The sequence below is a fragment of the Rhamphochromis sp. 'chilingali' genome (assembly GCF_963969265.1).
Source record: "Rhamphochromis sp. 'chilingali' genome assembly, chromosome: 1".
NCBI classification, from domain to species: Eukaryota; Metazoa; Chordata; class Actinopteri; order Cichliformes; family Cichlidae; genus Rhamphochromis; species Rhamphochromis sp. 'chilingali'.
The window spans coordinates 25,016,359-25,138,296 of NC_137929.1; the positions used below are offsets into that span (position 1 = coordinate 25,016,359).

Genomic DNA, 121,938 nt, shown 5'->3' on the forward strand with positions numbered 1-121,938 from the left:
GCTCCAGCAATGTCATGCTAGCGTGGCTGTAAGAGTACTGTGAGTTTTGGCGCCATCTAGTGGACCACCGAACAGACCGACATGCTAACCCTGACCAGGGGCGGGAGCATGTGCAGTAGGCCAGCTGCTATGAGCCCAGTGAACACACGGCTATTTTGCATAAACGCAAATATTGAATAAAAGTCATCTGGCGTTTAAACAAGAACTTGTTTGGTGAAGTTAAGCTATCAACGTGCACAGTTTTAGCTGCCATAAACGATCCCATACTCGCATACATTACAGTGTAAAGAAAACAGTATAAACGGCTACTCATTAGCAGAGGAGACCTACATTATCCGACACCTGGTGATGCACAAGCTTACCAGCCTGTTAACTTAATTAGTACCCTGAAAGAAAAGTTCAGTTACAGCAGGGGTTATTAATGATTTATTAATCATTGGCTTACCCATGGACTGGCGCGACACCACCGAGTTTAAGGCCTCAAAAGCGACATTTTCAACACTCATCTGAGGAAAGCTGAAGGTGCCATTGAAGATGACGACTGGACTGTTTTTATACAGCCCAACATACAGGGAAAACTCCATAAAACACACGACGTATTCCAGGATAAACAGACTGCTGAGTAAATAACATTTAGAGAACGATGTCTGTCTCAAACGCACGTTTAAGAAAGTCATTAATTGTCTAATATTTGTCGTTAATTGACCGTCTACTATTTGCTTATATCAGTAAAAGCCCGTGGAGCCTGTAAAAAGAAAGAAATGTCCTGTTTTGCAAGTATTTTTATGACATGTCATCTTGTGGCTTTATTTGTCCACGGCCAAAGAGGTATCCCAGGTATTTCACTTCTTGTGCTCAGGCACACATTTGGAGTCGAACCAGCCACAGTCACAGTGCTGCTCCACGTTTTGCTCTCTGATTGCTGGCTGCATGTTTAGCCAGGTGATTACCTGTTAAGCCTCTCTGACGGTGGGAGGTCGAGAGCAGATAGAGCAGAGTATACCGTGAAGCCATTCACAACACAAGAGGAACACCGCTAAAAGAGGACACGATCTCTTATTGCTCATACTAACTGGACACAGAGGTAAGGTAAGCAATGTGCAGTAGAAAAAACAAGATCAAGTACTAACAGTGATAGAAAACACTGTTTCTTTTTATCTTTAAGCATTCCTAAAACTGTTAATTTTCACATTTCCAAACAATAATAATGGATTGCATTCATATAGCGCATATTCACTAATATGTTTAATTGAAGTACATAGTGCACTTATTGTGGCATGTGTGTCTCTGTTTATCCACAGCATGTCCAAAGCAGGAGAGCGGACCCCTTCAACAACTTCCGCTGACTCAGCCTCAGCAGATGGGTAACTTGAGATCGTCTTTGTGTGTCTTCCTCAAAGTAGAATAAATTTGTCTAAAAGTATGCACGATTTCCACAACTCTGATGTGTGGCCGTGGTAACTTCATTCATTACCTCAGGAAAAAATGTTCGAATTTCTCAAGCAATAAATATGCTTATTCGTAAGATGATTTTTATAGCAGAGGTCTCTGGTGTCAAATGTGAGGAAGAATTGTGACTTTACATGTTTTAGAAAAGAAGGCGGCACTAAATCTCCCAAGGGAAAGGAGTCCCCATCAGGCTCAGTCTCCGAAACGCCCAAGAAGTCTTTGAAGAAGTCCAAGAAAGTCTCTGAGAGTAAGAAAAAAGTCTACGTCTCCGTGCTCAACAGTATTTTTGGGGCGGTAAGTATTTTCACCCATTCAAATGTGCTGTACAGCTGTGACCTTTGACCTTTACATATTCAATCACAGTTTTAGCTCAATTTTATATCCCAGTATCAAGTTTTTCTTCACACGCATTTGTTTAAAAAAAAAAAAAATCATTATCCATTTAAACGCCATGACAACAGTCACAGGTGTCACATGTTACAATGTCAGGAGCCAGGCGGAGGTGAGACGGTGTGCTTACAGGTGTGCTCCTGATCTTTCTGGAGCTTTTTTCCACTAAGCCTGGTGTGTCTGACGTGTTAGTCGCCCGTTAGCACAAGCTTAGCGTCACAATTCATTAGGATGATCCAAAAGAAGAGCTCCGTCAGAACGAGACCTTTTGTTTTTTGATATGTTTATAAATGATAATTACACACAAGTTAGCAATCTTTGATGTCATGAGCATCACACTCATTTACAAAAATGAAATGGTGTCGATTTTATTCTGTTGTGGAGTATTTGACTTTGTTTTTGCTGCTGTGACATGTCTGATTCGCGTGTGTGCAGGACAGAGAACTGGCTCAGGCTGAATTAGACGGTGAGTCTCACTCACACCTACATCAGCGTTACATTTATTACACTGAGGTGTCGGGCCTCAGAGGTGATCGCCTAAAAATCCTGTTTTGTGTTGTCAGTGGTGAATTATTAGAGTTTAAATGAACTGTTAATGTTAAAATGACTGCTTAAACCCAGCTTTTGTTTAGTGTTTTAATATTTTAAGCTTTTTTTTCCAGTTCTTTTTTTTTATTTCATTTACTTTTTGTTTCTTTCCATCTTCATAAATCTATTGTATGTTCAAAAGTAGGGAGAAATGTTCCCAGACCACACCTTTTCATTACATACTGTAACTATTTTTCAACAGTTTTCCTTAAATTGTGTGAATTTGGGTGCTAAATGTTATCAGTAACTTTCATGTTCTCTTTGCAACCCCTATGATATTCCTCACAGAGCTGCACGAGGCCTTTAAGGAGTTTGACTACGACCAAGATGGCTACTTGAACTACAAGGACGTGGCTGAGTGCATGAGGACTATGGGATACATGCCCACTGAAATGGAGCTGCTGGAAATAGTGCAACAGATAAAGATGAGAAGTGAGTCCACTGAGAACATGTTTAATGAAATCGACCAGTCGATTTCAAATCTTTATTAAACAGTCAAGTAAAAAAAACAACAACTCCATATTTGGCCATGTTTTGGCCTTTATTGGTTCACTTAAGAGCCCCTTTCTTCTTCACAGTGGGCGGGTTAATGGACTTTGAAGACTTCATTGAACTGATGGGACCGAGGATGATGGGCGAGACGGCGGACATGCTGGGACTAAAGGAGCTCCAGTCGGCCTTCGTGCAGGTCTGTCAGCTAACGATGACTCAATTACCGCAGTTATCGAATTAGAGCGAATGGACAGAAATCCCAAATAAATGTGCGCACACAGTATCATCGGATACGCACGTCATTTCAAGTACTTTGTTTTTCAGTTTGATGTAGACGGAGATGGAATAATCAACCTGGAGGAGTTGAAGGAAGCGCTGAAGACCCTGCTGGGGGAGAAGCTGAAGAAAGGAGAACTAGAGGAGATCTTAAAGGAGCTGGATATTAATGCAGATGGGAGCATTGATTTTGAAGGTGAGAAGACATCAGCATGTTCGGGCCATTAACTGATTCATTAGAAGTGTGCGTGTTTTTACACTTTTCAAACTTTTCATCCACATTCACCATTACACCAACAAACCCCTGCTCTTCTGTCAGATGCCACACACTCACTCAGTTTTCTGTTTTCTCTTCTTTCTCCTTTTGCTCAGAGTTTGTGATGATGCTCTCTATTCGCTAATCGTTCGACAGACCGACCAACCATGGACAGACTGCTTTGGTCCACAGCTGTATTCACAGTTAGGCTCACTTGTGTTTGTAACCTAGCTACAGACTTTTACTACATAAAGTGTGGCCTAGCCTTGCAATAATGCTGCATGTGACGAACTTCTGCATCACTCCCACATGTCATCAAATGCAGAATATGCCGAGTGTTATCATTTTGTAGATCCATGAACATTTTGTTGTGATATAGCATGTAAATAAGACTGCAGTGTTTTGCTATTTTAATAAAGAAATCAAACTCACTCATGCCTGTCACTGAAACGTCAGGACACATCACAACGAGCATCACGTCACAGCAGACTTCATTCCAAAAACATCTGTTTTATTGTTTCCAGGTCATTGTTAAACAAAATAGGAATGATAGTGATCATTATTATCCAGAGAATATAAGTTAAATATAAATAAGATCATGTCAGGTCGGCTAGCGTCAGAATTAGAATTGCACATTCAAATCATCAGAAAGAAAAGTTTCACATTTCAGAATCAAATCCCACATCAGGCCGGCATTTAGCGGTGGTACCGAACCCAATCATAAGCCCAATTTATCCTCCATTTAAAACTCTATAAATATATCACTACATTAAACTTAATCTGCGTATTAATATCGTAATTATTGTTCTTACTATAACGTCAAACTAAACCGTAGCTCAGGGAATCTGTAACATGCAGCACGAGTAATCTGCTGAGATTTACGTCTCAATGCCAGGCGAGAAACGGAAACACGAGCCAGAAAAATCCAATTCCCGAAAAAGCACAGAGATGGACGAGGCGCTGACGTCACAGGAGTTATAATCAGGAGTTTGTCATGCATTTTCTCTCGTATGTTAGACTTTTGAGATTCTAAAAATACACATTTCTCTTGTTTAGAGCTGGTCACAATGTAGCTTTGATGCATTATTTATCCTTCATTTTTTAATAAAACTAAGTTTTACACATCCACACTGTAAAACTCGTCTTCAAACCACAATAAATTCTGTGTTGCATTTCACAGACAAATAAAAAATGCTCATCATTAATTTGATACTTTCCACTGAATACCAGTCACTTATATTTTGCACATGAAGTAATTTCAAAATAAAAGCTCCTGCTCTCCCTCGTACGACCTCCCGTCCATTTCTCCTACTTTCACTGGAATGTTTGCTCCACTTTTTGCACACTTCGTGACAATGAGAAGCACCATCCCAAAAGCAGATTTAGTAAACAGGTGCATGTACTGTACGTCTTCCTTGCGCGAGAGAACTTGCTCGGTTCAGTTTGTGTGGTGCTCACATTGGCAGGATTGAGGGTGTTCTGGCTTTCCCAGGATGACACACACTAAAACCGGTCATGGTACTTTAGGATGCTTTGGATTAAAGCCCATACCGAATATTCTGAATGCATGCTGTACCATTCTGACTGCTTTGCGAGGTTATACTGATTTAATTAACAGTTTATTTTTGTACTGTAGATCTGTTTGTATCAATTATGTACTTAGTCATCATGAATGGGCATGCTGTCCATTGGTCACACTGCAGTAACTCAAATCACATCACATCACAGCATCCTTCTGTGTGCAGCCTTTAACACTACAGCAGCTACGGTGCCTTCATTTCTTCACGTCGTCTTCGTTCCTCTACATGCTGCCAAACATCTCAGTGTCCCTTCTTACTTCTCAAACTCTGTTCATCTCTTTAGGAAACCCCTTTCTTCCTTTCTTTAATCCAACTAGATGGTAGGTATATAGATAAAGACAGATAAGCTTCTTCTATTTTTTCTATCCACGACACACTGCGCCTTCTTTGATCAACAGGATCTGACTAGTAAGACTTCTCAGTGGTCCTCTATTGTTTACAGCTCGTTGGTCAGCTCATCTGCAAACTCAGCCATGATGTCATGCACCCAGGTGTCCTTTTCTTCCTGGGAAGTGTCAACTAGGAAGACAGTCAGCTTCCTCTCCCAAGGGGTAGTGGCTTCCTGTACTGCCTCCAGCTGGGCCACCATAGGCTTCTTCTCCACGTGGTGCCGGAAAACAATGGAGGCCTCCTCGGACCACTGCCTTTGCTTCACTCCTGCGGAGAACCAGGAGCCAAGTCCAAATGAGAACCAGGCATAAATAAATAGGTATAAATAATAAGTAATAAATTAAACGGAGGTCTTGCAGATTGATGTAATTGTACAGCCCAGTTGACTGAGTGTCATGTGACGTGTACTCACCAGCCAGCTGAGCAGTGATTCCCTGAAACGGCAGCTGTCTGAACTCTTTGATCAGAGGCCTGAGCTGTGTGCAGCTGACCAGCTCGTGCTTACCATAGTCCAACTCATAAACAGACACCAAGCCGCTGTTCAGAACTCCCTTCACCAGCACACGATGCCAGCTAAAGAATCGATGGAGAGAAAGCACACGCACTTACAATTCAAGTTCTTAACAGCATGCGTTGTGAGATTTGTAGTTGTAAACTCACCTGTTTTCCACTTTAGCAGCATAAATCTGATTCTTCTCTACGTTTAGTGGTTTCTCCTCTGTTTTGTTGTAGTAGAGAATCATCTCTCCCATCAGCACTACCAGTCTGTACATGTCTCCCCATGGCTGTAGCACAAAGTGGCCGGGGTGGCACGCCAAAGATACGTATACATCCATGTTGTTTCCTGAAAAAACAAGAGTCCAATGTGAAATAAGAACATTGAGGATTAGAGCATTCAAATGCAGTATATACTGTGTGGTGGGTGTTTAAACAAGACAAATAACAACAGTGTTTTCTTTAGACAATATACTCTTCCTTGGTACCTATAGTGGGCAGCTCTAATGGTGGTGGCAGCTGGAGAGAGGATGTGGGGGATGATGGTGTTTCTGTCGGGCTGCTGGGGGTGGTGGTGGTGTTTCCACCGCCTCCACTGCCTTTGGGCCCTGACAGAGCCCTCCTGAGGTGAGGCTTGACTGGGACATTAGCTGATGTTGGGCTGCCATTGGTGGAGTTACTGGCACTGGAGGTCTTGGTGGATGAAGTAGGTGTGGAAATCCTGGCAGAGCTGAGAAAGTCATAAAACTAGAAATTCAGTTTAAATGAATTACAACTGAGAAAGGAGAAAAAATAGACATTAGCTGGAGGGCACAGAGTTAACAGGTGAAAAACCATCATCGAGAACCTGTGGCTGGTCAGGAAGACGTCTGGTTGCTGCTTTAACAGCTCGGACTGGGCCATCTGACGGTTGAGGCTGCGGTCCGGGTCATGGAAGTTCTTGTCTGTGAATAAGTGGACGTGAATGCAGCGCTTCTTTTCATCCACTTTGGCAACCTTGGTGAGTGTGGAGGGACACGAAGAAAAACATAGAGGAAAAAGCACAGAAAACTCATTTAACACATTTACGGCTGCGTTTAGTTTCTTCATAGTAGAATATTTTAGAACAGAATATATTAGAATACTTTTCACAGTTGTTTTGAGTTTCTAAATCAATCTAAATATATTGCTATATGTAAAAAAAAGGATAGTGTGAATGTTTGTAAGTCTATTTCTTATCATCGTCTCCACCTCTTCAGCTCAAAAGGCCAAAAAATACATTTATAAAGGGGACAAAGCCATTTACCTTCATACTACAGTCAGTGGTGTTCAACACTTTGTCTCGAAGCCACTGCACAGCATCTGGAGTCCAGGATCCAACACTGACAGCCAGGTCTGCTAGACAGCACTTCACAGCCTGAACACAGGTTGCATGCATCAGCTTATCTAACAATATGCCCACATTTCTACAGATACCGTCTAAATCCTAACTGTATAAATGACATATATGATCTTATTACTTATTTCTCTGGTCGGGTGTTCACTGTCTGCACATTAAAGACATAGACCCTGACCTGTGGTGGGATAGCCATAAGGTCACGGAGGAATGGGGGAGGAATCTCCCTCAGCTCAAACACCTCGACAGAAGCCTGCACGCCCACATCAATGAACAGGATGTCCAACACTCTGCTGCCATGAAGGTTGGTGATCTAAAGAGACAAGAAAGCGTCACGTTATTAAAAGTTATAGATAAACAGATAACTATACTTGGTACTGATTGCAACACAGGGATTAACAGGTTGTGACTGCTTATCAAAGGTTAACAAAAGGAAATAAATGGTCCTCTATTGAGCAACAGTCATTTTGTTCCTTGTTTAATAATTCACATTGTTTATTGCAGGAAACAGTTACCTCGACACGGAACCATTTTCCTTTGTAGCGAGCCAAACATCTTTTCCCACAAAAAGGTCGGGAGACCAGGAACTCTGATGTTACCTGGAAGAAAATTAATGGAATTAAAATCTTTAATAAAAAAACAAAAAAACCCCATAATTGTTACATTTGACTACAGTGTTACAATGTGACTTTGATCTAAAATGTTTCCTTATGTTTAATGTTTCATTCTGTGTATTTCTGACCTAAACTCATCTGATCCAATAAATCTTCCGTCTTAACACAACACGCTGGCAGCTCTGCTCTGTTTACCCAAACGCTGACGTAAAAATGACGCTACACGCTTTAAAGGCCGCTGAACTACAAAAGCATCCGCTGCACTGTGCTGCAAACAGACTAAGTGGCTTGGCCATGTCTTAACTCCAGATTAGCAACCTAATCGTAATCTGCCCACAACACTGCCTGAGAGAAAACACATGGCATTGTTACATTCACAAAAGTCTTTTTAAGATGACGTTGATGAGCTCCGATCTACTAATTCAAAGAGAATTAGATGAAGAGATAAAAGGTTGGATTATTTTCCAGTTTGTACACAAGACGCATGTATGTATGACCCAATGTGATCCAGTTATTTAATGGCAATACATGCATTTTTATATAAGCTCTAAGAAATGATGACATGTAAAGCCACAGAAAGAGAAGTGTGAGCTAGAAAATGAAAACCTCATTTGGAACAAGTCTCATTCAAGTCCTCAGAGCCTGAAATTAGCATGAAGTTTTCTGAAGGTAATCTACTCAAACATAGCCATGAAATCTTGGAGGTGTCTGCAGAAAACCGACTAATTCTGTTTCACCTGGGCCTACTGCTGGGCAAAAGCGACTGCGACTACACAATGTTCAGTTGAGTTGTTTTGACAACTGTTGTTTGCAGAGTAACGTTCAAGTGTAGCCATTTAACAGTGCACAAGGAGACACACTATACTGAAAATAGTAACATAAACAGCTACAGTGTGTAATAGATACTATTCTATAATATACTTGAAATAAATGTAATTTAAATGAAATAATATTTTTGCATTTTCTACAACACGCTGTCTGTTCTTCTGCATATGCTCAGCTGTAATATTTGCATATCAATTAAAAATGACAAGATATCAGTCATGTTAGCTGTTTTAGCTTTTCTCTTACACTACGATAAGAAGATAGAACATATCAAGGCTACAAGATTATAATCAATCTGCACACTGATAAAAGTATCACAGTTCCAAAAAAGCTCTGAGACAGCACACGAAGCAGGCATTTACCTGTGAGTGGAAGTACGTCTCTATTTTCTCCAGCGTCTCATTCATTTTGGTAAGACCTCTGGAGGGAGGCTGACAGTAGATAGTCCCATCAGAACAAACGCTACTGATGGCCACATTCATATAAGCGCTGTTCACCTGAGGACATCCATAAAAACAATTTTGCTGTGTTACAAAACCACATGCATACCCACATGTATTCACGCACAATCATTTCGGTACCTGTAACGGACTCGCTAGCGACTTGTCGTGCAGAGCTTTCATGCAGGCAGCGTTGATGTTTATGTCATCATCCTGCGACGTGTCGTACAGGACAACCAGAGGGGTCTGCCCTCTCTCCACGATCTCGGCCAAGAGAATCTTTCCACTCGCCATCGTCTCAAACTTCTTCAGCACCGCCGGGTCCTGACAAAATGTCTCAAGGCCTAGGCACACACAAAGACACAAAACATATATATTCTCAGGTACTAGAAACCTTTGGAGAAGCTCTTTTCCATAGAACGATCAGATCTGTGACTGGGCCCTGCAGCACTGAACATTTCTGACTGGTCGACTGTTTATTGGCTGCATTACCGACATCTACTTACACAACTTGAACAGTTATGTGCAAAATGACGTATTGGACTAATCTCCACAGCTTTTCGCTGTGCGTGGAGGCAACTTTGCTTAAAATCCCGGGAATAAAATCTCAGTCTTTTGTGCATATGAACCAACTAGGAAAGGAAAAAGAAAGTTTGACAGGAGTGGCAACAAATTTCTTTAAGTAATGTTCAGTTTTCTTCCAAATTACTTGTGTTTTTATGATTAAATGACGAGTACACCCACCTGCCAGTTTACACTTGGCTGCCTGGAAAGACAGTTTAAAGAACTTCTCATGCAGTTCAAACACTTTGTTTTTGCTGATCACCTCTGAGAAGCCATGATCCACATAATACACCTATAGAGCCAAAAAAGAAAAGATCAGAGGGAGAACTTATACGTCCTCAAATTAATCCTTCAGGTCATTTCCTGTGTTTGATCCCTCACCTTGACCTTGTCAGTCATGACCTCACAGACTTGTGCCCTCAGAATCTCCTCCTCTTCCTCCGCCCTGACTGCAACAAGCTGGCCCGAGGATAGGGATGATACAGGTGTTGGGCTGCTTTGGTCCAAACCATAAAACTCTCTCATTTCATCTTCCATGGACTCCTGAGCCTGGGAGTAACCCTCACCGATGTACCTGCAGCGGAGGAGAGACAGTCAGGGATTTATGCTCTCTGCCTTGTTACGACGCAATCGCACAACTTCTGTCTTACCTGAGTAAAACCCCGTTCGTGTTGGTCGCCTCCACCACCAGCACAGAGGGGTACTCCTCTTTGGGGATCTGTAGTGGAGGCACTGCCTGGTTACTGAGCCTCCTCCCCAGCTCCTTCCTCACCCTCAGCTCCTCCTCACTGGCTGAAGAGTTCCTCCTGTTGCAGTTCTCGTCCTCTCCTCCTCCACCTCCAGTACTGCTTCGCCTGTACAGGATGGCCCTCTTGGGGTTGTCAGGCATCGGGTAGTCGATGGTGCAGATGTCAGAGAGGAGATCGAGGCTGACCAGAACATGTCCTGGCAGTTTGGTCTTAAAGACACATAAGATATAATAATATTATCAGGTTCACCCGGCATGTACATGAAAGTATACTGAAGTATTACTGACTTTGTAGGTGTCCTGGAAGAGCTTGGGTAGCGCATGGGCCCACAGGCCACTGGAGTACTTCACTAACAGTTCCTCCAGCTTCTGCTTCAGGTCAGGGCTGAGGGTTGCAGGGGACGAGGGAGGGCTGGGTGAAGAGGAGGATGAAGGTGTAGACTGAGAAGACCGAGAGCCAGAGCGAGTCGGACGAGTGCTGGGGGCTCTCTGTTGGACAGAGGATTGGAAAGGTTTGTCTGCGGGCACGTTTGTGGTTGTAGCAGAGTTTGGGTGGGTGAGGATGGGCGAAGAGGAGGAGGAAGTGTTTGTCTGTTCCTTGGCAGGGTAGAGAAGCCGCTCTGATGGGTTGCTGCTGCAGGTTTTCTCTACCTGGAAGGACAAACGGAGCAGCCCTATTACAAAAGCATTTTGCATTGCACTACAGTGATGTTTTAGAATTATCTTTCTCTTTGCTTGGAAACAGAAACCCTTATTAAGCTACCAAAGCACGAATAATAATTACAGCATCATAAGCGACACATACTATGCAAATGTGCGTCCAGGTCTCCAGGTCTTTAATGGCCTCTGTGGGCAGGTCTTGTTTGTAAAGCTCTCTGTACATCTGAGGCAGTTTGGACACCCAGAAGCCATTACTGTACTTCGCCAAGATCTCTCTGATGTGACCTTGGACCAGTTGGGGGTTGTAGGGCTTTGCTTTCCCAGAACCAAAGCTCTCATTTAAGTTTGAGGGTGCTGGAAGATAAATAGAGAAAAACAGACAAGAAGGAAAAAAAGATCAAACACATGTATAAAGCCCACTACTGCTTCTAAAGTAATCATTTCCTTGGACCTAAACTATTAGATTGAATGACGTGACTTCACCTCTAAAAGTGAAACAGAAGCAAAAGAGAAAACAAAATAGGAGAGTGAAAAAAGCCCCATAACTTCTATTTTTGTGTGCTGACTCAAAGGAAATCCAAAATAAAGGAAAGAACGATATAAAACAAAAATTACTAATAATCAGAAACGAATTATCTTCTGCCGATTTGGAGGACAGGATACACAACATGTATTTTTAGTGTGCTGAAAAGAAGCCTGTCCTACTTACGAGCGGTCTGCTGGGAGTTTCTGGAAAGGTGAGCGTGCACCTCTTTCTGAAACCGTGATGGTAGGGTCATCCTCCTGAACACAAGAGAACAAACAAGAAGGATAATTAGCTTTTTGCAAGTTCTAAAAGGCAAAGAAAAAGAAAATACTGATGACAGGCCGTCTACCTGTTTCTTCCTTCTTTGTTTAGAACGTCTGACTCTTGGGCCATCCTTTAAAAAAACATTACATTTGATTTGGAGCTGGAAGGTCTTTTATCTTATTTGAGGCAAAGCACAATCAGAGCTTCAAAAAAACTCAGGTAACATTTCAAAGTCCAAACAGATAGCTTGCTAAAGTTCTCAGAATGATGACCTGTTAATCCTGAGATACTGCACAGCAGGAACTGCATTGCACTAGTTTCCCAATGCAGTGATCTGCTGAGTACCTCTATCTGTGCACTGAGTAGAATATCCATCTCTTTACTCTGCTGAAATCTTCACTGATCTTCCATCAATTTCGTCTACCCCTCATCTTTATCATGTCTGAGGGTCAACTCAAATCACACAGCTCTGTTTAAACATTTCTCCAATCAGTCAGAACTCTTGCCTCACTCAGGTACATGTTAATGTAATCATGCAGTCAATAAACAGAGCAACAGCACCATTCGCTTCAGAGCCCCAAATGGCTGTAAGGACATTAGAATGTCTTACCTACACATAAAATCTGTATATTACAAAACACAATAACAGGAAATGTGCACTACACTGACCTCTTTCTTTATTTTTTGAGGCCTGTGGAGGTGGTGAAAACACACTGAAGGAATAAACAATTAAAAGTAAATTCAGGCTTTTTATTGAAGCGTCCTGAATAACTACAGATGTTATTTTTATGTAGCAACATTAACGTGGAGGTCTCCACCAGTGTTTTTTTATTGGCTGGGCAATAAAATGACTGAAAGCAGTACAACAGGTTCAGTCGTGCAGTGTGCAGACATAAAGGTGTCCAAGTGTTTGCCTGCCTCAGCACGTTGGCAAGAATGAAGAAGAGTAGTTTTTAATTTGAGACAAATATAGTCGTTTTCTAAAGTTATGAGCTTTTATTGTACCTTTTATTGTAATCTAATGAACCGTCTTCAACTTAAGTAACGTTTTCCTTACTTCACTGGTTTTTCATCAAATGACATATAAATGATGTTTAAATGTAATTCAGTGTTGTACTGCGCCTGTCTTTTTACTGAATTTACAGCTTGCACATCCAGGCAGCCCATAGTGCTACTGCACACACTACGCACACACACAAATAAATGATGATGACTCTGGCTTGCACGGTGGAACATCTAGAGGGATACAGAGAGATGTGCTGATTCACTCTGTGCCGGTTTAGAAGAGTTAATCTACCACAGAATAGAACAGGGATTAAAACGGGCTCATGCTCCCCCTGCACTGGGCTCGTGTCCCCTGCCAATACACCAGGCGTCCCACCCTGTTGCCCCATTGTGCTACAGAGGTCCAGCAGCACCTTCAGTGATACAGATATAGAACTGATGTCAGTTGTTTTCACAGGACGGTGAACTAAATAGTGGGTGGATGGAAGTAGGAGAAACAGTCATTGAGCAGAAGTGATATTTGATTCATTGTTGATGAAATATGATGTAGCAAATGACAGCAGCAGCACGAGTACAAATGGAACAATGTTAGATACATTGATAAAAAAGAAGGAAGAACAAAGGTAGAAAGAATGAAGTGAGACAGAATACAGAGAGAGAACCAGAATAATGTGGAGAGCGTATCATCAGCCCAGTGCTGAATAAGCAGCAGCAGCAGGGAGATGGTTATCATCCAGAAACCAAGCAGAGTTCAACCAGACATCCATTCACGAGCAGACTCGTGAATGCTCGTTTTGATTCAGCTCAGCTCACACAGGTGGAGAGAAGGCAGAAAGAGAGGGTAGCAATGAATTTTTACGTTGCCTATAACTTTATAAAAGCAAATAAAGACGACAACAAAATGAGCTCTTTTATATCTTCCATGACTGAAATATTTTAAAACAACTTTTCTGGCATGAGATCTGAATTTTCTGAGCACAGCTGCCTGTGGCTCATTACTCTACATGGGTTTCCAAAGGACTGTGGAAGTCTGCTTGATGACTGATGCATGTAAGTGTACAAAAACCCCTCCACAAAAATGTGGAGGTGGGGTTGAAGGGTGTGAGCCTAACTAGATCTTTTCATAGTGAAACCCTAAAGAATTTTTCACTCTTTTGTCCAGTTCCAAAGACTGGATTTTGCTATTGAGGGCATTTTATATCATCTAATCAAATAAATAAACTTAACTGACAATCTGAAAAGTGAAACACCGCTCTTCTCAACCTTCCCGCTGGATCTACTCACTCTCATCCAAATCCAAATTGCTTTACTCACTTGTCTGGAGGTTGGTTTCCTTTCCTGTTGGATGTGTTCTGACTGGACATCTTGTTCGGATGCCCCCCAGTCTTGCCCTCTGATGGGCCATCCCTTAAGTCTCTTGCCTGTCTGAAGTCTCCATGTCCAGCCCCACGGCCAGGGCCTCCTCCTCTACCCCCACCTCGGCCACGGTGGTTCGGTTGCCTCAGAGAGTTTTGAGGTTTGGCTGTGGAGAGAGAGAAAGCAAACACGAAAAAAAAAATAAAGTTATGGACTTGAAGTGAATACAAGTGCAAGAACACAAACACACACAGACACACACACAACCTAACTAAGCTAAACCTGATTCTAGGACATGGACAGTGTGCCTGAAATCCTTGCAGTTGTTGCGTTCTACTGTAAAAAGTCCACGTGGTCACAAAAAACAGGCATTTATGTCACCCAGGCCTGAAAGAAGCCTTCAGGCCTGCAGAGCTGATGTGCTTTTAAAATCTAAAAGGAGCAAGTCCAGGTGTTTCCACTTGCTTCCAGTCTTTATGTTCAGTTAAGATAACCGACACATGGCTGTAGTGCACCAGTTATTAAACTGATGCCTCATTTAGCTTGAAGCGATTACGGAAAACAAAGTTTATTCCTTTCAACTGGCACAGCTAAGGTGAAACACAAGTTCAACTGTATGCCGTATATGTTTAGTTTAAGACTGGAGGTACATGTAACAAAAAACGTCAGGATTAGTCTGATGTGAGTATAAATCCAGTAATTGTAATCCATTACAGTCCCTGTTTATCCAGCAGAAAGATGGAAAGTCAGAGTTACACCATTCACATTTGTCCTGACATCACATTTCTGCGCGATGACCTCACCAGTATACCTCCTGTGCATAACCCTTAGTCATTTACACTCCCACACTCTGTCCTTTTCATTTCTTCCTCACACTGACTCTTCTTTTATCTCCACTCTTTCTTCTCAATCTCTTTGCTTCTCTGCGAGATCCAGAACTTTCTCCTGCTTTCTTATTCACTCTGTTCTCACTGAATCGCCACAATTTCTATTGAGAGAAAAGAGCTCCTTCATCAGCCACTGACTTCAAAAGTCATCAGCAGGCAATTCCCGCATCTAAATCTATTCTGTGGACATCCTATTGGCCACTGGCACTCAGTCAATTAATAAATCAGCCAGTTAATAAATCACTGAACTATACACACACACACACACACACACACACACACACACACACACACACACACACACACACACACACACACACACACACACACACTAGAGAAACCCAGCAGGCATAAGCATAAATCCACATGCAGATACAGTCAAGGACAAACACCCACAAACATACACACCAACACTAAGAGCAGACGCTGCATCACCTCACCGGCATGGACACACAGTCCCTGGTCTGTCTCTGCCTGAATAATAATAACCCAAGCGGGGAGGAGAGAAGGAGAGGGTGCATGTGCGTGGGGAAGAGAGAGCTTGATTTGTGAATCAGCGTCTCCTCGCTTGCAGCTGACTCTCAGCTGCTTCAGACCGTGTTAGCCTCAGATTTCAACATCCTCCTCTCCCTCCCTCTCTCTCTCCTTTTTTGACTCCTTCCTTCCTTGTCTCCTTACCATTTCACCATCCCTCCATCTTTCTTCTCCTCCAACCGTCTCACTGCCACTCTTTCTCTCTCCTCTACTCCTTTGTCTCCCTCTCTCTCTTTCTCCTCCCTGCACTACCACCTCCCACTTCCTCCTCTGGCTCTCAGAATATCCTGCAGCATCACAGTCTAGCAGAGGTGTGTGCACTGTAAATGTTTTAGTGCAAGTGTGTGTGTGTGAATGCAAAACGATAAATAAAAGTTCAGAAATGTTTGCGGACACGCAGTAAGGATGTATACGGGCTGAGATCTCGGTGCACCTGATGCTCGCGTGCAGCCCTGAATACTGTGGAGCTGCTTGTCTGAGTGTGTGAGATATCCTTAGTACCTAAAGGATGAGCAGGTCTCCACAGAAGGGCAGTTAAACAGGGCAGCTGTTCATCTACAAACTGTGAGGCTGCAGCACATAAAGCATTTGCATTTTGCATTGTCACAGCACTGAGATAGACACTGAACACCACTTCTGTTTCTATGCTGCTGCAGCAGCACTGCTGCACTGTAGCGCTAGAGGAGTCTGGAAAAGCTCCTTTTTGTTGTGTGAAAATGTGAAAGTTTGGGTACTACAAAACTGCTCCGTCATCGTCATCGGGCTTTTACACAGCAGATGGCTCCACTAAATGGCTCACTTACCAAATCGAGCTCTCAGTTTATCTCTGAAAAGTGTTTTTTCTTTGATTTTGAGGAAAACTGCAACATTAGGGTGGATATTCTACAACAATACAACAACGTCCAATCTCTAGGTTGTTTATGCTAACACATGTTCAGTTTTGTGATGTAATTCACTCAGTCTTCAATCGCTTTTTCTAGCCGAGCTCCACATATTCATGCTCCTGCAATGACTGCAAAACAATAAATACTTGGAGTTTTACTCTGAACTGAACCTGATGGAGAGTCAGAGGGAGGGAAAAATGCCAGTGCATATGAGGATACATCTTGTTTAACTTTTTACAGTGAGCAGAATAAAAACACGTCTCCCTGTCCTTTCTCAGCAGTGCGCACACAGAGAACAACATTCATGTTTCTTTCTTCCTTTTACTTCCCGTCAGTGAGCACGATTACAAGTCTCAGACTTGTTAAGTGTGTTCCATTAATGTCTGAATATAAGTATGTTAGAGTTATAGTTAAATTAACATGTGCAACAATTCCAGTCTCATGCTCTCTTCTTCAGACACTTTCAATCGAACGCAGCAATATAAACAGTTAAATTCCTCTTAGTGCCATTTGGCGAGCTGTGCCAATTAACTTTGAAATGTAATATGAACTATAAACTTTTTGAATTACTGACAACAGCAGACTTTGAGAGTTAATAAATATGTAAAATGTTTTCAGTCTGTGATGTGTTTTACAACATTATGAACCGCAAGTTCTAACTATGAATGATGGTCAGGTTCGAGTTGACCTTTTCAGGCAGCAGGGTGGCTGCTCTTCTCTATCAGCCCATCAGTTGTAAAGCCAGGTTGTGTGACAGCAGCCCTGGTGCATAGCTCTGGTTTAGTTTCACACACTGCCGAAAAACCCAGAGCGTCAGGCACATTTACGCATGTGTCACAGTAACGGTATCTACATTGCCCTAAATCAGCCTTACTGATAATTACCAAAATACTTTCGTTAATGGTTCATCTGCAAGTATACAGAAGCTCTTCAATCAAAATATTGTTAATGCTAAAAAATAATTATTGTAGTTATCCATGTATGTTCAAATTTGCCAATTAACAAAAAAGCTAAAAAAAACAGTGAAATATATATTTTTTCTAAAGTTATCGCAGTTATTTACCTGCACGCCTTAACTGAAGAATTAGTTTTAGTGGTTGAATGCTATGATTGATTAACGTCTGACTTCTCAGAAAAGTCCAGTCTGCCAGTTCAAATATGGGTATACAAACAGAAATTCAGTTCAGTGAATTCAGCAACTTTTACTTTTAAACAAGTTTTTTAACATTTTTGTGTTTTCTTGTTTTTATCACAGGTGGTTTATCAAATCTGTTGAGCACTGCAGATTTTATTTCTGTATGAAATGCATACATTTATCTCTGAATAAAGCCTGCGCTCCATCTGAGTCTCAATCCTCAGGACCCACAAAAAGTCCAAAGCAATTTCTAACATATCAGTTCAGCTGTATATCATTCACATATTTATTCTCCTGCAGCCTGCTGACTGTGAGCACACCCCTGACTCTTCTGATGTAGATACGTATGAAGATGGCAACTGACTGCAAGAGGATGCCTCGCCGCTTCCTGTGAAGTGCGCATTTCAGAGGGTAAAGAGATCGTGAGTTGACTGCACATGGTCCGAATAATTTGGGTCGTGCTGCGGTCTCCAGTTACTGTTTTCTATGTTGGCCCAGGGAGGTCAAATGCATCGGAACTTAAACATAACACCAGCAAAATAGAAAAACATAGCAGAACTTTGAATGAAAATATTTGCCAGTTTGTCTAAAATGGTCATGCATAAACAAAGATGTACTTGAAAGCTAATAATCTATTAACAAATCTATGCTTCTGTTTCTTTATCAAAGAGTCATACGGTTGAAGGAAGAAAAACAGTAACCTTTGGATTTAAGGATTGTTTGGACCTTCTTTATCAGCAGCAGAGCAGTCAAAGTATTTGTGGAAGCTGGAGCTCAGACCTGCTCATCGAATGTCCACTCATTCTTCCAAAAAGAAGTTTCTGATTAGCTTTCCTGTTACCACGTCTGATGTTACTCGTTCTCTGACTTCATCCCACAATGCACCTGGAGGCCCACCTCTAGGCAGAGTATAAGCAGCACCTAATCCTCTCCTTTTACTAACAAATGAGCTAATTAACTGATCAACACACATTCATTATGAATATGCTGACGTGGACATCCCTGTACGGGTCCCAAATTTTTGATTTTTTTACATTTTTTTTACCATTGAGGACAAGCGGGGCAGCTGGTTTGACCCTCATCTGGGTGTTGACAAGGTGAGGTCGACCCGTCTTCTTGGATGTGCGCTGACGAGCCACCACCTTGGCTAGATGACCTGTCTCCTTGGCCCCTGAGGCAAAACAAACCACCTGGAAATAGAGAATGCAACAAGCATGCAGTCGTGCTCTAGTGTAATGTAAACATGGTTAAACCCTGCAGGCGTAATGCACATCACACAATGTAACAATCTACCGATGACGTGTTTAAAGAAAGAAAGCAGAAAAATATATATCATCCATCGCCGCTTATGTGAAGCACATCGGCACACACCTCTCCCGAGCGGCTGCGCTCCATGCGGACTAAAGATGGCATGCTGGCTAGAAGAGCATCCAGGTTGCTGTGTCCCATCTGCTTATGTGGTATGTGCTCCCCAGTCAGCTCCTTATACTCTGACTGCAGGTGTGACAATGACACTCCACCTTTGTTGGACTGCAGGATGCCCCGCAGCATTTTTTTTGCCACCTCCGCATCGGCCATCTGAAGAAAAAAACACAAAAACAAACCCAAAACGCAACTTTTTAAACACTTCACTTCTGAAATCTTTTATTCTGATAATGACGCAAACCCATACTAATGTCCACACAGGCTGGGTTTACGCTGTAGGTCAATGAAGGACTGGTTAGGCAAGTTTTCATGAAGTGTTGATCAGATTTCAAGAAACAAACAGTGTATTCAGATCAATCTAAATCTCTGTTGCAGACTAAAACTGCAACTGAATTCTGAAGTCATAGTATCAGTAGAGTATTTGCTTTTTCTTTTAGGCATAAAAACCATCCATGACCAAAGCAAGCAAATGTATATAAAAACCTGCTTTTGAAAAATACAGTAAATACAGCAAAGAGCTCCTCTTGTTTGTGTTTTTATTTTGAAAAAGGCTGTTACATTCCATCTCTGCACAAAAATGCTTTCGGTTTCCAAACTAAAGCGCCCTGCAGCGGAATTGAAACATACAGAGCTGCTCCCTTTCGAACTTTAGGCAAAAGTAAAACGAAAACTTTAGGTTTCAACAAGCATTTGGTATCAACTCTCGCTTCTGACCGACATGGAGACACACCCTGAAAGCAGAATTAGGGGTCTCACCGGACACACTGGAGTGTAAACAAGTGGAAATCCTCAACTTGCCCCTTAAAAAATTACAATGACTAAAATTTAGGAATACGCGAGATCGGGCACACTCGGAAAGCGTCAACTTTGCACTTTGGGAAACACACGATATCTGATCTTCTTTCGAAATTGGTCCCCGAAAAATCAATTATTCAAATTAAAGTATTTCTAAATATATTTATCCGTTCAGGTAGTACCGTGATGAAGAAGGTGGTGGAACTGGAGCAGGATGAAGTTAAAGTATCAGACTATTTCAGAATGAGATGGCTTTAGGCCACTTGTTGATATGGCCACTCTGAGCAGCGCAGACAGCAGACGGGAGAGGGATGAATGACGTAACGTGTCACACTTTAACTCCACACCCTCCATCGGGACAAAACTATTTGCTTTAACTTTTTCTGCCTTTATGAGTTTCATGAGCAAAAACTGTGCTTAAGTGGCTCTGAAAAAATACAATCACACCAACAGAGCATACCGGACCCGGTAAATAGCCCGCTTACGCGACCATACTGCGCGCAAAATCGAGTTAAATCCTCCTACCAAAGCCGGGACAGCGGCTACGTCGAGTTAGTTAAAAAGCGACGTGAAATTACCGGAACTACATAAATCTCGCCTTCATAATAAGACAACCGCGATACACCGGTTACCTTTCCCAAGGCAAATGACTAACAATAGCTTTAATTTTGAAAGTCGCTGCCGGAAAGAAGGTTTGCAAGCCCGATTGAAAACTTTTCAACCATCAAATCCGGGAGTAGCCACCCCAAAAAAACAAAACAAACAGCACCGGCCAAGCTTTATCAGGAGTTAAACTTTTTAAGCCCCACGAAAGTTATTCTAAAAGCTACCAGAACAGTCTACCTTGCTCTGCACAGACGAGGTGGTGAAGTCGGGACCTGGTCCAGTCGCTGTGGCGCTGTCACCGCCACGGCGGTTGGCTTCGTTCCCGGTGTGTGCCGGCCGGCAGGCACAGCCTCTCCTCCGCCACCTGATTGGTCGGCTGCGCATAGGCCTCTGGATAATTACACGTCAATACGCATCCAGGGACCCGATACATCCACACCAAAACGGTTGTGTGTGTGCGTGCGTAATACCGCATGAAGGGCCTTCGTGTTACTGTAACACAGATATGTGTAATAAGTGATCAACCCAAAATAAAAAAAAATAATAATAACAAGAACAGAAGAGAGTTCTCTCCCCCGGCCAATTTAATGTATCCTTTCTTTTAATTTTAACTTATTACTAATATAGCACAATTAGACTAGTGTATTAATTGTCAAACCAAACTGTAAAACAATCTGACTACTTATTTGCCTCCCCTGTAAAATGTGATGATGTGGTTTTTAACCGCCACATTTTTTAATTGAAATCTCAGTAAACCAACAGCAAATCCCATTCTTGTATTGTACCGTGTTTTTTCGTAACCGCATAAACTGGGTGTTTTCATTGCAAACAGAATTTACCAGCCACGAGGGGCGCTATATATATAGGGGCGCTATTTCTCCCATTTCTTCTTCTTTTAGTCTGTCAGGTTGCCGGAAGTGACCTGTCAAAAACGGAAAAGCTCGCCGGATCCGTAAGCTATTTATCCAAAAACACCAGAGGATTATTATTTGCATGAATACATCAAAAGGCTTAATTTAAAGACAGGAATCTGCATATATCAGGTGAGTTGCATTACAAAATACACCTGTGTCATGTTAGCTGTTTAACAGCGCCTTTCTCTCGGACTTTAGCCTGTTGCTAATGTTTCAAACCGTTTTGGCTAGTCAGAGTATAGGGCTTTGTAAAGCTGTTCTAAATAATTTGTTACGACGTGGTACATAGATAGCATTTAAAAGTGGTTTGGTGTAAAGAGTCAACATTAAAGTAGAATTAGCATAATTGTGTGTCGGGACATTTGTCCCCATTGAGTCATTGAGTACTTTGTCATTATTGTTTTGGCTCAAGCCTTTGACTTTCTTTGGATGCATTTACTTTTTGCAAGTGCGTATCTGACTTGTTGCTTCTTAGTTTAAATAAACCTGTAAAGTAGCTTATTTAGTATTCGACCCTCTGAGCAACAGTTCGACCGGAAGTAATCGTTAGCCTGTGTGTGTCACCTGTGACCCACCCCAATCTTTAACTTGTTTATTGTTAGCATGTACTAGTCTTGCAAATACCATGGGTTGATATTATGTGAAATGAATGGGAATAATGGCTAAAAGTAATAAAACCGACCTTTTTGTGTGTTTTCATACGTCTCACTTGAATGTCATGTACATTTAGCTGCAGTAAATCAGATTAATGAAGAGTTGATCTCATAGCTGTTTGAATGGGTCCTTAAAGTAACCAACATCCAAGTCTCAGCTGGTTAAATATTACCCTCCATCTCTCAGTTCAAATCAGCTGTGACGTTTTGTGATCCCTCCCTGTAATCGCACTCTTGTGTTATCCTCCCCTCTCTGAAAAAGAGGAGAGCATGGGGAAGTAGAGAAAAAGTTGAGTCTTCTTTCGGCTGCAGTGAAACCGTATTACCCTTTAATTATGGCTTTGAACAGACGTCACTCTTACACTCCCAGGGTGAGTAACATGAGTACTTAACAGCAAATAATGCTGAAATTAATACGACAGTGATAATTTTTGATTAACCAATTTGAAAAGTAACAGTGAATTATTGCACTATAATGCTAAGGAGTAAGGATTTGAGAGACTCACCATAATGTCGATGTGCGATCCATCCACATCTATTGGCTTCATCAGAGTTGATATGTATTTTTAGTAATTTATAAAAAAGTATAGACAGACCTGTCGATGAGAATAACATTATTGTCTTAATATTTACCACATAAGTAGATTTTTAAAAGGTCTGTCTGTCTAAAACCAATGAATCGGTAGGTGAATTATTTTCATTCGCCGTCTTGTTTTAGTGAGTATAATCCTCTGTCCCAGAAATATTAAACCTCTTCTGATTTATCCTGCCCTGTGGTTCAAACTAAGATAGCATGGATTCACATGCTTGTACATCTCTATAAAAGGATTAGACTCTTACCACAGTCCCAGTTTGTCTTCAATGTGTGCCTTTGTCTGAGCAAGGCAGAGATACTTGTTTATTGTAGTCCGCACCATATGACTGGCTGCAAGTATGCTTCTTTGCTGTGCAGCCTCAGGGCTGTTTTGTCATTGAATATTTTCGATTCCTAAGACTTGATGTTAAAGGCTAAAGCGAGGAGAATGATGGTACTTTGGAATTCTTAAATATAAACAATAAATTCTCTAGTGTTTCATAACTTTGGCTTCCTTATTTATTGTCTCTTTCCTTCCCCCCATTGTACTCCTTATTTATTATTGTTTATCCACCCTTTCACCTCTTTCTCTTTACCTGTATCTTCAGCTGACCAGCCCACTGATCAGCAGAATGAGCAGCACAGGAACAGTGGAGAGTAGTAAACCTCCAAAGGTGGGTACTTTTTCTATGCAGACATAACAAAGGAAGGAATAACATGGCTTATAACTCAAAGAATTTTTATCCACTTTTTGTCTCCCAGATTGGCTCTATAGTCGAGGTGACAGGAAAGGGTCAGCGCGGCACTGTTGCCTACATTGGCGCTACCCTCTTTGCTTCTGGGAAATGGGTGGGTGTCATACTGGATGAGCCGAAAGGCAAGAACGATGGCACCGTGCAGGGCAAACGCTACTTCACCTGTGAGGAAAATCACGGCATATTCGTCAGGCAGTCCCAGGTTAGTGGGCACAAGAGGAACTGATGATGGTGTTATGGCATCAGCACTGAACTGTAAAGATCCAAACAGGCAGATGACATAATAAATGTACAAATGTGGCAGACTGACATCTTTTATTCTCAACTTTTCTTCTGTTTTCTGTCCGTATTTGTTCATTATTCAAAATCAAGCTTTGTAATTTGTTTGTGTTTTTTCGAATGTTGTCCTGATTACACACTTTTGTTCCATTGTACAGATCCAGGTGGTAGAAGATGGCTCCAGTGCCACCTCACCAGATACCCCTGAGTCTGGAACAGCAAAGACACTTAAGCAAAAAGGTGAGCAAGGACCACAACTGATACTCACGTTTCTAAAATATAATGCAAAGTATTGATAACAAGAGTGTGCAATAAATTATTTATTTTTTTCTAGACATCCCTGAAACTCCCAAAACAAGCAAACAGGTAGGCAAACACATTTTTGATCTCACTTTTTTTAATTTGTCAATTAAGTAAAAATGCGACAAGTCGGTTACTTGGTTTTTAATATTGGTGCATGTACTTTGGATTAAACAAACATCCAAATAACCCCTAAATTTAAAATTTTAATTGTGAGAGTTGTTATTAAAATGTGATCAGTTTGACCCCACTAGTTGTGACATTCGTTGCAGACCAGCCGTTTGTTGTTGTTTTTTAGTTTTGGTTTTTTTCCTCCTTTATGATGCCATGTTGTTTGTTTCGGCTCTCAGCTGCTGGGCTGAATTCTCATGTTTTGTTTTTCTGGATACCTCTTTCAGCAACCAGCGAGCATTAAAAAGGTAGAGCTATATTTAAATTCAGCACGTTTGCTTGGTCTGCGTTATACTCGTGCTAATGCAGCAGTTCATCTTTTTGCACTTAAGCTCTTTATCTGTTGACATTTGCATGGGTCATAAAGACATAACTTGTGATAGGTGCCATTTTCAGTGCATTCTCTTTTGGTTTCCCCACTTTACTTTCATTAAGCTTTTTTTTTTTTTTTTTTTTTTTTTTTTTTTTTTTTATTCTGGTGAAGGCATTTCGTGTACATGCGTAGACGACAACACGGTGACAGTTTCAGGTTCTCCTGATGCTGTTCATGTCAGTTCTCTTTGTGTCATAATTCAATGAATTCTTTTTTTTCAGTTTTACATTGTTGCATGATCTCAGTTTTTTCGTGTCCCTGTGATCTCTCAAGATTAACTTTGCTCTTGATGATTTTAAATGGTGCATGCAGCTACACTATGTGGACAAAAGTACTGGGCCACCTACACATTACACCGACAGCAGCTGCTCGACCATGGAAACTGTGGAAACCCAGTTTGATGTTGATGCCAGAGAAAGTTTGGAACCTTGCAGTTTTAGAGTCGGTAGATAGTTTGTGGCTTTTATGCACTGTGTGTCTCAGTACTTGGCTCGCCTGCTCCTTAACTTTGGTGGTGTGCCAAGCTATGACTGAGTTGCTGAAGTTAATTTCAGAACATTTCCAGTTTTTGCAGATTTTCGAGGGAAGAAATTTCACAGACTGACTTGTTGCAGTGGTGGCACCCTGTTACAGTATACGCTAAAATTCAGCAAGTGCTTTAGAACGACCCATTCCTTCATAAATGCTTGTAAAGGCAGGCTGCATGGCTGGGGACTTGAGTTAATACACCTGAATTCAAAGATTCATGGCCCAGTGCTTTTGACCATATGCTGTATTAAAGTAATGATCTGTGAATACAAAACTAACAGCAAATGCTTCTTACGTGCTTCTAATCTCTTATCTTGCCTTACCACTGGATGTGTGTATATCTGTGTGTGTGTGTGTGTGTGTGTGTGTGTGTGTGTGCGCGCGTGTGTGCGTGCACGCATCTCCTCCAGTCCTCTGCCCGCCGCTCGGCAAAGGTGAGCTCGCCTACAGCAGAGTGGAGAGGACAAATGGAATGCAAATACATGAGTTAATTCTGAAAAGTTTGATTATTTTAATGTTTGAACAGTAGACTCTGGGACCATAAGAAGCAGATTTCTCCTTATGAAATACTTAACATTGAAAGAATTGTATGAGTAATAGTTACTTGAGGTGTGTGATCTTTCGTTGACTCAGGAGGGGCAGACTAAAAACAGGATGTTAATATCACTAACCTGGTTTTATATGATAACATTAAGGGGTAGTACTAAAAGCTTTCGTTATTCATCTTCAGTCTAACCTGCATTTAGTTTAAGTAACTGCTCTGACACAGTTTCTATGATCACACCGTGGCAGTGGAAAACACCACGTCTCACATCAGCTACCTCCCTCCCCTCCCTACTGGTCCGTCCCTCCAGCCGCTCCAGCCTGTCGCTCAGGGTACGCTCCGTCGTGTCATAGAGCTTCAGCTGACACCTCACAGGGAGCGGGGTGAAGCACATTACTGACATTATGGCACAGGTGTATACTTGCAGGGTGGTGTCTCATGTAAGGGACACTGGGAGGTGATTATATTTGGTAATCATTGTATCACATTCATTTCACAGATGAATCTTCCAACGTCCACTGGGTTTATTGAAGGTTCTTGTTCACTGTGGTCCAAACTCCTGTTTTGATAGTTGGATTGTTTGCCGATGCTTTACAGCACACCTCTTCTTCTGTTTTTGCCTGTTTTATTTTTAAACTTCTCCCGCTCGTCACAGTCCGTTCATAATCTGCTTTCGTCAACAGGCGTCTCGTGAGAGTCTCGCATCCTCTCTGTCTGGTGATGTCAGTGAGGCGGGCCTGTCCTCCCAGCAGGGTGCTCTGGGCGCCCCTGTGATACCTCAGCCCAGCGGGTCACCTGCAGCAGCAGCAGCTGCTTCTGTTCCAGCTACTCCGAGCAAGGTAGGCCATTAACCTAAAGAAGAGGCTCTTCTTAGAGAAAGGAAAGAACTTTACTGAGGTTCATGTTCAATCCTCTCAGTTCTGTCAGCTCATCTCATCTCCATTTTTAATTTTTTAAATTTTATTTCTTATTTATGATTAAATTGATTTTTGTTATATTTCATCCATCTTATTATAACCAGGTGGAACCTGCCATATCCAAGCAGGTAGAGTTTCTTAATGGCTACATGCATGCTGATGATGCCTGGCATGTGTTTACTAACAACATCGGGGGGAAAACTTATCCTCAGCAGACCTTCTCGATACTTATCCATGGTTTTCAAATGTCCTCACGGGGAATTTTCTGGGGATGACGCATGGTTTACTTTGAGGCACTTAAAGAAACATCCTTACATCACTGTCTCTACGGGAAATGGTTGAACTGTAGGAATCTCTCTCTTTCTCCCTCCCTTTCCCTTCAATAAAATAAAATGAAAAATTCTTTGCAAAGGAATTTGGAGTAACATCGTATATGTTATACATCATGCGTCTGGGATTTTAGTGGTGGGACTTGATTAATGTTTTGCTTTTTTCGGTCCCCTTTTCAAAAGTAGAGTCTAGGGAAGTAGATGAGGTTCAGTTAATGGATTAATTTTGTTGGTCCCGTCTTGCCTCTAATCACGTCATAGGAGGAGGAATCACTGCGAGCTCAAGTCAAGGACCTGGAGGAGAAACTGGAGACTTTGAAGATGAAGCGAACAGAAGACAAAGCCAAGCTTAAGGAACTGGAGAAACACAAGATCCAGTTGGAGCAGCTTCAGGAGTGGAAGAACAAGATGCAGGAGCAGCAGGCCGAGCTGCAGAAACAACTCAAAGAGGCCAAGAAGGTAGACTGGAATGGATGAACTTAAATAGTCATCGGTGCTACAGTGTGATGTCTTTTTTTCTCAAGGTTTTGGGAATGAAAGAACAACCTCTCAACTCATCAGGCTTGCCAGTTTAATGCTTTATTTATACCTTCTTACTTCACAGGAAGCCAGGGAGGCACAGGAGGCCAAGGAGCGCTACATGGAGGAGATGTCTGACACGGCAGATGCCATAGAGATGGCCACGCTGGACAAAGAGATGGCAGAAGAGAGAGCAGAATCGCTCCAGGTTGAGGTGGATAGCCTGAAAGAGAAAGTGGAGGAGCTGTCAATGGACCTGGAGATCCTTAGGCATGAGATTTCAGAGAAAGGTGCGTTTGGGGGGAAAAAAAAAGCAGCATGTTTATAATAACCACTGCTATTCAAGTCATCCACAAGGTCTTCTTATGTATTCTGTATCCATCTCATTTCTGCTCACTTCTCATCAAGTGCTGTCCTTTCTGTGCACTGTTTCCTGCTGCAGGCTCAGATGGAGCTGCCTCCAGTTACCAGGTCAAGCAGCTGGAGGAGCAGAACAGCAGACTCAAGGAGGCGCTGGTCAGGTCAGTAGCAAATACCTTTTTAAATGAAGGTATTTGCCTGCTCTTTGTTACACTGCGTACAGATAAATTAAAAAAAAAGAAATCACATTAACCTGTCTTAACTCGTAAAAAAGCAGTAAGAGAAGACAAGTCCTAAAAAAAACAAATAAAATCCTTCTTTCTGGTTCCTCCTCAGGATGAGAGATCTGTCTGCTTCGGAGAAACAGGAACACGTGAAGCTTCAGAAGCAGACGGAGAAGAAGAACGTGGAGCTGGAGACTCTGAGGACTCAGAAAGAAAAACTGCAGGAAGAGGTCAAGCAGGCAGAGGCCACAATCGATGAACTGAAGGAACAGGTAAAGGATGTATACATAAATACAGAAAGGCAATGGTTTATTTAGGTTCACAGTAGCTCATAATACATGGTAAAAAATATTTATTGAGACTAGTCATTGACAGCAAAGATGCGTGTCCTTAATCTGAAAAATTGTGAGAGAAATTGTGAGACTTATTTGTGGAAACTAAAGACCTGTGTGTGTGTGTGTACCAGGTGGATGCTGCTCTGGGCTCAGAGGAGATGGTGGAGACCCTGACGGAGAGGAACCTCGACCTTGAGGAGAAAGTCAGAGAGCTGAGAGAAACCGTGACTGATCTGGTCAGTGCTGATGTATTTATAATAGATCTAATAGAATACAACTGACACTCCTTAAATCTCCAACATGACACATCCAGGACAAAGGTGTGAGGAAAAGGTTTGAATGAGATATTTATAGCAGACCTACCACTTTTTTTTTTTCTTTTTCTTTTTGCATTAACAGGAAGCCATCAATGAGATGAATGATGAGCTCCAGGAGAATGCCAGAGAAACAGAGATGGAGCTGAGGGAACAGCTCGATCTGAGTGGGGCAAAGGTCAGAGAGGCAGACAAAAGGGTGGAAGCTGCCCAGGAGACTGTAGCTGATTACCAGCAGACCATCAACAAATACAGAGAACTCACTGGCTCACTTCAGGTAGGTGGATGGAGGGGTAATTCTGCAGGCCTGCAGTTCTATTGTCCTGATGCTGTAAAAGGTTTGTTTTGTGCATTAGGAGGCCAACAGGGAGCTGATCAGTCAGCAGAATGCAAATGCAGAACAAGTTCAGCAACCACCTGCTGAGCTGTTTGACTTTAAGATCAAGTTTGCAGAGACCAAGGCTTACGCCAAGGTAAGAGAGCTCCATGGTGACATACAACCTCGGTGCCAGTGCTGTTGGTTTTCTTTATTTAAACAACTAACCTCACTCTTTGTCTCCAGGCCATTGAGATGGAGCTGAGGAAAATGGAAGTAGCTCAGTCGAACAGACAGGTGTCCCTCCTCACCTCCTTCATGCCTGACTCCTTCCTTCGCCATGGTGGGGACCATGACTGCATTCTGGTTCTCCTGCTTATTCCCAGGCTCATCTGCAAGGTATGAGGCAGACACATGACAGGTTTGAATTCTTGTGCTCGATTTTAGAATTACCTGGTTGTAGTACGTTTTTCAAAGAGCTTTCCCAAATCCTTACTCGGCTGTGTCTGTATGTGGTCGATATCTCCTCGTCCGAAGGCTGAACTCATCAGTAAACAGGCACAGGAGAAGTTTGACTTGAACGGGAACCCGGTGCAGGGAACAGGGCTGAGAGGTCCTCCGGGAGAACAGCGCAGTTTCGCTTCAGGACTGGTTTACTCCCTCAGCCTGCTGCAGGCCACCCTGCATAAATATGAACAGTAAATATCGCAGCTTTACCAATAAAGATGCAGGAATAAAATAGGTGAACATACCTTCATCACTGGGTCGATGTGTTTTACTCTTTTCCTTTTTCCCTGCACTCGTTTAGGGCTCTGAACACCTGCAGCGTGGATGTTTTTAAGCGCATGGGAACCCTTTACTCTGAAATGAGTTTCCATGAACGCTCTCTGGATTATTTCATAGACCTGCTTCATAAAGATCAGCTGGATGAGACCGTTCAGGTGGAACCTCTCACTAAGGCCATCAAGTACTATCAGGTAACGCAGGGATGTGTTTTACATTAAAACGTCACAACTGGAAATTTCAGTTGTCGTATAAACTGTGTAACTGTAGATGTCAGTGAGTTTATAACATGTTCATTATATCAAGTATCTGTTATATTGTCTTCCAGCAACTGTATAGTGTCCATCTGGCAGATCACACTGAAGACTGCACAGTGCAGCTGGCTGATCACATTAAGGTACATCAAGCATGTTTAGCAAAGTTAAAAAGATTTATACGGTTTCACTTGTAATGCAGGGCTATAAACCAGAAATAACACTATTATAAAAAATGTTTTTTTTAATATGTCCAAAATGTATAAATCTGTAAGGTAAAAGAAGTGTCGGGTTTTCCTTTTAAATGACACATGCCGCCTTTTCACCTCCAGTTTACTCAGAGTGCCTTGGACTGTATGGTAGTGGAGGTAGCTCGTCTGCGCGCCTTCCTGTCATCAGGACAGGAGAGCTCTGGTTTAGCAGTTCTTCTGAAGGACCTGGACACCTCGTGTTCTGATATCAGACAGTTTTGTAAGAAGATCCGCCGTCGCATGCCCGGAACAGATGTAGCTGGAGTCCCCGCTGCTCTCAGTTTTGGACCAGAGGTATGGAAACATGGCATACAAACTAACGCACCATTGCTGATTGGGATCTGTATAATTACAGCTGTACGCCTGACATGTCTCTCCTCATATGGCAGGTTTCAGAGACGCTGACCGAGTGCAGGCGTCAGTTGACTCGTGTGGTTGCGGTACTTCAAGAGGTAGCTGCAGCTGGAGCTCAGATGGTTCCTTCGCTGGGAGAACAGGAAGGTCTCAATGCTCTTAAACTGGAGGATATTGCCTGCAAGGTTGTGGAGCAGGTACTTTCACATTTAACAGCTGCTCAGTCCTCTTTAAAAGGCAAAACCTCCTCTTTTTTTGGGGGGGGAAATGTAAGGACTTATAGTTCTAGTTAATTGGCACGCTTAGCACATCAGATGTTTGATCTTGTGTTCTGAGCATTTTGCACAACATAGGTTGTGTATTAAGCACTGTTGATTTAATCTCTTGCTATTATCACCATCTGCTTTCTGTTCTCTAAGGTATATGGCTCCCATGGTGTAAATGGCCCAGAGTTACTGCGGCAGTCTTGCAGCTCTGTCATCACCACCATGAACAAGATGGCTACAGCCATGCAGGAAGGAGAGTATGATGCTGAAAAACCACAGGGAAAGGTATTTGTGTGGTTGAACAGTTTCACAGTACTCATTTCACATGAAGTCCCCAGTTTGGAACTTTTCAGACTAATTCTCACTTCACCAATTAGACTCTTCCAGTGGAAATGAGAGCAGCCACAGTCAGGGCAGAAATGACTGACGCCGAAGGTCTGGGAGTCAAACTAGAAGACAGAGAAACGGTCATCAAGGAGCTCAAGAAGTCTCTCAAGATTAAGGTAACATGCTGAAGAAAGGTTGTGCAAAAGGACCTGCCACTTCGAAGTGAAAGGGACTGGAAAGATGAAAACTGGACCGACAGGTATAACAAGCATGGCACTGTATCTCCTTTTTATCTCAGGGTGAGGAGCTGAGTGAGGCCCATGTCCGCCTCAGCCTCTTGGAGAAGAAGCTGGACACCTCCACCAAAGATGCTGATGAACGTGTGGAGAAGATTCAGACCAAACTAGATGAGAACCTTGCCCTGTTGAAGAAGAAAGAAAAGTAGGATTAATAAACAATGAAATTTTCCTCTCCATTTTCTTTATTATGGCAGTGTTTTCCTCATTTGACCCTCCCCGTTACTCTTCTCCAGGGAGTTTGAGGAGACAATGGATGCTCTGCAGGCTGATATTGACCAGCTGGAGGCTGAGAAGGCAGAGCTGAAACAACGACTCAGTAACCAGTCAAAGATGACCATTGAAGGCCTGAGAGGTCCACCTGCCTCAGGAATTGCCTCCATCGTTCAGGGATCAGCAGGAGGTGAAGTTCCCACTTCTTATTTATGCTCATTTCTTCTCAGCAGCTGAATTGATGGTGTTTTATATTTGATGGTGGTTTATATTAATGTCACATGTAATTGTTCTATCCAGAGAAAAGCAATTGCAATTAACTGGATTTTATAAGAAGTCTTGCAAAAATTGAGTATGTTCTATTACAGTGAAACTTTTCCTACCAGACTTTAGTCAGATTTTAACTAAATGAAAGTGAGGCGAATCGGCACCATCTAAGGAGAACCACAAGGTGTCGTTGTTTCCACAATCATTTTATTTTTCCCCATCAGGTCTGCCTCCCTCTATGGGAGGGCCAATGCAGGTGGTGGACTCTCCTCTCCTCAGGCAGCAGATTGAGGCCCAGAGGCTGGGTATTAAACACCTTCAGAATGAAAACAACAGACTCAAGGTATGCTAGATTCAAGCGTGTGTATGTGTGTGAATTTACAGAAGCCGTCTCGATTTCATCATTTTTTTTGTATATTTGTCACGCTTAAATGTTTCAGATCATCAAGTAAATGGTAATAAAAGACAAAAATAACCAGAGTATAAACAAAATGTTTTTAAATTACATTTTTTATGTTTTTTAAAACAAAACAAAAAAAACAACCCAATTTCTTTGTCTAATATTACCTTGTTTGATAATCTGAAACATTTTTAACAAATATGCAAAAAAAGGAATTTAAAAAAATAGGGCAGATACTTTTTATGACTGTGTGTGTGTGTGTGTGTGTGTGTGTGTGTGTGTATTTATATCAAAACAAAACTATAATAATAAACTACATAAACTTACAGGCAGAGAAAATGAGAGCCCAGCTAGCCTCCCTGCCGCCGCTCCGCCCTCCTAAACTCCCACAAGTGTCTAAAGAAAGCTCCATGCCTCCAGAGGGACTAAACACAGGGATATACAGAAGGACTGACCAGCTGCTGGCAACCTTGCTCAAGCTGAGTGCCGAGGTTAAAGTGGTGGACATCACTGGAAAGACGGCAGGTATGTGGACACAGAGGTTTTAAGTATTTTCATATTCTGAATAAGGCTTTTGTGAGTTTGCTAAATGCATTGAGCAATTATTTTATAACTCCTCCATTTCTTACAGTTAGTGCAAGCGCTCAGCTCCTGGAGCAGACAGCTCGTCTGCAGAACCTCAGTGATGCTCTGGATAAACTCAAGGTGCCGCTTCAAAAAATAGTTTCTATTACACAATCCTTATGTTGTCTTGTTATCTGACAGCAGTGCAAAAACAAGCAGTCTGACCAAGTCTCCTGTTTCAGGGTGAGGTAGCCGAACATGTGGTCTCATATCAGCCTGGAGCAAAGGCTTCTTCTGACTTTGCCACATTCCCAGTCACCTCTTTTACTAAGGTATTACTATAGTAGTATAAAAGAATATAAATGATTCATGTTATACAGCAGTGGAAAATATATATCATGTGCATATTTTTTGTTTCCTAGGCCAAGGAAGAGAAGCAGGGAGACACTGTATTCATTGGCCGTGTTGCGATTCCATGCACCCGTGGACAGGAACAAGTCCACCGTCTCGTCCTATCAAAGCAGCAGTTGCAGCAAGTGCACAGTCTCCTCATGGTTTAGAGCAGTAGGATTACACAGCAGAGTACCTTCTTATTCCAGCTAACACTTCAGCATTCCTCCTATTTGTCGTTTTCACTTTTCTCAGGAAACTGTTTCCACTTATAGCACTAATATTATCGACCCAGAGAAGTGTCTTTATAAAAGTGATTGTTTTTCTGGATTTCAAGAGTCCCGAATGTAACTAAGGTGTCATGATTTCATTATTGAAGAAGTTTCTGTACCAATGTTCACTCTGTGCAAATGGGAAGGACTACAACACAATTTTTACTGCATTTGCAATGACTGATAGTTTGTTCCTTTGTATGTTTTGTATTTGTGCAAGTCAGACAATAAAAGATAGCAGCCCAATTCTGAGCAAGAAATACTCAAATGTATGTTTACGTTTATACTTGTAAGCTGATATTACAGTGTAAACTTTCACTAATATGATAAAGTGCCAGCTGACAGTTTGTCTGCTCATTTTGGTTTCAACCTCATTAACTTAAAGTATCTCAGCGCAAAAAAAGTGTGTGAAACATTATTCAAAGGAGTTTTGCAGACACAACCACATTAACTATAGCTGTTAATAACCCTTGGTAGTACCTACGGCCATTTATCATCCACAGCGTTTTTTAATATTAGGCCATTTTCACTGTGTTGAATAGAATATAGCCAACCCTTTTTTTTTTCTTTAGAATTGCTGTCTCCGTTTATTCGATTAGCTTAAAGTGGCTAAGCTAAGCTACCGCCATCCACATGAGATCCTAGAGCCATAAATCACCCCATTGAAACCCATTAAACGCTTTTTTGGGCGTGGTCGATTGGGACCGATAGTGTGTGCATTTTATGAAATGCGCTCCTGCAAAAAAAAATAAAAGGCGATCAAAATGACTGTTGGTGCCAATCTTTGGTCCATCCAAAGGCCTAATTAAAAGTACAATAAAATATAACTTTCAAATGTATTTTATGGAAAATATTTCATTTTTTCCGCCAAAAACGGCCGTGCGCTCATGTGACAAAACCGGGATATAAAGGGTTAAAATCCACAAAATGTAATTAAAACTTGACATGAATATTTCAAGGAGAAGTAGGTCTAAAAGATTGGCTAATTTAAAGTGGAATAAAATATTAATGTATAATCTTTTTATAGCACTTTTTATGGCGTGGTCGATTTTTGGCTCTAGGTCTTCATAAGGGGTACGTTTTTTTAGGTACTACCAAAGGTTAATATAAGTGTTCAGGGTTTAACCCCCCCCACCAAATCTATACTATATCCAACCTGTGAGAAATGTGAAGAGACAAAAAGAATAATGATACACATTTTAGCAATAACACTTTAATTTTAACTTTAGAGCACAAAATACAAACTTTGAAATCTGAAATTTAAAATGTCTTGTTGGTGACAGAAAGATTGAATTTAGAAAACTAAGAAAATGTGTAATAAGGGTAAACTATTGTATATGTACAAAAAAAATGCTTCTTATTAGTAGATGTAAAACACAGGACTGAAAAATGTCCTGATGATACAGAAAAGATAACTCGACAAATAGAATTTGGACGCGTCTGCCGCTTGTAAAACACCTATTCAGTAGTAGCCGCCATTGTAGCCATAGTAAAAGGGTCTGTGTTGGGTGTATGGGGCATAGTGGTGTCTGGCGTGCCTGCTTCTCATCACATGCTGATGATTGTACTCCTGGTAGGGCTCAAAGCGGTGCAGAGGCCTGTAGTCAAAACCTGCAGGACACAGGACATGTTATATCTGGAGCCGACATGGCAGCTTCAAGTTATCACATCTTTGCACAGTGAAAAAGCTAATCAGCAACTAATCAAAATACATCGATACCTGAGTTTTAAAGCAAATATTTTGACAGCAGAGTGAATTCCAGCATGCGTGTCCCCATCTTTTCATTCCATTACAAGTATGTCCACATTCCAGTGTATGCACACTTACCATTTCTAGTCTCTCTGTACTGATTTCTGTGGTGAGGTTTTGGTGGGAGTGCAGCTCTCTGAGTTCCAGCAGATTCTAGGTGACACGTCTGTGGCCCTGGGTTTTCAAAGTTAAAGTAGTTAGTGGGGAGTGAATCGCTGAAGAACTCTGCCGGGCAGCCATTGTAAGGTATCTCTGACAAGCGCCAGTCTGTGAAACAGAGACAGCAGAAAAAGGGTCACTTTTAAAAGGAGCATTCTGTGTATTGATGCATTCAGTCTGCAGTCATTCCTTTGATTGTTTTTTTAGATATTCGTTTTGTATCAACCTACATCAACACTGATAAAATCTACTGCAACAGTTTCTCCCTGGCAGAAACACCTTAAAGACTGGGAATGAGTAGCAGTCTTTCCCATTTCTAATAACTGGTAGGACATTACTAGTACTTTGACACACTAATAAAACAGCATGAGAAGCTCCTGCAAAAATTAAAACTGTCAAGCTACATCTGCACATAACATGGGTATTTTTTGAGACAGGTTTTTCTGCATTCATCTTGAAAAATATCTACGCCCACATAAAAACACACAAGACGCCCTGAAGTGATGTCAAGAACTTGCCAAAACAATGTGCGATGATACAACCCTAACCATAGAGAAATCTGCTTAACTTGCCCACGCATAAATACAGAAGTTGTTCTTCTGGTGATGACAGTGCCTCTTAAGCCTTTTATGGCTGAGGGGTAAAAAGCCACGTCCACTAAAGTACCCACATACATGTTGTCAGGGCTTTAAGTTGCTGTTGCTTCTTACTATGCGATTCTCAGTAATAATATGGTCATTATCCAAACTTTGTAAACAATAAGTCTGTGTTCAAGGTCTCTGCAAAGTTTGCATAAACGTCTTACTTGTGTGTTTTGGAGCACTGTTATAGGTTGGCTGTTCCTCAGCAACCTCCGTGTGATCTACACCCAAAAAAAGCGAGAAAAAAGGTGAAGTTCAAACCCTGCAGAAAGCTTAGACACCAACAAACCACATTTTATCCTAGAAGTGGAAAATATTTTTCTGCATGTATGTGTGACTCCTGACTTCCTCTCACCATAGACAGTCACAGGACAGGGCAATATCACACCCCAGGCCTCTGCAGCGTGCTGTAACAGAAGAGAAGTTATCTTGCGATGAGCAACTGCGTTCCAGTGGACTCCGTCCTTCATTCGATGGTGCAGTGAGAATCTGAACTGGAAATGGAGGTCCAACACATCCATCCCATAGGCATCGGCCAGAGTTCCACTGTAGAAGTTGGCTTCAATCACATCGTAGCGCAACTGGGGTGCCTTGTGCTCAATCTGAGGCAAATAAGGGGGAAGGCAAAGCTTTAAGGCTCAAAACAGAAGATGGTAAAATAAAATAAAAAATAAAATAATGCAGAGCAATAAACCTATAAAGTAAGTATTTAAAAAAAAACTACAGATCGCACCATAATATATTTATTAAAATTTATAAAAGAAATGTAGGCATCCCCACTTCCTTTGACACAGTAGCATCTGCTGTAATAGTTACACCTCTGATGAAGTCTCAAAAGCTTTATTTTGATACCAAGATTGCAATTACAACTCTGAATAAACAAAGAAATACTGACATACCCAATATACTATTAATTTTGGGCATGTCATTTCAAATAGAAATGACCCTTGGGGTTTCAGATGTTAATGCTATTCGATTTCTGCTGTTACTCAGCCTCTAAAAGCACTTGGCTGAGAGGACAGTGGTATCACATTATCCACTACAGGCACAAGGCTTATGCAAATTTTTTAGATCAGCTTTCCCCAGATGACAAGAGACTTTTGATATGCAATGTGTTTAACACAATCAGATTAGTGTTAAATCATAATATAAATGGGACTTGCTAACAGACCTCAGGCACCAGGAAACCGCCTTTGATCCTCTCTCCTAAGGGCATGGTGAGGTTCCACACAACCAGCGTTTCCTCTGGCAGAGCCTCACGCAGCTCGTCGAAGAACCTATGAAGGTTCTTCTTGTAGTCATCAACCCAGCTGCAACTGTATCTAGAACACCCAGTGCAGACATAAACAGGAAGAACAAAAATCACTACAGTGGGAGGAATTCAATTGGGAAAACAAAAAGTTGTGCTATGATTCTTCTGAACTGATAGATGCACACAAAAAAACTCCATCACTCTCACTTCTGACTCATCTCACATTATCTCTTTAATGAAATCAAATCAACAGCCTTATTAATAGTTACGCAATATACTCACCTTGAAATATCCCAAACACAGGAGTTAACAAAAACCAGATCTGGTTTCAAACCATGGCGGAAGTCCTCCAGGATGCTCTTCATGTAGCGAGAATAGATACGCGTCACGAAGTAAAAACGGACCAGATGGTGGGCGGACTGAAACTGTCGAACTTCCTTGTACTCTGTGCCGTTGTGCATTTGACCCAGACAGCCCCCTTCCACCAGGCAGTCCTGTTCGAAGCTCATCTCACCCTAAAGAAGTAGGTTACAAGTGTGAGGACAACACAAACGAAGAGGTGAACAGATATAAAGCACGTCATTCAAATACACCCATTTTTTTACATTACAATTTAAATGACACCAGTGGCATGATTACAAACTTTATATTGCATAAGTTAGCTGAGGTTTTAACTGGTAGCATGCACATGATTATACACCCTGCACGCTTTTTTGTATCAGTGTATAAAACTGGTAAATGTTAACCCTTGCCTTGCTCCGCAGTTGTCTCAAGGAAAGATATTTCTCTTTTTGTACCAGCAGAACAAGATCCTTGTACACTGCCCGCTGAACTGAGGAAGAAATAAAATGATAGATTAGAAGTAGTCCCCATAGATTAGTACATTACATTATACAGATTCGATAGCTGTGCTTTCATTGGGCACACCTTTCCAAGTGCACTTAATATTTAATTCATCACTTAGCAGAAAATGGGCTGGTTTTAGCATTTTAGAAATTGCTGATAAACTGAACTTGATTACTACCATCAATTTGAGCCAGAGAATGGTTTAGAAAGGGAAAAATATATACAAGACTTCTGGATAAAAATGTCTTGATGACAGCAGTTGACACTGGGGCACAGGATACATTGAATAGGGTCAGAATTTAGGGCTTAGAACATTGAGTTTTCATAGGGTTAACAACATGAAAACATGGATCCATCCTGGATTGGGTGAACAATTTAACCTGGTTGTGGTAAAGCACTCATCTGCCCCATTAAATTACACATATTTGCAAATACACTGCAACGTACCTGAGTGTAGTTACTGACCATGTTCATCCCTATGATCACAGTGAACAGATATGGTTACCACACTCTTGTATAATAAAGATGCCACACACAAATCTGCGTGTCTGATGCCATTATTTGAACTTGAACAAATGTCATGAAGAACTAGCTTATGTTATTTATGAAGGTAAACTGGTATTAATTCCAGCACTACCAAACTGAACCTAATGAAGTGGATGTGAACGGTACATACAGTTTATTCACAAAACAGTCAACGTTGGGCAAACAAGAACACCTTAAGTATAAATGCACAAGATAATGTAAATACCGATTCATTAATTTTGTCAGCCAGCTACTCACTGGAGTCTCCCAACACCACGATGAACTTGTTATGGAGCAGCTGGCTGGCCTGCAGGTGGCTCACACTCTTCATGATCTCCCGCTGTTAAATTACAAAGTCAAACACTGTTGCGTCTTTCTATGGGCTCAAATTGCGGTCATAAATACTTTCCACTAAAAATGCCTAAATGTGTAAACTCAAAGGTGAGGTAGTTTTTCCAGATGAGATATTGACCGGACAGAGTTTCTCTACCATACTTCCAAGCTTCTCGCAATAACATTAGCTTACTAATGACCAACAGTGGTTTAAAAAATAAATAAAATAGCTGGCTATTTTTCTGTTGGCTTAAAATCACTTATGTAATAAATACTTACCATTTTTGAGTTTAGATGCAAACTGTACCACTAATTCCAGCCCCTTGTAAATGCTATGTGTTGGTGTTCAGTGTTATTTTTCAACCAGCTTAGCTAGCGTTTAGCTAGCGTTAGCCAAATTTCCTCTGAAGTGGCTCTTGCGCCACTAAGTTTTTAGTTTTAAGGCCCGAAGTTGCGACAGCCTCCTCAACCACTTAGTGTTTTAAAAGTTTAAAGTTGATGTGAATTAAAAAAAAAAGAAAAAAAGAAAAATTACAAATATTTCACTCCGGAGTTTCAAGCACACCCCCAAACTGCAGGTGTCGCCAATTAAATGGTGCTTTTAACGACTGTGCGCTACCTTAATGGGTCGACACCAGGGGCGGAGCGTGGGGGTGGCTTACTGGGCTTAAGCCCGGGTTGTTTTGTCAGAAGCCCGGGGTCTTTTGGAGTGTAATTTTTTCATAGTTAGATGCCTGGCTGACAACTGTATAAAACAAAAAGTACACACAATATTCGAAGCACATAATGCACACAGTGGGAATTTACGACTGTGCGTGAATCCCCCCTGATATTGGTATGATCCGAGCTCAGGCACTAAGCAACTGAGCGAGGGGGCGGGGCTGCAGCCAGGTGCTCTTGTGCCTGTGAGTGCGCTGTTGGAGTAACGGAGCCAGCCATACTAAGGAGAGCTTAAGTTTGACCAGGTACCAAAGCAAACCATTCATACCGTACAAATGACGGTGAATCACGAAAGATTGATATCAAACTGATCACTTGACCAATATTACGTTACTTGCTCTTCAAGTGAATCAACAAATGGCGAAATGAAAAGCCGAACAAATGCTTTTTTTTTTTTTTAATAGAGTCTTATCTTACGTGTGTTTATTTCATATTTTCAGTTCTTACCCTCCCCGACTAAATCGGTTTCAGTTATGTACTGAAATATAAGAATGGACATTAGAGGCTTCTTTCAAAGAAAAAACTCAGGTAAATGTTATTTTATATATTATGCTTTGTATGTTGTTCAGTATATTTCTATGCAAAACAAGAGGGATTTCAGTACACAGCAGGATATTCACATTTGTAACCAGATATTTACATACACTTTAGGGAGAAAACATAAAACATTTTTTCTGTACAACATCAATTTAGAGTAAACTTTTGTTTTAGATAAATATTGAAATATCTTTTGAATTAGTTAAATGTCAGAATAAAGAGAGACAGAGCTTCTATTTTTTATCACTTTCATCAAATTTAAGAGTACATATACACTAAGTTTGTTAATTAATAAGAAAACCAGATGATTCCATTCTGAGCTGAAGAAGCTTCTGATAGGTTAGTAGAGTCCATGTGAGTAAACTGGTGGCACAGCTGTGGATGCATATAAGGCAAAACACAGAGCCTGTTTCTTTGAAATGGGAAAATTAAGAGATATCAACCAAAACACCAGGAAAAGAACTGTGGAGCTCCATAAGTGTGGCTCAGTTTGAATACAATTTGGTGCCATTTGCAATTAAGAAATACAGATAGTTTCTCTCTTTACTCTTAAAGTTAACAAATATGTTTTTTATATTTATCAATCTAAAAAAATAAACATTTAGTCTGATTTGATGTTACAATTATAAAAGTGTTGTGTTTTTATCTGAAGAGTTTGTAAATATCTGGTTTCAACTGTATATTTGATGATTGTCAGCACAAAGAGGGAGAGAGAGGAACAGAGAAGGAGAGAGAGGAGACAGGACAGAACAGAGATGAACAAGAGCAGGTGAGACACACATGTTAGTCAAATGGTTGTTTACCAAAAGTATCACCGTATCATAGGTACTCATGTATCTCGTACCTAGTGTTTCTTTTTAGGTTTGTTATTTTTCAAATTCTATATTTATTAAGTTATGCAGGCTTGTTTGCACAACAAGGCTAAATAATTATATAAACTTTTGTGAATCTACATAGTGTACTTTGGTAGAATTAAAAAATAAGTGTAGTGCAGGTCTATGATGATTTTTAGTGCTACTATCATCTAGTTCTGATTCTGGTTCTGTCTTGGTTAAATCCTAAGTAGTCCTGATTTTGAACTCTTGTAGTCCTGTTTTAATTCCGGATCAGTTCTGGGTCTGGTTGAATTGGGGTTTAGTCCTCGTGTCTTGATGCAGCCCTGACCTTGTTCTGCCTTGCTGCTTAATTAAAAAACTAGGTTAAGGTGTCCTGTATATGTGATATCTTTTTTTCCCTATATGAAGTCATTCTTTTTTGAACAAAACTCAAAACAGAGCCAATTAATCTTTCAGTCATTTCTACACCCCCCCCCCTCCCCCAAAAAAAGAAAAAAGAAAAAAAAATCCACATGCATACTACCCTTCAGGGCTAAGCCCCGGGTGTTTCAAATGTCTGGCTCCGCCTCTGGTCGACACTAATTTTAAAATGAAAAATAAATTACTTAATAAAGAAAAAAAATTAATTTAATTAATATTAGAGAGATATTAGATGCTTTTAAAAATTAAAAAAAAAAATTAACAATATGAATAGTTATTTTTTTTTAAATATACGTGCACATATGGAATTACAACCACGCCTCTTCTTGTGCCTGTTAAGCCATTTCCTACTTCAAAAACAATCTCTTTACTGTGATAACACTTAGTGATGGGATTTCCAGCTCTTTTTAGAGACCCGGCTCTTTCGGTTCGGCTCACTAAAAAGAGCCGGCTCTTTCGGCTCCGACCGGCTCATCGGGTTGTTTTGTTGCTTTAATTAATTTATTATTAACAATAATATAAAATTATGCACAAAAGGAATTACTAACGTAAAAAAAAAGTGGTTTTATTTATATATGTTTATATATAAATATATGCGGTGGCCCCTAGAGACAAACCATGTACAAACTCCAAAACACATTTCTAGCATGAACTGAACTTCCAAAGCTACTAGATCACTTAAATTACACAACTGAAAGCATGTGTGTATTGTTTGTGTATTTATACACAGGCACTCGTATATAGTCAAATAATTTAAAAAAAAGTTCATTTACCTGTTACTACCACACACCAAATCCGGTCGTTGGTACTTGCTGGCTTGTGTAGCCACTAGGTAACAAAAGCTCAACACTGCGCCCAGCATCCTGGAGCACTTCTGTTGTTCTTTTGTACGTGTTTTGAGTTTTTATGTGCTTCGGAGTTTTTACGTGTTTTGGAGTTTGTACGTGCTTTGTCACTAGGGGCCACCGTAAATATACTTTTATTTATTCACTCCACATAAAATGTAATAAATAAATCATATAATACAAAAATCAACTATTCACATTTCAACTTTTAACTATTAAAATTTTCAGCTTTTTCTTTTTAAACAAATTTAAAATGAAACAACACAAAACACTACAAACCACAACACAATTAAATATAAATTAAAATATGAAAACAAAAAGAAGATGCACATTCTCTGTCATATGGGCCTGCATGAATAAACTTTCTGAGTCCTTTATCATCTGCAACTGAAAATAGTTGTGGATGATTACTATACCTTACTAATGTGACGTTGTTGTCCCTGGCTCTCTCTCTCTCCCTCCCGCTCTGTTCCTGTGCTACTCAGTGTAACTACCGCCCCTCCCCCCTCTGTCCAGCGTAAAGCACAAGGCTCCCGTGCTGAGTGAAGCAGAAAAAAAGTGCGAGAGAGAGGGTGAGAGAAAGAAAGAAAAAAAACCCCCACGTGACGGCTTGCGATAAGGAGCCGGCTCGCGTCGTTCACTTCAAGGAGTCAGCTCTAAGAGCCATTTCGTTCGCGAACGACCCATCAGTAATAACACTAGCTGGCCCAAGGTTTTCTATAAATCAGTTAGTTTTTGGTCATATAATCGAACACTGTTTGTGTAAAGAACAAATAAAATCGGCCACTTAAAATTCTGAGTTTGGCAGAGAAAAGCAAAGGGAAAAAAAAATCAAAATTACATAAACTTCAAACAGATTTTTGTCTTTCAAAAATGAATCTTTATTTCTTTCCATCGGGAATGTTGGTGAGGCTTTAAAATGGGAAGTGAAAAAGCAAGGCTCATCCTCATGCTTCACTTTTACTTTCAGTAGAAATCACTGTTATCATCATAATCTATCACTTGTAACTGATCCTTTTTCTTTTCTTTGCCTTCTTCTTCCTCCTCCTCTACTTCTTCTTCATCTGTCTTCTCATCTTTCTCAGTCTTGTCCTCCTCGTGAAATTCCTGGTATATCCCAGTCAGAACTTTAGCTGCTTCTAGAGACACTTTGAGACTTCCTATCACCTCGTCTTCATCCACGCTCACAACTGGCAGGAAGAGAAACCATTTGAAAAAATATTATGATTTCTACAAATTAGATGTAGTCAACAGTCATTTTAACTACTATGAATTAATGTGAAGGGTCTTGATGGTTTCCTTCACATGATAAATATCCATTTATCTTCATGCATGCTCAATCATCCAGGTAGGGAAATCCCAAAAAGTTGATTCTGTTAATTTCGATGTGTGTTTCAGTGGGAGAAACGTTTCGTCAACCATCCAGACTGAGTGAGTGAAGAAGTCACTTGGATGAGTGACGAAATGTTTCTCCCACTGAAAACTCTGCATCGAGATGAACAGACTTTTCGGCATATCCAATTAATAAACACTGCTCAAAAAAACCTCACGCACTGTCAAGCTGCTGTTCAATGACATCATTTCCTGTGAGCAGCAGTTCCTGTAGGTTCAGAAAAGCGTGTCCAACGTCCACACACTCCTCGTTATCGTCCATTGGCTCACTGACTACTGTGAACCTTAACCTGCCGTGACACATACAGACACACGAACTTACATTTAGAAGCAAGACTTTTCAATAGCAGAGATATTATTAAACTTCTTAAGTCAGATTTTAACGTCAGATTTACAAACACTACCTGCCCTGGTTGGGGTCAGTGCCCTCCAACTTCGTGTAAAGATACTGTCTAAGTGGAGTTGACTGTGAACCATCCACATAAATCACTGAGAAAGAAACAGAGATTTTGAGTCTATTTAGGATCTTTAAAGTTCAAAGCTTATTGGCACAAACATGGACAGCTCACTAACTCTTACCTCGTGTAAAGTTGTAGTGAATCTCCTCTCCTTTGGTAGGTTTGCGGAGGGACATGGGTGTTTCTGTTGTCTCCATCGGGATGCCCAGCAGCCGATATTCCACGTACACTCGCTGCACTGACTTATCCATTGCCACATTTGAGGAAGGTTCAAAAGTCAGGGACAGAATCTCCACTCGAAGCTTTTCTCCCTGAAATACAATGACAAAATGTTGGCCTCCACATTATTTCCAAAATAAAAGCTCATATTGTGTCCCCCTGTAGCACTATGTAGAAGAGCACAGTAAAGGCGGTATGATTATAATGTTTCCTTTGTTGTCTGTTGTTGCTCCATTCTTTCAGACAGTTACCTTCCTCATTTTTCGTTTTGGTGGTATGACAACGATGTCACTTTGTGAGGAACTTGACTCTGAAGATTCGGGGGCTTCAGTGTCCTCTGCAGCAGCTGTTTAGTCAAAATCAAAGCACTGTCAGCACTGAGCAGTCCTTTTTCTGCATGTTTAATGAATGGCAGAATAAAGCTATAAATTGCCGTAAGCAACCTAAATCAAGTGTGTTGTTTGTATATGAATAGTTACCGCTCTCACTCCTGTCCTCGTCTTCACCCTCAACAACTGACACCTGATCCACAATGGAAATATCCTGAAAAAAGAAAAGACAACACATGAGCCCATTCATCAAGTTCTCATTTGTGTCTTTTCATTCTAAATTTACATAAATTAGCTTTTCACAGCATTGTTTTGAATACAAGAATGTGATTGAGCTGACCTGAGTTCTGGCATCGCTGACAGAGCTGACCCTCGACGCAGTGGCGGGTGATTGTCTGGAAGATGTTCTCTCTGAATACCTTAAATAAGATTTAATATATTTTTAAAAAATTAATCATGTTCTTCTTACAAAATTTCTTATAAGTGACAGATGGATGAAACTGTTTTAAATAAATGTGATGCTGAAAGATTATTTTTTGTACCAATAAATAGTTGGTTTTGCAAAACATGAAGGTCTCTGTGTGGTGTTTGAAATGTCAAAAGTGTTGTTTCCAGCGAAAGAACCACTGCCCTTAGTGATTGATATATTTGTTTACCATATTATTTACACATTTGGTCCATATCAGGTCTTGAAGTTAACTCTATTCTGGGAGAGTCAATCTTAAGCTGTTTCTGCTCAGCTCTGCTGATGATCATAAAAGCGATGTTTGAAACTTCCAGTCAATTATTAAAACAATTAAAACTGATTATTATGGATTTAAAAATCTTATTTGGTTTTCATATGTAACTATTTTCAGTGATATCAACTTTAAGAAGCGCCCCTTGTATTAAAAAGAAATTACTTAGTAGCTGGTAAATGAGAAGGTGTGGTCAGTCTTGGCTCAGGTGTCAGATGAGGTGTTCTCTGGTAAAGCTCAGGCGACCTCTTAGTAGACCTCTTTCTGTCTGTAGACGTTGGCCTCACAGAGGTGGTTTGCTCTGCTCTTACATCTTGTGAGCTCCTCTGCTTGGTGGGTGGTGGCCGAGGCTGTAAGCCGACAAATATTGCATATCAGTGCACAAACAAACATGGCTGTATTGCGTGCTGAACTACCTCACCCACACATTCTTCAGATTAAAACCCTACCCAGGATTTTATCTCTTTCTGCAAAGGCTCAGGTTTCCAAGTCTGTGAAAAAAGCCATAGAAAAACAGATTTTAAGCTATAGGGGATAGGAAGTGTCTTTGAACACACAGATATCATGCACTTTCCTTACCTTCACTCTGGGCTTAGCTATGGGTCTCTGTGATGCATCATCCTTCTCTTGTCTCCTCTCCTCCCTTTCACTGCTCTCCCGTGCTCTGCCCTGCATGTCCGCTCTGCTTCCCTGTCGGCCTAGCAAGGCATCCACAGGTGGCTGAAATGGGTACTTCCATTTCATCATTACTCTGACCATGCCTCGAGGTCCACCGGCTGGATCTCTCAGCACATAATCCCCTGACAAAATATGAACTTGTGAGATATTCAGCCTTTCTGGTTTTTGAGCAATGCTACAAAACTGATTCAGAAACAGATGGTACTTTACAACCTGTATATGATCAGTTTCCCTAAACAAGCATGTAAATAGGTTAAATAAAAGTATTATAAACCAATTTGTGTTACTTTGTAGATACTTTGTAGCACTTTTTTCCACCTTCATCTACATTAATGTCTCCTGGAGTTATGGATGCAGAAAAATCATGCAGTTCTTTTACTTTTCTCCATCCCTCACCTCTGATCTCTCTCCCTGTAGCCAGGGTTCGCAGTGGTATTGGGGTTTTGGCCAGATAAGGTGGAGGTATCTGGTCATCACTGTCATCAAACACGTACACCCACAGACTGCTTGACCTGAGAAAAAAGTGCAATTGAGTGAAGTTAGCAGGCTGCTAAAGGTGAGATTAAATAGAAACAAAAACAGAAGAAAACTTTTGAACTAGCGTACCTGAGGTACTGCAGCACATCAGTTGTTATTGCAAGTGGGTAACTAGTAGCGTCATTGAACACTGGATCAGCTGTGCACTTGGTTGTTTGAGAGACATGTGGTGGCAGGTCGTAGAGCCTGTATGTCAGGTAGGCATCAGGAAGTAGTCCTGGCCATCGAGCGCTGAGGCCCACACAGCGTTCCAGCATTACCACCAGTTCATTGGGGATTCCTCCACCATAGTCATGTAACTCCTGCCATAAATATAAATCGAGTCATAAATAGATTCTGTACATGTTTGGAAGCAGAGCATCCAACTTTAAAAGGCTACTTCACCCAAACTGGACTCAAATTGGAAATAAATAAATATAATGAATGCATTTTGTAACAAATACATACACTTAACTGTAAAGCTAATACTGAACAAGGTGACAAGGGGCACAGATTTGCCTTAACACATGTGAACATACATGTAGCTCATACAGTAGGTGCAGTATGAGCTGGAAGGCCAAATTGTGTGTATTCCCAGTGTGGACACACTATTCACTGTGCTTTCATCAGCTTATCTTCTCTCTGATTTACCTCATGAATGCTGTCTTGCCACCCAAGCGTGATCTGCACAGGACTTCTGTGTCTCACTGTTTTCCAGTCAGCTCCACTCTCTGCCACAGTGGCCACAGGCTCTGCAGGAGGGAACAGACGTGCCCAGAAATCCACAACACCGACAACTTCACCCTCGTGTCCTGAGAGGGAGACGGTAAATAAAACGAAAACATTTCTAAGAGATCTTTTTGTTCATCTATGCAGTGGAATTAACAAAACAGCTTCTCTTTACACACTTGTAATATTCACGTGTCCACCAATACGCTCTCCTCTCCTCTCTATGGCACCCATTAGAGACATTTGTCCACTTCCGTGGGTCACAAACCGGACTCCTCCTAATGCCTGGTGGAGCTCTACTCTGACTCTTGACCCCTGACCTCCCAGCCGACCCACATCCCGGACTGTCAGGCAGTAGCGGGATGTGAAGCCATAATTGGGCTGGCTTCCCGACACCAGAGGAGTAGAGTGCATCTCAAAGTCCAGCAGGCTGTACGTGCAGAAGCTCACAATATCTTCACCTTTATCTGCCCCTGGATGGATGCCCCCCATAATACGCAGTCCTGCTGGGGTGAAGGTTGCAGCCTGGTGGTGGGAATGAGCAGTTATCATAACCTTTGGGAAAACAGCTTGAAATGATTCAGGCTCGGGATGTGAGTCTTTACCTTCAGGTGGATCTCTAGCAGCGATTCCCCAGCCTTGAGCTGAGAGAATGACATGTCATCCTCAATGGGCTGCACCACCTCCTGATCTCCAACTGGCCAGGTGTACTGTACTGGTATGGTACGTTTGTAGTTCCTGGGGCTGTATGCCAACTCTTTCAACTGGGCTTTAGGTACAGAGGAGAAAATAAAATGTTTGGAGATTCTGTCTAATGTACATCATTTCTTGCATGTCAAATAGTAAGTCTGAGTAACTAATTAGCAATTGTTTGTCGTTACTATAATGTAGAAAGGGTTGCTGTCATTTTCATCGTCACACCTTGTAAACTGTTGATCTGCAGAGCTCTTTTTGATAGCAGTTTGTCTTTCTCTGCAATCCTCCTCCTGCTCTCCTCTCTCTCTCTCTGCACCTTCTGGCTGACTGTACTTAACTCTTGCTTTGAGAAGAAAATGGGAGAAATTGCAAAAAAAATGGCGATAACGGCTATGTTCCACATAATTCACATATGCATTTAAAAGCTGTGCAAACCTGCAGGTCTTTAGTGATTTGGTGCTCCAGCAGTAAAAGGTTTCTGGTTTTCTGTAATTCGAGCACAGACTCAGCATGAGATGCCTGGATATTCACCAGCTCGCAGGGTGAATCTTCCAACTTCCCATCAGCCAGGAGGAAGCGCAAACCCTCCTTGCTCTCCTGCTGCGTTCTAAATGCCTGCAGTGAAAACGACACGAGGCTAAAAAAAAGGCAATTTATCTACTAATTTATGTGGTTTGTTTGTCTGACAGGGTGCAACGGAGTGCAAACCTTGATCTGCAGAAGGGTTTCGCTCAGCTCCTCAACGCTCATGTCAAACTCCTGGAAGAGAGGGAACCGTGTCACAAAGTGTGCTTAAAGCACCGATAACACACAGAAAGTGTAAATTAGCTGCTGAAAACTTCGGACCTTGCTCACAGAGTCCAGCCTGTCCTGCAGAGCAGAGACCTGCTCCTTGTACCGGAGCACCTCCTGTTCCAGCTGCTCTTGTTTGTCTCTCATAGACAAGGAAAGCTCTAAATGTAACAACAGAAATGAACAAACGGGGTTGTTATTACACAACCTGTTTGCTTTGGACGAGCACATGCCGAGAAATGAAGAGACCTCTTTCTTGCTCCATCTGCTCCTCCAGTATCTCCTTCTCTCGTCTCAGTTTCTCCTTCTCTACTTCCAGCCTGCGCCTGTCTTCCTGCTCTGCGAGCAGCATTTCCTCCATCCTGCTGATATTTCCCCCGAGCTTCTCGCTTGTCTGGAGCACTTCTTTCTGTTTTTCCACCTGGTGATCATGGGTGCTTTGAGAAGATAAAGTACTGAAAAAAGGGTGGAAAAAAAGGTTTAAATAACCACTGAAACAACAGGTGATGTTTTGTGGTTTATATTGGAATTAATAACTTTCTTTGGTCTTGAAGCACATACTCTTTTACCTTTCTAGCAGCGTGTCATAATTTCTTTTAATCAGGTCCCTCTCTCCTTCCAGGTCTGATATCCTCTCCTGCAGCTGATAGAGAAATTATATATTATATGATCTCCAGATTTTTGGTAATGACCCATAGACATCCTTCTGTCATCTTTGAGGTTCTCTCTTAGATTTGTTCCTGCAGATGAGGTAGCGTACCTTGTCGAGGGTCTGCAGAGACAGGGTCGTGTTGGTAAGCTGTCCCTCTAGTTCCAGAGCTTTTTGTCTTTCCTGTTTCAGTTGTTCGGTCAGTTCCTCAGCTTTCCCCAGCAGAGCTCCTTGACTTTCCCTCATTGATCTCTGAGTCTGATATAAAAACATGGCAGTCAAAATTACGATTAGCGCTTTTTCAAATTTTACTTACCTGAAACATCAGCTGAACTTTATCAGTGTGCTGAGACCTTTACCTCTTCTAGCTGATTCTCATACGCCTAGAAGAAAAGCAAAATGTCTAGTAAGCTGAAAAAAGAAGTTCCTGTGACATAAGAAAAGAAATGTTTGACAGACAGTGTTTCTGACCTCTTGCAGGTTGGTGAATTTCTCCTGTGTAACTCTCAGGGCAGCACTCTTTTCTGAAAGCTGCTTTTGCAGACGGATTAAATCCACATTCTCCCTGATAGTTATTCTGGTAGAGACAAATCATTTTGGACATATTTCATGGATGAATTTACTTATGTTCTTTTTTTTTAAAAAAAAGCAAAAATGCAAGTGTTTGCTTATGTTTGTGTTTAAAGTTTAAGATCACAGGTTTATTTTCTGTCCTCACCGTTACATCAGTGGATGCTCAAACACGATGAACGCTTTAAACAAGGCTTCATCTCAGACAGCTCTGTTTTTGCTTTTTCAGTTTTTGTTGATGACAAAGAGAGGGAACAATCCTGGTGTTTGCTCACACCTTCTGTTTGCAATTTGCAGCCAATAAGAAGAAAGTTCAAAAAGGGAGACTGAGGAGCTACGACACACAGTGAGCTTTCAGACAGTGAGTGGGTTGAACGGACAGGCTGTGCCGAAGCCCAGTAAAACATAAACAAGACTTATTTTAAATCAGCTGATTCACTCACTGGTGAACTGTGCAAAGCTTGTCTGGTAGAGTGTGAAAGTGAGCACAAAGGGCTCAACTCAATTCGAGTGCACAGCCGTGATACAACGTGTGAGATTATTGTATGATATGCTGAGAGGATACATGCTGTATCATGCACAAAGGCACTTAGCTCTACAATGCTGCCATTTGATGTTCTTGCTACAAACGGCTCAAGCAAATTAAGTCAAACTAGGATGCTGTCATGCTGAGCATTCACAGTTATTCTCACAGTGAACATAAATATCCCCTAAAAAGCCTTTCAAAAAATGCAGTAACATCAATTATCCTGTTTTATTTAATTGTTTCATTATTGTCTCTGTGATGTCTCTGCTGTAGCTACCGGTGTCTGTCGGCCTGTTGCTTCCTCATCTCTCGAAAGGTCCCCTCAATCTCTTTCTCTTTCTCTCTCAGCGAGTCTCTGAGCGCCTGGGCAGTTAGTTCCAGCTCTGCCACCCTCACCTGTTCTGTCATAGTGGACCTGCTGGGTGGGAAAGACACAGTGAGATTCAGAGGCTTTTAGCGCAGATGTTTTCCTTGTCGCTTATTAATGTGCGTCATGTGATTTACTTCAGCTACGCAAGAGTGTGGTCAGTCATGTCACGCTAAAGGATGATCTGCTGTAGCTAATGGATCATTTGGTCATTTAGCACATCACACATGGGACACTTACAACCTCTCCATCTCTGCCCTGGTGTCTTCCAGTGTAGGGCCATATCGAGGTGGTGCAGTCTGGGCTGCCCTCCTCATTCCACCGTCTCCGTCCAGATTTTTACCTAACAACACGAAGACCAGGGAAGGAAAATAAAGAGATTTAAGAGGGAATCACTGCGGCCTCTATTCTTGTTGTTGTTGCTGTTGCACACACCTTTACTGAATTTGTAGGGTGTGCGAGCTCCCAGGTCCATAATGTGCTGCTTGGCCAGGCTGAGTTTGTTCTGCAGCACTCCTTTCTGGCTCTCCAGCATTGCCACTCGGGCTTCCAGCTCCTGTATTGTGTCCTCCATGTCCCTCTCCTTAACACCACTGGAGCCAGGACTGGTCTGACGAAGACGCATTAGCCTAGCAGACATACTGAGGCAAAGCAGAGAGGTTTAATTGGCCACAGTTTGGCTGACAGGTGTTCAGTAAGTGCCTTTAAAAAGTGCAAAAGGCACTCCTTAATCTCTCTTTGGAGTTTCAATATTACTTTCATCTTATTGCCAGTAAATAAATTTTCATTAATATGCTCCACGTTGTTCAAATGTATGGAATCAGGTACAAAAAGTGTATTTTGCGTGTGTTACCTGCGTAGTCTCTGGTCCTGGGTGCGTGTGTGTTGTTTTAGCACACTGTTCTCCTCCTGCAGTCGGAGGCACAGGTCCTCCAGGTGCTCTCTGGGAAATCGAAAAAGGCGCTGAGGGTCTGCTGGACAGGGAGATGGAGACACAGAGAAAGCACACACAGACATGAAAACTGAAGATTCTGTTGTGCGACTTCCATACAGACTATAAAAACCTGAAGTGCTTTTACCTTTTGTCCTCATGACATGATGCTTCTTCCAGGACTTGACATCCCGTAGAGTATCTGAGAAGATGGCAATGAGGCGATATTTGCAGTTATTCCTAATGATTTACAGTTTATTTATTGCCTAAACCCTGCTCATAATTAATAAACTGAGACTTAATGCAAAGCTAAATTGTAACATTCATTGGCATTATCTCTTTGATGCTTGTACTTCAAGGTTTTGGTTTATTTTCTTCAAGTTGTGTTTTTAATGACAGACAAAAACACATATCAGTACAAACCAACCTGGGACAGTTGGCATCAGTCCCCCTCTCATCAGGCCCACATCCCTCACTGGGAGGTCCCCAGCTGTCTCGTCCACCACCGGCGACATTACACCGCTCTTCACAGACTCATCTTCTCAGAAACCTTCAGCCTTACAAAACCTGAATTTGGTTCAAATGAGGTTGAATTGCTGAAGACGAAATACCTTAATACTGCAAATATGACACGTTTTAAAGTTTCACTATGGTAACTACACTAAACGGCAATAAACAATTAAAAACAGAGAATAATTGTAGGGTCTCTACAGTCTAACTGTTTTAAAAGATATTCCAAAGTGACTACTTTAAACTGTAATGTGCTCAATGCCCAGAAAAGCTAACAGTTTATTTTAAAGAATTCAGACTTCAACACTGAAAGATTTCCTAATAAGAACTATTTAACTCACCGTGTGAGAATTGTGTGGTGTTTCCTGCTTGAGCCCGGTGTCCAGCACAACCAGGCAGGATTTATGTCTGTCCGTCCTGTCCAGGTTTAATCCCTCTTAAGACTTTCTTCTTTCGTTCCTTCCCAACCTCTGTTAGCTTAGTCTTCACAGAGAGATGCTTTCTACTTTAGATCTATGTTAATATATTTCCGTGCATAGATGTAATTCAGTGAGAAACATTAGTATATAGTAGTCGTGGTCCAATCTTGAAGCAGTGTTCCACATGCGTGGATGCTAATCCTATTTCCATGATAATCTGATTAGCGAGCATCAGATTGTAGATTAAGATGTGCTCTGAAATCAGTTTGTAGTTAGGTTATAATGACTGAGGAGAGCTGTTATTAGAGTGAAGCAGGTCTCAGATCTGTTTACTGGAGCACAAGGGAAGCAGATAATAAATACGTGGGTGGAGGCTGTAAGCATATACAACAGATAACAGCAGCTGATTGAAAAACACGAGTATGGTTCTCATGTAGTGCTTTTCTACTCAAGGTCACTTTTATTACAGTATTTTCAGAGGCTAAGAATAAATTGACTGACAAGCAGTTTCATGGCCTGATGGTTTATTATACAAATGAAAAGGACATACGAAGATGATTCAGTCAATTCATTGTGTTGCATTTGTATGCTATAGATTTTCAGTGTTGTTTTAAATACAAGGATTTACAAGAACATTAGAGCTGTAACACTCAAGAACGGGAAGGCCAGAAAACAGATGAAACCAAGACGAACTTGTATCAGGATGATGGGAGGAGAAACGTGTGGAGAAGGAAAGAAACAGTTGATGATCAGAAGCATGTGGTGGGACCAGTGTTATGGCATGGACATGTACAGTCACTAGTGTTTATTGATGATGTGACAGCTGACAGAAGTAAAAGGATGAATTCTCTAGTATACAAGCCAGAATACAATATATCCTATATGTAGAAATCATTATTTTACAGTTGCTAAGCAAAGCAAGTAGAGTTTGAGATATTTATTGAGAAAGGAGTATTTTTTATGAACAGTTTCATTCAAAAATTTAATACTAACTTTAGAATTTGCATGCAGTTTTTAAATGTTTAAAAATATCTTCATGCATTACAAAACAGGGAACAGTTTAATGCAAAAAAACACAAACAAACCCAGATCGACGTACATCATATAGTGATGTCATCTAAGTCCTTGCCTTCATCAATTCCACTGACTTGGCGGATGATAAGTGGCGATTTGTTGCTGCCGTTGTCACTCATGTCAGGGTTAAAAAAGGGAAGCATGGCGTCGGTGAATTGGACGCATTTGAAAGAATAGATGTGTGACTGGGTCTCTGCGTCGTAAAATGACACCCTGCCTTCCTCATAATCCAAAAACACCCCAACGACATGTGGTCTCTGAGCGAGGCACAACAGCTCTGCCTGTCCAGCACATGCCCGGTACTCACTGCCCTTCCTCAAACAGATAGTCCAATAACCATCTTCTGGACACAGTGTGATCAAACCTTTCCTGTTGACTGATTCTTTAGCTACACCTAGATCCCACGCTGTCTTGTCTCCGACATCCACCTCCCAGTAGTGCCTTCCTGTGGTGAATCCCTGTTTAAGGAGAGAGCTACACATCACTGACTGCCCATTTTTCCGTGTATCACAGAGAGCAACAAAAAGACAAAATTTTTAAAGGGGAACCCGCTACATCTTTAATTACCTTGAGGGCGAGGACACATGGCGCCGTGTCAAAACGCTCTGGTATGTCAGCCACGTTTTGTTCAGCCTCTCCATCCCAGACCTGCCTCCCATCCTCTGATAAAACCAGCCAAGGGTTGGCTGTCCTGGGGTCCAGCTGAACATCAGCTGGTAGGAAGACACAGTTTATGCGGGACTTTATTAGCCTCTTATTTCTAATAAGAAAATATTTTTGTGTGGTTTTCTGTTTTGTCAAAGCAGGAAATATAAATGTTCCCTTTCATGACAGTTAACAGTGAACATTCTTACCTGCATACTGCTGAATCTTCTCATGCTCTGCAAAAAGATCAGAACATACGGTCAAAAATACTCCACCCATGTGTGATCTTTGATTGCGATGTTGTTTGAAAGCAGCTGTTCAGTCATTTAATGTAATGATGCTGACAAAAAACAAATACATAAAAAAAGCTGAATAGATATGAACCTTGAATGGAAAGTTTTTTCAGCTCCGATTGCAGCTGCTGCACAATGTTGACCACTGCTCTGCGTAATAGCCCCAAACTGGTGTCTGCATGGACGATGATTTCAGAGCAGGATTTGGCCGATGGAGGAGAACTCAGAGCTGGAAACCTCTGACACAAAGAAGAGAAAACTTACTTTAAAAGCAATGATTTACAATACAAAGCAGGATGACTTAAAAAAAATCCTGATTTTTGTAACTGGATACAATAACAGCAAAACAATGACAAATGATCCATCTCCCACTGAATTAGAGCCACTTCCCATGTGTTTTTCTGTCTACCTCCCCACCTTCTGGAAAATAAACTAAATTCCTAACCTGTATGAGATGGAGGTGGTCATCTGTGTGAAAAAGCTGCTCCATTTCACTTCTTCTCCTCTGCAGTTCAGTGATTTCCAGCTCAAGTTCTGCAACGAGCCTGTCTGCCCTCTGCTCCGCTGCCGCCTGCCTCCTCTGGATCATCTCCACCAGCTCGGCTTGATTTCTCTCCATGGTACGAATGAGAGCGGAGAAAATCTGTACGCTTTTCTCTATGTCTCTCTTTGAATTTACCTATAGAGGGCATTAAGCAAATACAAACAAAGACACATTTTTCCTCAGGGAAGCAAAAGGTTCAGCAGTAGATCAATTTGAACACATGTGGCTTCCAAGCAGAACAATACAGAACCCAGACAGTTGATTATGTCCATCTGAACATTGTGTTTTCAGTGTTGTCATTCATTTAAGTGAGTTCATCAGTCTCAGGGAACTTACATAATGACCGAAACCAGCACCATTGCCTGACAATGTCCAGGAGATTTCACACCCTGGACAGGGAGGAATGCCAAGTGGGAGACAGGGGGACGATCTGAGAACTGAACTGAGAAAGGGCCTAACTGTCTTACAATGTGCTGATTGATCAGTGGTCACGACAATTTGCATATTAATGATGATGAAACTGAGCTCACGGTCCATTGTTATGGAATGGTGCCAGTTTCTAGGTGCTTTAATCACAGCCTGAGAGGCTTAAACCTCCAGATATTCTATGCTCTTATGTTAACTCACTTTGCTGAGCTCCACACATCGTTTAATCTCCTCCACTTTCTGCAGTCTGTCCTGGATCATTTGCTGAACATCACCCTCGATCCTCTTCATCTGCGCCTAAACGTTAAAACGAGGACAGAACCTTTAAATAGTTACAGTCTTATGCCAGAGTTTAGTTTAGCATTTAATTTAACAAGAGTTCAGTGCGGCGGAGGAGTTCACACCTTCCTCTCTTGGCTTTCTCGTTCAACTGGGACCGTTTTGTGAGAGCGGTGGTCGGTTTCGGTGCACAGCACACAAACACACCTTTGGTCACTTCTGCAGAACAGCTCCAAAAGCCTTTGGTGCTTTTTACACATCCTGTTCTGCAGCATTGCCACGGGTTCAATCAGCTTGTGAATCCTCAAGGTGGCAACTCTCAGGTGAGGCTCCAGGTGCATCTCGCAGTACGAAGTCAGACACGTGAGGCATGATTTCAGTGCCTCAGTTTTCGTTCCTGTGCACACATCGCAATAGATGACTTTTTCTGTCGCTGCAATCACGCCGTTCTGCCTTCTCGCTCGGATCTGCTCTGAAATTTCCTTCGCAAAAGAGTTTTCACAAAGCTCAGGGCGGCCTTCAAAGACTGTGTGACATTTGGGGCAGCTAATTGCACGGCTAACGTCCCAGTGTGTTGTGATGCAGGTGAAGCAGAAGCTGTGACCGCAGGGGATGGAGACGGGCTCTGAGAAAACATCTTGGCAGATGGAACACTGAAACTGCACCTCTGACAGACGAAAACTATTGGAAGCCATCGCCTCAGAGCTAAAGAAAGAACATTAGAGAGGAGAGAGCTTAGAAAACATTAATCATTTACTTTCTGGCTAACAAATGACCTCAAACGTAGATCACGGTCATTTTTCAAGGCATTTCCCTTATTGTCAGCTCTGTAAGTACTTGGAATAGAGCCAGACGCACAAACCTCCTTATCAATGGTTTGAAACAATTCAAAGCAGTTCACTGGACAAAGTCCAGCTGCATGGTGACATAGTTCAGCCTTTCACTTCCTCTTTAAGCTTAACTTTAAAAAAAGGGCCTGAGACACTGAACAGACATACTAACAGGCTCCTTCTTTTCCAAACATTGTAATTTGTCATTGTGGAACCTTTTCAGTATAACATATTCCATTAGGGGGTAAAAACTGACAGCTTCAGATATTAGTATACAGTATGTTATCTGTCTGGTACAAAGGAAAGCAGATCAAGAGCAGAAATATCTAAAAAATAATGTTGAGTCGTACCTAGTTCATCTCTCATCGTGTTTTGCTCTTACCTTTCCTGAATGCGAAAGCTGATCTCTGAGGCAGCGAAACATAATACTAGCACTGTGGTTGTGAAGCCAAAGTCCTTCCTATTCAGCTGTTGGCACACCCACACGACTCTCCCTCTCATTCTCTTTTTTCTCCTTTGCATTTTGTTCCTGGGCGGGAGGAGTAAGGTCTGTATCAGGTGCATTGCTGGTTTTGTATTGTGTGGCAGTTCTTTGTATGGATGTATTGCTGCTGTGTTTGTATTGCGCACACCTTAAATGTTGATTTAAAAAAAATATATATATATATATTATATTTTTGAACACGGATGATTTATCTGTTACCCATTTCTCATACTCCTGCAATAGATTCACAGCTCAACACGCTGAAAAGATCTTCAGAAAACCGCAGCACTGATCCATACTGTCTGAAGGCCTACTTTTTAAAAATGTCACATATAAGCCCAGTGAAAAAATCTTGGTGCTGCAGAAAGTCAATTGTCAGTTAAAGTGAATATTAAGAGGTGTTGACACTGAAAAAAAGAACAAAAGCAGAGGTTAGTCTCACCTCCTCAGAAGTATCCTCAGCATCCTTTAGATACATTGCATGCTTTAGATGCGATGGCAATGGCTGAGTTGATTCATATAGTACATTTGCTTACATGATTACATGACTGAATTTGCTGAACACAAAAGAGAAAAAAAAGACTGAAAAAAATCTATGTTGGCTTATTATATTTTAAAGCAATAAAAAGTACAAAACAAAATTTGAAATAAAAGACAAGTTAATACATACATACACACACACTAAAGAGATTCAGGAAAACAAACAAACAAAACAAACAAAAAAACATTGTTGTTCTTTATGTTGCAAGTTCATGGGAGAAACAGAAGAGTGTTCTTCAAGCGTAGCATGCTGGTACTCTGTGACCCGGAAACACCCTCGGACAAAAACTATTTCATCCTAATGACAAAACACATAAAAACAAACTGAACTGTGTGTGCTGTGCAATTGAGTGAGGAGCCCACTCTGCAGATGCATAGTACAACATAGGAGGCCCAGCTCATCAGCACAGATGTACATATTCACATCATTCTTTTGAAGGTAAAAAGGCTCACATTTTGGTTAGAAGACACAGATGCTTTTTGAGATAATGGTAAATGACGCCATATGTGTCCATCTGAAACTCACCATCACTTTTTAGAACTGAAAAAGCTTTTTGGATGAAAAATGAAATGTCTTCAAGAACTTAATAAGAAGTCCAGTTGCCTTCAACTCAGACGCTGCAGTTTCATTTTATAAAGCATCTTTCTCATTGGTCAGATTTTTGTACTCTACTAACTTCTATTTAAGAGTAGTTTGACAAGAACAAAACATTGATTTCATTTATAAAAATCCAAGATGTTCATGTCCTAAGACTGAGAGAATATTTCATTCCCTACCATCTTTGCCATGTCATGAATTTCCTAGTTCGTGTTCCTTAGTTTGCAGTAGTGATGGCTAAACTAAGCTTTCTGAAGCATTGAAGCTTGTGTTAAAAAACGGTTCATTACTTGAGTCATCTCTGGTGACATCTGGTGGCCAAAAATATGAAGAACAGCTTTAATCTACAAATTGAAGTGTACTGCTTCATTATGACTGCCCACTCTACAGAGTGGAGTTCACAATTCTGTCTGGTATTGGGTCCCCTTTCTGCTGCTTTGAACATGTATTTTTTGGGGAGAAAAAATTATGTCTATTTGTTTAATAAATACATTTGATCAATAAACTTTCCTTATTTAAACATGTGCCATGGTGTGGTCTGTCTTTGCTTGTGACGTCTTGATGTTAGTAAACACAATAGATGAAAAATACATATATACATATAATAATAATGAACATTATTATTATGGAGTATGCTTTTGCTGTGAGGTCCTGCCTCCATGTACTTATGCAATTAATCACTGGACAGATGGACAGCTATGTTTATAAATAATATTATATCAGGTCAATTGTCTTATACATATTTTTGACCTGGAATTGATTGTGAACTGGAAAGGGAAAATACTTATGAACTTGTAAAGTAAAAACATGATGCATTTAAGGTTATCCTGTTTGGCTTTTATTTAAGAAGAGAATTTGTTCCACTGTGCGATGGTCGAGTCTGTTTCTTTCGGAGATAATTTCTCCTGCCTTAGAGAAAATCCGCTCACATGGAACAGAAGAGGCTGGCGTGCACAGAAACTGGTAGAGATGCAGGTATACGGTCTTCCTGGGTCCCACAGACTATCACCTCAACAGAATAAACAAATTCAATTGCTGCACATTTTTGTAGAATAACATTTTAAGATTGTTTTAAAAATAAAATAACACCCAAAACAAAGGCAAACAACAAGAACACAAAGCTGGCAAACCCACCCGATTGACCAAAATTAACTCAAAATACTCCCATGTGACAGAACCTCCTCTCCTCCTTGCTGGCTCCATATCTCTCAATAGAATGATCAGTGGTTTGTTATCTCTCACCATCAAAACACTCCACAAATCCCATGCATGATTTACTTCCTTATAAACCATTGAACCAGGTGCCGAAGAGTTACGTTCTAAATGAAGCCTCGACACAGTGTTTCTGACGCAGTGTTTTTTTGTGAAAGACGCTCCAGAGCGTCAGCTTCAAGCAGGCTATCGCTAGTTTCTAGATTCAAGTGTCCAGTTTAGTTTCTAGTTTTCACGTTTGAGGTTTTGGTTAGTTTTTTTGTGAAGTTTACTTTTTATGGAAAGTCTCCCAGCAATAAACGCTTTAAGTTCATTCTGTTTCGTGAGCCCTGCAGTTGGGTCCTACATCCTGCCTGCCACACAGGACACATGACAATAGGTTTTGAAATATAATGTTGTACTATAAATCCCAGAATTTTGTTTATTTGCATCAACACAATTGTAATACTTGCAAGAAAAACATCACATAGCCATTACTGAATGATCTCTTTTACTGTTAAAGAACACAGAATGAAGAGCAAAAAAAATATCTACTTTTATTTATGTATTTTTTTTTAAATTAAACAATTAATTTGTTTTGGTTCCTTTTTGAGGAAAGTAAGTAATAAATGTGAAAGGCACTTAAGAAACATTCTTTTCTTCTTTGCTGCATAGATCTGTTCACTTCCATTCAATCACTTCTTTTCTCTTCTCATGTTATGGTTTAACCTTCAGGACCTTCAGGGAAAAAAACTGTGGCAATATTCCATTTTTTCTGAAGAACTAGATGGGGAAAAAACAACACATGCACACACAACAGGAAATCAGTGGATGAAGTGAAAGTAAAATAAGAATGTCTTGATGCTGAAAATCAAACAGAGGTTAGTCTGACCTCCTCCAGTATATCCCGAATTTCTGAGTCTGACAGCTGAGGAAATGACTTCAGTCTCATGTTCAGTCCGATGATAAAGTCTGTTGATACAAAAGCACAATTTTTACATAAAATAATAAAAAGATCATTTTAAATGATAATGTACTCTTTTAAAATAACTATGTATTACTTTTCATTTCAGTACATAAAACAATACTATGATGTTCGTTATTATGATTTCATGAAATCTTTATTTATGAATTAAATTAAACAATTATTATTTTATTTAACTATCTGAAGTAGAGTTAACCAAGAACATATGACCTCATTACAATATTATGTTTTTATTTCATAATTTCTCAATTATATTTACATTTTATACATTTTTAAGTGAGTATTTTGTCTTGCTTTATCCTGACATCAGAATTATTTTCCGAGCTTCTGTTTTTAAAATTAAACGCCAATTCCAAAAATGTTGGGGCCCTATTTAAAATGCAAATAAAAACAGATTGCACTATTTTCCAAATCTCGTAAACCCATATTTTATCCACAAAACAATATTAAAAATAACTTCTTCTACCTGGAAAAAAGAAAAACGTACGATTTTTAAAAAAATATATTAAATTGAATTTTTTTGAATGTGATGGTTTACAATGTGTAACATCACCTCTACCTTTCACAAGAGTCTGTCAATATGTCCTAGGCACTAGTGTACCAAAGCACCCATACCATCAAGGATACAGGCTTTTGAACTGAGCACTGATCACAGAACAGTTTTCACATTGCCTCAGTCCATTTTAAATAAGCTTTGGCCAATAGAAGACAGTGGCATTTTGTGTTTACCTATGTCTTTGCATGATAGAGCTTTAACCTGCATTTGTGGATGGCAGAGTAGAATATCTTCACAACAATTTCTGAAAGTTAGACATGAAATATGGACATCTATTGCTGATATTGGAGAGATTTCTCCAAATTGCGCAAAGTTTTCAAAGACATTATGTACTGTATGACAATGATGAGATATTCAAAGTGTTAGCAGTTTTATGTTCAGGAACGTTATATTACTTATTTATTATTATTATTCACTTTGTTTTTGCATTTCAGACAAAATTACCAATCTTTACTCTTGAGAAACCGGGCCTCTCTAAAGTGCTCTTCCTATAACCGATCATGTAATCTGCTTAGCTGAAAAGGTTCCTCCAGCAGCTCCTTTTGAGTACCACTTCTTTTTCCAGTTTTTTGATATCCCCATCCTTACTTTTTTGAGAAATGTTGGTGGATGTCTCAAAAAACACTAATGCAAAATAAGTTTATATGATACAGTTTCTATGTTCGATAGTTAATAAAGTATAAAATATTTTACATAGCTTTCCAACTGGATTTCCAGACCCAAACCCATCAGACAAATATGAGTAAAAAACAAAAAACAAAAACTAAAATGACCAAATGACACAAAGAGATAATTGCAGACACAAAGAAATAATTCAGAAGTGCAGCAAATTAAAGAAATGCAAATACTTACTAGGCCCTTAAGATATAGGAAGCAGAATCAGTGGTGTTTTTACATGAAAAAAAAAAAGATATTTCAAATGAAAATTCAAATTATGCAACTGTTTTCCTGAAAATTGATTTCTGACAAGTAAAAAAAGAAAACACAAAAAAATTATACTGTTTAATTATTATCAGTAGTTTGTGAAAACATTGTAATGCAGTTTAAATCAATTGATTAATTTACCAGTGACTGCAGTAATGGTGACTCCACTGCTTCTGACGTTCTCAAACACAGAGTAGAGAGTGAATGTGTATTGAGTTCCAGCAGTGAGAGATGAGACTGTGTGATTCACTGGTCCATTTCCAGCTGGTGCACTGATGCTTGTCTCTGTACCATTAAACTGGAGAACAAAGCTGACATTGTTGTTGACTTTATTCCACTGCAGAGTGATGCTGGTTTCATTTTGTCCTGATGATATGAGGTTTTGTGCATTTGAAGGAGCTAAATGGAAAAATGAGAAAATAAATTAAGTTTCAAAAATTCTTCCAAATTGATTTCTCACTAGTTAAAAACAGTAAAAAATTATACTGTTGAATTATTATCAGTATTTTTTGAAAATATTGTATTGCAGTTTAAATCAATTGATTAACTCACCAGTGACTGCAGTAATGGTGACTCCACTGCTTCTGACGTTCTCAAACACAGAGTAGAGAGTGAATGTGTATTGAGTTCCAGCAGTGAGAGATGAGACTGTTTGATTTACTGGTCCATTTCCAGCTGGTGCACTGATGCTTGTCTCTGTACCATTAAACTGGAGAACAAAGCTGACATTGTTGTTGACTTTATTCCACTGCAGAGTGATGCTGGTTTCATTTTGTCCTGATGATATGAGGTTTTGTGCATTTGAAGGAGCTAAATGGAAAAATGAGAAAAAGTAAGTTTCAAAAATTCTTCAAAATATATTTCTCACTAGTTAAAAACAGTAAAAAATTATACTGTTGAATTATTATCAGTATTTTTTGAAAATATTGTATTGCAGTTTAAATCAATTGATTAACTCACCAGTGACTGCAGTAATGGTGACTCCACTGCTTCTGACGTTCTCAAACACAGAGTAGAGAGTGAATGTGTATTGAGTTCCAGCAGTGAGAGATGAGACTGTTTGATTCACTGGTCCATTTCCAGCTGGTGCACTGATGCTTGTGTCTGTACCATTAAACTGGAGAACAAAGCTGACATTGTTGTTGACTTTATTCCACTGCAGAGTGATGCTGGTTTCATTTTGTCCTGATGATATGAGATTTTGTGCATTTGAAGGAGCTAAATGGAAAAATGAGAAAATAAAGTAAGTTTCAAAAATTGTTCCAAATTGATTTCTCACTAGTTAAAAACAGTGAAAAATTATACTGTTGAATTATTATCAGTATTTTTTGAAAATATTGTATTGTAGTTTAAATCAATTGATTAACTCACCAGTGACTGCAGTAATGGTGACTCCACTGCTTCTGACGTTCTCAAACACAGAGTAGAGCGTGAATGTGTATTGAGTTCCAGCAGTGAGAGATGAGACTGTGTGATTTACTGGTCCATTTCCAGCTGGTGCACTGATGCTTGTCTCTGTACCATTAAACTGGAGAACAAAGCTGACATTGTTGTTGACTTTATTCCACTGCAGAGTGATGCTGGTTTCATTTTGTCCTGATGATATGAGGTTTTGTGCATTTGAAGGAGCTAAATGGAAAAATGAGAAAATAAAGTAAGTTTCAAAAATTCTTCCAAATTGATTTCTCACTAGTTAAAAACAGCAACAAATTATACTGTTGAATTATTATCCGTATTTTTTGAAAATATTTTATTGCAGTTTAAATCAATTGATTAACTCACCAGTGACTGCAGTAATGGTGACTCCACTGCTTCTGACGTTCTCAAACACAGAGTAGAGAGTGAATGTGTATTGAGTTCCAGCAGTGAGAGATGAGACTGTTTGATTCACTGGTCCATTTCCAGCTGGTGCGCTGATGCTTGTCTCTGTACCATTAAACTGGAGAACAAAGCTGACATTGTTGTTGACTTTATTCCACTGCAGAGTGATGCTGGTTTCATTTTGTCCTGATGATATGAGGTTTTGTGCATTTGAAGGAGCTAAATGGAAAAATGAGAAAAAGTAAGTTTCAAAAATTCTTCAAAATTGATTTCTCACTAGTTAAAAACAGCAACAAATTATACTGTTGAATTATTATCAGTATTTTTTGAAAATATTTTATTGCAGTTTAAATCAATTGATTAACTCACCAGTGACTGCAGTAATGCTGACTCCACTGCTTCTGACGTTCTCAAACACAGAGTAGAGAGTGAATGTGTATTGAGTTCCAGCAGTGAGAGATGAGACTGTGTGAGTTACTGGTCCATTTCCAGCTGGTGCACTGATGCTTGTCTCTGTACCATTAAACTGGAGAACAAAGCTGACATTGTTGTTGACTTTATTCCACTGCAGAGTGATGCTGGTTTCATTTTGTCCTGATGATATGAGGTTTTGTGCATTTGAAGGAGCTAAATGGAAAAATGAGAAAAAGTAAGTTTCAAAAATTCTTCAAAATATATTTCTCACTAGTTAAAAACAGTAAAAAATTATACTGTTGAATTATTATCAGTATTTTTTGAAAATATTGTATTGCAGTTTAAATCAATTGATTAACTCACCAGTGACTGCAGTAATGGTGACTCCACTGCTTCTGACGTTCTCAAACACAGAGTAGAGCGTGAATGTGTATTGAGTTCCAGCAGTGAGAGATGAGACTGTTTGATTTACTGGTCCATTTTCAGCTGGTGCACTGATGCTTGTGTCTGTACCATTAAACTGGAGAACAAAGCTGACATTGTTGTTGACTTTATTCCACTGCAGAGTGATGCTGGTTTCATTTTGTCCTGATGATATGAGATTTTGTGCATTTGAAGGAGCTAAATGGAAAAATGAGAAAATAAAGTAAGTTTCAAAAATTCTTCAAAATTGATTTCTCACTAGTTAAAAACAGCAACAAATTATACTGTTGAATTATTATCAGTATTTTTTGAAAATATTGTATTGTAGTTTAAATCAATTGATTAACTCACCAGTGACTGCAGTAATGGTGACTCCACTGCTTCTGACGTTCTCAAACACAGAGTAGAGAGTGAATGTGTATTGAGTTCCAGCAGTGAGAGATGAGACTGTGTGATTTACTGGTCCATTTCCAGCTGGTGCACTGATGCTTGTCTCTGTACCATTAAACTGGAGAACAAAGCTGACATTGTTGTTGACTTTATTCCACTGCAGAGTGATGCTGGTTTCATTTTGTCCTGATGATATGAGGTTTTGTGCATTTGAAGGAGCTAAATGGAAAAATGAGAAAAAGTAAGTTTCAAAAATTGTTCCAAATTGATTTCTCACTAGTTAAAAACAGTGAAAAATTATACTGTTGAATTATTATCAGTATTTTTTGAAAATATTGTATTGCAGTTTTACTCAATTGATTAACTCACCAGTGACTGCAGTAATGCTGACTCCACTGCTTCTGACGTTCTCAAACACAGAGTAGAGAGTGAATGTGTATTGAGTTCCAGCAGTGAGAGATGAGACTGTTTGATTCACTGGTCCATTTCCAGCTGGTGCACTGATGCTTGTCTCTGTACCATTAAACTGGAGAACAAAGCTGACATAGTTGTTGACTTTATTCCACTGCAGAGTGATGCTGGTTTCATTTTGTCCTGATGATATGAGGTTTTGTGCATTTGAAGGAGCTAAATGGAAAAATGAGAAAATAAAGTAAGTTTCAAAAATTCTTCAAAATTGATTTCTCACTAGTTAAAAACAGCAACAAATTATACTGTTGAATTATTATCAGTATTTTTTGAAAATATTGTATTGCAGTTTAAATCAATTGATTAACTCACCAGTGACTGCAGTAATGCTGACTCCACTGCTTCTGACGTTCTCAAACACAGAGTAGAGAGTGAATGTGTATTGAGTTCCAGCAGTGAGAGATGAGACTGTTTGATTCACTGGTCCATTTCCAGCTGGTGCACTGATGCTTGTCTCTGTACCATTAAACTGGAGAACAAAGCTGACATTGTTGTTGACTTTATTCCACTGCAGAGTGATGCTGGTTTCATTTTGTCCTGATGATATGAGGTTTTGTGCATTTGAAGGAGCTAAATGGAAAAATGAGAAAATAAAGTAAGTTTCAAAAATTGTTCCAAATTGATTTCTCACTAGTTAAAAACAGTGAAAAATTATACTGTTGAATTATTATCAGTATTTTTTGAAAATATTGTATTGCAGTTTAAATCAATTGATTAACTCACCAGTGACTGCAGTAATGGTGACTCCACTGCTTCTGACGTTCTCAAACACAGAGTAGAGAGTGAATGTGTATTGAGTTCCAGCAGTGAGAGATGAGACTGTGTGATTCACTGGTCCATTTCCAGATAGTACAGTGATGTTTGTCTCTGTACCATTAAACTGGAGAACAAAGCTGACATTGTTGTTGATTATATTCCACTGCAGAGTGATGCTGGTTTCCGTTTGTCCCGTTAGACTGAACGTTACTGTCATGGCAGAAAGCATAGAAAGTCACAACATTTATTTTGCCCATTAATGATTTCAAAGACAATGCAGTAACAAGTAAGCAATTCTTTGAACTATTGACTGACATAACCATTTAAGGTAAAATACACTTTTGAATCAGTTTTTAATTTACACTTGTACCTAAGTTTTTGCCACTTGCATACTCACAGCAGATGATATTCCTCATTAATAATAATTTAAGTCATGTGGTTACTGCCTGTGTTTTTATATAATCGTATATAATAAAACCTGTATACTGTATTTTCACTATATTTAGCTGGGATCTTGGCTTCGCATAAAGAAAAAGTAACAACAATAAGTAAATTTTTTATTTTTTTTTATGCAGAACTTTAAATCTATGTAGGATGTGAGAGTAGAAATTAGATCTATTACTTGTCGTAAAACAGATTGATGAAAAGCTGTTGGAGCACAATTCATCCAACCATCGTCCCGAGTCACTGAAATCTGCAGCAACACACTGCTCATATCCAGAGTCTGGTTTCCCAGTGGCCCAGAATTGAAACAGAGAGTCACTCCCATCAGACCACACCTTTTGCCGATACAGACCAATCCACACAAAAACTCCATTTGCTGTGACTTTGATCTTGTCATTTTCTGTCTGATTTCGTATACTGTAAGAAGGCATGCAGAACTTTGAATACAGAGTTTAAACAATAGACATCTAAGCATCTAACACATAGTTTCACACACTTATTGTTCATCACTTATGTATCTTATTATGTTCTTTTGGAAACATAGTACCTTATGTGACAATTCAAGGATTTAGTGACACACTGAAAGTTAAACACTTTATGATAAATTAATTTTAATAATTCAACATTTACATCTTGTAGGTAAAGAGACATCATTGAATGTGTAGTGCAACCTTAATTGAAATGAATGAAAAGGCCATCGTGTCTGCATCTCATTTTCATGACTTCATAATCTTAGAAACTAATATTATTTCTTGGATGGATGAATCCTGTACCTGGGTAGATCAACATAATTGTTCCTGCAGAAACTCTGAGCATCAGTCCAGTTCATCAACAAATTAACCTTAACAAAAGATTCTTGACCATTTATTGTACCTGGAAATATATGGAAGAAGAGAAGAAATACAACATGTCAGAATGGATATCTGTAAAATCTGTAATATGTGTTGTGTTCATTGAGAAAAAAAGTGATCTAATTATAGATTTTTTCATAATTGTGGCGGAAAAACATTTCTTAATGTGCAAACCATCAAAAATATTATGTATAATTCTTATAAACTTACCATTATAGCACACAAAGTTTAGGATGTTGTTACAGTCACGGTCATCCCATTCACCATTGTATGGACTCCCACTTAAAAGTGCCACACAGTATTGCTGTCCATTAAGATTGTTGGGCTCATTAGTGTCCCAGTTTCTAAATGCTGTGTCTCCTTGACCATAGAAGCTGCTGTCATTTAGGGACCATCTCCAACTGTTTTCCAGGTCATCATGGAGACCTATCCATGCCTTACCTGTTCAAAAAGATGTTCATTAAATAAAAACAAGACTTTTCAATTCAGAAATAACCACAAACTGTTGTTCTTCTTTAACAAGCCAAAGTATATAATTTTTTAGTTTTATGTAATCCATTTAGATTTCTCAAGATGTTGGGAGTTTGTTTTATATGTATAGTCATATATGTTACATTTATAATACTAGTTTTAAGAGCTTACTTGTGTTTGTTGCAATGCTTCTGACAGCATTAACGTCAGCTGTGCTTTCTATGGTGGCCAGGTCAGTGTAGACATCTCTGCAGTGGCTCTGTGCCTCCGTCCAGTTCAGTGAGGTGCTCACATAGTAGTACTGATGAGTTTGACTAAATGTACCATTAACCAGCGCTCCTGAAACAAAGCATTGTCTTTTATTTTGGTAGTGTTCAATTTAACATTACTGTAAGGTTTCACAGAACTTTGTTCTCCTTTGTGACATTTTTGTTTGGCAGCAACTTTTAAGCAAAAACAAACAAACAAACAATCAAATAAAATAAATCAAAAATCTCTTTGCAAAGTGCTATTATTGATTCATATTGTTAATATATAGATATTATCATGAATTTATAGCTTTCATCTTTTCTTTTGTATTCATGCTTACCCATTTACCTTTTGTTCAGTGACAAAATCTTAACCTAAATAAAATACACTCTACAGGAGAACAACATTCACAACTGTTTTTTGTTTAGTTCCCCCCCCCCCCCCCCCCCCCCCCCATATTTCCCTGTGTATATAGGTTTCTGGAGCTGTAATTGTTCAGAACAAACAAAAGTACAAACAGAATTAATCAAAAAGATGCACCAACCTATCAGCACAAAGATGATCACCGTATAATCCATGAGTTACAACTAAGAAAAGATGAACAACAGTGTAATTAGTTACATTATTAGCTCATTCAGCCATATTTTGGAGTGGATAAATAAAGTGGATATAGATTGTTCTTACCACTATTTTAACTCCACGTACTTCAAATGTTTCTAAGTGTGCATGCTGCTTAGCACTAACCTGTCGAAAAACTTGTTTATAGTCTTACCATTGCTCAGTGAGTATTTAAAGATCATGTGAACAGCATAGATAAGAATTAAGGAAGTAAAAGAGAATCCTTTGTGCTGAATCGCTCCATGCCAGTAACAGAAAGTAAAATCTAAAAGCATGTAGCCTTATTCTTTACTGCACTGGTCACAGGAAATACAATTTCTTTCCAAAGGAAAGTGTACACATTTTTTTCATATCCATTGTATCTTTAGAAATATATTTAATTTGAAAATTGGTGGCCTGTTTGATACTTATTTTATCTGCTGTATCACTGGTTGACTTTTATGAATGCTTTGAGTAGCTTTTATCATGAATGTTTAGAACTTGTTAACAGGAGCAATGGCACTGCCTAAGTGAACACATGGGAACTTTTGTTTTTAGTATGATAAAATCTAACGTCCTGCATTTTTGCTCCACTTCACTTCACAGTAATTGTCAAATGGTGTCATTCATCATCCTTTTGTCGATTTAAAGATTAGTCGATTCCTCCATACCTTGCCTGATTGCTCAGCTATAGTTGTGGGAAACATCAGGCATATCTATACTGTCAGAAATTGCTCTGAGTCTGGAGGACTTTGCTTGCCACTGTGACTTGCCTGCCAACTCTTGGATGTGCTTCTCTCTATTCAGCCTGGAGCTTGCCGTACCCTTCCTCTGCACCGGTTGAGTTTCTAATAAACCTCTTAAACCTGTTTGCAAAGGAATCCAGTTGTTCATGAGCATCCAGATTCATTGGCAGTCTTCAACTTCATTTCACCATAGATAGAATCTGCTTATTACTGTCTCCCAAATGTTTGCAGATCTTCTGATAGCTGTGCAGATTTTACTTTCAAGTTTGTATTTTTAAAAAATCCAACTTTTGTGTAGGAAGTCTTGCTGTTTTTGTATACTACATTTAGAAATGCAAACCAATCACTATGGGAACTAAACACAAGACAGAGACTCTGAAGTGCAAAACATCAGTCTCTGCCATGGTTTGAACATTACTCTTTTGCAGTGTGCAACAGTCAGGAACTAGTTTGCCTTTCCCATCTCTATTAGCAAGACCGTTCTGTAGTATTTTAAATGGTTAAAGTACATTTTAAAATGTATTACCTCAATATCATAAAAGCACAGTCAGAAAAAAGACAAACAAAACTATTATTGCAAACAAGAATGATCTGACTGACAGAAAGATCTTTCATGTTCTTCTACATCCAAAATCTATATTAGAATTGTGGAAAAATAAGTGGTTCCAGTGACTCATTCCAAGTCCAAACCTCAACCAAGCTGGGTCCTCAGTAAAGGTTGAAGTAAAATATGTTATATCATTACTATGTCTAAGAAAAAGAAACACTCCAAATGCCTCTGTTGGTATGCTGTCAAGGTTTATCAGTGCACAGCTACTGCTGGACTCTTTAAAGAGCATTCTTGCGTGTATAGCAATGCAAAAGTATAACAAAATTTTCTGTAGCTTGGCACCGGTATCAGGACAGAAAAATCTAAAACATTTTTTCTTCCTTATCTTTTTTTGCTTCACTGCTTTCATGCAATGACAGTTTGTTCAAGGTCAACCTCTATTGTCCCTGTGTCTATCCTTTTTTAGGTCACATGACATAGGGCTGTGTTATTTCTTTATGCAGTAACAGGTTCCTTCTGGGTAAAATATGTAGTCACAAACAGTTCTCAGTCCTACAAGAAAAAAGCAGGTTATTTAGTTTTTGTGTGACATGGCACCTTACAAGGCATCTCTTTAGGATAACTAACAGGCTTCTCCAGCTCACCTGTGGCAAAAAGATAGACTAAACTCTTGTACATGTCTATAATTCTGCCACACCAGCTGTACAACATCATAGACTATGGTGGTGGGACATTAAACACTTCTAACACTTCATGATAGGAAGTGGCACTGGACAACCAGTACAAATACACTGGAAACTTCAGGTTATTTGCCCACCCATGGTCCTTGGAAGAACCTTTGCTTTGTTTCCCTCTTCAACATAGAAGTGGGCTTTAGGGCGGGACAGTTGATTGGTTGATTGATCACATTGGTGTCATTATGAACATAAACTAATGTTAAGTCTATTAGCCGCAACCGACCAACCACATGACGTCACGTTTAAAACTTTTACTTTACGCACTTATTTCTAAATTCAGCTTTACAGACAGAGTTACATCTATGTCCGTTTTTGAGAGCAGGGATGAGTGGTGTAAATTAGCTTTTATGTGTATAGCTTTTCATGTCCCCTTCAAACAGGAATTATTCTTACAAATATATGTATATCTGTCTTTAGTCTTATATTTTTACATATAATATTTAAACTAAAAAAAGATTCCAGGAGATTAATATTTTTGTTTATAACCTTTCAAAATCCAACATGTTTCTCCGTAATGTACTCTAAACTTTGAGTATTAATGAAGCAAAACATCTGACCAGTAATGAATAGACTTTATGACACAAGAAGAAGCAAAACTCAGCACATTGTAGACGGGATGAGAGACGGTCAAAATCAAACAGGAAACACACAGAGTGAGACACATGGACTTTACACTGGGACCAGGGAGAAACAGACATGGCTACACGCTACTATATGCAATAATATAGAGATTTCGGACCTACCATTCATTAGCTTAAATATCAGACAACATGTATGCATCAACATCAACTCCTCTTAGCACGGTGGGCGTTTCTAAAAGTCTTCTTTAATCCATGCAAACGTACACTCACCTGACATACTACAGAACAATAATAAGATTACATTTCCAGATTGGAGTTGTAAAAGAATTAAATACCTGGAACATATATTTGATGGAACAGACTTTATTCTGTTTGACAGATTAGTTATGCAGTATGGGATTAACAAGATTAGATTTTTAGAATATCAACAAATAAAATCTTTAGTAAAAAAGAAATGTAAGCATAATCACAGTCAAATTGCAAACCCCAGCAAGTGTGGAGCAATTCTTTAATTTCAAACCCCCAAATTACTGTTCAAAATATACAGGACACTCTCCAAAACAGATGAATCAATATCCCTTCCTATTGCAAAATGAGTCAGTTTTCATTCAAAAGATCAATGGTGTATGATAAATTACCCACAGTGGTTAATTGTAGTAAGTGGTTAAAAGTAACTGTGTCAACATTTCATAGGTCTGAGTTCATAAACAGAAAACTAAAAGCCCTGAGTAGTCTGTTTGTTGTGTCTCTAAATCTTCAATAGTGGATTCTGACCATTATTCTCCCTGCAGAAACTCTGAGCAGTACTCATATAAGAATTTGTATTTTTTGCAATGCTTCTGACAGCATCAAGGTCAGCTGTGTTCTATGGTCACCAGGTCAGCGTATCTCTGTCCATCTGTCCAATTCAGTGAGGTGCTCACAAAGTAGTACTGATGAGTTTGGCTCGAGACAACACTAACCAATGCTCCTAAAATAATCAGTTCAGTTTCAGAGGTTTTGTGGTAGGATTTCACAAAACTTTTTTGCATGAACACCCCTGTAACGGAAGCCCTCCTGGTGTCTACCCTGTTCCTGCTGATAAAAACAAAGGGAATAGCCTCGCAAGCCTGTTGTCCTACAGCTACACCTGTTCAGGTCCTCTCTAGATTAGTGGACTTGGTAAACAGCTGGGTTAAATTTATTGGCTTGGAAGCCAGGGGTGTAACCTGTAAGAGCAATTCACACTAATGTAGATTTATACTCAATCACTTGAATTATATTTATTTAATTAACCTACCTTGAGCTGATCTTTATGACGAGAAAGGTTGGAAAGGGAATGGGAGCAACCATGCTTGAATATGCGCTTTCTCTGTATTCTGTGTTGAGTGGAAATCAAAAACTTTGCAAAACTTTGGAGAGAAAAAGCTATAGAGAGGAAAAAAAATACAAGACCAATTTGTATTGTCACAATTTGGGCAGCGGCTGATCCCTCTGGTGCCTCTGCTGGAATTTCCAACAGTTACGTTTTTAGACCCAATCTTCTGGATCTGATTACACCAACTGTATACTGCAGTTTTGTAAGGAGATATTTACTGATTATTGTGATTATTTACACTTGTCAAAGTTTTCTTACATATTTACACATTTACACATGTACTTACACCAAAAAGGACAAGTCTGTCTCCTAATCAATTCTGTGTTGACTGATAATTGACTATATTATGCTTTCAAAGAATTGTGCAACATACAAACAATGAATGCTTCACTAAAACTACCCTTAAACAGGACTGAATTAAATGTCTGAAACATAAACCATTTTCCCAGATGTAGCCAGGTAGAAATGAAAGACAACTGACCTTTGAGCACGAGGATGATCAGTGCACAATCCATGAGTGAAAAGTTTAGAAAGGCACAGTGTATTAATTTATCCGGTGCAAAGTTTTTTAAACTTTATCCTTTATTGTACAATTATTGTACATATTCACTTACTGTATATAATGTTCTCTTTTTGCACAGTCTAGGAGTGCTTCAGGGCACATTCACTGCGTGTTGTACTCGTATAACTATGCATGTGGCAAATAAAGAATCTTGAATCTTGTAGTCCAAGGAACGACTACATTTCAGATGGCTCATCTTTCAGTCTTTTGCTGTTGTTTAACAGTGCTTACTTATAATTTTAAAAGAGGTTTCCCATAGATCAGAATAAAATTTAAGATAAAAGTAAGTAAAACAGACCCATCTTTGGCAAATATTTTGGTGTGGATGGATTGCAGGTTCTTTCATAACTAGCCTGGATCTATTTGTATATTTCCCTTTGGCTCAGGTTAAATAAGATAGAGCTCTGCTTGTACTCTCTCAGACCATAGAGAACAGTGAAGCTTATAACCAAATTCCCAACCAATTTAATAGACAATGGCAAAGTGGTGACACATCTAAATCATGACCTCTTCTACTGTTAAGGTACAAAGGATAAAGATGTACAATGCTCTTTCCCAGTTATACCCCCCAAAAAAGAATTTATTTATTTATTTTTGATTCTGTTTAGGGAAAGTAATTAAAAATATAATTTTTCTATAACAGTACAGATCCAGTCACTTTCTCTTAATCTCATGTCTTCTCCTCTGGTGTCATGGCTGAACAGGCTTAACCTTGAGGAATGAAAACTGTGGCAATAATCCATATCGTCTGAAAAACTAGATTGGGACAACAACAATAAAAAACGTCACCCACACACATAATAGAGAAAATGTTAATGTTACCACTAGACAAAAAATTCTAAAGACTATTTAAAAGTAAATTTTAGGAAGCTGATAAAAAAGAAAAGCAAACACAGGGAAATCTCACCTCCTTCATCTTATCCTGTATATCCAAGTCTGACAGCTGAACAAATGACCTTAATTTGATCTTCATTCCAACAACATAATCTGTTCAAATAAATAAAAACAAGTTACTTGAAATAATAACATGAAATAGTCAGTGTGACTTCATTACAGTACACAAAAGCTACACTATACCTACATGACCCATTCCAATTTGATGTTACAGATATTATTATTTATGAAAAATTTATTTAGAAGAAATTTGGAGAAAAATTTCTAGTATTCAAATGCCTCTTTGTTTACCGAGAACATTTTTATCTGACATTTTATTATGACATTTTCTACATAACAGTGTTTTCTTTCATTTTAATATTACGATTAATATTAGGATTAAATTTAAACTAATTCCTAGTGTTTAAAATCTGGCCAAATGAATCCAAACACATGACACATAATGAAGTAAATTAAGCACTGGATAAAAATATGAAATTCATCTCATCAGACACAAATATTTTTTAATAAAAACTAAATATAATACAAAATAATAACAAAAAATATAAACACTTACTAGGTCCTTTGTAGAAAGCAGAGTTTATTGTGTGTTCACACAGAAAAATAAAGAAAAAAATAAACATTTAAAATTAAATAAATATTTCTTTGACATGTCTTCATAGTGTAAATCAAACATTGCATTGCATTAATGAATCAAATGAAAAATCAAAAGAACAATACTAAAGGATAAGGATGGTTAAAGACACGGATGAGCGGCTGAAGGAAGAAGTGTTACAGACAGGAAATTAAAACCCACAAAAATAGTAATTTTCCTTTAATTTATCCTACATTTAATTCAGTTTGAATGATTGCTGATTGTACCTTTTACCAAGTACATCAAGAAATACTGAATTACAAAAACTTAATCATACAAAAGCATATATTATGATCTGCAAAATCACAGCAATTGTCCTCAGAGGTAGACGAGAGCTTTTTGCTTCACTACTGTAGTGTCCCTAACACTATTTTTGAAACATATTAACTCACCAGTGACTGCAGTAATGCTGACTCCACTGCTTCTGACGTTCTCAAACACAGAGTAGAGAGTGAATGTGTATTGAGTTCCAGCAGTGAGAGATGAGACTGTGTGATTCACTGGTCCATTTCCAGCTGGTGCACTGATGCTTGTCTCTGTACCATTAAACTGGAGAACAAAGCTGACATTGTTGTTGACTTTATTCCACTGCAGAGTGATGCTGGTTTCATTTTGTCCTGATGATATGAGGTTTTGTGCATTTGAAGGAGCTAAATGGAAAAATGAGAAAAAGTAAGTTTCAAAAATTCTTCCAAATTGATTTCTCACTAGTTAAAAACAGCAACAAATTATACTGTTGAATTATTATCAGTATTTTTTGAAAATATTGTATTGCAGTTTTAATCAATTGATTAACTCACCAGTGACTGCAGTAATGGTGACTCCACTGCTTCTGACGTTCTCAAACACAGAGTAGAGAGTGAATGTGTATTGAGTTCCAGCAGTGAGAGATGAGACTGTTTGATTCACTGGTCCATTTCCAGCTGGTGCACTGATGCTTGTCTCTGTACCATTAAACTGGAGAACAAAGCTGACATTGTTGTTGACTTTATTCCACTGCAGAGTGATGCTGGTTTCATTTTGTCCTGATGATATGAGGTTTTGTGCATTTGAAGGAGCTAAATGGAAAAATGAGAAAAATAAAGTAAGTTCAAAAATTCTTTAGAATTGATTTCTTGTTACTTAACAACACAAATAATGTTATTGTTGACTTAATTCAATAATATGTGATAACATTGTAATGCAGTTTAAATCAATTGATTAACTCACCAGTGACTGCAGTAATGGTGACTCCACTGCTTCTGACGTTCTCAAACACAGAGTAGAGAGTGAATGTGTATTGAGTTCCAGCAGTGAGAGATGAGACTGTGTGAGTTACTGGTCCATTTCCAGCTGGTGCACTGATGTCTGTCTCTGTACCATTAAACTGGAGAACAAAGCTGACATAGTTGTTGACTTTATTCCACTGCAGAGTGATGCTGGTTTCATTTTGTCCTGATGATATGAGGTTTTGTGCATTTGAAGGAGCTAAATGGAAAAATGAGAAAATAAAGTAAGTTTCAAAAATTGTTCCAAATTGATTTCTCACTAGTTAAAAACAGCAAAAAATTATACTGTTGAATTATTATCAGTAGTTTGTGAAAACATTTTATCGCAGTTTAAATCAATTGATTAACTCACCAGTGATTGTAGTAATGGTGACTCCACTGCTTCTGACGTTCTCAAACACAGAGTAGAGAGTGAATGTGTATTGAGTTCCAGCAGTGAGAGATGAGACTGTTTGATTCACTGGTCCATTTCCAGCTGGTGCACTGATGCTTGTCTCTGTACCATTAAACTGGAGAACAAAGCTGACATTGTTGTTGACTTTACTCCACTGCAGAGTGATGCTGGTTTCATTTTGTCCTGATGATATGAGGTTTTGTGCATTTGAAGGAGCTAAATGGAAAAATGAGAAAAAGTAAGTTTCAAAAATTCTTCCAAATTGATTTCTCACTAGTTAAAAACAGCAACAAATTATACTGTTGAATTATTATCAGTATTTTTTGAAAATATTGTATTGCAGTTTTAATCAATTGATTAACTCACCAGTGACTGCAGTAATGGTGACTCCACTGCTTCTGACGTTCTCAAACACAGAGTAGAGAGTGAATGTGTATTGAGTTCCAGCAGTGAGAGATGAGACTGTTTGATTCACTGGTCCATTTCCAGCTGGTGCGCTGATGCTTGTCTCTGTACCATTAAACTGGAGAATAAAGCTGACATTGTTGTTGACTTTATTCCACTGCAGAGTGATGCTGGTTTCATTTTGTCCTGATGATATGAGGTTTTGTGCATTTGAAGGAGCTAAACGAAAAAATGAGAAAAATAAAGTAAGTTCAAAAATTCTTTAGAATTGATTTCTTGTTACTTAACAACACAAATAATGTTATTGTTGACTTAATTCAATAATATGTGATAACATTGTAATGCAGTTTAAATCAATTGATTAACTCACCAGTGACTGCAGTAATGGTGACTCCACTGCTTCTGACGTTCTCAAACACAGAGTAGAGAGTGAATGTGTATTGAGTTCCAGCAGTGAGAGATGAGACTGTGTGAGTTACTGGTCCATTTCCAGCTGGTGCACTGATGTCTGTCTCTGTACCATTAAACTGGAGAACAAAGCTGACATAGTTGTTGACTTTATTCCACTGCAGAGTGATGCTGGTTTCATTTTGCCCTGATGATATGAGGTTTTGTGCATTTGAAGGAGCTAAATGGAAAAATGAGAAAATAAAGTAAGTTTCAAAAATTCTTCAAAATTGATTTCTCACTAGTTAAAAACAGTAAAAAATTATACTTTTGAATCATTGTCAGTAGTTTGTGAAAACATTGTATTCCAGTTCAAATTAATTGATTAACTCACCAGTGACTGCAGTAATGTTGACTCCACTGCTTCTGACGTTCTCAAACACAGAGTAGAGAGTGAATGTGTATTGAGTTCCAGCAGTGAGAGATGAGACTGTTTGATTCACTGGTCCATTTCCAGCTGGTGCACTGATGTCTGTCTCTGTACCATTAAACTGGAGAACAAAGCTGACATTGTTGTTGACTTTATTCCACTGCAGAGTGATGCTGGTTTCATTTTGTCCTAATGACCTGAAGGTTTCTGCCTTTGGAGGAACTGAGACCGAAAAAACAACAACAACTAAGCGTTTCTTTTAAATCAATTAACTTCTCATTAGATATTGAAATACGAGAATATTAGAATACAAAAATAAAAAGATATCCATGATGTTTATTCTAAATTGTTCTTTGCCTGTTCTCTGTGTTTGCCCTTTCCCATATGTGCGTAACATTAACTTTAAATGCCCTTTGAGAGATAAGTGGAAATTTGGATGAATGTTGCATCACTGTAGATGAAACGGATCAAATAGTCCTTGATATGAGCTTAACAACAGTGATGTTGATGAATAAACACTGTGGAACATTTTTCTGCAGTAGGCAGATTTGCTTTGATGGTTTAAGAACAATTTTCCAATAATATAGTTTTATGTGTAGTGATTTATCTTTAGATTGTAGTATCACTTCTTTCTATTAACGAAATATTTCAAAAAAATAAAAATAAAAAAATCCGGTACCACTCAATATTATTAGATGTTTATCTTTCTTTCACCATCCTTGAGCTTTACTATTTTTAAATTTAAAAGTAAAAGAGAATGCAGTTGCGAGAGAAAATTCAAGAAAAATAAAGAACTGACCAATGACCAGAAAACAATAGCAGTTTTGTAATTTAAATATAATTTACTGGTCTGAGTGGCTTCTGTTATGAAGACAATACTGCAAGCCTCTTTTTTAAATAAAGAGAGGCTTTAGAGCAGTTTACAAAACAGTGTAGTACAATATTTACAGTTTTGTCTGAATGCTTAAACCCTAACTGTGATTCCTGTAGCACAATCTCTAAAACTATTCAGACTTATAGCAAAACCACTCACTGAGTTTGCAAAACCAAAAGCACAAAAACTGCTTTGCACTCAGTTTGCAATTTTGTAACACACACTTTGCAAAACTGTAGGCACAATTCACTGCACAACACTCAATTACCAAATTTCCAACACACTCCTAGCAAAAGTATACACATGTATGGCTATCATTAACACTAATTTGCCAACTGTCTGGCACACTTTCACATGTGAAAACTTTTTTAGATAATTAGTTCACTTTGCAATCAGCCTAAGCACTATAATACAGGTAAGCTGTGTGTGCGGAGTACAATGGAGGGAGCAGAAAGAGTGAAAAGTAGAGGAGGCCGAGGAAGAGGACGTGGAGGTGAAGAAGTAGGATGAAGAGGACGACAAGGACAAGGAGGAGCAAGAGGAAGACGAGGAGGGGGGAGAGGAAGGGTAGGAAGAGTAAGAAATAGAATTGCTGATGACATCAGAGCTACAATAGTGGACCATGTAATCAACCGTGGAATGACCCTGAGGGTAGCTGGCCAACGGGTCCAGCCTAACTCGAGCCGCTACACTGTAGCAAGTACCATAAGGACATCTTGAAATGAGAATCGGTTAGTACAGTCACTTCGCACAAAGATTTGTAGCACTGCCGTATGCCAATGAGAAACACACCAATACCATTGATGTAAAAATACTGAAATTGTTACTTTACAGAATTGCTAGATGACCAGATGCTGGGGGCAGAGGAAGCATGTTCACTGCAGACCAAGTAACCCATATAGTCATTATGGCGATTGCAAATAATCCTATACTTGGAAATGAACACTTGTGTTTGTTTTGATGTGTTTGAATAAACACCAGTACTTGAAGTTTGGATCCCTCTATGCTTATGGATCTATGACAGAAGTATGAGCTCAAACTGACATAGCCTACCTTGTGCACAGAGAAAGCAAAAGCCAGATGTGTTTTGTATTCATACCATCAGTGTGCAGTTGGCGCATTGTGTGCTTAGTAGATGATGGCTTGTGTGTACTGTTTGATACGGAAACACCATTTTTACAAAGGTGTGAAGAGTTAATCTAGCTGTGTTTGCTTTTGCAAGAGAACTACAATGTTTTGATTATTGGGTGACAGGTTTTCTTATTTGTGTGAAGAGTTTTGCAAAATTAGCCAATAGTTACAAAAAATGTGCTTAAGCAATCAGAAAAAACTGTAAACAGATTTGGAGGAGCTAAATGTATCCTTAGTTGCGTTGGGTCTATTATCTATGTCAGGTAAATGAATCAAAACATCTGGACACAAAAATTGCCAAAGAAGAATTAGGAGGACCAATTGCGAAACTATATTTTAAGTAGTTGAGAAGAAATGCGTCCACAGCAGATGACTCTGCATGTTTTACAGCAGATGCCTATTGTGACAGGGACTTAACATTACTGCCATCTTGTGGCCATAGTCAGCTATTGTTCCTGGAAGCTGAATTAATTCCACTTGATAAAGGAACCACTAAAACAAGGCAGGTAGGCATTCTCATATCTGTGTTTGTATTAGCAATAGCTTGAGCTTCTCAAGCTGTTTGTAGCTGATTTTTTGCAGATTATGACAAAATTTTATGTAATATACATTCTGAAAGACAAAGATTTGGAATCCCCCCAGAAATTCCTTATCAGCTGTCTCAGACAGATCCTCCACATTCGCTGGCACACACACTCAGAAATATCATCTTATGGGAAAGAACCTGTCAACTTCCAGTAGAGGAAGAAATCAGGAAGAAAAGATGGTGCTGGGTAGGGCATACTTAAACTGCCAACCAACATCCCAGGCAGGCTCTCAGGTGGATCCCTGAAGGCAAGGAAAAGAGAGGCTGCCCAAGAAACACCTGGCGACGAGACCTCGAGGCAGAAGTAAATAAGATGGGCTACACCGAGAGCCAACTAGAAAGAATGGCTCAGGAGAGAAATCTCTGGAGATGGACCTTACCCTGGGAGGGGTGAGGGGCAGTAGTTATACAGTGAGGAAAATATTTGTTATCTTACTGGTAAATGCAGTAATGCTGACTCCACTGCTTTTGATACTCTCCAACACAGAGTAGAGAGTGAATATGTATTTAGTTCCAGCAGTGAGAGACGAGACTGTGTGATTTACTGGTCCATTTCCAGCTGGTGCACTGATGCTTGCCTCTGTACCATTAAACTGGAGAACAAAGCTGACATTGTTGTTGACTTTATTCCACTGCAGAGTGATGCTGCTCTCATTATGGGCCGTTGATCTGAAGTTTACTGTAAATGACAGAAATGACATAAAAAACCCTGAAATGTCTTTTATATAGTTTTGTGATCAGTAGATTTGAATTGCATTTAGCTGGGCTGAAAACAACATGTACTCCCACTTTGATCTTAAAGGACTACTCATACACTACTAATTCCTAAACCAAAGTGCTGGTTTTAGTATTAATATTCAGTAACAAATAAATTGCCTTAATAGAAATATGTTTATTCGATGCAGGCTTTTCCATCTGTTAAGTATGTGAGAGTAGAAATTAGATCTATTACTTGTAGTAAAACAGATGGATGGAAAGTTCTTGGAACACAATTCATCCGACCATCGTCCTGAGTCACTGAAATCTGCAGCAACACACTGCTCATTTCCAGAGTCTGGTTGCCCAGTGGCCCAGTATCGAAATAGATAGTCAGTCCCATCAGACCACACCTTTTGCCGATAGAGACCGATCCACACAAAAACTCCATTTGCTAGGACCGCGATCTTTTGACTTTCTGTCTGATTTCTTACACTGCAAGAAGAAGAGTTGGATTTTGAATACAGAGGAAAAATCTCTCTCTCTTTTTTTTTCTTCAAATTTTCAAAGACAGTGTATTGAGTGGCTATTTAAAGATTTGACAATAACTTTTAATTAACAGAGGAATTGATATTTTATATAAAGCAAATACTTTTAAAATTTTCTATGACTTTAAACCAATTTTCATTTAAAACATAAAAGCAAAGGCTGTTGTAAAATCAGGGAATGTATCTTGTAATTTCAAATTTCGTTGGGAAAAAATTGCCAGAACAGAAAAAGGTAACTTGTGTTGTGCCTTAAAGTCTTCTTTAGTGGATACTATACCTGGCTAGATCAACGTAATTATTCCTGCAGAAACTCTGAGCATCAGTCCAATTTACAGTACTGTTAACCTTAACAAAGGATGCTTCACCATTTATTGTACCTGCAAATATACAGAAATAATGAACCAGTAGACTGATAGGTTGGACTAGCTGATGAAATAGTTTTTATAAAATGTGTGCGAAGTTCAGGAAATGAAAAGTGAGACCTAATAGTAGATTTATGATCTAGACCAGGGGTGGGGAACTCCAGGCCTCAAGTGTCGGTGTCCTGTAGGTTTTAGATGTGTCCTTTATCCAAAACAGCTGATTCAAATAGCTAAATGACCTCCTTAACATGTCTTGAAGTTCTCCAGAGGGCAAACTAATCATTTGATCCAGGGTAATATCTAAAACCTGCAGGACACCGGCCCTTGAGGCTGGAGCTCCCCACCCCTGATCTAGACTGAGTAGGTCGAAATGATTTAGGAGAAATATTTGACACATTGTTAATTCTTACTCCATGTAAACTCACCATTATAGCACACAAAGAAGTATTTATCACCACAATCACGGTCATCCCATCTATCACTGTATAGACTCCCACTTAAAAGTGCCACACAGTACTGTTGCTGTCCATTAAGATTGTTGGGTGAACCAGGATACCAGTTTCTAAATGCTGCCTCTCCCACACCATAGAAGCTGCTGTCATTTAGGGACCATCTCCAACTGTTCTGCAGGTCATCATGGAGACCTATCCATGCCTTACCTGTTTAAAAAGATGCAAATTGTTGTTTTCTGTATTCCTTTAAGGTTTCTCAAGAATTTGTTTTTTGTCAACTTAGAATAGAATAGAATAATCCTTTAATTGTCCCACAAGGGGAAATTTGGTTGTAACAGCAGCCAGAAAGACACATATACAAACAAACAGTACACAGGACACAGAACAGAAACATAGACCATTTTTTTTCTTACATATTTACATTAAGGACAATGGTTACTATAAACAGAGTGTAATTGTATATATTTCTACAGTTTGTTATGTATGATTTATATTTCCAATATCAAGAACTCACCTGTGTTTGATGCAGTACTTGTGACAGCATAAAGATCAGCTGTGTTTTCTATGGTTGCCAGGTCAGTGAAGACATTTCTGCAGTGACTCTGTGCATCTGTCCATGTCTTTGAGGTGCTCACAAAGTAGTACTGACGAGTCTGACAAAAGGCAACACTAACCAGTGCTCCTGAAATAAGGCACTATTTAAATTTTGCAACACTCAATAAAACACAATATATTATCGTTTATACTGTAAAGAGGGAATATGGATAAAAGAGGTTTAGAAATATTACTGTAGGTTTCCCAAAGTGTCTTATATAAGAATCTACTAACTTATAGGTCAACAGCGAAATAGATTTTTTTAAGGTCCTGTTATTGTTTTATTATTTCTTCATATACTTAAAGACATTGTTTTTCTCACATTCATTCTTACACATTTCTCTACAGCAAGAAGAAAATTCCTATTCTATCTCTTTATGTCATTGACTGGATTATACTTCCATATAGCTGTGCTGAAATGTTGAAATTCAGTGTGTTGATACGCTGATGAATGCTACACTGAACTTACCCTAAACAGCACTGAATTTAAACTCTAATACCAAGAAAATTTGTCCTCTGCAGGCTTAGCTAGCTTTTGTTTTAGTTTCAGTCTTAAAAAAACAATTGAATAGGTTTACATAAATATGGTGAAGTACGCGTCAAACAGTATTCATAACAGATTAAGAATAGTTTTTTCAATCATTTAGTTTCTTTTGCCATATTACAAAAATCTAAAATCATGACTACAGCGACAAATTTAGTGCCCTATAGAAAACATTTATAGCTGATAGATACAACTTTTTTTAAGCTGACCTCTCTGTTGCATGTTATGTAGAAACACCTGTATGTAGGTAGGATTGAAAGAAGATTGCTTAAGCTGAAATTCTTTTTAAGAAAAAGTGTCACCAACCTGTTAAGGCAAAGATGATCAATCTATAGTCCATTAGTCAAAACTGTAAAAAGAGCCACAATGTTAAACAGCCTATTTTAAATGAATATACCTTCAGTAAAATACATGTAGATATGTGCAGAGAAACTCATCCTTATATATATATAACCTTTTAACAAAATACAGTAAATATAGATTGTTCTTACCAAGTGCAAGAATAGAAATACTTAAAACACCTCTCAGTATTCACTGAGTAAGATGTCAATGTAGAAATATTAGTTCTCACCTTCTGCTGTGACTGTTTAAAGATCGTTCTCATGGGTGTAGCTAAGACAAAAGGAAGTAAAACTTTTTCTGTAACAATGACTTATCAGATATCAGGAAGAACAGTCTAAACCTTACAGACATTTCTTGTATTCACTACTTTGATGTAATACAAATTCTTTCAAAAACCAACCTGTCTCAGTGCTTATCTCTTTTTGTCTCATATTACAGCATAACATAGTGCTGATTTATCTGTTATTTCCTTTTTCCTTCTTGGTAAAAAAAATACTTTACAACACCAGTTACAACTCCAGTGAACAAAAATATTGGATGATGTGTAAAATCATTTGTGGCGGAGGGACAGCCTTCTGCTGCATATGACTGGGAGTGAGGGGAGGAAAACAGGATAAAAGACACAGTGTGGAAGAGAGCCAGAGATTAATAATAACTGATCATTAAGCTAGGACAGCCACTGATGTTTCTTCATTAGTGACGGTTTTCTTGCGTCCACATTTTTGCATATCCAACACTGAACCAGTTTCACGAAACTTAGCAAGCAGTTTGCTAACTGTAGCATGGGAGATGGGTGGTCTCGTAGGGTGTCTTGCATTGAAATCTGCTGCAATGACCCGGTTACTGCGTTCACCAGATATCGACACAATTTCGATCCGCTCCTCACGTGTTAACCTCTTCTACATGTCAATGGCTGTGAACAAAGAGAAACTTGTAAATAACTCGTGAAAGAATAAAGTTACATTGAAACCAAGCACACCATTGTTTTTCTTGTGACATTACCAATAAGTTTGATGTGTCACATGGCCCTCTTCCTATTGAAAAAACAAAAGTTGTATCCAAGATGGCTGACTTCTAAATGGCCACCATGGTCACCACCCATCTTGAGGAGTTTGCCCCCTCACATATACTAATGTGCCACAAACAGGACTTTAATATCACCAACCATTCCCGTGTTATTACGGTGTATCCATATAAATGGCCCACCCTGTACTTTAAAATAATCTGGGAAGTGCAGCCTGAGATCGAAGTGTTCTATTGGAGTGATACGGTACTATGTCTTTAATATAAGATGTGACCTGAGTATTGAAGACCTTGCATATGAGGAGAAGAGTTTTAAATTTGATTCTGGATTTAACAGAGAGCCAATGAAAAGAAATCAGTATTGAAGAAATATGCTCCCTCGTTCGAGCCAGTACTGCCTCTGCAACATTTTGGATTAGCTGAAGGCTTTTTGGTGAGTTTTTAGGACTGAAAACAATTTACAGTAGTCCAGACTAGAAATAATAAATGCATCCACTAGTTTTTCAGTATCACACTGTAATGGGATGTTTCTAATTTTAGAGATATTGCAAATGTATGCAAAGGTTTAAGTCAGACATGTCAAACTCAAGGGCTGTGATGCAATTATATCTGGCTTGTGAGATGATTTCACATGTCACTTATTATTTGCCCATTAGTATGTGGGCTGCATTATAGCATGTGACAATAATTAAAAGCTACACCATTCATAATGTAAATCTCATAGAGGAGATTTGTGACAGTAAATAGACTGTGTAAATTATTTGTTGTAAAACAGATCATGTGAAGATGTGAAAATCCACTGCCATGATCTTTAATATTTAACATGCTAAGTGAGGCCTGTGAGTGCTTTTTTAAAAAAAAAAATTCTTGTTTGTTTGTTTTGTATATTCTCACCTCAGGGGAATTTCCTTGGAAGATTGCACCTGATTGCATCAGACCAGCAAACTGCCAGAATGTGTGTGTGTTTGTACAAATGAACAGATTCTCAGTGCATTTCCCTGTAAAAACATGAAACATAGGTGGGTATCAATATTTTAATCCTAAGTAATGCCTGTAAGTCAATATACAGTGCATGGTTTAATGTTTAACTGTGTTCATTATTAATGTTTAATCAGAATCAGAATCAGAATCAGAATACTTTATTGATCCCTGGGGGAAATTATTTAAGGTCTTAGTCATGGGCTTAGATAGGATTTGGGGTAGTAAATCAGACCCTCTGTGACAAATACCTTGGTGTAGGGTATCAGGAAATAAAGTAAAAAATGTATCAGCTTTTTACTTCCTCATTGCTCTGATAGAATACAAACCCCATGAAACCGAACCCAACGTATCAGTGTACGTATTTTTGTCGGGCTGCATGGCGTAACAGCAGTCTGGCGAGGAAGGAGCGGCTAGCAGGTCCAGCGGGCATATGGTGTGGAGGTTAGCCGGATAACTCGAAGCCAGTCAGTTAAATCAAACAACATACCTTTATTCGTTGTCAGCAACAAAAGACCATACAAGCCAGGTCTCCACAGCTCTACTAGGTCGTACATACATCTGCAGAGATCGGTAGTCGCCGGCGCCAGCCCGTTACAACGGTAAGGTTTCTCCTAAGAACAGAGCATGAACAGCATGGAATGGCTGCCACCACCCTAGTGGTGCTGTAATACAATACGGGCTGTTACAATGCTAAATACTTGAGTTGCTTTCATGTGATTGGATATACAGAGAGTGCAGAATTATTAGGCAAATGAGTATTTTGTCCACATCATCCTCTTCATGCATGTTGTCTTACTCCAAGCTGTATAGGCTCGAAAGCCTACTACCAATTAAGCATATTAGGTGATGCGCAACTCTGTAATGAGAAGGGGTGTGGTCTAATGACATCAACACCCTATATCAGGTGTGCATAATTATTAGGCAACGTCCTTTCCTTTGGCAAAATGGGTCAAAAGAAGGACTTGACAGGCTCAGAAAAGTCAAAAATAGTGAGATATCTTGCAGAGGGATGCAGCAGTCTCAAAATTGCAAAGCTTCTGAAGCGTGATCATCGAACAATCCAGCGTTTCATTCAAAATAGTCAACAGGGTCGCAAGAAGCGTGTGGAAAAACCAAGGCGCAAAATAACTGCCCATGAACTGAGAAAAGTCAAGCGTGCAGCTGCCAAGATGCCACTTGCCACCAGTTTGGCCATATTTCAGAGCTGCAACATCACTGGAGTGCCCAAAAGCACAAGGTGTGCAATACTCAGAGACATGGCCAAGGTAAGAAAGGCTGAAAGACGACCACCACTGAACAAGACACACAAGCTGAAACGTCAAGACTGGGCCAAGAAATATCTCAAGACTGATTTTTCTAAGGTTTTATGGACTGATGAAATGAGAGTGAGTCTTGATGGGCCAGATGGATGGGCCCGTGGCTGGATTGGTAAAGGGCAGAGAGCTCCAGTCCGACTCAGACGCCAGCAAGGTGGAGGTGGAGTACTGGTTTGGGCTGGTATCATCAAAGATGAGCTTGTGGGGCCTTTTCGGGTTGAGGATGGAGTCAAGCTCAACTCCCAGTCCTACTGCCAGTTTCTGGAAGACACCTTCTTCAAGCAGTGGTACAGGAAGAAGTCTGCATCCTTCAAGAAAAACATGATTTTCATGCAGGACAATGCTCCATCACACGCGTCCAAGTACTCCACAGCGTGGCTGGCAAGAAAGGGTATAAAAGAAGAAAAACTAATGACATGGCCTCCTTGTTCACCTGATCTGAACCCCATTGAGAACCTGTGGTCCATCATCAAATGTGAGATTTACAAGGAGGGAAAACAGTACACCTCTCTGAACAGTGTCTGGGAGGCTGTGGTTGCTGCTGCACGCAATGTTGATGGTGAACAGATCAAAACACTGACAGAATCCATGGATGGCAGGCTTCTGAGTGTCCTTGCAAAGAAAGGTGGCTATATTGGCCGCTGATTAGTTTTTCTTTTGTTTTTGAATGTCAGAAATGTATATTTGTGAATGTGGAGATGTTATATTGGTTTCACTGGTAAAAATAAATAATTGAAATGGGTATATGTTTGTTTTTTGTTAAGTTGCCTAATAACTATGCACAGTAATAGTCACCTGCACACACAGATATCCCCCTAAAATAGCTAAAACTAAAAACAAACTAAAAACTACTTCCAAAAACATTCAGCTTTGATATTAATGAGTTTTTTGGGTTCATTGAGAACATGGTTGTTGTTCAATAATAAAATTATCCCTCAAAAATACAACTTGCTTAATAATTCTGCACTCCCTGTATGTGAAAACCTGCATTTGAACATATACCTAATAAAGTGGCTGATGAGTGTATGATGGGCAGCCAGATATTCTCCTTAGGAGTATTTTTAGATCACAGTTCTGTACTTTTGGAATTATAGAACTGAATAAATTTGATTATAAGTTCGATAATAATGACTCATTAACATGTGAGAAGGATATGTATCTCACTTAGAACCTCAACTGCTCTGTTTTCTTTTGGGTTCCATGATTTTTTTTTTGTCTTCTTTATTTCATTGTTGGTTTGTAGTCACAGAGTCTATGTTTGATCAGCAGAGTAAGACATGTTATGCTATTTCATAATTTCTGTTCATGGACTGAGAATATTTGATTCTACTTTGGCTTTTAGGTTCTTCTCTCCCGTGTTTTAGATTTGCACTTTATTACAGTTTGGTTCAGTCTGATTGGTCTTTAGTCTCAGCATCAGTTGACATAGGGGCCTCTTTTCTGGGTTCATCCCTTATGTTTTAGAGAGCTTAGAGATTTGGTCTTGGCTGCTGGATTTAAGTTGATTAGAAAGTGGGCATCTGCCTAATTATGTTCAACAGACATTTGTTTTTCTGTGTAAATGAGAAATATATATAAGTTTTGAATGCATATATTCTGCTGGGTGATTATTCTAAAGGGTTTGGCTCTGATGACTGAGTGGTTTAGTTAGACTCACCCTTGTTCGCTTCCATGTAAAATAGGACGGTTGCCGTCAGATTCCTTAAGCTGGATAATTTCGTCACATTATCAAACTTAGGTAACAGTTCATCTGCATATTTTAATACAACATCTGGAGACTTCCTGTTGCTTTTTCGCTCTGTAAAACAAACGGTGGATGCAGCAGCACCAAAGTTTGCTTTTCTTTCACTCTACAAGAGCTCACTGTCTCGGTAATCGTTCCACCTCTTTGTTCTTGGCGGTGTGGGAACAGATTCTGGCACCACGTGAAACTATGCCAGAATCATCCTCACTGCTTCTGTTTTGTCATTAGCGTGTGTGGGCTTAATGTTGTCAAACATTTTGTTCACACACTGCTCATAAATACGTTTGTATTGCAGGTTTGTTTTTCGGGTTAAAACATTCGCATTTGCGCTTCCATGTTGACAATGGCGTGCTACAGAGCCGTGCCTTAAACAAAGTATCAAAGCAAGGAATCTGTGTTGAGAATTTTTTAATTTAATTATTAAATGTACTCGATGACTAGTCGCAGCCCTGTTTGGTACACATGGTAAATATAGTTATTAGCAATTCTGTGTATGGTTCTCCAGCTGCACCATCGCACACAAAAAGGCCCTTCACAGGGTCATTAATATGGCCCCAAAAATCATTGGACATCCTCTTACCTGAACAGGGGGGTTCAGCACTGTCTCAAGAGGGCATGCAGAATCCTACGGGACTGCACACACCAGAACACCAGGTGTTTAAGCTGCTGCCATCTGGCAGGAGATTCAGGCTGCTGAGGTCGTGGACAAACAGACTCATGGACAGCTTTTACAATAGGGCAATAGCCCTAATCATTGCTAACAGCTGACCTGATTGGCTACTTCCCTGGACTTTTTGTTAGGCAAATATAATAATAATAATAATGATAATAATAATATTGTGAAATAAACATACACTCATTCTTTCTATTTATTAAGTCATTCCTTTGCTCATACCTTAAAAAAATTAAGCTACTATGTTGTGTTGTGCTGTACTGTCTTGTGTTGTGATGTGCGTATTGCTGACGCGGGACAGTTTCCAATTTCATTGTACTAATATAATAGTTATGACTGTGCAATGACTATAAAGAGCTATCTTATTAAACTTTCTCTCTCTCTCCTATAGTTTGCCTTTTGTCCTGTTTCTCTCTGCTCTCTTTTTATTTTTACCAGTTGTGGCAGATGACTGTTCTTCCCTAAGCTTGGTTATGGCAAAGGTTTCTTTCTATTAACAGGCAGTTTTTCCTTCCCACTATCACCAAGTGCATTCTTATAGGAGGTTGTGTGATTGTTAGGGTTTCTTTCTAATATTGTAGGGTCTTTATCTTACACTTTAAAGAACCATGAGGTGCAGGTTGGTGCTATATGAACAGAATCTTGCCCAAATATATTTGGCATGGAGACTGGAGTAGGCAGAGACTGAACCATCACCTTCCAACAGATTCCAGTAGATGACCTGCTCTATCTCTGGACCTAGAGCCTCCCCTTATGTTTGGTTCTGTATGTCCAGCTGCTCAATATGTGGCTCTTGGCTCACTGTAAGTCAGTCTAGCCTTCTGAAGAAAAATTATAGGGAATGATAAGTATGTATCACTTGGTTGATATATACTTACACACTGATGAATGAATGACAGGCATTTTGGGGTTTAGTATCTTGTCCAAGGACACTTTGACATGTGGTCTGCGGGTCTGTGGTCTCTCTTCTGATAAATAGACTACCAGTGTGACCTCCTGAAAGTAAGCTGCCCTGGACAGTCAGGGCAGTGAATTAATGCTGTATGGCAACTCTTCCTGTTGCTACGTCACATTAGCTTACAGTTGTTGATTCTGATCCCAAAAGATTCAAAGTGGAACGCAAATAGATACTAATAAATAAATATCAATATTTTAATTTAGTTTATTGCATACCCAGCTGCTCACTCTTCTACACTCTGGACAGGTCACCAGTTTATTGCAGAGCTAACAAAGACAGACTGCCCTTCAGACAATGACAGGAGTACGGAGCACTCAGAAAAAAATGCGGCAGACACCAGGAAAAAAATGATAAGAGAACTAAACACTATGTAGAAAGAAACAGCAAAAAAAAAAAAAAAAAGTCCACCTCTGCTGTGATCTTGACAATATTTATTTACAATGTGTGGCCATCAGAAATATGGCAACACTGACAAAAAAGAAGTGATAAGGAATTTGACTTTAGACATGATCTCAGCTAGATTGATTCTCCTTTTCCAGACCTACAACAAAAGCAATACCACTGTAATTCCTTTTATTTCCAGCAAGGGGTGCAAGGGAGTTACATTAACACAGTATTCTGTTTCTTCAAATAGATACCATAAAAATATAACTCATCGGTTTAGAAAGATAATGATATAGCATAAATGCCCACAGTATTTAATTTAATTGCATTATCACATTTAAAACACTGATAAACAAAACTTTGCACACCTGTTACTAACTTCTGAGCAACAAAGATTACAAAAAGGTCAAGATAACATTTAACTTGTTAATGACCTCTGCTGCTGCTCAGTACACAGAATACAAACAATTATGTATATGGAGATCTTCAAAAATGGTCAATCAAATAAATTCTTGTTCCAGTTTGAGGAAATTAATTGGAAATTTGTAAAGTATAAAGCACTTTTCTCCACTGGTGTCATGGTTTAACCTTCAGGTTCCTCAGGGATAAAACCTGTGGCTGTAATCCATGTTGTCTGAAGAACTAGAGGCGGAGGAAAACAGAAAAAAGGCTTCATGTTATCGCTGGACAAAGTGAATATAAGTATGAAAAAAGAAAATAAAACAGAGGTTAGTCTGACCTCTTCCAGTCTCTCCTGAATGTCCGACTCTGACAGCTGAACAAATGCCCGCAGTTTCGCTTTCAGTCCAATAACATAATCTGTTTACACAAAAAAACAAACAAATGTTACACTAATTAATAATGACATAATGATCATGAAATCTTTATTTATAAAAGAAATTAAAGGAGTATTTATTCTTGGATACTGTATTTAAATGTATGTTGTTATTCACAGCATCCAAGTTTTTGTTAATTAGGATTGTAGAGATATACGTGTAATGCATTATGAAGTAAATTACAGAAATGTTGTAAATGATCAAATGATACAAACACAGGTATGCAAACAATATACCTGAACAAAAATGCTTTGGGAGGATACAGTAAATGAAAGAAATGCAAATACTTACTAGGCCCTTTGAATGTAGAAAGTAGAATCAGTTATGCATTTACAGGGAGAGAAAACAAAATGGAATTAACTATAAACACAATATCTACATGTAAATTGATTCTTCAACACTAATAAACAAGGAAAAGGAAAAAATCACATGCACTGATGAGCAGCAAAAGGAAGATGCAACAACAACAACAAGAAAAACTAAACCAAAGAAAAAAGTCAAAAACAAAACAAAACCTGTTATTCTTCCAGCTTGTACTCATCATTAATTTACTCACCAGTGACTGCAGTAATGCTGACTCCACTGCTTCTGACGTTCTCAAACACAGAGTAGAGAGTGAATGTGTATTGAGTTCCAGCAGTGAGAGATGAGACTGTGTGATTTACTGGTCCATTTCCAGCTGGTGCACTGATGCTTGTCTCTGTACCATTAAACTGGAGAACAAAGCTGACATTGTTGTTGACTTTATTCCACTGCAGAGTGATGCTGGTTTCATTTTGTCCTGATGATCGGAAGCTGTCTGCATTTGGAGGAGCTGAGAGAGAGCAGTTAGGTGGGGGGACAGTTGTGAAAGTGGAACATCAAGTTAAAGACACACATATGTGCTTTTAGTTTCATCAGCAGAGCTTAGCATGTCTGAGAGCCAAACGTAGCATTGCTGTAAATGCTTTTCATTGTAAAGTTATTGTTTCCAACTTGCATCTGAAAATTATTTATTTACGCTTCCCTTTCTATATTGCTGAGTTTAAGCCTCTAATGGATTTTTCTGTACAAACAAATGTTTCCTCATAGACATCAACTAATTGTTGGTCTTTTCTCTCTATTATTGTAGTGCTAAATTACAACAACAAGTGCCTTGACACTGCCTCGACTGGTGAATTAATATCTTCAAATGCTCATGGCTGATTTTTAAATACCAAAATTTCACCTTCATAAATCAGTATTATGTAATGTACACTGATTCATTTCGACGACTAGGAACTAACTGTAAACAACCAATTTACTGTTTATAATCACAACTTGATGCATTCTTTCTGTGAAATAGCACAGTATGAAATGTAATATCTGACCAGTGACTGCAGTAATGCTGACTCCACTGCTTCTGACGTTCTCAAACACAGAGTAGAGAGTGAATGTGTATTGAGTTCCAGCAGTGAGAGATGAGACTGTGTGATTCACTGGTCCATTTCCAGCTGGTGCACTGATGCTTGTCTCTGTACCATAAAACTGGAGAACAAAGCTGACATTGTTGTTGACTTTATTCCACTGCAGAGTGATGCTGGTTTCATTTTGCCCTGATGATATGAGGTTTTGTGCATTTGAAGGAGCTAAATGGAAAAATGAGAAAATAAAGTAAGTTTCAAAAATTCTTCAAAATTGATTTCTCACTAGTTAAAAACAGTAAAAAAAAACTATACTGTTGAATTATTATCAGTAGTTTGTGATAGAGATGGAACGATCTGATATTACGTATCAGTCCGATACTGACGTACTGGATCGAATATTGGAGAGAAATAAAAAATGTAATCCGATCCATTAAATATCAAAAAAGCACCTCAAAAGACTTGCTACACGGCGTAACTTGGCTCATAACCGTAGCACGTAGGAGCAGTATACATCACGTGATAGAGCCGCTGTGTGTATTTGTAGCCTCGCTACCAAACCAGCATTTCATCTCTGAGGAAGTGATCCCAGAGAGAAGTAAAGCAAGTGTGTAAGTTCATCTCTGAATGTTTGTAAAGTATTCCCACGTTAAGCTTAACAACCGATATATGGAGCGACTGCCTCTTCTCTTTCCCTCTCTCTCCTGTTGCTACTTCAATCATGGAACTGCTTAATGATCAGCTGATCGGCTTTTCTGTCACGAGTCCGTCTCTCTTCTTTATTTTTGGCCCACTTTGCACCAGAAAGAGGAAACCAGCGGCTGAACAACAGCAGCATGTTTAAGGTTGATAATCTGTTGTTAGAATTCATTTAATATTACTTTCTACACCAGGATCCTTTTCTACGCAGCTGATGGCTGGTAACTGTGCAGGGGCGGATCTAGCAAAGTTTAGCCACGGGGGCCGATAGGGCGTTAACAGGGAAAAGGGGGCACAAAGACATACTTTTCTTTCTTGTTCTCATTTAAAATGTCTAGCTTTTAATAAATAATTATCTGAATCTTACACCCAAAGTTTTAATCTTGTGTAAAATATATAGAAGTCCATTACTGTATATAGTAACTGTTAAGTCTAATATACCCTAGTAAGCTATACTACCTTTTCCTTTGGGAAGATACCATTTGTGCAGTATGCAATTCTGTAGAATACAGATGTTGAATTTATTTAATTATTCTTGAAAAATAATTTATTTCTGTGCATTTTATTTTCACACTGCATCAAATTAAAGTTGATTACATCGATTAAGAATCATGAGGTGGAGGGTGGGGGGTGGTTCCCTTTTTTTTTTTTTTTTTTGCTGGTAGTTTGTAACCCTATTAGTTAGGTTGCTTAATATTTCTGCTGAGTACTCTTTAAAATACCAGAATAGGGAGGATGGAGTAGGTTTAAGTTTATTAGATTGATCAGTATTGCTGAACTATGAAATATTTTGTTGTATTTTTTACATACAGGTATAACACAATAGCTTTAGTGTTGTTGTTTATTTAAACTTGAGTATGAACTTATACAAAATGCAGCAAGATATTAAAAAACAGTTTTATTGATTAAAAAACACACTATATCGGATTCATATCGGTATCGGCAGATATCAAAATTTATGATATCGGTACCGGTATCGGACATAAAAAAGTGGTATCGTGCCATATGTAGTTTGTGAAAACATTGTATAGCGATTTAAATTAATTGATTAACTCACCAGTGACTGCAGTAATGGTGACTCCACTGCTTCTGACGTTCTCAAACACAGAGTAGAGAGTGAATGTGTATTGAGTTCCAGCAGTGAGAGATGAGACTGTGTGATTCAATGGTCCATTTCGAGCTGGTGCACTGATTTCTGTCTCTGTACCATTAAACTGGAGAACAAAGCTGACATTGTTGTTGACTTTATTCCACTGCAGAGTGATGCTGGTTTCGTTTTGTTCTGATGATATGAGGTTTTGTGCATTTGAAGGAGCTAAACAAAAGAATGAGAAAAACAAGGTAAGTTCTAAATGTGTTTACAATTGATTTCTCGCTACCTAATAACACTTAATAATTTCATTGTTGATTTTAATTAAAAATATGTGATACCATTGTATTGCAGTTTAAATAATTTCATCAACTTACCGGTGACGGCAGTAATGCTGACTCCACTGCTTCTGACGTTCTCAAACACAGAGTAGAGAGTGAATGTGTATTGAGTTCCAGCAGTGAGAGATGAGACTGTTTGATTCAATGGTCCATTTCCAGCTGGTGCACTGATTTCTGTCTCTGTACCATTAAACTGGAGAACAAAGCTGACATTGTTGTTGACTTTATTCCACTGCAGAGTGATGCTGGTTTCATTTTGTCCTGATGATATGAGGATTTGTGCATTTGAAGGAGCTAAATGGAAAAATGAGAAAAACAAGGTGAGTTCAAAAAATTTGTAGAAATTGATTTCTCACCACTTAACAACACTGAAATTTGTTTTTGTTATCTTAATCAATGATATGTGAACCATTATAATGGAGTTTTAATAAATTGACTAAATTACCAGTGACTGCAGTAATGCTGACTCCACTGCTTCTGACGTTCTCAAACACAGAGTAGAGAGTGAATGTGTATTGAGTTCCAGCAGTGAGAGATGAGACTGTTTGATTCACTGGTCCATTTCGAGCTGGTGCACCGATGCTTGTGTCTGTACCATTAAACTGGAGAACAAAGCTGACATTGTTGTTGACTTTATTCCACTGCAGAGTGATGCTGGTTTCATTTTGTCCTGATGATATGAGGTTTTGTGCATTTGAAGGAGCTAAATGGAAAAATGAGAAAATAAAGTAAGTTTCAAAAATTCTTCAACATTTATTTCTCACTAGTTAAAAACAGTGAAAAAAACTAAACTGTTGAATTATTATCAGTAGTTTGTGAAAACATTGTATTGCAGTTTAAATTAATTGATTAACTCACCAGTGACTGCAGTAATGCTGACTCCACTGCTTCTGACGTTCTCAAACACAGAGTAGAGAGTGAATGTGTATTGAGTTCCAGCAGTGAGAGATGAGACTGTGTGATTCAATGGTCCATTTCGAGCTGGTGCACTGATTCCTGTCTCTGTACCATTAAACTGGAGAACAAAGCTGACATTGTTGTTGACTTTATTCCACTGCAGAGTGATGCTGGTTTCGTTTTGTCCTGATGATATGAGGTTTTGTGCATTTGAAGGAGCTAAACAAAAGAATGAGAAAAACAAGGTAAGTTCTAAATGTGTTTACAATTGATTTCTCGCTACTTAATAACACTTAATAATTTCATTGTTGATTTTAATTAAAAATATGTGATACCATTGTATTGCAGTTTAAATAATTTCATCAACTTACCGGTGACTGCAGTAATGCTGACTCCACTGCTTCTGACGTTCTCAAACACAGAGTAGAGAGTGAATGTGTATTGAGTTCCAGCAGTGAGAGATGAGACTGTGTGATTCACTGGTCCATTTCCAGCTGGTGCACTGATGTTTGTCTCTGTACCATTAAACTGGAGAACAAAGCTGACATTGTTGTTGACTTTATTCCACTGCAGAGTGATGCTGGTTTCATTTTGTCCTGATGATATGAGGTTTTGTGCATTTGAAGGAGCTAAATGGAAAAATGAGAAAATAAAGTAAGTTTCAAAAAATCTTCAAAATATATTTCTCACTAGTTAAAAACAATAGAAAATTATACTCTTGAATTATTATCAGTAGTTTGTGAAAAAATTGTATTGCAGTTTAAATCAATTGATTAACTCACAAGTGACTGCAGTAATGCTGACTCCACTGCTTCTGACGTTCTCAAACACAGAGTAGAGAGTGAATGTGTATTGAGTTCCAGCAGTGAGAGATGAGACTGTGTGATTTTCTGGTCCATTTCCAGCTGGTGCACTGATGCTTGTCTCTGTACCATTAAACTGGAGAACAAAGCTGACATTGTTGTTGACTTTATTCCACTGCAGAGTGATGCTGGTTTCATTTTGTCCTGATGATATGAGGTTTTGTGCATTTGAAGGAGCTAAATGGAAAAATGAGAAAATAAAGTAAGTTTCAAAAATTTGTAGAAATTGATCTCTCGCTACTTAGCAACACTGAAATTTGTTTTTTTTTTTTTTATCTTAATCAATGATATGTGAACCATTGTAATGGAGTTTTAATAAATTGACTAAATTACCAGTGACTGCAGTAATGTTGACTCCAGAGCTTCTGACGTTCTCAAACACAGAGTAGAGAGTGAATGTGTATTGAGTTCCAGCAGTGAGAGATGAGACTGTTTGATTCACTGGTCCATTTCCAGCTGGTGCACTGATGCTTGTGTCTGTACCATTAAACTGGAGAACAAAGCTGACATTGTTGTTGACTTTATTCCACTGCAGAGTGATGCTGGTTTCATTTTGTCCTGATGATATGAGGTTTTGTGCATTTGAAGGAGCTAAATGGAAAAATGAGAAAATAAAGTAAGTTTCAAAAATTCTTCAACATTGATTTCTCACTAGTTAAAAACAGTGAAAAAAACTAAACTGTTGAATTATTATCAGTAGTTTGTGAAAACATTGTATTGCAGTTTAAATTAATTGATTAACTCACCAGTGACTGCAGTAATGCTGACTCCACTGCTTCTGACGTTCTCAAACACAGAGTAGAGAGTGAATGTGTATTGAGTTCCAGCAGTGAGAGATGAGACTGTGTGATTTTCTGGTCCATTTCCAGCTGGTGCACTGATGCTTGTCTCTGTACCATTAAACTGGAGAATAAAGCTGACATTGTTGTTGACTTTATTCCACTGCAGAGTGATGCTGGTTTCATTTTGTCCTGATGATATGAGGTTTTGTGCATTTGAAGGAGCTAAATGGAAAAATGAGAAAATAAAGTAAGTTTCAAAAAATCTTCAAAATTGATTTCTCACTAGTTAAAAACAATAGAAAATTCTACTGTTGAATTATTATCAGTAGTTTGTGAAAACATTGTATTGCAGTTTAAATCAATTGATTAACTCACAAGTGACTGCAGTAATGCTGACTCCACTGCTTCTGACGTTCTCAAACACAGAGTAGAGAGTGAATGTGTATTGAGTTCCAGCAGTGAGAGATGAGACTGTTTGATTCACTGGTCCATTTCCAGCTGGTGCACTGATGCTTGTCTCTGTACCATTAAACTGGAGAACAAAGCTGACATTGTTGTTGACTTTATTCCACTGCAGAGTGATGCTGGTTTCATTTTGTCCTGATGATATGAGGTTTTGTGCATTTGAAGGAGCTAAATGGAAAAATGAGAAAAACAAGGTAAGTTCAAAAATTTGTAGAAATTGATCTCTCGCTACTTAGCAACACTGAAATTTGTTTTTTTTTATCTTAATCAATGATATGTGAACCATTGTAATGGAGTTTTAATAAATTGACTAAATTACCAGTGACTGCAGTAATGTTGACTCCAGAGCTTCTGACGTTCTCAAACACAGAGTAGAGAGTGAATGTGTATTGAGTTCCAGCAGTGAGAGATGAGACTGTGTGATTCACTGGTCCATTTCCAGCTGGTGCACTGATTTCTGTCTCTGTACCATTAAACTGGAGAACAAAGCTGACATTGTTGTTGACTTTATTCCACTGCAGAGTGATGCTGGTTTCATTTTGTCCTGATGATATGAGGTTTTGTGCATTTGAAGGAGCTAAATGGAAAAATGAGAAAATAAAGTAAGTTTCAAAAAATCTTCAAAATTGATTTCTCACTAGTTAAAAACAATAGAAAATTCTACTGTTGAATTATTATCAGTAGTTTGTGAAAACATTGTATTGCAGTTTAAATCAATTGATTAACTCACAAGTGACTGCAGTAATGCTGACTCCACTGCTTCTGACGTTCTCAAACACAGAGTAGAGAGTGAATATGTATTGAGTTCCAGCAGTGAGAGATGAGACTGTTTGATTCACTGGTCCCTTTCCAGCTGGTGCACTGATGCTTGTCTCTGTACCATTAAACTGGAGAACAAAGCTGACATTGTTGTTGACTTTATTCCACTGCAGAGTGATGCTGGTTTCATTTTGTCCTGATGATATGAGGTTTTGTGCATTTGAAGGAGCTAAATGGAAAAATGAGAAAATAAAGTAAGTTTCAAAAAATCTTCAAAATTGATTTCTCACTAGTTAAAAACAATAGAAAATTATACTCTTGAATTATTATCAGTAGTTTGTGAAAAAATTGTATTGCAGTTTAAATCAATTGATTAACTTACCAGTGACTGCAGTAATGCTGACTCCAGAGCTTCTGACGTTCTCAAACACAGAGTAGAGCGTGAATGTGTATTGAGTTCCAGCAGTGAGAGATGAGACTGTGTGATTCAATGGTCCATTTCCAGCTGGTGCACTGATGCTTGTCTCTGCACCATTAAACTGTAGAACGAAGCTGACATTGTTGTTGACTTTATCCCACTGCAGAGTGATGCTGGTTTCATTTTGTCCTGATGATATGAGGTTTTGTGCATTTGAAGGAGCTAAATGGAAAAATGAGAAAATAAAGTAAGTTTCAAAAATTCTTCAAAATATATTTCTCACTAGTTAAAAACAATAGAAAATTATACTCTTGAATTATTATCAGTAGTTTGTGAAAACATTGTATTGCAGTTTAAATCAATTGATTAACTTACCAGTGACTGCAGTAATGCTGACTCCACTGCTTCTGACGTTCTCAAACACAGAGTAGAGAGTGAATGTGTATTGAGTTCCAGCAGTGAGAGATGAGACTGTGTGATTTACTGGTCCATTTCCAGCTGGTGCACTGATGCTTGTCTCTGTACCATTAAACTGGAGAACAAAGCTGACATTGTTGTTGACTTTATTCCACTGCAGAGTGATGCTGGTTTCATTTTGTCCTGATGATATGAGGTTTTGTGCATTTGAAGGAGCTAAACAAAAGAATGAGAAAAACAAGTTAAGTTCAAAATGTGTTTACAATTGAGTTCTCGCTACTTTATTACACTTAATAATTTCATTGTTGATTTTAATTAAAAATATGTGATAACATTGTATTGCAGTTTAAATAATTTCATTAACTTACCAGTGACTGCAGTAATGCTGACTCCACTGCTTCTGACGTTCTCAAACACAGAGTAGAGAGTGAATGTGTATTGAGTTCCAGCAGTGAGAGATGAGACTGTGTGATTCACTGGTCCATTTCCAGCTGGTGCACTGATGCTTGTCTCTGTACCATTAAACTGGAGAACAAAGCTGACATTGTTGTTGACTTTATTCCACTGCAGAGTGATGCTGGTTTCATTTTGTCCTGATGATATGACGTTATCTGCATCTGAAGGAGCTAAATGAAAGAATGAGAAAAACAAGGTAAGTTCAAAAATTTGTAGAAATTGATTTCTCACTAGGTAACAACACTGAAATTTGTTTTTTTTTTATCTTAATCAATGATATGTGAACCATTATAATGGAGTTTTAATAAATTGACTAAATTACCAGTGACTGCAGTGATGCTGACTCCACTGCTTCTGACGTTCTCAAACACAGAGTAGAGAGTGAATGTGTATTGAGTTCCAGCAGTGAGAGATGAGACTGTGTGATTTATTGGTCCATTTCCAGCTGGTGCACTGATGCTTGTCTCTGTACCATTAAACTGGAGAACAAAGCTGACATTGTTGTTGACTTTATTCCACTGCAGAGTGATGCTGGTTTCATTTTGTCCTGATGATATGAGGTTTTGTGCATTTGAAGGAGCTAAATGGAAAAATGAGAAAATAAAGTAAGTTTCAAAAATTCTTCAACATTGATTTCTCACTAGTTAAAAAAAGTGAAAAAAACTATACTGTTGAATTATTATCAGTAGTTTGTGAAAACATTGTATTGCGGTTTAAATTAATTGATTAACTTACCAGTGACTGCAGTAATGGTGACTCCACTGCTTCTGACGTTCTCAAACACAGAGTAGAGAGTGAATGTGTATTGAGTTCCAGCAGTGAGAGATGAGACTGTGTGATTTACTGGTCCATTTCCAGCTGGTGCACTGATGCTTGTCTCTGTACCATTAAACTGGAGAACAAAGCTGACATTGTTGTTGACTTTATCCCACTGCAGAGTGATGCTGGTTTCATTTTGTCCTGATGATATGACGTTATCTGCATTTGAAGGAGCTAAATGAAAGAATGAGAAAAACAAGGTAAGTTCAAAAATTTGTAGAAATTGATCTCTCGCTACTTAGCAACACTGAAATTTGTTTTTTTTTTTATCTTAATCAATGATATGTGAACCATTGTAATGGAGTTTTAATAAACTGACTAAATTACCAGTGACTGCAGTAATGTTGACTCCAGAGCTTCTGACGTTCTCAAACACAGAGTAGAGCGTGAATGTGTATTGAGTTCCAGCAGTGAGAGATGAGACTGTGTGATTCAATGGTCCATTTCCAGCTGGTGCACTGATGCTTGTCTCTGCACCATTAAACTGGAGAACAAAGCTGACATTGTTGTTGACTTTATCCCACTGCAGAGTGATGCTGGTTTCATTTTGTCCTGATGATATGAGGTTTTGTGCATTTGAAGGAGCTAAATGGAAAAATGAGAAAATAAAGTAAGTTTCAAAAATTCTTCAAAATATATTTCTCACTAGTTAAAAACAATAGAAAATTATACTCTTGAATTATTATCAGTAGTTTGTGAAAACATTGTATTGCAGTTTAAATCAATTGATTAACTTACCAGTGACTGCAGTAATGCTGACTCCACTGCTTCTGACGTTCTCAAACACAGAGTAGAGAGTGAATGTGTATTGAGTTCCAGCAGTGAGAGATGAGACTGTGTGATTTACTGGTCCATTTCCAGCTGGTGCACTGATGCTTGTCTCTGTACCATTAAACTGGAGAACAAAGCTGACATTGTTGTTGACTTTATTCCACTGCAGAGTGATGCTGGTTTCGTTTTGTCCTGATGATATGAGGTTTGGTGCATTTGAAGGAGCTAAACAAAAGAATGAGAAAAACAAGTTAAGTTCAAAATGTGTTTACAATTGAGTTCTCGCTACTTTATAACACTTAATAATTTCATTGTTGATTTTAATTAAAAATATGTGATAACATTGTATTGCAGTTTAAATAATTTCATTAACTTACCAGTGACTGCAGTGATGCTGACTCCACTGCTTCTGACGTTCTCAAACACAGAGTAGAGAGTGAATGTGTATTGAGTTCCAGCAGTGAGAGATGAGACTGTGTGATTTACTGGTCCATTTCCAGCTGGTGCACTGATGCTTGTCTCTGTACCATTAAACTGGAGAACAAAGCTGACATTGTTGTTGACTTTATTCCACTGCAGAGTGATGCTGGTTTCATTTTGTCCTGATGATATGACGTTATCTGCATCTGAAGGAGCTAAATGAAAGAATGAGAAAAACAAGGTAAGTTCAAAAATTTGTAGAAATTGATTTCTCACTAGTTAACAACACTGAAATTTGTTTTTTTTTTATCTTAATCAATGATATGTGAACCATTATAATGGAGTTTTAATAAATTGACTAAATTACCAGTGACTGCAGTAATGCTGACTCCACTGCTTCTGACGTTCTCAAACACAGAGTAGAGAGTGAATGTGTATTGAGTTCCAGCAGTGAGAGATGAGACTGTGTGATTTATTGGTCCATTTCCAGCTGGTGCACTGATGCTTGTCTCTGTACCATTAAACTGGAGAACAAAGCTGACATTGTTGTTGACTTTATTCCACTGCAGAGTGATGCTGGTTTCATTTTGTCCTGATGATATGAGGTTTTGTGCATTTGAAGGAGCTAAATGGAAAAATGAGAAAATAAAGTAAGTTTCAAAAATTCTTCAACATTGATTTCTCACTAGTTAAAAAAAGTGAAAAAAACTATACTGTTGAATTATTATCAGTAGTTTGTGAAAACATTGTATTGCGGTTTAAATTAATTGATTAACTCACCAGTGACTGCAGTAATGGTGACTCCACTGCTTCTGACGTTCTCAAACACAGAGTAGAGAGTGAATGTGTATTGAGTTCCAGCAGTGAGAGATGAGACTGTGTGATTTACTGGTCCATTTCCAGCTGGTGCACTGATGCTTGTCTCTGTACCATTAAACAGGAGAACAAAGCTGACATTGTTGTTGACTTTATCCCACTGCAGAGTGATGCTGGTTTCATTTTGTCCTGATGATATGACGTTATCTGCATTTGAAGGAGCTAAATGAAAGAATGAGAAAAACAAGGTAAGTTCAAAAATTTGTAGAAATTGATCTCTCGCTACTTAGCAACACTGAAATTTGTTTTTTTTTTATCTTAATCAATGATATGTGAACCATTGTAATGGAGTTTTAATAAATTGACTAAATTACCAGTGACTGCAGTAATGTTGACTCCAGAGCTTCTGACGTTCTCAAACACAGAGTAGAGAGTGAATGTGTATTGAGTTCCAGCAGTGAGAGATGAGACTGTGTGATTCAATGGTCCATTTCCAGCTGGTGCACTGATGCTTGTCTCTGCACCATTAAACTGGAGAACAAAGCTGACATTGTTGTTGACTTTATCCCACTGCAGAGTGATGCTGGTTTCATTTTGTCCTGATGATATGAGGTTTTGTGCATTTGAAGGAGCTAAATGGAAAAATGAGAAAATAAAGTAAGTTTCAAAAATTCTTCAAAATATATTTCTCACTAGTTAAAAACAATAGAAAATTATACTCTTGAATTATTATCAGTAGTTTGTGAAAACATTGTATTGCAGTTTAAATCAATTGATTAACTCACCAGTGACTGCAGTAATGGTGACTCCACTGCTTCTGACGTTCTCAAACACAGAGTAGAGAGTGAATGTGTATTGAGTTCCAGCAGTGAGAGATGAGACTGTTTGATTCACTGGTCCATTTCCAGCTGGTGCACTGATGCTTGTCTCTGTACCATTAAACTGGAGAACAAAGCTGACATTGTTGTTGACTTTATTCCACTGCAGAGTGATGCTGGTTTCATTTTGTCCTGATGATATGACGTTATCTGCATTTGAAGGAGCTAAACAAAAGAATGAGAAAAACAAGTTAAGTTCAAAATGTGTTTACAATTGAGTTCTCGCTACTTTATAACACTTAATAATTTCATTGTTGATTTTAATTAAAAATATGTGATAACATTGTATTGCAGTTTAAATAATTTCATTAACTTACCAGTGACTGCAGTAATGCTGACTCCACTGCTTCTGACGTTCTCAAACACAGAGTAGAGAGTGAATGTGTATTGAATTCCAGCAGTGAGAGATGAGACTGTGTGATTCACTGGTCCATTTCCAGCTGGTGCACTGATGCTTGTCTCTGTACCATTAAACTGGAGAACAAAGCTGACATTGTTGTTGACTTTATCCCACTGCAGAGTGATGCTGGTTTCATTTTGTCCTGATGATATGAGGTTTTGTGCATTTGAAGGAGCTAAATGGAAAAATGAGAAAATAAAGTAAGTTTCAAAAATTCTTCAACATTGATTTCTCACTAGTTAAAAACAATAGAAAATTATACTCTTGAATTATTATCAGTAGTTTGTGAAAACATTGTATTGCAGTTTAAATCAATTGATTAACTCACCAGTGACTGCAGTAATGGTGACTCCACTGCTTCTGACGTTCTCAAACACAGAGTAGAGAGTGAATGTGTATTGAGTTCCAGCAGTGAGAGATGAGACTGTGTGATTTACTGGTCCATTTCCAGCTGGTGCACTGATGCTTGTCTCTGTACCATTAAACTGGAGAACAAAGCTGACATTGTTGTTGACTTTATTCCACTGCAGAGTGATGCTGGTTTCATTTTGTCCTGATGATATGAGGTTTTGTGCATTTGAAGGAGCTAAACAAAAGAATGAGAAAAACAAGTTAAGTTCAAAATGTGTTTACAATTGAGTTCTCGCTACTTTATAACACTTAATAATTTCATTGTTGATTTTAATTAAAAATATGTGATAACATTGTATTGCAGTTTAAATAATTTCATTAACTTACCAGTGACTGCAGTGATGCTGACTCCACTGCTTCTGACGTTCTCAAACACAGAGTAGAGAGTGAATGTGTATTGAATTCCAGCAGTGAGAGATGAGACTGTGTGATTCACTGGTCCATTTCCAGCTGGTGCACTGATGCTTGTCTCTGTACCATTAAACTGGAGAACAAAGCTGACATTGTTGTTGACTTTATTCCACTGCAGAGTGATGCTGGTTTCATTTTGTCCTGATGATATGACGTTATCTGCATCTGAAGGAGCTAAATGAAAGAATGAGAAAAACAAGGTAAGTTCAAAAATTTGTAGAAATTGATTTCTCACTAGTTAACAACACTGAAATTTTTTTTTTTTTTTTATCTTAATCAATGATATGTGAACCATTATAATGGAGTTTAAATAAATTGACTAAATTACCAGTGACTGCAGTAATGCTGACTCCACTGCTTCTGACGTTCTCAAACACAGAGTAGAGAGTGAATGTGTATTGAGTTCCAGCAGTGAGAGATGAGACTGTTTGATTCACTGGTCCATTTCCAGCTGGTGCACTGATGCTTGTCTCTGTACCATTAAACTGGAGAACAAAGCTGACATTGTTGTTGACTTTATCCCACTGCAGAGTGATGCTGGTTTCATTTTGTCCTGATGATATGAGGTTTTGTGCATTTGAAGGAGCTAAATGGAAAAATGAGAAAATAAAGTAAGTTTCAAAAATTCTTCAACATTGATTTCTCACTAGTTAAAAAAAGTGAAAAAAACTATACTGTTGAATTATTATCAGTAGTTTGTGAAAACATTGTATTGCGGTTTAAATTAATTGATTAACTCACCAGTGACTGCAGTAATGGTGACTCCACTGCTTCTGACGTTCTCAAACACAGAGTAGAGAGTGAATGTGTATTGAGTTCCAGCAGTGAGAGATGAGACTGTGTGATTTACTGGTCCATTTCCAGCTGGTGCACTGATGCTTGTCTCTGTACCATTAAACTGGAGAACAAAGCTGACATTGTTGTTGACTTTATTCCACTGCAGAGTGATGCTGGTTTCATTTTGTCCTGATGATATGACGTTATCTGCATTTGAAGGAGCTAAATGAAAGAATGAGAAAAACAAGGTAAGTTCAAAAATTTGTAGAAATTGATTTCTCACTAGTTAACAACACTGAAATTTTTTTTTTATCTTAATCAATGATTTGTGAACCATTATAATGGAGTTTTAATAAATTGACTAAATTACCAGTGACTGCAGTAATGCTGACTCCACTGCTTCTGACGTTCTCAAACACAGAGTAGAGAGTGAATGTGTATTGAGTTCCAGCAGTGAGAGATGAGACTGTGTGATTTACTGGTCCATTTCCAGCTGGTGCACTGATGCTTGTCTCTGTACCATTAAACTGGAGAACAAAGCTGACATTGTTGTTGACTTTATTCCACTGCAGGGTGATACTGGTTTCATTTTGTCCTGATGATATGAGGTTTTGTGCATTTGAAGGAGCTAAACGAAAAAATGAGAAAAATAAAGCAATCATGTCAAATAAGGTAGAATGTGATGTTTTTGAAGTCTTACTATTTTTATCAAGAGTCAATCAGGTGAATACCTGGAGACATTGTGGTTGAAGGAACTTCAGGGTCTGTTCCATTCGCCTCTATTTAAAGTCAAAAATAAATACAATTACTGCATTCATGGTGGAGTCATTCTTTTGAACATGTGAATTTAAGGAAACCTCAATAAATATGAATTTGATATATTTTAGTAATACTTAAAGTATAACAATACCTGCACAGTATGCAAGATAGCACGTGACTGGCTTTTCAAGTTTGTAGACATAGTAGTTTCCATAGCAGAGTTTGACTTTGATCGTGTGTGAGTTAAAATAGCAGCAACTGCCAAGCCAAGTATTGCACACAGTGCGATTCACAATTTCACCAGCCTGTGTGGGATGAGGTTGTGTTATCCACAAAGGTGCATGGGTCCCACACCTGTTTGAGTCTATGCACCTCTCTGGAATACGAGCACTGGATTGCCTGAGAAACAGGCGATACCAGCCTTGCCAGTCAATATTACGATCACAGTGTAGGTCCTGAATGTTTGTATTATTTGTTGACCGCCAATCATTATTCAGAGCAGTATAGTTCTGACAGGGGTCAAAGCACTGGGAATTTATGCAGTCAACACCTGCAGGACAAACAAGCACTTTGTATTACAAGCCAAATCATCTTTATTGATACAGCACTGTATTCTATGCTTGAGTTACTTTGCTAACTATCACATAAACAATCACACCCTGGTGGATGCATTGGACACATGCTGAAGTGTTCTTGCCCAAGAACCCTTTAGCTTGCGTCCCTTTAGCAGGACTTGAACAATGAACCTTCGGATTGGTTTGGGTGGACGACCAATTTTCATACATGTGGATGAAACGTATCACTTGGGTTGCTTCATTTAAATACTGCAGTTGGGACTAAAGAGGAATTTTGCCACATGCATGAACAAAAACTATGAAGTATTTTAATTAGTAAAGATCAATTTGAAGAACTAAACTTGATTTATTGAGATAGAGAAATCAATGTATTTGCCTATTATGCTCTGATGACCAATCATGGTAGAACAGAATCCCGGTGATGACAGGATTTAGGACAAGATCCCCCTCCAGGCACTGGTGGTGGTGAAGATGAAGACTGAGATTTGAATAGAGCTCTGGCTGAGGTGTCTGAGGTGAAGATGGGGAGGAGGTGGGTTGCATGAAAGAGAGTCTAAAGGGGTGCATGGTGGTGAGCACAGATTTAAACCACACAAAGCAGACGCTGATTGGATCAGAGAAGGTGGGCTAGAAGATGATTGGACTTGATGTCAGTATTGAGACTGACAGCACGGGAAAGTGGTTATCATGTAATGAACAGAAAACCAACCGCACACCCAGGAAAGCAGGAAGATGAGTGATTACAAATTGTCTTGATAAATTTCCACATGAGCTTCATAAGTTTTCATCATGACTGAGGTGAGTGTAATTTTCAAGATTTTTTAAGCTTTCCAAGCCCCTCAGCAATTTCCTGATCATGGAAAATGTCCTCACTATCCTGACTCACTGTGAAATGAAGCCTCACAGTTTTCACACGACAGAATCATTATGGTCTAAAGTTTATTCAGACCACTTTTCACGTGGATTTGCTCAGCCTGTGAGGAAGAGTATGTCAAAGTACAAAACATGACATTTCCTGTTCCCACTATTTGGTGCTCTAAGTATCCCTTACTATTGGCTTAAAGATGTGGTCATGTTGGGACTGTTTTCAGACAGTTTGTAGCCTATAATACCCATACTTTACAGGAATTTCCTTCTTTATGGGGGCACTCAAAACTTCACCATGTTGACAGAGTCATGCCTTTTCATAGAAACTCACAATACAGTTACACCATCTTCTTAAGGCTTTCCTGATCAAATTTTAGATGGCTCTGGTCAACCTGATTGGATCTGTGTAGGGAAGCGTTAAATGTTTAATTTTGTGTTCCCACTAGATGGCACTATGATCAGTGTTACGTTCAGCACCAGCACCCTCTCAGTAATGCAATGTTTAATTCAGATAACAAACTACATTTAAAGAAAAAAAGGCATATTCAGTTCAGGTTCCTGGCATCTTAAATTGAAACACTGCTTAAATTTAAGTTTAAAAAGAAAAACCCAAAACAAAATTATTTGCCATTATAGATAAAATTATTAGTTATTGCTGCTAAAGGTGCTTCTAAAAGCCTTTTTTGTATTTTATCTTAGTTTTTTGTGAAATAAATAATTAAATTGTGTGAATATAATAACTCACCAGTGACTGCAGTAATGCTGACTCCACTGCTTCTGACGTTCTCAAACACAGAGTAAAGGGTGAATGTGTATTGAGTTCCAGCAGTGAGAGATGAGACTGTGTGATTCACTGGCCCATTTCCAGCTGGTGCATTGATGTTTGTCTCTGTACCATTAAACTGGAGAACAAAGCTGACATTGCTGTTGACTTTATTCCACTGCAGAGTGATGCTGCTCTCAGTTTGTGCAATTGACATGAAGCTGTCTGTGTTTAGAGGAGCTGAGAAAGAAAATTATTCATAGCAAGTTCAGTCAGTGAAAAATAAGTATATTTAAGACCAAAATTGTTGCTGACCCCATGACTAAGAAAAATGTCCTATTATCAGTCTTTTAAATTAAATCAACTATTTAAAGATAAAGTTGTTACATTACTTTATCGTTTTCAAAAATTTCCAAGCTGCAGCTTAACTCAGCAGATGGTACATTTTAAGATTTGGCTTCTTAAAGGTTTTAAAAGATTCAAAAATCCACACTCTTATCATCATGTCCTTTGAAAAAATGAGAACTGAAAACAAACTATTTATTTAAATATCCCCACCTCAGAAGACAACTAAGATAACACAATTCACTACTTCAATTCAATAATTTAAGCTCCCACAAACACCTATAGAATTTTTTTTATCATCTTTATATAGCCTTATAAAATAAATACATGTAACAATGAGTTGGGAATATAAAATTACAGATGAGGATTAGAAAGCAGTCTGAGCTGCACGTCTTACTCTGAAGAAACACTTCATATTACAGTTTTTCTCAAATGTTAAAACACAAAAGCCAATCCTGTAACCCAAATGACCAGTAGTCTAAACACATTTACTAAATGTAGCCACCATATTCCAGTACCATAAACACATGTCACATGAAGACACAATTCACAAAACACAACCCTCTGTACTCATAAATCTAAACACATTTTTCCTTGCTAAAACACATGTTGCAAAACAACTCTGCTCATATCCTCAAATGAAAGCCCATGTGATGCAAAATGCTTGCCACAGTCACCAATCTTTGAACACAGGGAACACACCTGGCGTCATTCACTACACACAATGACTCAAAATTGAAGACACTTGTTGCTAATGCTGTACCCACATGTAAAAGCAAGTTCAGAGTGCACAGTATGCTGAAGGTTCCAAACAAACACAATGGATGAAGGCAGAGTCAGGGGAAGAGGAATTTGATGCAGAGGAGGGAGATAAGATAAGATAAGATAAGATAACCTTTATTAGTCCCACACGTGGGAAATTTGTTTTGAGAAGAGCTGGCCCTGGAAGAAGAGGAGCAGGCCAATGAGGAAGAGGAGTTCAAATGAGAGGAGGAAGAGGAGCGACCAACGAGGAAGAGGAGAAGGCCAACATGGGAGAGGAGAAGGTCCAGGAGGGAGAGCAAGACAACCTCGCACCATCATTACGGACGAGATGCGAGCAACAGCTCAGCGACATGATGCCGCACAGTGATTGTGGTGTGTGTGGTGTGAATAACGTAAATAAAAAAACTTCACACCCTGTTCATGTTTTCAAGATTACTGTTGTGTGCAATAGATTCTGTTTTTGCATTGAGTTGTGTTACAGTAGTGTACGTACATGCAGGATTTTCTATAGATTTATACTACTCATATGAAACTCACAAATCTAAATGCCTAATCCTCTGCAGAGATCTACGACGATCCGTTACTGTATAGTTTCTAAAATATGCATTGGCAGTTATGAAACAAAGAACCTTCTCACAAATTGAGCATTGTGTTTTCAATTGTTTTGCTGTAGTGTGTAATGCTGTGTATAGTGTTTACAGTTTTGACAGCTTCGAGCTGCTCTCTTGGTGTGGGAGTTTGAGTTTTGCAGTGGGAAGGTGTGGTTGTGTTTATGTAGCTTTAGAGAAGGGTGTTGTGTTTGGACATTGGGGGACCTGGTGGTAACGTTTGTGAAATGTGTTTTAGCATTTGAGAAAAACTGTAACACTCTATAACTGGTTGATCTGAACATATATAACTCCTGGCAAGTTATAAAGCTATACCACACACAATTTCATTGGGTATGGCAATGTACAGAGACAGAACACCTCTAGAAAAACATAGTATATTGTTGGATTTGTTCTTGTCAGGAAAAAATAAAAAAATTCAGAAGTTGTTTGGATATGGACATAAACATAATAATGTAAAATAACTTTTTTCATCTTAATTTCTATTTTCTTTCTGTTGTTTTTATTGTTTTATTGATAAGACGTTTGGTAGATGCATTTCATCTGCACTGTCTATTAAACCAGAGCCACTAGTATTATAACACAAACCCTTTTGCCATTAAGTGTGATCATCACTGCTGGTAAAAAAGAGTACACTTCTTGACATTGATCGATGTAATCTCAGGTAAATATTTGCACATACTGTCTACTGTTTCATATATATATATATATATATATATATATATATATATATATATATATATATATATATATATATATATATAAACACACACATATATAAGCAGATATTATAATGGGGGGATACAGTGAGCAAGAAATGTAGTATCATACCAGTGACTGCAGTAATGCTGACTCCACTGCTTCTGATGTTCTCAAACACAGAGTAGAGAGTGAATGTGTATTGAGTTCCAGCAGTGAGAGATGAGACTGTTTGAATTACTGGTCCATTTCCAGCTGGTGCACTGATGTTTGTCTCTGTACCATTAAACTGGAGAATAAAGCCGACATTGTTGCTGATCTTATTCCACTGCAGAGCGATGCTGCTCTCAGTTTGTCCTGTTAGTCTGAACATCACTGCAAATGACAGAAACAACAAAAACTGTTTTGCCAGTGTTTGTGAAATCCTTAGCTATTTGTTTGGTGCCATTTTAACAAAGCCCAATAATCACTTTACAGATACTGTTTTTAAATTTACATCAGTAGATTTGCACTGTATTTAGCTGGCATGCAAACTGTGAAGAACTGTATATTCTAATATAGTATATAATATTAAAATGATTGTGTCTGCCTTTGTTTCATGCACAAAATATAAATATAAACATCTTTTTCACTGGCACTTTTATCTTACAGGACTACTTGTTCCCAAACCAAAAGTACTGGTTTGACTATGAGAATTCAGTAGCAAAGAGGTGCATGGTAAACTATGAGGTGCCGTAAGGGACATTATTACTGAAACGCTCTAACACACACTACTGAAACGCTCTCACACACACTACTGAAACGCTCTCAAACACACTACTGAAACGCTCTCAAACACACTACTGAAACGCTCTCACACACTACTGAAATGCTCTCACACACACTACTGAAACGCTCTCAAACACACTACTGAAACGCTCTCACACACTACTGAAATGCTCTCACACACACTACTGAAACGCTCTCACACACTACTGAAACGCTCTCACACACACTACTGAAACGCTCTCAAACACACTACTGAAACGCTCTCACACACACTACTGAAACGCTCTCACACACTACTGAAATGCTCTCACACACACTACTGAAACGCTCTCACACACTACTGAAACGCTCTCACACACACTACTGAAACGCTCTCACACACACTACTGAAACGCTCTCACACACACTACTGAAACGCTCTCTCACACACTACTGAAACGCTCTCACACACACTACTGAAACGCTCTCACACACACTACTGAAACGCTCTCTCACACACTACTGAAACGCTCTCACACACACTACTGAAACGCTCTCACACACACTACTGAAACGCTCTCTCACACACTACTGAAATGCTCTCACACACACTACTGAAACGCTCTCACACACACTACTGAAACGCTCTCACACACTACTGAAACGCTCTCACACACACTACTGAAACGCTCACACACACTACTGAAACGCTCTCACACACACTACTGAAACGCTCTCACACACTACTGAAATGCTCTCACACACACTACTGAAACGCTCACACACACTACTGAAACGCTCTCACACACACTACTGAAACGCTCTCTCACACACTACTGAAACGCTCTCACACACACTACTGAAACGCTCTCACATACTACTGAAACGCTCTCTCACACACTACTGAAACGCTCTCACACACTACTGAAACGCTCTCACACACACTACTGAAACGCTCTCACATACTACTGAAACGCTCTCTCACACACTACTGAAATGCTCTCACACACACTACTGAAACGCTCTCACACACACTACTGAAACGCTCTCTCACACACTACTGAAACGCTCTCACACACTACTGAAACGCTCTCTCACACACTACTGAAACGCTCTCACACACTACTGAAACGCTCTCACACACTACTGAAATGCTCTCACACACACTACTGAAACGCTCTCACATACTACTGAAACGCTCTCTCACACACTACTGAAACGCTCTCACATACTACTGAAATGCTCTCTCACATACTACTGAAACGCTCTCTCACACACTACTGAAACGCTCTCACATACTACTGAAATGCTCTCTCACATACTACTGAAATGCTCTCTCACACACTACTGAAACGCTCTCACACACACTACTGAAACGCTCTCTCACACACTACTGAAACGCTCTCTCACACACTACTGAAATGCTCTCACACACACTACTGAAACGCTCTCACATACTACTGAAACGCTCTCTCACACACTACTAAAACGCTCTCACATACTACTGAAACGCTCTCTCACACACTACTGAAACGCTCTCTCACACACTACTGAAACGCTCTCTCACACACTACTGAAACGCTCTCTCACACACTACTGAAACGCTCTCAAACACACTACTGAAACGCTCTCACACACACTACTGAAACGCTCTCACATACTACTGAAACGCTCTCACACACACTACTGAAACGCTCTCACACACACTACTGAAACGCTCTCTCACATACTACTGAAACGCTCTCACACACACTACTGAAACGCTCTCTCACACACTACTGAAACGCTCTCTCACACACTACTGAAACGCTCTCTCACACACTACTGAAACGCTCTCTCACACACTACTGAAACGCTCTCACATACTACTGAAACGCTCTCTCACATACTACTGAAACGCTCTCACACACACTACTGAAACGCTCTCACATACTACTGAAACGCTCTCTCACATACTACTGAAACGCTCTCTCACACACTACTGAAACGCTCTCACACACTACTGAAACGCTCTCACACACACTACTGAAACGCTCTCACACACACTACTGAAACGCTCTCTCACACACTACTGATACGCTCTCACACACTACTGAAACACTCTCTCACACACTACTGAAACGCTCTCACATACTACTGAAACGCTCTCTCACACACTACTGAAATGCTCTCTCACACACTACTGAAACGCTCTCACACACACTACTGAAACGCTCTCACACACACTACTGAAATTTTAGCTCTCACACACACTACTGAAAAACCAACGCATTTCAGTGTAACAGGAAGGCGTTTCAGTTAAACAGGAAGGCGTTTCAGTTGAACAGGAAGTTGTTTCCTGACAAGGAAACTGAAGGAAAAAGTGGTAGATTTCAAACAAACCACCACACAGATGTCTACTCAGCAACCTGCTAGTAGCCTAAGTGAAGCAGCTGCATTACTTAACAATATATTAGCCTCAGCACAAGTCAAAATTTAGAATAGCAGAAGACGGGCATTATCCTGGTTAATTTTTTGGGGCATATGTGCTTTTTGTCTTTTTTAACAAAGAAAAAAATATCTTAAAATTATTAATAAAACCAGGGAGAGAAGGCTTAGCGTTCCTCCATTTAGCACAATGGACATGATATTTACTCAAGAGTATAAAGATGTTAATAATGTCTGAGACACCCAATGCTAGATGATCCATATAAAAAAAATTGTGATGTAATTCAAATAGTTGCACATCATAAATATTTAGGGAAATCCAATTTTTTAAGTCACACCAAATGCACTGTGTGATAGGGCATAGAAAAAAAAGATGTTCTAGGGTTTCATTTTCATCAGTACAAAAAGAACACTGATCCACCTTAAAGCCAAATCTCTTTTTAGAAATTCTGCCACAGGATTAATTTTGTTTATTACTTTAAAGTGTTTTTTTTTTTTTTTTTTTTTTACTTTAGGTAGAATAGGCTATTTCATAAATTTTTAGTATGCTTTATCCAGTGTATATGAAATAACTAAATTAGAACCATGCCATGTAACCATTCTGTTGTAACTATGAAATATTTTGTCTTTGAAGAAACTACTAATGAATGTATTATTGCATTTTTATCAAACAGCTGACATTGCCCTAGCAATAAATTTGGGAGCACTGATGAGAAATTATTGTATATCATAAAAATTTTAATCAAATGAAGCAGAGGCAGTGGGACCAGTTTACAAAATTTGTTATATTCTCTTTGAGAACAGTTTAGACAATATTTTTCTGAAAGGTCTGTGTAACTTAGAATGACACAGTTATAATCCAACAAATCTGTTATGAATATAATCTTTTTGTTTAAACCAGTCGCTCTTGAAAATTGATTTTTGATTAAGTGTTATTACCCTATTATTCCATAAGGTTGAATTATGGGGAGAAGTTGTGGGTAAATCTCATTTTGCAAAATGCAAAGTCTGTTTTGGAAAGTCTGATCGGGATTTTATTTACCTCAAAATCACATTTCAAAATAAACTCTAATCCTCCTATTTTGTTAAACAAGGATCATGGGATGTGGAACTATGTAGAGTCTGGCTGTGGCAGACAAGATTTTAACCATTTAATTCTAAGGGTACCAACCATAAATTCAAATTCTGGAGTTTTGATACCACCTTTATTGTATTCCTTCACAAGCTGAGATCTTTCAATGTAATGGGTTTTATTCCTCCACAAAAATTTGAAAATAACTGTGTCAGCCTTATTAATGCTTTTAGAGGAGATATATAGAGAGTGACAAGGATAAATCAATTTGGAGATGCCTTCAGCTTTAGATAGGATGCCAAAAATAGCGAGGTCTCTGGTTAACCAGTGGCTAAGTGATTTCTTCGTCTCCATGATACAGTTAGAAATATTAGTGTCTTCTCTGCTAATTAGGTTTTTTTTTTAGATATTATCAGCCCTATATATTTAACTTTAGATTCAACTCTAACCAAAGCTATTGAGGAGTCAGAGCTTGTATGAATCGGGAGTGGTTCACAGTTTTTGATACTGAGAGATAAACCAGAAGCTTTAGAGAAAATTTAGTTTTCTCTACCACGTATTTATCTATCAAAAAAATAGATGTATCATCTGCGAATTGACTTATTTTGAAGTCTTTATTAAAAATTTATATTCCTTCTATGTCGTTAGAATTTTTGATTAATAGTGTTAACAACTGAGTTGCCGATATAAAAAGCTTAGGGGAAACAGGACATACTTGCCAAATTCCGTGTTGCACCTTGAATCCATTCCTGGATTCAAGCCGCATTACTTAACAATATTTTAGCTCCCTTGAATCCAGGAATGGATGCTTCACTTAGGCTACAAGCACAGCCGTCCCCAACCCCCAGGTCCTGGACCAGTACCTGTCTGTGAGTTGTTTGGTACCGGGTCGCAAGAGTTGAGGCTTGAGTTTGGAATTTATGGTTTTCTGGGTATTTATCGTTTTTGTATTTTTATATAGTTTATATTGTTAACTTGGTTTCCCTGGGCCTTTTCCTGTGTGTTATGAATAAATCTTCTTTTTTTGGGTAGCGTTACTGGTTTTATTTTATTGTATTTATCCAAGACACCTTAAAGTAGGGTGTGTGAGAGATAAAATTTCAGTAGTGTGTGTGAGAGCGTTTCAGTAGTGTGTGTGTGAGAGCGTTTCAGTAATAATGTCCCTTACAGCACCTCATAGTAAACTGCCTTAACTCAAAAATGAATATCTATTCAGTATGTGAGAGTAGAAATTGGATCTATTACTTGTAGTAAAACAGATGGATGGAAAGTTGTTAGAGCACAATTCATCCGACCATCGTCCTGAGTCACTGAAATCTGCAGCAACACACTGCTCATTTCCAGAGTCTGGTTGCCCACTGGCCCAGTATTGAAATAGATAGTCAGTCCCATCAGACCACACTTTTTGCCGATACAGACCGATCCACACAAAAACTCCATTTGCTAGGACCGCGATCTTTTGACTTTCTGTCTGATTTCGTATACTGCAAGAAGAAGAGTTGGATTTTTAAAGCAGAAGTAAAACAACCGATACTTCAACATGCAATGCATTTTCCAATATATTATTAGAACTTATTTAAATTATTTTAAAATAAAGTGCGTTTAATGGCTCCTTCGAGATTTGGTGTCAACCAGCAACAAACAGGGGAACAGCAGTCTTACATATAACAAACACCTTTTTGTGTAGTATATTTTCATTATTTTCTATTACCTTAAAAAAAAAGAAAAAAAAAAGACTAAAACAAAAGTAGGCAACCAACTAATCAGCTAATGGCCCTGACATAATAAACAGAAAAGTCTTCTTTAGTGGATACTATACCTGGCTAGATCAACGTAATTATTCCTGCAGAAACTCTGAGCATCAGTCCAATTTACAGCACTGTTAACCTTAACAAAGGATGCTTCACCATTTATTGTACCTGCAAATATACAGAAATAATGAACCAGTAGACTGATAGGTTGGACTTGCCTATTATATATTTTCAATAAAATGTGTGTGGAGTTCAGGAAATGAAAAGGGAGACCTAATAGTAGATTTATGATCTAGACTGAATAGGTCAAAATGTTTGAGGAGAAATATTTGACACATTGTTAATTCTTACTCCATGTAAACTCACCATTATAGCACACAAAGAAGTATTTATCGCCACAATCACGGTCATCCCATCTATCACTGTATGAACTCCCACTTAAAAGTGCCACACAGTACTGTTGCTGTCCATTAAGATTGTTGGGCGAATTAGGGTACCAGTTTCTAAATGCTGCCTCTCCCACGCCATAGAAGCTGCTGTCATTTAGGGACCATCTCCAACTGTTCTGCAGGTCATCATGGAGACCTATCCATGCCTTACCTGTTTAAAAAGATGCAGTTTTCTGTATTCCTTTAAGGTTTCTCAAAAGTTTTATTATTGTGAATGTATATATTTTTACAGTTTGTTATGTATTATTTTTACTTCAAATATTAAACACTCACCTGTGTTTGGTGCAATGCTTGTGACAGCATAAAGATCAGCTGTGTTTTCTATGGTTGCCAGGTCAGTGAAGACATTTCTGCAGTGACTCTGTGCATCTGTCCATGTCTTTGAGGTGCTCACAAAGTAGTACTGACGAGTCTGACAAAAGGCAACACTAACCAGTGCTCCTGAAATAAGGCATTATTAAATTATGTAGCATTATGAATTATGTAGAATTTATATGTTATTTAACAAAATGATATAAAAGGGAATATGAATCAGATATATTATTAGAAATATTGCTTCATGGTTTCACAAAGTGTCTTAATCAATGATATGATTTTTGTGTTTCACCATAAATCTATATCATGAAAATACCTCCTTCAATACCGTGTCATTGACTTTACTTTTACATACCTGTGTTATATAACATTAATGAATGCTGCACCTAACCTAGACTAAACAGCACTGAATTTAAAATCTAAAACTGAGACAATTTGTCCTCTGCAGGCTTAGCTAGAGCTAGCTTCAGTTTCATGCTCATAAAAACCATTGAACAGGTTTACATAACTGTGGGGAAGTATGCGTCAGACAGTATTCGGAACTGATTGAAATCTGTATTGTATTTGAATTAATTTAGTTAGTTTAGTTAGTTAGTTTTTGTCATAGTTTTAAGAAAAATCTAAAATTATGACTACAGCAACAAATCCAGATGTCCTCTAGAGCAGCGGTGCCCAACCTTTTTTACAACATGGACCGATTTATGTCTGACAGTGCTTTCATGGACCGACCTTTAAGGTGTCGTGTCTATAAAACATTAATAAATAAAACCAGTACCGGTACAAAAAAAAAAGAACATAACATATGGGAAAGACCCAGGGAAACCAATTTTATGATAGAAACGATAAAAAAAAAAAAGATTAAAAACCCTGAAAACCATAAATTTCACACCTGAGCCTCAACGCACAACCCAAGCCACAGCCTGGTACCAAACGACTCACGGACCAGTATCAGTCCATGGCCCAGTGGTTGTGGACTGCTGCTCAAGAATACATTTACGACTGATGGATACAGCTTTTTTTTTTCAAGCTGACCACTCTGTTGCAGTTACATGTTATCTAGAAACACATGTATGTAGGTAGGATTAAAGGAAGACTTTTGACCTGTAATGATTTTTTAAATAGAAAAAGAGGCACCAACCTGTGAACACCAGGATGATCAGTCTATAATCCATAAATCCAAACTATGAAAAAAGTCATAATGTTAAACTGTTTAATGTAAAATAAATATATCTTTGCTACTATAAATATAACATATGTGTGGATGTGCAGATGTGGAAACAGATCCTTAGAAAACATTCCAGTTAAATATGTTAGATATATAAATTGTTCTTACCGATTCTTAGAAAAAAAATACTCCAAGTGCCCCTTAGGATTCATTGAGCATGACAATGTCAGAGTTTATTAGTGCTTAACTTCTGCTGTGACTGTTTAAAGATCATCCTTGTGGGTGTAGCTAAGACTAAAGGAAGTAAAACAGATTCTTCTGTGACAAATCATTTGACAAAACTATCAGGAAGTAAAATCTAAACTTAACTTGGATCTGATAGCAGCAACATGTCTCAACAAAGTTTGCGTGTGAGCAACTAAAAGCTGAAAAATTAGGTGATACCAAAAAAAAGCAGGAAGAACATTTTGCAACGAAGCAGGATAATTGGCAACAGGTCAGAAACATGACTGGGTATAAAAAGAGCATATTAGAAATGTAGAGAAGCAAAGATGGACAGTCACTAATAGTTCACCATGCCATCCACAAATGCAGGTTAAAGCTTTATCATTCTGAAAAAAAAAAAGCCAAAATTGAGGCAAAGTGGAAAACTGCTCTGTGGTCAGACAAATAAAAATTTAAAAACATAGACTCCACATTCTCTGGACTAAAGAGGAGAGAGTCCTGTTTCAGCTTTTTATCTGTGCTCAGTTCAAAAGCCTGCACGTCTGATTATATGGCAGATTCAGGGCAGATTAGCTGCTTGTTGACATTCTCAGTAAACCTTGTTAACTGAGCTACTGTGGCTGTATGTCAAAGACTATAATATAAGACGGCTCTATAAGAAAAAATATTCAGGACAAGTACAACAACCTGGTTGTACAGCAGAAACTACAGAATATAGAAGAGATTAGGAAAAGTCTGATGCCACAGCAGGCTATATTCACAAAAGCAACATAAAAAAGCTGGAGTGAAAGAAAGTTTTTTTGCTTGGCCCTAAAAAACTTAGGAACATGGTGTTTAACCAGATGCTTACTCTAAATTGCATTACCTTGGCCTCCAGTAACACTGTGAGGAATGTTGGGGTCAATTCAGTGTGCATATTAAACAAATACGTAGGACTGCATCTTTGTATTTGCACAATATCTCAAAAAATTAGAAACGTGTTGTATCATTCTGGTACTGAAAAATGAATTCATTAGTTATTTATTAGTTCTAGACTGGACTAACCCATTATTATCCAGTTGTTCTCAAAACTCCCTGAAATATCTTTGGGTGACCGCAAAATGCTGCAGTGAGTACTGTCAAGTCATGTCTCTGTGATTTTTCATGGGCATTCTGGCAATATTTTTCTTCAGGATAAATATTTTTTTAATATACAACGTGCAGAATGGTGACGTGCAGTAACTTCAGTGGAAGGAACTGCAAGGAACTGCTTAAAAAGGATTACAGCTTATGTGGGAAAAAAGCTTATTCTCTTAGTATTGCATTGACCATTTTTTAAACCGAGGGCAGTTTTATAGTCAATCCTGATTACCTAAACTCAAGATCTTGGCTCAAAAATAATCTGTAATCTATAATTGATTGGTAATAATTAAATGTCAACCTGCCAACATTTCACCTCGTCACCTGCTCCTTTTAATGTTTTGAGTGCTGTTCTTTAAGGAAATAAAGCATTTGCTGGGGTTTTCCCCAGTTGCATAACTCCTCACTCCTCATAACATTTCTTTTACTTTGCCAGCTAGACATATTTACTAATTAAAACAACACAATTTGCTCAGTCACAATATTCATATCGGTTTGACGTACGTATTTTTGTATTTATAGTTTATAAACTGATGCGACGCGATAAATGTGTCTAACGTTGTGTGTTACTAGGAACAAACCCTCATGTTATATATTTTCTCTTTTGGACACCATATTGATCAAAGCAACTGCATAAATAAAAGAAATTATGTATTTTATATGGAAAATTACAAACACATAATATATACTGAAATATCTTAAATAAACCGACTTACCGACTGGCATGTTTGTACTTGTTTTGTTAACACAGCTGCAGCTTAAGTGAACATACCTGGCAACTATCTGGGCA

General features: G+C 38.9%; 6 protein-coding genes across 12 annotated transcripts; 2 read left to right on the top strand and 4 right to left on the bottom strand.

Annotated features, from left to right (window-relative positions):
* The first annotated feature begins 883 nt into the window (after nucleotides 1-883).
* On the top strand, nucleotides 884-3,860 carry LOC308409801 (calcium-binding protein 2). 2 transcript variants are annotated; one of them, XM_080902794.1, is made up of 8 exons: nucleotides 884-1,089; nucleotides 1,302-1,364; nucleotides 1,593-1,743; nucleotides 2,275-2,305; nucleotides 2,716-2,859; nucleotides 3,006-3,115; nucleotides 3,244-3,391; nucleotides 3,568-3,860. In XM_080902794.1, the coding sequence occupies exons 2-8, from the start codon at nucleotides 1,303-1,305 to the stop codon at nucleotides 3,594-3,596; spliced, it is 675 nt and encodes a 224-aa protein (XP_080758920.1). In that variant the 5' UTR covers nucleotides 884-1,089; nucleotide 1,302; the 3' UTR covers nucleotides 3,597-3,860. The 2 variants fall into 2 exon arrangements, with proteins under 2 accessions (XP_080758920.1, XP_080758921.1); XM_080902795.1 differs by having other exon boundaries at nucleotides 884-1,084.
* Nucleotides 3,861-3,966: 106 nt separating this feature from the next.
* tdrd7b (tudor domain containing 7 b) lies at nucleotides 3,967-20,958 on the bottom strand. Of its 3 annotated transcripts, none has more exons than XM_080902763.1 (21): nucleotides 20,797-20,958; nucleotides 19,105-19,311; nucleotides 18,779-18,923; nucleotides 14,252-14,459; nucleotides 12,018-12,062; nucleotides 11,852-11,925; nucleotides 11,288-11,496; nucleotides 10,771-11,133; nucleotides 10,385-10,692; nucleotides 10,116-10,308; nucleotides 9,915-10,026; nucleotides 9,312-9,514; nucleotides 9,093-9,227; nucleotides 7,807-7,890; nucleotides 7,470-7,604; nucleotides 7,202-7,312; nucleotides 6,764-6,912; nucleotides 6,405-6,646; nucleotides 6,082-6,265; nucleotides 5,834-5,994; nucleotides 3,967-5,688 (listed from the first exon to the last, which is right to left on the bottom strand). In XM_080902763.1, the coding sequence occupies exons 1-21, from the start codon at nucleotides 20,941-20,943 to the stop codon at nucleotides 5,468-5,470; spliced, it is 3,636 nt and encodes a 1,211-aa protein (XP_080758889.1). In that variant the 5' UTR covers nucleotides 20,944-20,958; the 3' UTR covers nucleotides 3,967-5,467. The 3 variants fall into 3 exon arrangements, with proteins under 3 accessions (XP_080758889.1, XP_080758891.1, XP_080758890.1); XM_080902765.1 differs by lacking the exon at nucleotides 20,797-20,958 and adding an exon at nucleotides 20,136-20,358 and having other exon boundaries at nucleotides 3,968-5,688; XM_080902764.1 differs by lacking the exon at nucleotides 12,018-12,062 and having other exon boundaries at nucleotides 3,968-5,688.
* A 505-nt stretch (nucleotides 20,959-21,463) lies between these two features.
* On the top strand, nucleotides 21,464-33,948 carry LOC308409758 (dynactin subunit 1-like). 4 transcript variants are annotated; one of them, XM_080902734.1, is made up of 31 exons: nucleotides 21,464-21,602; nucleotides 23,309-23,374; nucleotides 23,463-23,657; nucleotides 23,893-23,974; nucleotides 24,069-24,100; nucleotides 24,433-24,453; nucleotides 25,517-25,540; nucleotides 26,334-26,489; nucleotides 26,672-26,695; nucleotides 27,158-27,355; nucleotides 27,501-27,705; nucleotides 27,858-27,936; nucleotides 28,112-28,271; nucleotides 28,466-28,570; nucleotides 28,734-28,925; nucleotides 29,005-29,121; nucleotides 29,211-29,363; nucleotides 29,502-29,662; nucleotides 29,773-29,941; nucleotides 30,076-30,144; nucleotides 30,334-30,546; nucleotides 30,642-30,803; nucleotides 31,026-31,157; nucleotides 31,250-31,375; nucleotides 31,498-31,640; nucleotides 31,732-31,898; nucleotides 32,200-32,318; nucleotides 32,705-32,900; nucleotides 33,007-33,080; nucleotides 33,182-33,271; nucleotides 33,362-33,948. In XM_080902734.1, the coding sequence occupies exons 2-31, from the start codon at nucleotides 23,333-23,335 to the stop codon at nucleotides 33,497-33,499; spliced, it is 3,744 nt and encodes a 1,247-aa protein (XP_080758860.1). In that variant the 5' UTR covers nucleotides 21,464-21,602; nucleotides 23,309-23,332; the 3' UTR covers nucleotides 33,500-33,948. The 4 variants fall into 4 exon arrangements, with proteins under 4 accessions (XP_080758860.1, XP_080758862.1, XP_080758861.1 ...); XM_080902736.1 differs by lacking the exon at nucleotides 26,672-26,695; XM_080902735.1 differs by lacking the exon at nucleotides 25,517-25,540.
* A 919-nt stretch (nucleotides 33,949-34,867) lies between these two features.
* Nucleotides 34,868-39,661, bottom strand: LOC308400009 (PC-esterase domain-containing protein 1A-like). Its single transcript, XM_080887474.1, has 9 exons — nucleotides 39,387-39,661; nucleotides 39,033-39,114; nucleotides 38,156-38,235; nucleotides 37,686-37,918; nucleotides 37,323-37,473; nucleotides 36,507-36,753; nucleotides 36,316-36,372; nucleotides 35,430-35,618; nucleotides 34,868-35,212 (listed from the first exon to the last, which is right to left on the bottom strand). Exons 1-9 carry the CDS (start codon nucleotides 39,387-39,389, stop codon nucleotides 35,064-35,066), a joined length of 1,191 nt encoding a protein of 396 aa, XP_080743600.1. The 5' UTR covers nucleotides 39,390-39,661; the 3' UTR covers nucleotides 34,868-35,063.
* Nucleotides 39,662-43,272: 3,611 nt separating this feature from the next.
* Nucleotides 43,273-53,036, bottom strand: rpgrip1 (RPGR interacting protein 1). The gene is made up of 31 exons (XM_080896674.1): nucleotides 52,906-53,036; nucleotides 52,482-52,621; nucleotides 52,203-52,256; nucleotides 51,977-52,097; nucleotides 51,559-51,764; nucleotides 51,364-51,466; nucleotides 51,034-51,174; nucleotides 50,132-50,237; nucleotides 50,020-50,043; nucleotides 49,772-49,918; nucleotides 49,581-49,654; nucleotides 49,261-49,466; nucleotides 49,066-49,172; nucleotides 48,928-48,978; nucleotides 48,655-48,834; nucleotides 48,445-48,562; nucleotides 48,129-48,292; nucleotides 47,703-48,048; nucleotides 47,446-47,606; nucleotides 46,885-47,117; nucleotides 46,675-46,790; nucleotides 46,180-46,400; nucleotides 46,050-46,091; nucleotides 45,766-45,950; nucleotides 45,204-45,282; nucleotides 45,014-45,077; nucleotides 44,786-44,880; nucleotides 44,437-44,626; nucleotides 44,262-44,346; nucleotides 44,020-44,147; nucleotides 43,273-43,655 (listed from the first exon to the last, which is right to left on the bottom strand). Exons 2-31 carry the CDS (start codon nucleotides 52,567-52,569, stop codon nucleotides 43,432-43,434), a joined length of 4,059 nt encoding a protein of 1,352 aa, XP_080752800.1. The 5' UTR covers nucleotides 52,570-52,621; nucleotides 52,906-53,036; the 3' UTR covers nucleotides 43,273-43,431.
* A 510-nt stretch (nucleotides 53,037-53,546) lies between these two features.
* LOC308403027 (E3 ubiquitin-protein ligase TRIM39-like) lies at nucleotides 53,547-57,513 on the bottom strand. The gene is made up of 8 exons (XM_080892249.1): nucleotides 57,457-57,513; nucleotides 56,370-56,949; nucleotides 56,167-56,262; nucleotides 55,441-55,674; nucleotides 55,087-55,234; nucleotides 54,912-54,938; nucleotides 54,625-54,770; nucleotides 53,547-54,515 (listed from the first exon to the last, which is right to left on the bottom strand). Exons 2-8 carry the CDS (start codon nucleotides 56,937-56,939, stop codon nucleotides 54,084-54,086), a joined length of 1,653 nt encoding a protein of 550 aa, XP_080748375.1. The 5' UTR covers nucleotides 56,940-56,949; nucleotides 57,457-57,513; the 3' UTR covers nucleotides 53,547-54,083.
* Nucleotides 57,514-121,938: the final 64,425 nt, after the last annotated feature.

Bases quoted from the DNA above. Each gene is read 5' to 3' on its own strand.
- LOC308403027 (XM_080892249.1), bottom strand. From the start codon at position 56,939: ATGGCTTCCAATAGTTTTCGTCTGTCAGAGGTGCAGTTTCAGTGTTCC. The intron at 56,263-56,369 runs GTGTGAACTCCT...TTTAACGTTTAG, and splicing joins GAGAAAGCCAAGAGAGGAAG to GCGCAGATGAAGAGGATCGA. The intron at 55,235-55,440 runs GTTAGGAATTTA...TCTTTGTGTCAG, and splicing joins ACCACCTCCATCTCATACAG to AGGTTTCCAGCTCTGAGTTC.
- LOC308409758 (XM_080902734.1), top strand. From the start codon at position 23,333: ATGAGCAGCACAGGAACAGTGGAGAGTAGTAAACCTCCAAAG. The intron at 30,145-30,333 runs GTACATCAAGCA...TTTCACCTCCAG, and splicing joins AGCTGGCTGATCACATTAAG to TTTACTCAGAGTGCCTTGGA. The intron at 32,319-32,704 runs GTATGCTAGATT...ATAAACTTACAG, and splicing joins ATGAAAACAACAGACTCAAG to GCAGAGAAAATGAGAGCCCA.
- rpgrip1 (XM_080896674.1), bottom strand. From the start codon at position 52,569: ATGTCGCCGGTGGTGGACGAGACAGCTGGGGACCTCCCAGTGAGGGAT. The intron at 50,238-51,033 runs GTAGCTACAGCA...TGTCTCTACCAG, and splicing joins CAACAGGCCGACAGACACCG to AATAACTATCAGGGAGAATG. The intron at 49,173-49,260 runs GTCTCTTCATTT...TGTTACATTTAG, and splicing joins GCAGATGGAGCAAGAAAGAG to AGCTTTCCTTGTCTATGAGA.
- LOC308400009 (XM_080887474.1), bottom strand. The intron at 37,919-38,155 runs GCAAGGGTTAAC...CTACTTCTTTAG, and splicing joins TGAGACAACTGCGGAGCAAG to GGTGAGATGAGCTTCGAACA. The intron at 35,213-35,429 runs GTAAGTGTGCAT...TGTGTCCTGCAG, and splicing joins GTACAGAGAGACTAGAAATG to GTTTTGACTACAGGCCTCTG.
- tdrd7b (XM_080902763.1), bottom strand. From the start codon at position 20,943: ATGCGCAGCCGACCAATCAGGTGGCGGAGGAGAGGCTGTGCCTGCCGG. The intron at 14,460-18,778 runs GTAAAAAAAATG...CTCTCTCCACAG, and splicing joins TGCCCCGCTTGTCCTCAATG to CCAAACCTCAAAACTCTCTG. The intron at 6,647-6,763 runs GTTCTCGATGAT...TGACTTTCTCAG, and splicing joins GTCTTCCTGACCAGCCACAG to CTCTGCCAGGATTTCCACAC.
- LOC308409801 (XM_080902794.1), top strand. From the start codon at position 1,303: ATGTCCAAAGCAGGAGAGCGGACCCCTTCAACAACTTCCGCTGACTCA. The intron at 1,365-1,592 runs GTAACTTGAGAT...TACATGTTTTAG, and splicing joins GACTCAGCCTCAGCAGATGG to AAAAGAAGGCGGCACTAAAT. The intron at 3,116-3,243 runs GTCTGTCAGCTA...TTTGTTTTTCAG, and splicing joins TCCAGTCGGCCTTCGTGCAG to TTTGATGTAGACGGAGATGG.